Source organism: Macaca fascicularis, chromosome 14, assembly GCF_037993035.2.
Source record: "Macaca fascicularis isolate 582-1 chromosome 14, T2T-MFA8v1.1".
Lineage (NCBI taxonomy): Eukaryota > Metazoa > Chordata > Mammalia > Primates > Cercopithecidae > Macaca > Macaca fascicularis.
The window spans coordinates 43,783,114-43,927,292 of NC_088388.1; the positions used below are offsets into that span (position 1 = coordinate 43,783,114).

General features: G+C 36.2%; 1 long non-coding RNA gene across 1 annotated transcript; it reads left to right on the top strand.

Annotated features, from left to right (window-relative positions):
• The first annotated feature begins 58,767 nt into the window (after window positions 1-58,767).
• On the top strand, window positions 58,768-115,778 carry LOC123568756 (uncharacterized). Its single transcript, XR_006692267.2, has 4 exons — window positions 58,768-58,959; window positions 93,655-93,768; window positions 95,500-95,554; window positions 115,429-115,778. It is a non-coding gene; the product is annotated as an uncharacterized lncRNA (long non-coding RNA).
• The last annotated feature ends 28,401 nt before the right edge of the window (window positions 115,779-144,179 follow it).

Here is a 144,179-nt window from a genome sequence, read left to right on the forward strand (position 1 = left end):
TGGATCATGGGGTTGTTTTCCCCCATGCTGTTCTCATGATAGTGAGTGAGTTCTCACAAGATCTGATGGTTTTATAAAAGGCTCTTCTTCCTTTGCTCTCTTCTTTCTCACCTGCTGCCATGTAAGACATGCATGCTTTCCCTTCTGCCATGAATCTTTCCTGAGGCCTCCCCAGCCATGTGAAACTGTGAGTCAATTAAACCTCCTTTCTTTATAACTTATCCAGTCTTGGGCAGTTCTTTACAGAACCGTGAAAACAGACTAATACAATGAGTAACTATTTGCAAGAAAAATTGGGGAAAATGGCAAGAGACATCCTCAGCTCCAAAACAGAATCTATAGGAGGCACAGAAATTTTAAAAATACTTCAAGCAAAAATCTCACCTTTTCAAAAAGCATGTGAAGAACAACAATCTATGCAGTCTTTCATAAATCCTCTCTTAGGTAATTAGTTTTCTGGAATATTGCCAAACAATAGCAAATTTCTCCTTCTCAGCTCTCGGGAATATTTGAAATGCAGGACAAATATTCATACCACCAAACAATGTTAACATAACGTACTCAATTTGCATAAAACTCCATTTAACAACACTGACATAAAATGTTAAATGAGTTCATTGGTTCCAAACATAAATTTCTGGGCAGCTTCATTCTGAAAACCTTGTTAACCTCACCCAAAAATCTAATATTGAAAGATTATTTTAAAAAACTAATTTTGCTCCCTTTACTGGAGGAGTATTTGAGGCTTAGTAGTGTATTAGTAGTGTTTGTCCTGAAGCGTGGACAGGACTAGGAAGTCTCTTGAATTCAAATGTTCTCCTGTAATGTACAGTAACACTGCTTCCTATGGTTGGATCATGTTCTTATCTCTTTCTCTGCGGCACCTGAAGGAGATGACCTCACATTATGTCCATTGTCGTAGCAACTCTTCTAGGAAAACGTTCAGATTTAGAAACAAAAGAGTAATAACAACTCCACATTATTGTGGGAGAAGATCTTTGCCTTCAATCTACTTATCACAATTTTTTCCCCGTGGACAATTTATCCCTCAGCTAGAATGTCACTGGAACCTCCAGAGATCTCTATGTTCGTCCCTATATTACAACCTTTTAACAGACCCATCACACATGCATCCTGCTGAGCTGGTATAGGTGTGTTTAGCCGGTACATCTGCTGTGTCACACCTGCTGTCAGAAACAGCCTTTTATAGAACAGTAGTGCAGGCCTCACCACAGTGGGAGGCATGAGGGGAAACTTCTGGATTGGATTAGTCACCTCTTACTGCCTCATTATGTTTGATGCCCACAAGGAACAAATTGATCTCAATTTAGACCAGATTCAGGTTTTCAAAACTTTTCTGCTGAGCTACTTCATTTGACACCCTCTTTGAGAGTGCCACATTATGGTGGGTGTAGCTCCTCCCTTTCAAAGCATTCTCACCAACTGGGATGATGGAAACAAGCTTCTTACCATGAATACTGAAGCTGCAGGTAACTTCAGGCGGTATGTGCTAAACTGGGCTTTTGCACTAATCTGGCTCTCCTTGTGAATGGCTTGTTCATTATGTCAATATCAAAGTGCAGGGGAGACAAGAATTTGAAAGAGTAGTCTTGTCTTAGGCTATGGAGTTTGATAGATCTAGATTCAAGTTTCTGTTCCAATCACTTACTAATTGTGTGACTTAGTACAAATGACAGTTGGGTTGATGGGAATGGAAAATTTAATGTCCGGCTTATTCAAGTTGTTTTCTTTATTTCATCCTGGAGAAAGAAGTAACTGTAGAAAGTAAGATGATAACTATCATTTATCCAGAGTCCATATTGTGATGAATAATCAAGTGTTTTAATAGTAATCATTAAATACTTAGGTAGCACTTACTGTGCCCCAGGTAGTATTTCAATTACTTGGCATATATTAACTTATTAATTGTCATAATACACTTATAAGAAGACATTATCACTATTTCTATTTTATAGGTGAGAAAGTTGAGGCACAGAGATATTAAATGACAAAAAATATATGTGCTGACATGAGAGGTCCATTGTTTCTCCTTGCCTTGATCAAGTATAGCACTGTGCTCTCATTCTGCTCCTCTATCAGCCCCACCTCTGGGCAGCTGAAATTGCCTCCTGTCCCACCACTACCAGTGATTGGAGGAGAACTCAGGGTGCTGGGTTGCTGGCCAGTGAACTTTCTGAATGTGGAGTACCTCCATGGATACTGACTAGGCCGTGCTGATGTCCCCAAATTCTACTCTGGACAGATCCAGACAAAGCCCAATGAGAGCATATACTGTGTGTGATTAAAATTATTTAAAATGTAATGTGTTTTTCAAGCCAGGAAATATGGAATTCCATTTTAAGCATCAATATAGTGCAAGAAGGTACACATTATGACCTTATATTAAGATTCATAAAGATTAAATATAAAAAATCTTATATGAAGGGACAAAAGTGTATTCTCAGTACCTTAACATTTTTATAGTAGGTGATTTCTTTTAAAGGTGTTAATCCTGTTTATTGTACCTTTGAAGGCATGCATGACTTCTCTGATCTCTTTATGATTTATTAAAGGAAAATCTTAACTTCAGACACAAGCACAAACACACATGTGATTACTAGATTTTGTAAAGACATATAATTATAAAATTATCAGTGAATTATGCCTGACTATAAAGCAATATTTAGGAATTACTGAAAAGATTTTTTTGCGACATCCACATTACCAGGATTACAAACAGAAATCAAAAAACAATAATCAGAGCACTGGAACTTTTCCAATTTAATCCTGATATTTTTTCTTTTCTAAGCCGTAATTTAAATTCTCTAAGCCAAACATTGTTTTTGAGGACTTACTGTTTTTCTTTCTTTTTTTCTTTTTGAGACAGAGCCTCTCTGTTGTGCAGGCTGAGTACAGTGGTGCCATCTCGGCTCACTGTAGTCTCCACCTTCCGGGTTCAAGCAATTCTCCTGTCTCAGCCTCCAGGGTAGCTGGGACTACAGGTGTGCGCCACCACACCTGGCTAATTTTTGTATTTTTATTAGAGACGAGGTTTCACCATTTTGGCCAGGCTGGCCTCGAACTCCTGACCTCAGCTGATCCGCCCACCTCAGCCTCCCAAAATGCTGGGATTACAGGCATGATCCCCAGTGCCTGGCTTATTTATTTTTCTTTTTAATGGTAAAGCATACATCACATTTATGTTAACAATACATCACATCGTGCTTGTGCCAACAGTAGAGCCATTCTAAAGCATACTGATAGTTCAAAGTTACTTTGGAATGGCTTTTGAGCATACTATAACTAGCCTGGGAGTAGTGGTCTATTTATAGAAAATAACCCTCACTTGGTGGGTAGAAACCATTATCTTTGTCGAATCATGACAAAGGACAATCAATGACCAATGATAACTTTCAGTGGAGTTTTCACTTCGTTTGTGGCATATATAACTTAATAGGTACTATAGCGGGGAGTTCTAGGCAGTAAAATAAAGTGTTAGTCAACCATAGATTAACAGCTAGCTTTGAATGGGATGGGCCACTGATCCACTTGCTTCACAGCAACACTGGTTGGATCTATGTGGTTACTGCTGCAGCTGACAGTGGTTGGGTGAAACAAGGCTCCAAGGCTTGGAGCTCAAATGGATTTTTTTTCTTATTACTAGCACTCTGGCATCTTCTTTTATACTGTCCACAAGTCACCTCTATCATGTTGTTTCTTCCCAGGCACCGCAGTGAGAGGTTATGGCTTTGTTTGCCTGATCTTTGTCACTATTTTTAAGTTCTTCAGGTGATGACATTAAGTTTCATGTCACCCTTAACTCAGTCAATCGAAGAGCCAAATAAGTAAATGCCTAAGATCACAGAATCCCAGAATAGTTTCACTTCTGCAAAACTGCCAGCAGGCCTGAAGACCTCTAAATAATTTTCAGTTACTAATCCCAAGTTATAGTGGAGAAACCTTTTCAAATATGTACATTTGTGAAGTATCAGGGATGACTTATTAGTTTTTCCTTGGGTACAAAATCAGAAGGTGGGTTTTTATTTTCATTGTCAATATTTTCATTCATCTAATTGATATTAGAGGGGTAGTGATCAACCCTTCAGTTCATATTCTTAAATGCTAGTTATATTCTCTTGTTTGTGTCATCATGTCATATAGCTATAGGAGAAGGAGAATGGGATGGCAGGACAGAAATGGTGGCAGAAAGTGTTTTACATTCTTCTACTACAGTACAGTATTTGAATTCTTTTCTAGCTCTTATACTTAAGGTTCCATCATTCTATATTTTCAGTCTGGGGTTTGGGTCATGAATTAAATCCAACAGAAGGTGTTGATGGCTACTCAATTCAGGTGAACCAGAAGTCAAGTTCTACAGGGTTAGATAACAAACAACGCAATGCAGGTACCATTATAGGTCCAGGAAAGCAAGGGCAAAAATCTAGAAAGAGATCCACAAATTAATCAGTAAATTAATTGATTTAACTTAATAGCAAGTGAAGAAGCAAGGCTAGTAAAATAAGGAACAAACAGATAAGGAACCAGGCAAATATTTTGAGCTACAAAAATTCAAGAACTAAACAGTTGCATTTTATGTGCAGCCCATTAACAACCAGACCCCTTTCCTTTGCCATTCCTTTTATTCCTTTGTTAGAACTCACCTGTTTTGAATCACATTCCTAGAGATGCGATTCTGTTTTCTTTCTTTCTTTCTTTTTTTTTTTTTTTTTGAGATGAAATATTGGTCTGTTACCCAAGCTGGAATGCACTGGCACGATCATGGCTCACTGCTTTTTGATGTGTGTGTTCAACCCAGAGAGTTCAACCTTTCCGTTGATTCAGCCATTTGCAAACACTGTTTTTGACCATTTGCAAATGGACATTTCAGAGCTCATTCAGGTGAATGGTGAAAAAGAGAGTATCCCAGGACAAAAATTAGAAACAAGCTATCTGAGAAACAGCTTTGTGATGTGTGCATTCAACTCGCCCAGGCTCAAGTGATCCTCCCACCTCAGCCTCCTGAGTACCTAAGGCCATAGGTCCTCGCCACCACACCCAGATATTTTTTTGTGTGTTTTTTTTTTGTTGTTTTTTTTTTTTGTAGAAATGAGGTGTCTCCATGTGCTCAGGGTTGGTGTCAAACTCCTGGGCTCAAGTGATCCGCCCACTCCCACCTCCCAAAGTGCTGGGATTACAAACACGAGTCACCATGCCTGGCCCTTGATTCTGTTTTCTAAGATGACAGCTGATTGAACTTATTCTGCAGACGGGCTCCAAAGTGGATCAGATGCTCTAAGCCTTAGCCGCAGATTATAATCAACTCATGAGCTTTACAAACATAAGAAAAGCCCAGGCCCTACCCACTACCAGTTAAAGCTGAATATCCAGGGTTGCTACTGAACATGAGCAGGTAACATCAGCATCATTGATCCCTAAGCAAGCAGCATCAGCACCATTCAGTGGCTTGTTAAACTGCTGTCTCAGGCCCAACCCCGGATCTACTGAATAAGAATCTGCATTTTAAAGAAGGCATCAAATGATTTGCATGCATATTAAAGTTTGGAAAATGCCGCTCTAGTAGAGGTCAGCAAACTTGTTCTTTAAAAACAGTGAATATTTTAGGCTTCATGGGCCGCATATAGTATTTGTTTTCAACAACCCTTTAAACATGTAAATGTCATTCTTAGGTTGGGGCTCACAAAATCAGACCATAACTGGATTTGAGTCGCCCCATAATTTATAACGCCAATTCGCTAATGAATAAACTAAAGGTCATGAGTTCAAATTTCTTCCCTAAGATGAGAGAGTAATGGAGTGGTAGATACAACCCAGACTCTGCCTGTATTCTTTCCACTATTATATTCTGCTCTTTTAACATCCTACATCTCTTAGGGGTGTTTTCATTTTTGACTGTGCTCTAAAAGGACCAAAGACCAAATACTACATCGGTCAATCATAGTCCCGCTTCTTTAATACTTACTACCTGCCAGACTCTGTACTAAGCTTTCAACACATATGAATTCATTTAATAATCTTCATACCAGTGCTATGTGAAGTTACTATCACTATTCCCATTTTCATTTGGGGAATCTGAGGATTAAAAAGGCTAAGCAGCTTACCCAAATCTCACAACTTTCAAGAGTAAAAGCTAAGATTGTTGAACCCCAAGGCTCATGTATAGACACAATACACTGCAGTCTTTCTACCCTTTAAAAACCTATAAACACCATACTTCTCAACCTTAGGTGAATATAAAAATTACCTGTGGTGTTTCTTAAAAATATAGATACTTGGGTACTACCTCTGGAGAGTCTTATTCAATAGGTCTGTATGGAGGCCTAGGTAATTAAACTTTACAGGTGCTTCTGGTGCCCAGTGAAATCTGATGAAATTATATTAGCATAAGAAATAATGTCTCAAGTGTTAAAAATGTAGCTAGATTGTAATTTCAGTATACAAAAAGAAAGTTGCATATGTTCTAGAACATTCAGGAGTATGACTAATCTGCCTCTGCTGGAGTTTTGACACCCTGTCTAGACTTACTGGGGATTTAGAAAGAAAGGGACTAGGTACTGCTCCCTTGTCATACATTAACTGGATGTAGTCCTGCTTTATACGGATTATTTGGAACCACAGATTTACCATCTGCTTCCAGAGGCTTCAGGATGTGCATTGCTAATAGTCGAGACGCTCACTATAGCCTACCGTCTGGGCCATGGGATAATATATGGACTAGCCAGCTGCTCTGGTGGTTTCAGAAGTAGGTTATTTTCCCTAGCTCTAAAACCACAGAGTTGTATCGTCTATTCCTTTTCCAGTAGATCACAAGCCTGGCTTCTGTAAATAAACACCCTCACTGCCAAGCAGTGCCCTCATTTCTATGTCTTCAACAACTAGAATGGTCCACTGAAATTTTCCAATCTGCCTTCTACTGCTTCAGCACCTTCCAAAGTTCCCTTTTGACTACCGTAAGTTACAGAAGCTAACCCATCTACATCTAGCTCTGAAATAACGCTCTTGATTTCTCTTGGTTGTTCAACAGTCTTCCCTCAAAACCTCTCTCACTGCCCTGAGGCTGTTAAGATTCATTTTCACTCTCCTTCCTGTGGCTCCTTCATATGGTAGGGAGCCTGCAAACCACTGGGCTTTCAACCTTCACTTGCTGTTCCATAGCACTAAGCTGTTGGTCGTGAAATTTATAGAGCAGTTGGTTAAAAGCCCTTAAATCAATCTGGCTGTTTAAAACTGGAGACTGCCTTTGGCAGCAACATTCTTAAGCATCTTGTTGGCTGGTATTTTTAATTAACACAGCTAATTGCCTTGTAGTATTAGTCCAGGCCAGCAGGACACAATTAACAAGAGAGACAAAGACAGAGATGTTGTTAGGTCTAAGGACCAGCTTGGGAGAGCTTGGTCTAAATCTTACTGCTAGGTTAAACGAAGTTGCCTTAAATCCTTTGAAGCATTGCCTTTATCAGACCCTGCATCTGAAGTTTCTAGACTTTGGCAGCAGCAAGGTTCTCTATGGCGGTTCAGTCTCTGAGGATTTTTAAAGCAAGGGACTTGGGTTAACTCATTGCAAACATTTCACGATCAAAGATACTTAGTCAGCATTCAACACCTACTCATGTAACTTAACTGTAAATAACATCGTTTTAGACTGAGAAATTATCATTAATACACGAAAAGCTAATTTCATTCCCCAATCATTTCCAGGGATAAATATTAATATCCTAGTTTTTGGTTGGAGACTCAAGAGGTTTAAGCAACCTTTCCAGGAGGTAAAGATGTGGTAAATACTAAAGATGTAGTAAGTACTAAAGATGTAGTAAGTAAACGGTAGGGTTAAAATTTAACACAGCCCTCCTACTATCAAATTACCTGTAATGATACCATGATCACATAACATTTGATTTAATAAAAATCTTAACCAATAAGAAATTGGTTAAGTATCAGCCAGCTGATACTTTGAGCAGTGCTTACTAACTGAAGCAAAGGAGACAGCTCTCAATATGATACATGTAACCAATCCATCAAAGATAGAATGCAAAATATGTGTCATTTGCTGTGGCATAATTTAAGCTTGCACTTAAAGTGGGCACTGGGAACTGTATCTCGTTTTCTTCCTTCTTGGTGAGGATTAGTTTGGGTTAGAATCCAACTGACTTGGGAAAATGTATTTGTATCCTTCGTAAGTAACAAAATAGAAAAGGAAAAAGGCAGAGCTCCAGACCAGGAGAGAACTCCCTGTTTTATAGCCAGTATTTGACTTACAAATGCAGTGAAAACTCAGGTTGGTTTACCTGCTCCTTCCCAATTTATCTCTGTCTTACAATGAGTGTACATAAATGTTCTAGTATGAAGATATAATTGGAAAGTAAAATCTTAGTTAGCTAGAGCTCAATTAACTATACCAGTTGTCTAGCTCTTTTTTTTTTTCTTTTTGAATCGTTTTTATCAAGAGAAAGAGGCAGTTCTCAAGTAACAAGCTAACAATTAGGATAATTAAAGATAAAATAAGATTTTCTCAGGATCCAGGCAGTGTCCTAAGGTGGGGGTGCATGTAGCCTAATATCCTGCATCTAAATTAACCATGAAATCACAGACATATCCGTTTATACTGTGAAGTCTCCACTACCATTTGTGGGTTAGTTGAAGGAGGCAGCTGTGGGGTGGGTAAATAGCTAGGTATTGCTACTAGGTATTGTCACTCAAACTTAGTGTTTTAGTTTGCTCATCTATAAAATGAAGATATAATCACTGATCTCAAAGGGTTATCTTGAACGTTAATTATTATGTTATTTTCAAATTTTTTTAACCTGTAAAATACTATCAATTTAAGAATGGTTAACATTATTTGAGTATTTACTATGTATTGAGCTATTGTAAACATTATATACAAACACACACAGACACACAGTATTTTGAATATATATTTATTTAATCTTCACAACAACTAGAGGTAGAGAAAAATATGAGGAAACTTAAACACAAAGGATTTTTATATGCATATAAGAATTACTATTATTCATTCAAAAATATTTGCTAAACACATACTTTGAGTCAAGTACTTGTCTTCCTTTATTTTTTTCTGTTTTAACTCCTCCTCTCTTCTCTCCCTCCTCTCTCTCCTCATTGCTTTTTCCCCTCATCTTTCTCCTCCTCTCTTTTCATTCCCCTTTCTTTTTTCTTATTCTTCTCTTCTTCTTCAACCTCCTTCTTCAGACAATAGAGAAAGAATGGAAGACTCAGTCCAAAGACTGCAGAAGTTCTGCTGTTTTGTGACATGGAGAAGATCAGCATCTCCTTGCATTTATTGTCTTTCACCTTCTAGGTGATGCTAAGGATCAAATGATATGAGAAAATATTTCCCACATTTAAAAATGTATACAAAGGTAAGGTAGTGAAAGTGTTACCATCGATACCACAACCACTACTAAACAACGTCTAACATCTTTTCAGGTCTAACATCCTGGGTCTATGATTCTCTATCTGTAACACAGCACAGAACTGGTGCACTGGATGATGAATTGGGGAACCATTCAATGTCAAACAAGGCAGAACAGCAGACTGGAGAGTGACCTTTAGTTAACTAGAAAATGACAGCAGCTAGGCCATGCCTTGAACAATCAAGCTTATGAATGTTTTTAGTCTGCATTGAATACGTACTGATCTACCTAGGAACCTGATGCAATAGGAGAAGAGACAAACTGCTAAATATGAAAGGTATGTAAGAGTTATAATAGCAATTTGTCACATTCTGTTAACTGAATGAAGATATGTACTCTTATCAGAAAAAGAAATTAAGACTGTCTGCTCTGAAAGGGCACAGAATAAGTCAATTAAACTTGCCCTGCGAAGCACTCATCTGTTCATATGGTTGCTGAATGAATGCTTATTGATGATAGGCATGAAGCAATTAGGAGTTAGAAGCGTAGTCAATGACCAATGAAAAATCGTTGGCCAAAATTCTAGCAGACTTAATGGATTTGTGAAAAGTTCTGGTGTTTTAATTTAATTTAGCCATGATCATTAGTAAGCCTTGACTTTGTGGCTAGCATGGGGTAGGTGCTGGTGATACAGGAATGACTGCTGTTCTCAAAAAGCTTTGTATTTTGGACATTAGTTGTCCGTACTATGATATAGGAGGGCTCTTATGTGGAGGAGAAAAATAGCCCCAACAGTGATGGAGTTTGCAAATTAATTGGACAATAGAAGATTACTGAGTCAGAACAAGAACTGAAACCCAAAAGACCCATGAGAATCTTGCAACCTTTAGTCCTCTCCAGGCTGATCATTCAGCGGAGGAACGCATAGCAGAAGGGTTCTTCAGTGGTCACAGTTCTCCAATAATTTGAGCATCTGAATCTCATCAATTGGAAGGATATGGGGAGCAACCTCATTTCTATTAAATCATAAAAATTCTCCATGTATGATTGTATATATGAGGGAGGAGGGGAATTAAGACCATGTTTCCAAACTATTACTCATAAAATGCTGTTACATACAATGTTAATTAGGAAGTCAAAAAGAAAAGGTTAAAAGTTGAAAATATGTTATATCCATGCACTGTAGAACTACATAAAGACTTTAATATGCCCATGCACCTTGTAAATCTCTAAGAAAAAGGAAAATCCGATTACGATGCCTGAGACCAAGGCTAGCCTTGAATCAAATCACTTAAGCCCTGGAACCAGTGACTGGTAACACAATTACCACTGAAAATAAAAGGGCTGAAAGAATCATGCAAGCATTTTAGTGAGTTATTTGTATATGTCCTTACTATCTGGAGAAGTACAATATGACTGCCAATTCTTCCTTACGCCCTCCAAATTCCCAGACAAATGCTTTGTGTCACAATTTATTCCCTTGCATCATAAATCATACTTTGAAATCCTACACTTATAAAACTTCATTTAGTTGCCGTGATGTATCTGGTAGCCATCATCACAAGAGTATTAGGGGTTCAGTGTGTGTACACACATATGGATGTGTGTGTGTCTGTGTGTGTGTGTATGTTCTCTTTTCAGAAGATGGATTGTCAGCACAGTTCCCTGCTATTGTGTGAGTGGTAAATGCCACAGTGCACAGTCATTTATTATATCTCAAATTGTTACTGGCATTAATAACTGTAGAACTATGGCTGTATTTGTTGTGTCAGCCAGACATATTCTTGCTATTAACTTTTGAATAACAGCAGCGGCTCGTCTAATGAAAAATAATGACTTTAAAACAAAGAACTCCAAATAATTTGATTCCACAGAGAAGCCAGCAGCAGAAAAGCAGGGATCTTCTTCAAGTTCCCACTTTTCCTGCAGCACTAGTTCTGAATGACAGTTTTAGCTGTGTCTCTGTAGCAGTGTGGGAGACATAAAAATTAATTTGAATATCTTTTTTTTTCCTTTCATCCCTAAGGTCTCTGGGGATCTGAGCAATGCATTTGAAATGCTTGATTATAACATTCTGTTGGATAAATTAACCTCCTAGTGTGTAATGCTTCAACTCAAAAATGGATCACAACGTATGCAAACCTAATAATTTGAAAAGGCTGGGTAATTTTCCGTTGTGTGTGTGTGTGTGTGTAGGAGAGGATATTTTTATTCCTCTTAGTAAGTTATGAGAAATAGGAAACAATCACATTCTCCGCTCAATAGGAGGTTTTGCTTTTTTTTTTTTCCTTGCATTTGCAATGCCAATTCTAAATGTGCAGTTGCAAAATGGCATCTTGGCTTATAAGGCACACCACTGTGATTGTGTAGATTATAAAGTCATTTATTTATGCACCCATTTGTATACAGTCTTCATCGCTACAGCATCTGTGAGTCTGACATTACTTAAAAAACACAATTAAATTTGAATACCTCATACTGGAACCTTATTATAAACTTGTTATTTCTCTTTCCTTAATTTCATTCCATTATTCCTCATTATAGTTTTCTATCATAAACAGTTCTTCAATTATTTTTCCCCCTGGGGAATTTACAACCAGAGATAAAACCATTCTTTCTTCCTTCCACTCCTATTTCAGTCTCCTGAACAGTGGCGATAGAGCCCAGGCCGCTCATACTATTTTCTATTTCTAGGACACTCCTATAAACTCCTTAAAGACTGAAGATCCTGCCCAGGTGAATGTAATTTATCTGTAACTAAATTCAGGGTAAAAACCAAAACAATGGTGGCAGTTATCTTAAGTTTTAATTGTTGCTAAAGTCCAGCAAAGTTGATCTTTGTCTCTAAGACTGTTTCCTCATCCATAAAACAGGCATTCGAAATTTATTCTAGCCATTTCACAGGGTAGATTAGATGTTTTTATTTAATAACCTGGAAGTGTGTTTTGAAATCATGGAACCTCATTCAATGTTAGAAAATAATACCACATAGTTAATGTTTATGGAGCTGTTGCTATGTGCCAGGCACTGTGCCTAACAATGTGTGCACATTCCTTCATTTTATCCTCCTGGTAACCCTTGAGGTAGGTACTATTTTAATCCCCATTAACAGATGACAAAAATAGGCACACAGAGGCAAACTAATCTTTCCAAGGTAAAAGCAAACAAACAAACAAGCACACACTAGGAAGTAGCAGGGCTGGAACTGAATTGCAGGTCTTTCTGACTCTGTAATCTGACTCATAGTAGTAGAATTGGAAAGCGGATTGAAGGTATGTGCCGTCTATTATCTATGAGGTGGATCCTCTTTGGAGCCCTGAAAGGCAGTCAAGGTAAGAAAATTATCTACACTTGAGTAATGAGAAATGTGATGCTGAAATGAATCTTTGAGTGTGGGCTGGGCTTGGAAATATAGGACTGATAAAAATGGTGACTCACGCCTGTAATCCCAGCACTTAGGGAGGCCGAGGCGGGTGGATCACCTGAGGTCAGGAGTTCAAGACCAGCCTGGCCAACATGGTGAAACCCTGTCTCTATTAAAAATACAAAAATTAGCTGGGCATAGTAGCAGACACCTGTAAACCCAGCTACTCGGGGGGCAGGAGAATCTCTTGAACCCGGGAGGCGAAGGTTGGAGCTAGTCAATGTCGCGCCACTACACTCCAGTCTGGGTGACAAGAGTGAGACTCCATTTCAAAAATCAAACAGACAAACAAATGGAAGAAGCAGCACCTCAACTGAGGGGAGCAGTCAGGGATCTGTAGATGATTCAAGTTTGCTGAAACGAAGGCTCTTCAAAGGAGTCAAGTGGGAAATCAGGTAGGCTGGGCTCATTAATAGAGAGATTTGAAAGACAAAGTAGAGATTCTGGATTTTCTCTGGTGGAATAAATTATGAATCCATTTTAGAGTTAATATTCCAAAAAAATAATGTAAGAAGAAGAGGAGGTGGAAAAAGTTTATAAGAAAGAGGGGGAAGAAGAGTAAGCATAAGAAAAGGAAGAAGAAAAGAAAGAGTAGAGGAAGGAGGAAGAAAAGGAAGGGGAAGAGAAGATGAAGGAGGATGATGAGAGCAACAACAACAAGGACAACAGCAACAAAAACAAAACCGGGCACACATGGGGTTTGTTCTGGTACAGAAAAGAGATTCTATACCTCCCCAATCCTAGCCCCTTCCTGCAGCCCCCCCACACTCACACACACAGATGCAGGTAAACTCATGCTGAAATACCTAACTCCAAGCTGCTGGTGGTTTTGTACTAAGGATGGAGCCTCAGGTTAGGTGGCACTTTGGTTTCAGAAGTTATTACTTGGGCATGTTTATTGGATAAAGGCATTTCCTGATCTTGGCTAGAGGACTTAAATGACTGTACATAATGAAGGGTTAGGAACTTTATCTTTTATGTTCAGAGTGATGAATAATGGAAACGATGTTTCTGCACATTCAGAAAAGAGAAGTTCTGGAGGAGTGCTTCCTGAGAGAAGGTAAAGGCAGTGTAGTGAGAAGCTCTGGTCTACAGAGAGTGATAACTGGCAAACTAATTTCATGCAGATCTGATGTTCAATGTTCGGGTGTTTTCTGATGAATTCTGTAATTCTACTTTGTTTTCCTTGATCTTCAATTAAACTCTGCTTTGACAACTCAGGTGGCTAACAATGAGAAAATATAGTGTGGAAGAGGGACAATGTACTCAAGTTTTGGAGCAAAGCAGACCAGAGAGTTGGAGTGGCTCTCAATCATGGCAGGGCGGCAGGGTCAGTCTGAGAGAGATCAAGAACTGAGCTGGAAGCTAAAATAATACTTGGGGCAGTAAACAGGCTACCCCCTCCCCCGCCCCAGGAGTTATGAAAAACCTGACAAGGCAGTGGACTTCTTACATTTTGTGCAGTGGGAGTCTGGAGTTCTTTTATTTACATACCAAATCAAGGGGGTCTCAGGATGTTAGAGGATTCAGTGACATTTGGGCAATGTAAATAACACTTATGAGTGTTCCTTGTTCCTTGCTGTATTTTTATTCATGTACTTTTCTGTGCACAGGAATTTAAATAGCTTTCTGACCAGGCGCAGTAGCTCGTGCTTGTAATCCCAGAACTTTGGGAAGCCAAGGCAGGAGCATCGCTTGAGCTCAGGAGTTTGAGACCAAACTGGGCAATATAGCGAGACTCCATCTCTACAAAAAATGTTTTTAAAAGTACCTGGGCCCGGTGTTGTGTGCCTGTAGTTTCAGCTACTTGAAAGCCTGAATTGCTAGGAGCACTTGGGTCCAGGGGGTCAAGCTATACTCGCACCACTGCCTTCCAGTCTGGGGAACAGAGCAAGAGTCTGTCTCAAAAAAAAATTTTTTTTGATAGCTTTTCTTTAGCATCAAGGGTGTCCTAACTATGGACTCTTGATTATTGATGAAAGCACTTCTCTCCTTCATATTATCATCAGCATTTCCCTCTGTTCCAAAGGGTAGGTTAGGCCCCAGAGTCACTGGCTAAGGACATCCTGTAAAAGGCATCCTGTTTCCACTTACTATTGGAAATTTTTCTGACCAAAAACTACTTAATGTCTTTTATCTTTCGATGATTTTCACATAGTATTTGGACAATTTTTATTGGAGCTTTTTTCCCTGATGAGAATAATTCCATATTTTTAACAACAAGTGTGCCAGTTTCATGAGTAGGAGACATATTTATAATTTGGATATATTTCTGTAAAATCCTGTTTGAACATCAAAGCATGGGGAAAAAATATTCTTTTTTCCTGGCTTGCTTAAGCAAAAGGCCCTGACCAATAGATGCCACACAGGAGATGCTTAGCATAGATAGCAAATATCTAATTGCATACAAAACACAATATTTACATGTTGATTTATACCTTTTTAATGTCTGGAAGGTAGTCTTCACATCCTCATAAAAGATCTAATTATTTGGTTAGTGTCAGTCTTAAATTGTCACTGAAATTCATAGCAATTAGAACTAATTTTCTTTTCAGGAGTGCTCTTTCATCCTTGCAGTTTTCTCAAGAGAAGTCGTCTGACCTCAGGCATACAAAGATTAGTCCAAGAAAAGTATGATTCTGAAATAGCACAGCCTCAGCAAACGATGAGTCACAAGGACTATTTGAGTTCACCACTCGGGGACTCAAGATCATACACCTCAAGGGGTTTGCTCAGTGTTGCAATGAGTGACTAACCCATCCAGAGTAAGAACTTTAATTCCCAACTCCCAGGCTAGTGATGTGTTCATTACCACATTCTTCCCCTTTAGTAAGCCATTAGAGTCAGCTGGCATGCTTGAGCAATAAAAGTCCAGCTTTTCCCGTGTCATTGTGAAGATCAACCTCCTTCCCTCAACCTTTCCCTTAGGTAGATGTTTTTTCTGTCTTTTTTCTTTGCCATATTAATTTACCACAAGAGCATGTTTTTGTTTGTTAGTTATTAATACTTTATTGGTCAAGATCTTCCAGTGGCCACCCAATAGCTAGAGAAAAATGTTTACTAATTTTATCCTAGTCCTCAGAGGTTCTTGAGAGTTTTCTATTATCCAGTAAGCTGGCAATTCAACTTTATTTTTTATTCATGAAAATAGCAGCTTCCATTATGGAGCACTTATTCAGTAACAGAAACTGTGTATCTACTATATCATTTAAACCTGTGAAACAGGCAGTATTGCCATACTTATTTTTATAGATACGAAACACTGTAGTGCTAGAGAAGTTAAATAACTGGCCCAAGGTTATTCAGTAAGCTTATCAGACTCGTCTAACTCCTCAGCTGCGGTCCTTCTTGTCTTCAGCCTATCTTGCCTCTTCCATGTGGCCAAAATGCACACCTCCCCACCACATACTTGGCTTCTTTTCACATTTAGGCCTCTGCTCATCATTTACCACTCACCCAAATTGTCCCTCTTTATTGCCATTCCAAATCCTTCTTTCAAGGCCTATATTAGGTCCCCATTGCTGCTGTAGCAAAATACCACAAACTTAGTGGCTTAAAACAACATAAATGTTTTAGTTTATAGTTCTGAAAGTCAGAAGTCCCAAAATGTGTTTCATGAGGATAAAACCAAGGTACCCTCAGGGCTGCATTTCTTGTAGGGGCTCTAGGGGAGAGTCAGCTCCTCACCCTTCCCAGCAACTGGTTTCCTGCATTCCTTGCTGTGGGGCCTCACTCTGACCTTGGCTTCCATGCTCCCATCTCCTCTGACTCTCACTCTCCTGCCCCTCTCTCTCTTTAGAAGGATCTTTGTTAATGTATTGGGCCAACCTGGATAACTGAGGCTAACCTTCCCATCTTAAAAGCCTTAATAACAACTGAAAAATTAGTTTTCCAGGTAAAGTAGTATGTTCACATGTTCCAGGAATTAAAACATGGGCATTTTGTGGGGGGCATAATTATTCTCATCACAAAGACCACTTCCAATGTCATCTCCCCTCTCAGGACTTCCCAAAAGGCTAATTGCCAGGCTATTTTATCCTATATCATATATCTTGATATATCCTATATAAGATATATCCTATATCTTGATATATCCTATACAAGATATATCCTATATCTTGATATATCCTATACAAGATATATCCTATACAAGATATATCCTATATGTTGTTCCTTACATCTTCTTAGTTTTTAAAAATTTGCCTTCCATTCATTTTGTACATTTGGAAATTAGGCTCCATTTGTTATGGGCTTGGATTGTTACAGCTGAAACCTTAGAGAGTATCCACTCCAGGGATGACAAATGAGTTTCATCTCAAATGTCGCATCCATGCACCTGGTAGAAGCAGTTCAAGGTTGTGTATTGGAAAGAATTTTGAAGCTCCTTCTGGTTTCAAAACAAAGAGGGTGGTGATCAATTACAATGTTTGCCGTGAAGGCATAAACAGAGGATAGCAGCTCGGGGACCACATGCTGGACAGTTTTACCCTTCTTACCTATGTCTCTCATTTTGAAAATGAAGAAAGACAGTTAGAAAAAGGAAGCTGGCTTTTACAAAAGGTCTACTATGTATCTGGCACTGTTTTGGTATATAACCGTTTAACTCCTTTAATTCTCATAATGAGCTTATAAATAGATGTCAGAAGTAGAGACTAGGTTTCTCAGAGTTTAAGGAACATGTTCAAGTGTCCAGTGGAAAACCGTGAGATAAAGATATAGACTTACCTAATTGCAAATCCATTTCTGTTCAGTATAATAAACTAGGAGTTTAAATTACTTACACAGGCCACATGAAACCAGAAACAGAGCTGGTATTAGTAACTACCCTTCCCCAAAAAACACAGGACACATAGGTGGGCACATGGCCACATTGCTGAATACTTAAACTGGAACTTTTATAAGAAATCCAAGGTACATAGTTGTTGCAACTAAAATGCACTGCTTCACAGAGCATAGGGTTTTGTATTTGTTTGACTGAACTCAATGATCATAGGACATTATTTATTTTCCCTAAGTGAAAAACTGGCTGATTTTTTTGGTTTTGAGATGTCCCCCTCTTTTCTCTACACCAGGGCCTTGGCCTTTAAAATATATATATATATGTGTGTGTGTGTGTGTATATATATATATATTTATTTATTATAGGATTATATATATTTATTATATTCCTATAATAGGAATTTATAATTTATTATAATTTATGCCTATAATATCCCTATATTTATAGGAATAAATAAATAAATAAAAAATATATATATTTATTCCTATAAATCAGACCTTCCTGCCTCCTCTGTCCCTGTCATCTGAATTAACATGCTTTACAAACTGTGGTTCTGATCAAGAAGTCAGAGACCAGTTACTCTAGCTCTCACCTGTTGGTACCCATGCTAAGGAAACGTTCCCCCTAAGCCAAAATTTTTTTTCCTCAAGTGCCACTTGTTAATAAAACTTTCTGCAATTAGGGCAAATATGATTTCCCAGCTATGGATCACCTCACTGTCCTGCTTAAGATTTTCAATCACTTCCCATGTTTTTCTAGGGAAAAGCCACCTTCTTTTTATTGGTCACAGAGTCCTCCTTGTCTTGAATGCTGTCATACCACTAACCTCATTCCTTCCTCTCTCCTTTGGCTCCCTCCCTTACCACCTTGGGCTCCTTGACTCTGGCTGTCTGCTTCTTTGTTGCTATCCATCTTTTTGTCTGGCTCCTGGGTTTTTGCCATGCCTTAAATTATATTCCTTAGGTTGCATTTCCCTTCCCTTGATGTCCACACAGCTGCTTGTGTGATTTTTTAAAAATGTAAATCTGACCCTGTTATTTTCCTGTTCAAAATCCTCAGTGGCTTTCTCTCATCCAGATAAGTGGTTCTGAAGCCTGACTGATATGTTACTTGTATAGTTGTAGTTCCAAGTGTCACCATTCAGTCCATACCAGAGCCAAGATTTTTATTCAAAAGGCCTGAGGTGAGGTAAATAATAATTTCCAGTGTGTCATGGGTCATTCCAATGAACAACCAGGCCTACAGGAGAGGCTCAATCCTTTATCAGCACACATATAGACCTTCTGGTTTGGTCCCATCTAGATTTATATTTCATCGCAATCTACATTAAACTTGACCCCCACCCTCACTGTACCAACCAACCCCCAACACTGCTAAATTTTGGTCACTCCAACTTGATCATGGTTTTCAGCACATTGAATTTTCTTTGTTACCTCTATTTTTTTTTACCTAGCATTCTGTGCTCTCAAAGAAGAAAAGGTTAACTGTGTGTGTGTGGTTTTTTTTTTTATTTTTTTTTTAGTTGCCTTCTAAATTCTGCTCAGGCAATTCAGTCCTTGATGACTTCTCTACTATACTCATAGACTAAGTAAATTACTCTCTCTTTTGCATCATTTTTTTCCTATTTTATGCATACATAGTAGGTGCATATATTTATGGAGTATGTAGAGATATTGTGAGACAGGTATACAGTGCATAATAATCACATCAGAATAAGTATTCATCACTTCAAATATTTATCCTTTTTTTGTGTTACAAATAATCCAATTATACTCTTTTAGTTATTTTTAAATGCACAATAAATTACTGTTGACTGTAATCATTCTGTTGTGCTATCAAAACTTAGGTCTTATTCATTCTAACTGTTTTTGTACCCATTAACCGACCCTACTTCCCCCTGCAACCACTCTTCCCAGCCTATGGCAACCATCATTCTGTCTACATGAGTTCAATTGTTTTAAATTTAGCTACCACAAATTAGTGAAAACATATAAAATTAGCCTTTCTGTGCCTGGCTTATTTTACTTAACATAATGTCCTACAGTTCCATCCATGCTACTGCAAATCACAGACTCTCATTTTTTTTTTTAATAGCTGAAGAGTATTTCATTGTGTGTAAGTACCATATTTTCTTCATCCATTCATCTGTTGGTAGACACTTAGATTGCTTCCAAATCTTGGCTACTGTGAACAGTGCCACAATACACATGGGAGTGAGGATATCTCTTCAATATACTGAGTTCCTTTCTTTTACATAAATAAATAGCAATGCCTAGGTATTTTCTTTGTAGCTTTATAAATGTGATATATATATGTGTGTGTGTGTATATCTATATATTTATATATATATGTATGTGTGTGTATATATATGTATGTGTATATATATATATATATAGAGAGAGAGAGAGAGATACAGATATCTCCTCTTCAGGACTCTTTAGATTTGCCTTTTGGAGCTATTTTCTAGATCTTATAAGCCTGCTTAATTTTTTTTTATTTCCTCTGACTGTATTTTCAGTTAGCCTATATTCAAGCTCACTACTTCTTTCTTCTCCCTTATCAATTCTGTTATTGAAAGACCCTGGTGCATTCTTCAGTATGTCAATTTAGTTGTTCAATTCCAGAATTTCTGCTTGATTTAAAAATAATTATTTCTATGTCTTTGGTAAATTTCTCTGATAGGATTCTGAATTCCTTTTTTGCATTATCTTGAATTTTGTTGAGCTTCCTCAACCTAGATATTTTGAATTCTCTGTCTGGAAAGTCACATATCTCTGTCCCTTTGTGATTGGTCACTGGCACCTTGTATAGTTTGTTTGATGAGGTCCTGTTTTCCTGGATAGTCTTTACGTTTGTGGATGTTTGTTGATATCTGGGCACCAAAACGTCAGGTATTTATTGTAGTCTTCACGGTCTAGGCTTGTTTTTACCCTTCCTGCTTGAGATGGCTTTCCAGGTATTTGAAGTTACCTGGGTGTTGTTATCTGTATAAGTCATATCTGCATCTGGGTAAGTCATATCTGCATCAGGGGTATCCCAAGACCAGTAATGCTGTGACACTTGCAGTATTCTGCCTTGGTGGTCTTGGGTATGATCTGAGAGAATTATTTGGATTACCAAGAAGAGACTCTTGTTCTCTTCTCTTAATTTCCCCCAGACAAGTGGAGTGTTTCTCTCCATGCTGAGCTGCCTTGAACTGGAGTAAAGAGTAACACAAGCGCTCCTGTGCCACAATCACTGGAACTGTGCTTGGTCAGACATGAAATGAACATGGCACTCAGTCTCACCCAAGCCCTGTGGCAAGCACTGTCTGGCTACTGTTGATGTTTGTTCAAGACCCAAGGGTTCTTTAATCGGCAAATGATGCATCCTGCCAAAACTGTGTCCTTCCCTTCAAGGAAGTGGGTTCCCTTCTGGCCCAGGGTATGTCTGGAAATGTCATCCATCTGGGAACTAGGGCCTAGAATGGGAGGCTCGGGACTCTGCCTGTTGTCCTATCCTACTGTGTCTAAGCTGGTCTCAAAGTTGCAAGAGTTTTCTTTACTCTCCCCTCTCCTCTTTTCAAGCCCAAGGAAGAAGTCTCTCTCAGAGCTTTGATCTGCACTACCTGGGGCTGGGGGATGGGTGACATAAGTGCTCCCTTGGCCACTGTAGCTAGTCACTCTTCTGTATCACTTCTGGTTACTATATGATGTTTATTTCACATGCAATGCTCCATTTATAAAATAGACATCATATTTATTTTATGCATTAAATAGAATGTTTATGTTTCAGTCAAACTTGGCATTGTGCTAGAAACATAACTGCATTTTATTTTTAAAACTTACAAAGTGGTTTTATTCTTATAGTACCTTATGTGATTCTTTCAACAGCTCTATAAGGTAAGTCAAATATTACCCTTCTTTTAGAGATAGAGAAATGAGATTCACAAGAGGTCTTTCCTCATATAACAGAGAAAAATAATGTGAACTCAGTTTTCTCACCCTAATGAGGTGCCATAAATGATATACCATATAACATCATGTGATATAAAATATGCCATCTCAAGATATAAATTTCATAGTGTATGATATAATGTCTCAGATTAATAGAGAGGGCATATAGCAAATGTTTTACATAGGATATTAAATCTTTATTAAGAAATATAATGCACTATTTCATAAGAAGGCATACTTATATTTCTATTAATAACTATATCCATTAAAACAAAAATGCCAAAATTATCTGTTAGAAAGTAAAATAAGAAAGGCTTAAAAACTTTCCCATTTCCAACTATTTCCTTTTCCGCATTTTGATCCTGAGGGTGATTACAATGTCCTAATTTCTATTTTGGTAAGTAGGTTTTCAGCAGGGTTCCCCAGAGCCCCAGCAAGCTCAGGCAGATACAAGAGCAGCTGCATTCAGAAAAGTGTTAGACACCAAGGAATTGATCTGAATTCCTTTTTTACAGCCATTGCTTCAGTTTATTCAACAACTTTTGGAGACCAAATCCATTAACAAAATGTCATGATATCATTTTATTTATTCTGACTGTTATTTTCAAAATCAGAAAAAAAGTGAGATTAGGTATAATTCTTTAGAGTGCATGATGAATATTCAATTTGATAACTCTTCATTCATTCCAATCTAAAGATACAGACTCTCACTTTCAGAAGAATATAGCTATTGGTATTACAGGGAAAAGTTACATGGAGATCAGGCAAATAAAGAATTAATTTTAGAAATTGATAACCCTTCGTATATTAAGAGGAAGAACAGCTTTTCTTCATACTGATGTTTTCTACTAAGTCATCTATTAAAAACCCTTGACTTTATTATGAGAGGATTTGTCATGGACAGTGGCATTAATTAAAACCCTTCATATCATGTGTCAGGATTAATTTGTCCATATCCATTAAAATCTCACTTTAAAATGATAGAAAATAATTTTAAAAGTATCATCTAGGCTGGGCACAGTGGCTCACACCTGTAATCTCAGCACTTTAGGAGGCCGAGGCAGGCAGATCACAAGGTCAGCAGTTCAAAACCAGCCTGGCCAACAGGGTGAAATCCTGCCTCTATTAAAAATACAAAAATTAGCTGGGCATGGTGGCAGGTGCCTGTAATCCCAGATACTTTGGAGGCTGAGGCAGGAGAATTGTTTGAACCTAGGAGGTGGAGGTTGCAGTGAGCTGAGATCGTGCCATTGCATTCCAGCTTGGGTGAGAGGGCGAGACTCCATCATAAGAAAAAAAAAAGTTTCATCTAACATAACTGGAATACCACAGATATTGAACTCCAAAACAGTGTAATCTGGGGCCCAACAGGGAAGATCATTAAAGACGATTGTTTCTGTATTTTTAGTTACCATATGAGAGGTTGCATCTTCAACCTGTGTGGCAAGATGGCTACAGCCCTTATAGAATTATATTCAGAGAGGTCAGCATCCATAGGAAGGGGTAGGGTGGTCTTTTTTCATCTTTCTTGGGAGTGGGGAGACTTTCACCAGACTAATCCCCACCCAAGTGACTTTCCTCCATGATCAGAATTGTGTCACATGAACATTTTTCTGGATAGGTGAATCATTGGCATGGGTGAAATGGGTGCTGGAAAGTAATCTCAATGTCCATCACATGCTATATTTTAGAGTGCTTCTTTGAATCAGAGTAACACAGCTCTATACTCAAAGCAAGATGAGCAGATTAAAGGAGGAGCTGGCCAAGTTGAAGGTAGTGCAGGTTTAATGTAGAGTATCGAAGCATATGGCCATTAAAAGTCATGGTTAGACCCACAATGATGCTACGGTGTTTTCTAAAGATGTGGAAGAAACTTAGAAGTCTAGCTCGTCATGGGCACGGGCTTCCTGAAGCATGCCCCTTTGTTAGCAGCAGCATATAAGGCCATATCGATATTCTAGAGCACGAGAAACTAAAATCCTTTACTTTCCTTTGGATGAAAAATCTACCTCTTTCAAACCACTGGATTTATAGAGAATGAGAAACAGTGTTAAAAGTTTCTTTTCTTTAATTCTTATCAGCTCTATGTTTTTGTGTTAAGTACCACTCACTTAGAGGAAATAAATATCCTTAGTTCACCTGAGAATAAGAAAACAGGTCTCTAATCAGACCAATACAAACATAAGCTCCTTTTGATGCCAACAGGCAGAGCAGTTTAATAATTAGTCTCCCAACTCAACCCACTTCAAATACACAATGAAGCAAAAAGAGAACTGAAGCTGCTCACATTCTCTGCTGAAGCATGGATTGAATTGGGACTGGGAATGAAAGTGAGAAGGTTAGTGGGTACAGAAGTGGGCAAAATATAATCAGGGAAAATATTGCCTGAATTGAGGGAACTGACACTTCAGATAGCAAACTAACTTTCTGCTGAGTAACACTGGCATATAAATAAAGAAACATTTTTATGAGCCATCTGGATGCCCACATCATGTTACCAAATCATGTCAAACTAATTCACCTTATGACGTGTATATTTTAACTCTTTAACAACTTATTTAGACTTAGCCTGGAATTATGATTTTTTAATCTGAATTCAGCTGCCAGTTCTTACAGTTATACTACTTTGGGATAAACATTTCCTTTTTTCTCAGTTTAAGACTAGCAAGTGATAGGCAATATTAATTATTTTAGTGCATTTTAATGGAGAATATAAGATGAGAATATCCAAAAAATTAGACCATTGGTTTTAGAATGATAGAATGTGCTCATTGGTGTGAATATGATAGAAAGACACAAAATAGCACCAGGTGGAATATAATTATTATTGCTATTATTAATATTTGATTAATATTCAAGTCTCTCACCAGGACTGGGCAGCAACAAATTCTTCATTCTCATTGTTTTCCAGAATATTTTTTAATATTTCTTAAGTATTAAGCTCTTTGTTTTTAGCTTGTAAAATATCTTGTACAGTGATATAAAGGGGGTAGAGTAGAACCCTACACTTGAATTATTCAGTTTCTCAAATAAAGTTTTACTTACTTCAAAGTTATGAAGAAATAAGAGGCAAATAATATGAAGAAAACGGTGAACATGACCCTGAGGAGACACTGCTTATTTCCGTCTTTGTTTCTGGGATTCTAAGTATTTCCATAAAGAAATCAAATTTTCCTTCTTACCGTAAAGCCTCATTTCAGTACTTGGGGTTTTGGTGGAAGTGGTTGTGTAATTTTATTATCTGAAAAATAATGGTGCTGACTATATAATCCCTTAAAATAACTTATTTTTTAAGTAGTTAATGTGAGGATTTTTTCTTAGAGGATAAAAGAACTGAGAACTACATAATGAATTGCAGAGAGGAGTATGGTGGAGAATTATAGTGTGCCTTGCATCCGGAGACTAAATCCCAGTGAAAACTTCTGAGGAGACATGGCAAATACTAGAGGGAGGAAGAAGTCATGAACAACTTGCTGGATGAGGTGAGTTTTCACTGCTACAACACAAGATTAATTTGTAGAAGACTAGCCTTTCCAAGTGGCCACTTAAATTTCTACTTCGATGTGTAATTGTAATTTAAAACTGAACATGCCCAAAATTAAACTCTTGCCTTACTTCACTTTCAAAATGACTTCTCTTCTAATCTGCATTTGAACAGATGAAACAGCATAGCATCAGCCCAAAACCCAGGAGTTGCTCAATCTATTTTTCTCATGATTGACTTCCAATTCATGTAAACTCTTGTGATCTCTATCTTTAAATCACATTGTGAATTTGACCACTACTCACCCTTTCTACTTGTTAACACATTAATCTACCATCTTCCCTCATCTAGATTATTATAATTCCTGAATTAACTTCTCTATTTCTATGATTTCTTCCTAAAGTCAATTTTCCAAATAAAATTTCAGGTCATCTTTTAAAAATGTATATACAAACAGTTCACTCTCCTGATCAGAACCATAATATGGAATAATAAGAAGAAAAGTACTCTAAGTTCTGAGACAGTTGTATATCACCTGCCTCCTTCTTAACTCTGTGAAAATCTCTCTCGTCATTCTCTCCCCTCATTCACTCAGGTTTGGCCCTCTTCAACATCAGCCCTCTTGCTATTCTTTAAATGTAAAAGTTTATTCTTAGCCTTTTTTACTTCCTCTGTAAGGTTCTCCTCTTCCTTAGATTTATTCACATCTCTACTTCCTCTTAACAAAAGCCTTTATGTTAAGGTGGTCAGTTAAAACAGTAATAATCAATAATGTGAAACTTAAATTTCTGGTCAAGATAGATTATCAGGAACTATTATCCCCAAACAAAAACAATTTATAAAACAGACAAAATGTATAAAAATGGCTTTCAAATTATTGGACATTAGGCAACAAAGGACAGTAATTTATAAGATATAGGAAAAAAATGAGAGAAATCTTATAAATTTCCATTGCTTAATTCCTCTAATAACACATAATTTACATTAAAGGGTGGAGAACTTAGGCAGAGTCACTCAGTGAGCCAAAAAGATGGAGCCAGCATTCTTTGGAAGCAAGGGTGGTGAGAGTTAATAGGATAAAGTGCCAGAGAGAAGAAAACTACACAGGGATAAGGACAGAGATCTCTACAAGATTCTCTTCAAGTATTTAGTTAAGTACTGATCAGCACCATAAAACTACCCAAGGTCAGAGAAAGAACCATCTGAAAAAATTAGAAAGAACAATGACCAGCTCTCACAAAAGACAGGAATAGAACCTGTTTTCAACAATCAGAGTAGAGACCTGACAATTCACAATAAATTAGTTGGACTACTAAAAAGGTCTTGCCTTAGTAGTAGAAAAACTTAAACCTGGAATAAAAGCGACTCTGCCCTCTCCTAACAAATCATAAAAGCAAAACCCAGAAGTATCAAACTGTTTCCAAGTAACCATATAGCAGAAAAGAGTTAATATTTTTAGCAATACAAAATATATTCAGCATTCCAAAGAGGCAAAACTCACAAGGACTTGCATCTAAAAAAAATTACTAGAAGTGCAAAGAAGCAGTAAATTATGGCTCACAATAAGAAGAAATGTTAGTGGAAAGGTAACCGGAAATGACAGAGATGATAGAATTTGTAGACAATGAAATTAAAACAGACAACTGTATTCCAAATGTTCTTAAGCTAGAAAAAAGACTGAACATGATATAAGTAGAGACATACAAAATAGGCCGGGTGCGGTGGCTCATGCCTGTAATCACAGCACTTTCGGAGGCTGAGGCTGGTAGATCATTTAAGGTCAGAAGTTTGAGACCAGACTGACCCGTATGGTGAAATCCCATCTCTACTGAAAATACAAAGATTAGCCAGATGTGGTGGCGTGCACCTGTAGTCCCATCTACCGGGGAGGCTAAGACAGGAGAATTGCTTGAACCCAGGAGGCAGAGGTTGCAGTGAGCCGAGATCGTGCCACTGCACTCCAGCCTGGGCAACAGAGCGAGACTCTGTCTCCAAAAAAAAAAAAAAAAAAGAGAGACATAAAAAATACATTGAAGAAACAAATCAAACTTCCAGGAATAGAAATTACAATGTTGGAGATACAATATACTACATGAAATTAATGGCAGATTAGACATTGCAGAAAAAATACAACCTTTGAATATGAAGGCTTAACAATAGAAACTTCCCAAAATAAAACATACAGAGAAACAAGAATAAGGAAAAATAACCAGAGAAACAATAAGCAGTTGGACAACTTAAAGCAGTCTAACAACGCATTTAGTTAGAATCCCTGAAGGAGAATAAAGGGAGGGGTAAACATAAACATAAAATTATGTGTGTGTGTGTGTGTGTGTGTGTGTGTGAGAGACACAGTGGCAGAAAATTTTACAAATTTGATAAAAGTTATAAAGTTATAAATCCAAGAAGCTCAGTGTAAGAAAAATGAAGCGTAAGAAAATTTTCCTAAGCGTAAGAAAAATGAAGATAACTATAGCAAGGAACATCATAATTATATCATATTTTTTAAAACTAGTGATATAATTTTTAGGTAATCAAATGAAAAAATAAACAGTTTGTATAAAGAAAAAGAGAAAGCTGGCAAATTTTTCATTGAAAACATTGCAAGTAAGGAGACAGTTAATCAACTTGTTTAAGTCAAAAATGAGGGAAAGAAGTCTGCTGTCAATAGCTCTATTTAACATACACTGAAGGTTTTAGTTGGCACAGTCAGTTGAGAAAAAGAAGTAACACATGTCCAGGTAAAACAAGAAGTAAAACTGTCTTTATTTGCAGATAACAAGACCATCCATAGAAAAAATGTGACTTAATCTACAAAAAGGCTACTAGAACAAATCAGTGAGTTTAACAATGTTGTAAAACGTAAGATTATTATGTAAAAAACATTTCTACTTCCATAAACTAGTAAAGAACAATTGAAAATTGTAATTATATACTGTTATTTACAATAGCACCACAAATATGAAATACCTAGGATAAATCTAGCAAAAGATGTGGTTGATCTATAAGTGGAAAACTGTAAAAATTTGCTGAGAGAAATTAAATTACTTAAATAAAAGGATAATATACATTGTTCATGGATAGCAAGACTTGATACAATTGCAATGCTAATTTTCTCCTAATTGAACTATAGAGCCAATGTAATCCCAATCAAAATCAGAGTGGATTCTTTTGTAGAAACTGACAAGCTAATTCTAGAATTCATATAGAAATGCAAAGAATATAGAATAGATTGCACAACTTTTAAAAAGAACAAAATTAAAGAACTTACACTACAAGACTTTAAAACTTACCATAAAATTACTGTAATCAAGGTAATATATTAACATTAAGATACTTGGATTAAGGGAAGAGAATGGAGTTGAGAAACAGATTTATACATATATAATTAATTGGGTTTTGGTAAGGTTACAGAGATAATTCTATCGAAAAAAGTAATGTTTTCAACAAATTGTAATGAAAAATGTGAATACCCATATGCATAATTCTATGCTTCATATCATATACAAAAATTAGCAAAATATATATTATAAACCTAAATGTACAACCTAAAACTAGTACTTCTAGAAGAAAACACGGGAGAAATTTTTTTTTTTTTTGAGACGGAGTCTCGCTCTGTCGCCCGGGGGCTGGAGTGCAGTGGCCGGATCTCAGCTCACTGCAAGCTCCGCCTCCGGGTTCACGCCATTCTCCTGCCTCAGCCTACCGAGTAGCTGGGACTGCAGGCACCCACCACCTCGGCCGGTAGTTTTCTGTATTTTTTAGTAGAGACGGGGTTTCACCGGGTTAGCCAGGATGGTCTCGATCTCCTGACCTCGTGATCCGCCCATCTCGGCCTCCCAAAGTGTTGGGATTACAGGCTTGAGTCACCGCGCCCGGCCGAAAAATTTTTGTAGTATGAAATTAGGCAAAATTTGCTTAGATATGACCCCAAAAACATTATATATAAAAGGATAAATTGATAAATCGGACTTCAAATAATAACTGTTCTTCAATAAGCATCTTTAAGAAAATGAAAAAGCCATGTATCGGAATAAAATATTTTTAACTATATATCTGATAAAATATTTGAATCCAGAATTTACAAAAGTTTTTAAAACTCAAGAATACAAAAATCCATTTAAAAATGGACAAAAGGTGTCAATGGACACTTCATCATAAAAGATGCATGGGTTAAAATATTAAAAGATACTAAACTTCATTAGTCATTAGGGAAATACAAGTTTAACCTACAATGAGATAATACTCTACTTTTGATAGAATGGGCAAAATTGAAAACCAGCCACACCAAGCAGAAGTTAGTATGTAGAGCATGTAGGGTTATGTCAAGGTGACCTGTTATAACTTTGATTTCATGTTCTAATATTCCTCACTAGAAGATGGAAATACAATCGATTTTTGTGATGAGATCTAGTATTCTATAACTTTGTTAACTTTTCTTAATATCTCACTTATTTTTGTTGCTGTTGTGGATTCCATAAGGTTATCTACATCTACCTGCTGTTTTGGAAAGTATTTCTAGGCTTTATCTAGGCTTATTTGTAGAGTGGTTTGTGTCATCAATGATATCTGTCAGTGACACATAAGGAAGCAGGGGGAGCAAACACATAGCTCTTTTTATTCCTAATTTATGCTAATCCCCACTTCATATAAATAAGAAAATTAAGTCTCAGAAAGGTGAAGTGATACACCTAAGTATGGTAGAAGTAAACCAACTTGTGTGCATTCTTCTTTAATTTAAGTGCAGTTTTTAGTATGTGGCCCACTAACTTCTCCTCAAAGTCTTGCTGAAATCTCATTTTTCTTCAGAAATAATTCAAGCCTAGTCTTCCCAGATAGAATTGTTTTATCCTTTTCTTGTGGATACATTGTCTTCTTAGATCATATCTATATCACGACCCATATCTTAGTATTTATTTCATTTACTACAAGGCAATCCTTTTAGGTGGGAAGTGTGCATACACACTAAACAATCTTTAACTCTTAAACAAAGTGTTATTCCTTATAGAGATGTCTATGTGGTTTAAAAAATAAGCAAACCACAATAATAACAAAATCCCAGAGATTAAAGGGTACTGATCACACACTACCTTATAAGGTATCCATTGTAAAGAACAATCTCCCTTCCTTTACACTAATTAAATTGCTTTAATATAATAGAAACTCACTGAATTGAAACGTATTTTTAAATATTTGGAATATAAATTCCTTATGAACCAAAAAATTGAACTTCTAATGTTAGAAAACCCACACTGAAGCAGGCTAGTGAAAGGCATATTTTTAGCAGGTGGCTTCCCAATGACACTAAAAATGAGGTTTTGCAGGCAGCCATCTGTTTCTCCTCCTCATCAATCTTCCTACTTTGTACCCTCATTGCAAATATGTGCTACTATGGGTCTAGACTTCTCATGATTTAATGGATACTACTTACTACTACTACTACTACTAATAAAATAGCAATAACAATACTTATTTAAAGTTTAAGTAAGGGAATCATACATACTATACATGACTAGCAAAACTGCTGATGTCATTGGCCTATGTTGTCAATCTATTGAGAGAATTTTTAAATATAACTGAAATATATAAATTAGGAACCTTTAAGATGCAAAGAAGTACACAAAACAGACACCAGTTTATGGGGTGAATAAAAAAAAATTCAAAACTAACTAAAGGCCACTTTTGTTCTACAATATTACATATGCATGAGGAAATAGAATACACATTCAGACGAATAAAGAAAGTGTACACCCAGGGTATTGTGAATATCAGCAAGCGGCGAACTAGTCTTTGCTGCAGGATATCTGTGCATTTATTTTTACCAAAGCCAGGAGCTGACTTTTGTCATTGCCCATACCACACCCTCAGAAAAAAAAAAAAAAAAAAAAAAAAAAAAAAAAAAAAAAAATTGAGCTGAAGAGTTCCAGTAAAAAGAATTATAAAGTATATAGATCATCACTTTATCAAGGTTGGTCACCTTCTTCTCTCTCTCCTAAACTCTACTTGTGCTGCTCTTGCACATAAAACAAATGAAAATTAATTTCTCCACAGCTTAGTTTGATAGAAGGAAGAAGAGCTTTGTTAATAATAAATCTGGGGTCAATTCTTGGGGCTCAGTGTTTTAATATCCTTATTTTCAAAATTTGGATGATAATATCTGTTTTGCATGTATTATGAGACTTATAAACAATACAGAACAAAATCCTTAAAACTATTAAGCAAGAGCCGGGCACGGTGGCTCACGCCTGTAATTCCAGCACTTTAGGAGGCTCAGGCGGGTGGATCACGAGGTCAGGAGATTGAGATCATCCTGGCCAACATGGTGAAATTCCATCTCTACTAAAAATACAAAAATTAACTGTGTGTGGTGGCATGCGCCTGTAGTCCCAGCTACTCAGGAGGCTGAGGCAGGAGAATTGCTTGAACCTGGGAGGCGGAGGTTGCAGTGAGCCAAGATCATACCATCGCACTCCTGCCTGGGTGACAGAGCAAGACTCCATCTGAAAAAAAAAAAAAAAATTAAGTAAACAAAGCAATAGCAGTATATGTTTTTTGTTCATATGAGAGCTAATGGAAGGTTACAAAATTACTTGGAGAGCCAGTATTTCATTTTCATTGTTATTTTGTTCTCCTTTCCAAGCCCTCAAATGCTATAGCATTTGGCTGTTATTGGCCTTGAATAAATGTGTGGTATATGGTGTTGGCCTACAGCAATGTTTGTGAGTTTTCAGTTACAGAGTAAATTTACTCCTTCATAATGCAGGTGCCAATGTACAAGGTCAATGGCAACATTACAAACTCCCCATGTGAAAGCTATTGAACTGTATTATCCATCACTAAGTACAGTAGGAAATGATTCAACCTTTCCTTGAATAGTAGTTACTGAACAAATTACTTTTCAGCTTGAAAATAATTGCAGATCTCAGATGCCCATTTAACCTGCTGTCTCCTAAATTTACGCCAATCTTTCATGCTCCTGTTGCTGCTATCGATAATGTACCAAAATAGCATGTGGTAATGAGATGACAGAAGGCTTTGGATTTAGACAACCTAAATTTAAACTCTGGCTCTTGGCCAGGCATTATCTCAGCACTTTGGGAGGCTGAGATGAGAGGATCACTTGAAGCTGGGAGTTTGAGAACAGCCTGGGCAAACAAAGCAAGGCCAGCATCTCAACAAAAAATAAAATTAATTAGCTAGCATGGTAGTGTGTGTCTGCATTCCCAGCTACTCAGGAGGCTGAGGCAGGAGAATTGCTTAAGCCTAGGAGGTCAAGGCTGCAGTGAGCTATAATGGCATCATTGCACTCCAACCTGAGTGACAGAGCAAGTCCCTATCTCAAATAAAATAAAACCAAAATAAAATAATAAAAATAAACTCTGGTTCCTTTTCTATCTTATTAATTGTATGGTCTTTGTCAAATTACTTTCCTCTATCTTAGTACTGATTTGAAGTTTAAACAAAATATGTTTTAAAAATACTGTGCTCAGCTTCAGCTCCAGGATGTAAAGAACTTTAATGTCATCCCTGAAGGACTTTGCAACAAGAAAAAGTTGAATAAACTTAAAAATAAATGTATTTTGTAGACCCATCAGAAAACTGAGTTTGCTGGACAGACCACCAGTCCCAAATCTGGAAAGGCTGGCACATCTAAAGAGACACTGCTGAGATGTGCTTACCTGGAGCAGAACTTGCTGGGGCCATAACAGGTAGGGACACTGAAATGGTTATCTTGATGAATTGCTGGAGATTGAGTTTGCATTAGCCTGAGAGTGAGAATGTTGCAGTCACTGCAGTTTAGTTGCCTCACACTTTCATAGGCTGTAACACTATGAAATGCATTAGGCTCTCATGAGGGAGATCTAAGAAAGCAAGACAGACTCCCAGGTGGTTTTGTCAGGGAGAAGAGTAATCATTGCACAATATACCCAGAGTCTTTTCTATAGCAAATACTTATTTTCCAGCAGTACAAACTTTGCCAGAACCTTATCCTAGCTAAGGAAAAGAAATTGCTCCCACTCCATTTCCTTCAGGGTTCCTGTTTCAGCTGAGAGGGGAGAAATACATTTTCAACACTGGTCAGGGATTGATGAAAACAGGTTGGTAATACTGCAGCCAGGGAAGGGAGTAGGGAACAAGGAGGAAAAAAGCTGTATCGCTGGAGGAACATTTGCAAAGGTCACAGTGCCATGAGACAGACCCACTCAAAGACTGAGATATAATTGGAAGATTATAGAAAGTTCTCTCTCCCCCATACCTTAGCACTATATCAAGAAGTCTCCAATAGAATTACAGTGAGTGACAGCTTAACAAACTGCATGGCAGAGGACGTCTCTGAGGAGGAGTATTTAGGGAAGCACAAAGTCAGGAAGAAAGGGCACTAGAGGACTTGGAAGCTTCTGGCCTGTATAGCTATGGGAAGCATTAAACACAGCCGACCACCTAGCAAGATAAACAGAAATCCTGACACAGAAAACCGATTTACCTCAGTTCCTATTACCTAATAAAACATGCCTGGCTTTTTGCAAAAGATTGCAAGGCATGCCAAAGAGCAAACACACAGTCTGAAGAAACAAAGTAATCATTAGATTCAAACTCAGATATACTACAGACGTTGGAATTGTCAGACAGGAAATTTTAAATAACTATGAGTAATATAGTAAAGGCTCAAGTGGGAAAAGTAGGCAACATGTAAGAATATATCAGTAATGTAAGCATTGATATATAAAGTCTAAGTAATTATCAGTAGAAAATGCTAGAGGTCAGGAGTGGTGGCTGTCATATGTAATCTCAGCACTTTGGGAGGTTGAATAATAAATAATTATTTATTATTGTTAATTTCTTACTGTACCTAATTTGGGAGGTTAAGCAGGGGCACTGCTTAAGCCTAGGAGTTAGGGACCAGCATGGGCAACATGGCAATACCCTATCTTTACAAAATATTTATAAAAAATAGCCAGGCATGGTGGTGTGCATCTGTGATCCCAGCTACATGGGAGGCTGAGGCAGGATGATGGCTTGAGCCTAGGAAGTCAAGGCTCCAGTGTTTGCACCATCGCACTTGAGTCTGGGCAACAGAGTGAGACTCTGTCTCAAAAAGGGGAGGGGAAGGGAAGGGGAGGGGACGGGAGGGGAGGGGAAGGGGAGAGGAGGCCTGGAAAGCAAAAACACTGTTACTAAAATGAAGGGTGCCTTTGATGGGCTCATCTGTAGTCAGGACTCAACCTAGAAAGGATTACTGGGCTTAAAGATAGGTCAATGGAAATCTTCTAAATTGAAATACAAAGAGAACAAAAATGAAAACACAACACGCAAAAACTGTGGGACAATAGCAACAGATGTAGCATATACATAATTGGAAAAGCAGAAGAAGAGAGGAAGAATGAGCATAAAAAATATTTGAAATAACTATAATAATGGATAAAAACGTAAAAAGACAGACATCAAACTATAGATCCAGAAAGTTCAGAGCAAACCAAGCAAGATAAATAGCAGCACACATGTACACACACTCACACACGCACATCCCTAGGCATATCTTATTGAAATGACAGAATATTAACCAAAAAGGGAAAATTTAGAATGTGGTAGTGGTAGTGAGGACATTACCTATAAATGAACATAGATAAGAATTACAGTGGACTTAATAGAAACCATGCAAATAAACAGAGTGGAATGAAATAGTATTGAAAAAACATCCCCATTCAAACTAGAATTCCATATCCAGTAAAATCCTTCAAAAGTTGAAGACTTTCTCAGAGAAAACCTGATGGAATTCATCACCAACAGATATAACCAGCATGCAATATTAAAAGAATTATTGACTAATATCTTTTATGAACATAAATGCAAAAACCCTCAAAAAAACTAACAAATGAAATCCAAAAATGTATAGAATTAATTACAATAGTCCTCCTTTATGCATGGTTTCACTTTCCATAGTTCCATTTACCTGTGATATAGTATGATAGGATATTTTGAGAGAGAGACCACATTCATATAACTTTTATTACAGTATAATGCTATCTTGTTCTATTATTATTGTTAATTTCTTACTGTACCTAATTAAACTTTATAATGTATATTATATATAAAAAAACAATACATAAAGGGTTTGGTACTATCCCTCATTTCAGGCATCCACTGAGGAACTTGAAGCATGTCGCCTGCTAATAAGGGGAGACTGCTGTATATACTACAAATAGTGAGATTTATTCCAAGTGTGCAAGCCTGGTTCAATATTGGCAAATCAAATCATACAATTCATCAATTCAACAGGCTAAAAGAAGAACTATCATATATAATATCAGCAGATGCATAAAAACTAGACAAATTTCAACACTCATCCTTGAGAGAAACTCTCGGCAAACTAGAAATGAAGGAAATTTCCTAAACTTATAAAAAACATTTATTTTAAAAAATCCAAAGCTCATATGCTTTATAGTGAGGAACTTCAAGTTTCCTTCCTGAGATCAGGACAAAGGTAAAAATATCCCATCTCTCACCATTCCTATTTAACGTCATACTGGAAGTCCTACTTAATGCCATAAATGAAGAAAAAATATTTAGGTTGGGGAAAAAAAATAAAACTGTCTTTTCTTGCAGAAAACATGATTGTTTATGTTACAAATCCTACATAATCAACATAAAGCTCCTGGAATTAATAAATAATTATCACAAGTTTACAAAGTTAACATATACAAGTCCGTTGCTTTCCTCTATGCCAGCAATGGACAATTGGAATCATTTTTATTTACGTTTATTTTTAGTAGAGATGAGATCTTGCTGCGTTGCCTAGGCTGGTCTCAAGCCCCTGAGCTTAAGCCATCCTTTCACCTCGACCTAATAAAGCACTGGGATTACACGTATGAGCTACCATGCCCGGCCAACAATTGGAATTTGACATTAAAAATAAAATATCATTTACATTAGCACCAAAACCATTAAACTTAGGTATAAATCTAACAATATGAGGAAAACTATAACACTCTGACTAAGACAAATCAAGATATAAATAAATGGTGACATATTTCATGTACATGAACAGGAAGCCTAAATACTGTTGAAGTATCACTGTTTCCCAACTTGATTTATAGATTCAACACAATCTCAATCAAACTTCCAGAAAGATTTTGTGGATATTGACAAAATTTCTAAAACAGCTTTATTTTTAATTGCCAAATCTTGGTAGCAACCAAGATGTTCTTCAATAGGTGAATGAATAAACAAACTGTGGCATAGCCTTATAATAAAATATTGTTCAGCAATAGAAAGAAATGAAGGATCAACTCACAAAAAATGGAAGAATCCTAAATGCATATTGATAAGTGAAACAAGCTAGTCTGAAAAGACTACACACTGTGTAATTCCATCCATATGATGTTCTAGAAAAGGCAAAACTATATAGACAATAAAAAGACCAATGGTTCCTGAGGGCACAGTAAAAGGGAAAGAGGGATGAAGAGGTGGAACACAGGAGATTTTTAGGACAGTAAAACTATTCTATATGATAAAGTAATGATAGATGCATGACATTATATATTTACCAAAACCCATAGAACTATATGACAGAGTGAATCTTAATGTAAACTATGGATTTTAGTTAATAATAATGTATTAATATTTATTTGTTAATTGTGACAAATACACTAACATGTTAATAATAGGGGAAACTGGGTGTGGCATACATGAGACCTCTCTGTGTTATCCTTACAACTTTTTTGTAAATCTAAAACATTTCCAGATTACAATGTTTATTTAAAAACGACCTGGCTTGTACTAAGTTTTTAGGAAATTCTCCTTTATAATATTGACTACGTCATACATAGCCTAAATTCAATTCAGCACACTTGCTGTTGTATAGGATGATGTGGAAGGGGATTTTCTAATAAATTAAATAGAAAATTTAATAAAGTATAATCATGCAATATAAAGAGACAACACACTAAAAGTTTAATAACTGACAGTTAAATAAATCTCTGCTGAGCACAACCTAATTTTTTTGATAATTCAAATGGCACTTGGGAATACCTGAAAGCCTCTAAGTCATCATTATAAACATCAATTATTTCTGTATGAGTGACGAGCAAAATTTTACTAACAGAGACTTCTTATTATAAGAATGCCAATTTTAATTTGTTTAAGAATGTGGATTCATCAAGGGCGTTCCAGATTTTTTAAACTAGACACATGAAAAAAATCAATCAGCATAAAAAATTAAGGTTGCTCCTAGAATAACTCTAGTTTGAAAAGTTAACTGATTAGTATTTTCCTGTATTGGTTATTTGCCTGAACTAAAAGAGCTGAACAAAGGCTTTAAGAACCAGAGACAGTCAGAAATAAATACAAAAACTATCTTTGTCATCTTGGATAAACAAGGACATTGTTGCCTGCAGATTTTGCCTGAGTCTATGTTGAAACATTTTAAGTCATGAGGATGTTCTTTCCATTGCAAATAACATAGCAGGATTCCTTTGAGTAGCTCAATGGGTGGGGTGAGAGAGTTCTTTGAACTCTAGTTTCCTAGGATGTCTTGTTACTCTGTGCGATAACATGTGTCTTTCCCTGCCATAGTATAGAAACTCATATTTTTCTGAAGAGGATTTTCTTTTTCTTTTCTTTTCTTCTTTTTTTTTTTTTTTTTTCTGAATGCTACAAGAACACAAAAAATAATCTGGAGATGGAGCACAAAATAAACTGGATAAGCATGAGGAATTTGGGAAATTAAGATCATGTGAGATCTAAGAGGATTACATCTGCTACCATCTTTGCGGCTTTGGAAGATTTCAGCTAAAAGGAAAACTGTCATTAATTTTTGCAAGTCTGAGGGTGGGCAGATTTAGATTCAGGAAATGAAACTAATAATTTTTGAAGTTGTGTGAACTTAACAAGACTTTTGTGCGTTATAAAGAACCTTAATTCAGTTTACCAACTCAAGCTCAGTGCATTTGACCAAATACACTGATCCCCTATAAAATGATGCTAGGCTTCTCTGTACCAAAATAAATCAAGGACTCAATTAAATGAAAACAGATTACTTCATGTCTCCAAGCCAAATGCATTTAGTTCTTTAAGATGCCCATTTAAGTGTGAAGGAATTAGAGGAGGTAGTCAGGGAGTAAGTCTCTTCTAAAATCTCTAGTTAGAGGACAGCTACATTTCTTTCAATTAAAATTTAAAAAAAAATAAAGATCATCTCCTCCTTCAGCTGTGCTGGCAATCTGAATAGTTAATGCTTCTCTTTGCTCTAAATTATGCTCATTCTTATCCTTAGCCATCAGTAGCAAAAACATAACTTGGAGACATATTGATGGGAGATAATTTCACCATAAAATGTATTTGGACACACAATTAAAAATGTAAAGTCTTTTTAGCCCAAAGGCAAATAAACAACTAACCATAAAACCAATGCTCTATGAACCCACAGACACAAAAAATAATTATTTTCCTATCACTAAGCCAATATTTAAAACTATTAATTGATCTCTTTAGCCTCCCTTGCCATTTTAGATAAGGTCTGTGTCTTCATCCAACTTAATGTTGTAAAAGCTAGTTAAATCAATAAATTACTAAGACTCTCTTTTTTACTGCTCTAGTTAAGGGTTTGATTGTTTGTATTTTAATTCTATTTGCATTCATGCAAAAAACAAATCCCACCATACTTCTACAACAGTTTTTACTTATCTTTTTTCCAAGTCACTTCTATACTAGCCTAAAAAAACCTGGAAACTCAGCATCAGTGGATTTAGAAGTCACCTATTCCTGCATACTATATAATAGGCCACCTGATTTTACCATAATGGATTTCAGCTTTTCAATTATGGAATATCTGTGCTAAGAGAGAATGTGTTACAATTAAAAAGAGCACAGAATTTGGTATAGAAGAAATTTAAGTTTAAGTACTGACACTGGCACTTCTTAGCTGTGAGATTTCGGGGAAAGAACTAACTAGAGTTTCCTCCTCTATAAAATGATGATTATGTGGATAATGTCAATACTTCTCTCAGAGGATGACTATCATATGCTTAGTACATATACTTGTCATGTATTGTGCTGATATTATATGCACATGAATTTTGTTCTTCTGCATATAATATTGAATATTGAATCTAGTTCATGTGCATATAATATTAGCACAATGCCTGACATAATGTATGTACTAAGCATGTAATAGTGATTAACTCTTTGTAATAAAAATTAACTCTTTGTACAAAGAGTGATTAACTCAAAGTAGTGATTAACTACAAAGAGTGATTAACTCACTCTTTGTAGGAATGACATTCAAAATATTTAAAATCAATATGACACAGGCATATCTCAATCAGTATGAGTGCTGACCTGAAACATCTGGGGCTCTCTGGTTGCTTGCACAGGCTGAATATCAATCCCTAGTACAAGAAAGGAGAAGGAAATACAACTGGAAAAGGCAGTTGGGAGAGGTTTGATGAAGCGTTCATTATGTCCAGGAGAGCACTTCAGAGTACCTCTCTGCACCCTTCATCACAAGTCAAAGTGCAGAAACCTGCACATCAGAAACCAGCCTCCACACACAGTTTCCCATCAGTCTAAACCATGAATTTTACTTAAAACCAGGGACACGAAGGGCAGCTCCTATCTGACAGCAAAAGTCATGTCTAAAATGCATGAAATACACTAACATAAGTTAATCCCCTATTATGTACTTTATTCATTTTTTTACCTTTGAATTTTCAGAATAATTCATCAATATGGGGATTATTCAGCAATTTTCCATATAAGGAAACTGAGGTTCCAATAGGTAAAGCAAATCCACCAAGATCACACCGCTTGAGAATTGGATTTGAAAACAAGGTCTGTCAGACTCCAAAACCCTTGATTTTTCTGATACACTATGATTGTTAACTTAATCTGTTTGTAAGTTGCAGATTCTGATGTGATACCTTCAGTCTCCTGCTCCAGATAATTTCAAAACTGTGTTATTTGAAGCACTGGGTTTCTGTGGGAATAATTAAAGTTTTGCTACAAAAGGTACAGTGGAAGCACGGCCCTGACATTAGTCAGAAACTTTTCCTGTACTAAGATTTTATATTAGATTTCATTTAAATCAAAAAGTTTCATTGCTTTAAAAAGTGAATGCTTAAAAGTCATTGTTCTATTTCAAACTGTATTCCTTATCTCTGCTTGTATCCAAATACCACTTCAATCTAGATCCTTGGTCATACATTCAGGCTTGTCAACTCCCTATGGCCTGGGTTTCTGGTCAAAGTTAGTGGACTTTTGGGATAGAATTTTTTTTTTTTTTTTTTTGAGATGGAGTCTCGCTCTGTTGCCCAGGCTAGAGTGCAGTGGCGCCATCTCAGCTCACTGCAACCTCCACCTCCTGGGTTCATGCCATTCTCCTGCCTCAGCCTCCCTAGCTGGGACTACAGGCACCCACCATCACTCCCAGCTAATTTTTTGTATTTTTAGTAGAGACGGGGTTTCACTGTGTTAGCCAGGATGCTCTCCGTCTCCTGACCTCGTGATCTGCCTCCCAAAGTGCTGGGATTACAGGTGTGGGCCACCGCGCCCGGCTCCTTGTGATAGAATTTTAACTTGACCTTGGGTTCTGAAAACTCACCTTAACTTTTCTACCTAGTGTCTGAGTTTGCCACCATCTTGTGTAGATTCTAACAAAATACTCTGACTCTCCTTCCCCCCACCCCAGGACATTATGTGACTTAAGGTATATTTTTCTCAATTTCCATAGTCTTTGGCTTGATCTTTAGCTATTTTACACATTGGCTAAGACCTTGGCTCAGCATTTAGCTTTTCTTGACTTACTGCTATCAAAGATCAGTACACATCTTATGATTTCAAGTCAGATCCAGGGGGCAATATGCCCAATAATTTAAAAGTAGTCCCTTTAGGCTAAGACACCGCCTGCTGAAAATAAGTCACCAGATTTATTTGTCCTCCAGATTTATTTCTTGGTATCAATTATTTGCTTCTGCTAGGCCTCAGTTTAGCGCCTTAGACTCCAGTGACTGCTCTACTGAAATGTTTCCATCATTCCTACTGACTGCCAGAAATTGACCTGTCTTTCCTTTGGACCCTTGCCTTTGGGACTGAGCTTGATGAATGCCTACCTCAAAAGTTAATCCTACCACTCTTTCTCCGACACTGTGTGGGAAGCTTTTTCAAAACTCAAGTAGTAAATCCTTGGCTGCTGGCTTGTAAAATTCGTACTTAATTTTCTAGACAGTGTTTTTCTTGACTTTCTACAACAGTTCTTTGCACTCATGTCTATTCCATTCTCTCTTTTTTAGGATGTACCCAAACCATCCATGATATTTTACATTTCCAAACTCCTCATATTCATGCCCTCCTGGCACAAATAGAAGTCACTCTGTTGGTGTGTTTGTGAGTGTCTCCCAATCCAGGTAACACTGCATTCAATTCACTAGTGTGCATGCTGCCTTAACTATTAACAAAATTCAGTAAGGTGCCAGGATTTAAAATTAACATGCAAAAATCAATATTATTCAGAGACACAAATAATAGAGTTAGTAACAACACATAATTTAAAGCACTTAGAAATTGGCTACCAAGAAATATATAAAACCTACAAGAAGAAAAATATCTAAAACTTTTGAAAGACTCAAAACAAGTCATGAACAAATGGAAAAATCACCTGTTCTTGGACATAGTAGCTTAACAATTTAAGGAGATGATTTTGCATGCTTTACTTATAAATGTAATGCAATTCCAATACAATTTTAACAAGCTTTCACCTAGAGCTAGAGAAGTTGATACTAAAGTTCATATGAAAACATAAAAACATCTAAGAGTATATTGCAAACTATGGAAAGAGAAGCACTATAAAGGGGACCAACACTACAAGATTTAAAACATACTATAAAGCATGTGATTAAAACTGTGTGTTCATAGCACATAAAAAGACATACAAGCCAATGGAATCAAATAGATAATTCATAATGAATACAAATAAATGTAGATATTTTGTATATGATAAAGATGCTATTTGAAATTACTGGGCTAAACACAAACTTTTTCATAAATAGTGTTGAGAGAACTGGATAGGCTTCTGGAAACCTATACAATTATGATAATATCTTATGCCACATATAAGAATAAATTCCAAATCCATTAGAGATGTAAATGTAAAAAAAGTACTAGAATAAAACATAAGTGCATTGTTCTATAACTGGTGTGTAGTGAAACAATTTCTAACTTTATTAAACCTCCAAGTGCAATAGAAAATAAATTCAACTACATCTAAAAATTGCATAGCAAAAGTTTCACAAAGTAATACAAAAAACTCACAAATGACAACTGAAAGAAAACGTTTGCAACATGTGTCACAGATAAAGGGTCAATATCCCTACATCCCTACATAATAAATTTATAAAAATTGAGGAAAAGAATCTAATAGAAAAATGGGCAAAAGACAGGAACAGACAATGCATGTAAGTGGAAATATATGGCCCTTAGACATTTTAAGAGATGTTCACCTTCACCCACGAGAAGAGAAATAAAAAATATAATTGAAATGTAATTTCTTACCTATCAAGTTGAAAAAATTTGAAGTTTTAAACTTGGTGAGGCAGTAGGGAAAGAGGCTGTTTCACACATTGCTACCAGAAACATAAAATGATCCAACACTTATGCTTGGGAATTGGGTGGTATTCAGTGAAGATACATATGCATTATACATACATACATATTATTATGCATATACAATTAAAGAAAAAATCACTTCTGTAAATTTTGTCTGAAGATATACTCCCTATGATACAAAATATATATTTGTAACTATAAAAATTATAAACTACCTAATTTCCCAAACATATGGGATTGATGGAATAACCTATGATTTATTCATATAAGACTACTCTGCAACTGTAAAGAAGAATGAGGAAAATCTCTGTAAGCTGATATGGTGAATATATTGAGTAAAAACAAAAAAAACACAGAAGAATACTTATGTAGTAGCTATCTTTCATGTGAGAAAAGAGGGAAAATTACATATAATGTGTATAGTGATTAAAAAAATTAGAAAAAACTTGAATTAGGTAAACTATGGGAATGAAGTGGAAGGCACAGGGGAGATAGTTGCTTCTCTGAATGTGTCTGCCTTTTGGTATAGATTTGTCTTTTATAACAATGTGAATAGGCATGTTCAGAAACATATAATTAAAACTATAAGGATAGGAAAAACCCCCAAATTTAATGTAAACAGGATTAAACTGCATTTTAAATTAAAAATCTAGCCACAGTGAAGGAAAAAAAGAAACTACTTCAAAGCACTTTTGCACACAGCATTTTGACCACATTCCCTCTGCCTAAAGACAAAAGGAATATCAAACAAATCTTGAATTTCACATAGTAGATTTAATTTTTTTAAAGAAAGATATAACATTTTCTGTTTATTATAGAATGGAGCAAATTCATTAATAACATACTAATGTTAGGAGCCAGAGTTTTCACTCTTGGAAAAATGAGATAGGAATATGGAGAGGCAGGAGGCTAGAAAGAACCCTGCAGTATTGGACTAGAATTCAAGATCTCAATATTTATAAACTAGTGGTTTTCAATATTATATGTGTGAACACACACACACTCGTAGATATGAGATAAAGAAAGATAAATAGTAAATAAATGTATCTAGTTCTGTCCACTGGAAAGTCCTAGAAAAAGACACTGAGAAAAGAATATCTCAGTAGCAGTAAGCATACCAAGCTCTTAGATCTGAGGTTCTAAATAGCATTTCCAACTAAAAAGAGCCAATGCTCTCTGGAGAAATAGCTAATTCCAGCATTAGAGGAGGAGAGTACAAAACGAGACAAGTATATCTTGTCATGCCAGAAATTAAGGAGTGCTAAAAAGTGGTGGATACATGTCACAAAAACAGAAGCTAGCTTGAAGTCCCAGGCCCCAGTCAAATGGCTTTTGCAAAATTATGATCATAAGAGAAATCGGACATAGTTAACTCCAACTTGCTTCTAACTTCCAAGCTATCCTTGGTCATTCCAGGGTGTAGACAAAGCTGACTTTGGGAGAAATTTAGTTTATAGCTTAACTTAAATCAAGGATGAAAATAGCCCTTCTCCAAACTAAACCATCATTGTAAAATTAATGAAAGTCTACAAGGTTAGGATTAAGAGATGGGCCTGATTACTGCTAAACTGGGGATATAGTCTCAGGAGTCATATGGCCGGAGGTAGCAAGATTTGTGACTTCCTCAATTACTCCGATAGATAACATCACTGTTATAGAATCTAAAACTGGTTTTTTGAGATGTCTTTCATATCAACCCCACCAGAACTCCTGATTCATGACTCATCTGACCCTCTGGCCCCACCAATAGGAGGACTCAGCACATGTGGACAATTTTCCACACCCCAGAGATTTCATCCCCAACCAATAGATAGTCCCCATTCCCTCATGCCCACCAAACTGTCCTTGAAAACCCCTAACCTTTGAGTCTTCAGAATAATTAATTTGAGTAATATCTCTTCCCACACAAGGTGTGACCAGACTTGAGTCAATTAAAATCTTATTTTACTGCAATCCCATGGTCTTAGTGGATTGATTTTGTCTATGCACTGGGTAGGAAGAACTCAATGGGCAATTCTACCAGTGTCCAAAGCAAGGGTAATCAAAACATCAAAAAGTGAAAACAGTAATAGATTATAATCCATTAAAACAGTAAAAGTGTGTAAGTCCATTGATTTGAAAAATAGATGGAGAAAAAGGAAAGATTCTTTATAGTAGTACTATATGCAGAAAGAATAGAATAGAAAGAATAGAATTATTAATAGATATTATAATTAATGGGTGAAAGTTTGATCTGGAACATGATGCTTAGAGAGTCTCAAAGTATTTCACCCAATAGTTATATAGTAATTACAAAGGAAAAATAATCTTATAATGAAAAAACTGGGAAGATACCATCTTCTTAAGTAACCAAAGTTAATAAAACCAAACTGGCCAGCACAGTGACTCATGCCTATAATCCCATAATTTGGGAGGCTGAGCTAGGCAGATTACTTGAACCCAGGAGTTAGAGATAAGCCTGGGCAACATGGAAAAACCCTGACTCTACAAAAAATACAAAAAAAAAAAATTTCCTGGGCTTGGTGGTGTGCAGTGTAGTCCCAGCTCTACTTGAGAGGTTCAGGTAGGAGGATCAATTGAGATCAAGAAGTTAAGGTTGCAGTGAGCTGTGATCATGCCACTGCACTCCAGCCTAGGCAACAAAGCAAGTCTCTGTCTCAAGGTAAAAACAAAAAAATCACATAACAAACCAATACTATGCACTTCTGGATATGAGGCTCTAAGATGAACATAGTTCCACTTTGTGGGATTCTTGCCAAAAATTTGTAACCTAAATCTAATCATTAGATAATATCAGATAAACCTACATTGAGAAATATTCTACAAAATAATTGCTGTGAACTTCAAAACTTTCAATGTCCATTTATATTGTACTCTACGGTCTCTAAAAAATTTTCCAGTCTTTTTTACTTTCTGTGCTATAATCTGAATAGTTTTTATGATACAGATTCACACTCACTGATCTTTCCTTTTGAAACGTCCAATTTGCTAAAAAGCTCAGTCAAAAAAGTTTTCACTTTATTCAGTTTTTCAGTTCTGGAATTCCATTGTTTAATAGTTTTCACATCTCAGCTGAGATATCTCATCTTTCCTTTCATTATGAGTGTATTTATATATAGATATTTGAATTTATATAATAAATAACACCCTTGTCTGCTAATTCCAACATTGGTGTTATCTCAGTATCTATTTTTGTTGACTGTTTATCACCAGGTAAGAGTCACATTTTCCTGTTTCTTAGCATAGTGAGTTTTTTAAAAGATTTATACTGGATATAATGAGCACTACAAATATCCTATAAAGAGGATATTTTATTTTACTCCTTTAGAATATGTCGAATTTTGCTCTGACAGTCTTAATTTACTGGAAGATTGGCTTTATACTTTTGAGGCCTGATTTTAGTCTTTGTTCGAATCTGTCTAGAATAGCCCTTGTTTTGGTTCTAGTATAGTATTACCACTAAGATTAGACCTTTCTACAGTATGAAATAAATTACGCCTGCTGTGTTAAATTAAGTCTCTCCACTCTGGTTGAGCCTAGCACTGTGCCACTCCCACAATTTCTGTTCAGTTCATACCTTTCCTGTGTGTATTCTCTGATAAGCCATGAATAGTTTTACTCTGTGAATGCACAGCTTATTCTTCGGCCAATGCCTCAAAGTCATTGCTCTGCAGATTTCTGGAAATAATGAAACAGGTCAGTGGTCACTGGTCTCATTGTGTAAGGTGTTATCCAAACTCATTGTCTCATGACCAAGAGAATTGAGGAGCATGGACACAAAGGGAGAGGTTGGAATGAAATTATAATAAGCAAAAGCAGAAAGCTCTCCACAACAGAGGGGAAGTCCTAGTGGGTTGCCATTTTTACAGTTGAATTCAAAAGCTTTTGTAAGAAACTCCTCTCATCTCTGTAGCTCTTTGAGTAATTTCTCTTCTCTGAAAAGCTGAACAACTCCCCCTTATCTATGTAGTTATGTGTATATCTCTAGGCAAGCACAAAGTGCCACTTCTCTTGTTCATATAACTGTAGGATTGTTTTAGGTAAGCCCGCCTCCTCCCTGTGCAAGTTTCCTCTGAGCCCATTGTGTATATGCCTGAAAAGGGGAGCAAGTTTTTTCCTGGGAACTCACTAATGACACAAAGGATAAAAAGGTATTGCCTAGGTTTTCTTCTAGGATGTTATGGTTTTAGGTCTTATGTTTAAGTCTTTAATCCATCTTGAGTTGATTTTTGTATAAGGTGTAAGGAAGGGAACCAGTTTCAGTTTTCTGCATATGGCTAGCCAGTTTTCCCAATACCATTTATTAAATAGGGAATCTTTTCCCTATTGCTTGTTTGTGTCAGGTTTGTCAAAGATCAGATGGTTGTAGATGTGTGGTGTTATTTCTGAGGCCTCTATTCTATTCCATTGGTCTATATATCTGCTTTGGTAGCAGTACCATGCTGTTTTGCTTACTGTAGCCTTGTAGTAGAGTTTGATGTCTGGTAGTGTGATGCCTCCAGCTTTATTTCTTTTTGCTTAGGATTGTTTTGCCTATGTGGGCTCTTTTTTGATTCCATATGAAGTTTAAAGTAGATTTTTCTAATTCTGTGAAGAAAGTCAATGGTAGCTTGATAGGGTTATCATTGAATCTATAAATTACTTTGGGCAGTATGGCCATTATCACAATATTGATTCTTCCTATCCATAAGCATGGAATGTTTTTCCATTTGTTTGTGTCCTCTCTTACTTCCTTGAGAAGTGGTTTGTAGTTCTTGAAAAGGTCCTTCAAATTCTTTGTAAGTTGTATTGCTAGGTATTTTATTCCCTTTTGTGAACGGGAGTTTGCAGGGAGCCAAAGGCCTGTGGGATGTGATCAACTCAGCATTCCACTGGAGGCTGTATGGTCAAACAGCAAACTGTTTACCACGAATGCGGGATGTAAGCAAACTCACACTGCCTTGCCACCAAAAGGTTTGCTGAGGGACATCAGTCCCTGGTTCCTTGAGGTTATCTACTGAGAAAATTAGCGCCTATTGTTCCAAGGATACAGTCTCACAAGTCTGCTGTGAAACAAAGGGCGAATGGACAATTACCCAGCAATCACCCCCCCTTTCTCACTACCTCTTTTGCCTAATAAATACGGAGGGTTATATAAAGCGCAGGGCCCTTGTCCACTAGAGGCAAGATGTCCCCTGACCCCTTCTTCCAAATATACTTTCTTAAGTGTCTTTGTCTTTTATTTCCATGTTTGCCCCACTTTGTTCAGTTCCCCTAGGTCTTTGCAGGTGGAGTTCACTCATGATTTGGCTCTCTGTTTGTCTGTTATTGGTATATAGGAATGCTTGTGATTTTTGCACATTGTTTTTGTATCCTGAGACTTTGCTGAAGTTGCTTATTAGCTTAAGGAGATTTTGGGTTGAGAAGATGGGGTTTTCTAAATACACAATTATGTCATCTGCAAACAGAGACAATTTGACTTCCTCTCTTCCTATTTGAATACCTTTATTTCTTTCTCTTGCCTGATTGCCCTGGCCAGAACTTCCAATACTATGTTGAATAGGAGTAGTGAGAGAGGGCATCCTTGTCTTGTGCCAGTTTTCAAAGGGAATGCTTCCAGTTTTTTCACATTCAGTATGATATTGGCTGTGGGTTTGTCACAAATAGCTCTTATTATTTTGAGATACATTCCATTGATACCTAGTTTATTGAGAGTTTTTAAGAGGAAGGCTGTTGAATTTTATCGAAGGCCTTTTCTGCATCTTTTGAGATAATCATGTGGCTTTTGTCACTGGTTCTGTTTATGTGATGGGTTATGTTTATTGATTTGTGTATGCTGAAACAGCCTTACATCCCAGGGATAAAGCCGACTTGATCGTGGTGGATAAGCTTTTTGATGTGCTGCTGAATTCGGTTTGCCCGTATTTTACTGAGGAGTTTATCATCAATGTTCATTAGGGATGTTGGCCTGAAATTTTTCTTTTTTTGTTGTGTCTCTACCAGGTTTTGCTATCTGAATGATTCTGGCCTCATAAAATGAGTTAGGGAGGATTTCCTCTTTTTCTATTGTTTGGAATAGTTTCAGAAGGAATGGTACCAGTTCCTCTTTGTACCTCTGGTAGAATTCGGCTGTGAATCTGTCTGGTCCTGGACTTTTTTTGGTTGGTAGGCTATTAATTACTGCCACAATTTCAGAACTTGTTATTGGTCTATTCAGGGATTCGACTTCTTTCTGGTTTCGACTTGGGAGGGTGTATGTGTCCAGCAATTTATCTGTTTCTTCTAGATTTTCTAGTTTATTCGCATAGAAGTGTTAATAGTATTCTCTGATGGTAGTTTGTACTTCTGTGGGATTAGTGGTGGTATCCCCTATACTATTTTTTATTGCATCTGTTTGATTCCTCTCTCTTTTCTTCCTTATTAGTCTGGTGAGCAATCTATTTCGTTGATCTTTTCAAAAAACCAGCTCCTGGATTCATTGATTTTTTTTTCAAGGGTTTTTCGTGTCTCTATATCCTTCAGTTCTGCTCTGATCTTAGTTATTTCTTGTCCTCGGCTAGCTTTTGAATGTGTTTGCTGTTACTTCTCTAGTTCTTTTAGTTTTGATGTTAGGGTGTCGATTTTAGATCTTTCCTGCTTTCTCTTGTGGGCATTTAGTGCTATAAATTTCCCTCTACACACTGCTTTAAATGTGTCCCAGAGATTCTTGTATGTCGTGTCTTCATTTTCATTGGTTTCAAAGAACATCCTAATTTCTGCATTAATTTCGTTATTTATCCAATAGTCATTCATGAGCAGGTTGTTCAGTTTCCATGTAGTTGGGCGGTTTTGAGTGAGTTTCTTAATCCTGAGTTCTAATTTGATTTCACTCCGGCCTGAAAGACTGTTATGATTTCCATTCTTTTGCATTTGCTGAGGAGTGTTTTTACTTCCAATTATGTGGTCAATTTTAGAATAAGTGCAAAGAGGTGCTGAGAAGAATGTGTATTCTGTTGATTTGGGGTGGAGAGTTCTGTAGATGTCTATTAGGCTTGCTTGGTTCAGAGCTGAGCCTTATTCAAGTCCTGAACATCCTTATTAATTTTGTGTTTGGTTGATCGGTCTAATATTGACAATGGGGTCTTAAAGTCTCCCAATATTATTGTATGGAAGTCTAAGTCTCTTTGTAGGTCTCTAAGAACTTGCTTCATGAATCTGGGTGCTTCTGTGTTGGGTGCATATACATTTAGGATAGTTAGCTCTTCTTGTTGCATTGATCCCTTTACCATTATGTAATGTCCTTCTTTGTCTCTTTTGATCTTGTTTATTTAAAGTCTGTTTTATCATAGTCATGAGCAAAGGCTTCACATCTAAAACAACAAAAACAATGGCAACAAAAGCCAAAATTGACAAATGGGATCTAATTAAATTAAGGAGCTTCTGCAAAGCAAAAGAAACTACCATCAGAGTGAACAGGCAACCTACAGAGGAGGAGTAAATTTTTGCAATCTATCTATCTGACAAAGTGCTAATATTCATAATCTACAAAAAATTTAAACAAATTTACAAGAAAAAAACAACCCCATAAAAAGGCGGGCAAAGGATATGAACAGACACTTCTCAAAAGAAGACATTTGTGAACAGACACTTCTCAAAAGAAGACATTTATGTAGCCAACAGACATATGAAAAAATGCTCATCATCACTGGTCATTAGAGAAATGCAAATCAAAACCACAATGAGATACCATCTCATGCCAGTTATAATGGCAATCATTAAAAAGTCAGGAAACAACAGATACTGGAGAGGATATGGAGAAATAGGAATCCTTTTGCACTGTTGGTGGCAGTGTAAATTAGTTCAACCATTGTGGAAGACAGTGTGGCGATTCCTCAAGGATCTAGAACGAGAAATACTATTTGACCCAACAATCCCATTACTGGATGTATACCCAAGTGATTATAAATCATTCTACTATAAAGACACATGCACACGTGTGTTTATTTCAGCACTATTCACAATAGCAAAGACTTGGAACCAACCCAAATGTCTATCAATGATAAACTGGATAAAGAAAATGTGGCACATATACACAATGGAGTACTATGCAGCCATAAAAAGGATGAGTTCATGTCCTTTGCAGGGACATGGATGAAGCTGGAAACCATCATTCTCAGCAAACTAACACAAGAACAGGAAACCAAACACTGCATGGTCTCACTCATAAGAGGGAGCTGAACAATGGGAACGCATGGACACAGGGAGGGCAACATCATACAATGGGGCCTGTCAAGGGGTGGGAGGCTAGGGAAGGATAGCATTAGGAGAAATACCTAATGTAGGTAACAGGTTGATGGGGTCAGCAAACCACCATGGCAGGTGTATACCTATGTAACAAAACTGCACGTTCTGCACATGTACCCCAGAACTTAAAGTATAATAATAATCATAAGAAATAATTAAAAGGCTTATATGATGGACCTTGCCTGCTTTGCCTGCTTATCTGTGCAGGTTAGTCAGAGTATTCCCCAGGCTGCTCTATTTTTGCCTGTAGCTGTGATTTTTCAGACAGGCTGCTTCTCCAAGGACTAATCTTAATTGTCTACCCAACTGATCTTTCTTTTTCTTCACCCTCTTTACCTTTTTATTCTCACTATTCTTTTCCATACTACCCAATCTTTCAAATTCTGGCTTCATGACTACATAGAATCCTGTTTCATAGTCAAGTGAGATTAACATGTTCTCTGTTTGGACTCCACTCTCCTCTTCAGTAATTTGGAAGGTAGATCTAATGTTTCTTTATCTCAATCATCCTGAGCTCTTTTCCAATATCTTAAAACTGTTAATTCCTGTAGTTTTCTTTTCTTTTTCTCTTTTTTTCCTTTTGTTTCTCCCATTAGTTTAGGACAATGTTTTAGGAAACTCAGCTAATTTTCTGTATCCTTCTTAACTAGAGTTTATTATGGCCCTGGATAGGGCTTTATACCCATTGAAAAATTTTACATACCCATTTTACATTTTAAATGTCAGTAATTTCACAAATTCAGATCTAAAGTTATATGCTAGTTTGGATTCCGGAAAATCAAGATGGTGACAAGATGTCTGAGGGTGCTATTGTCTGTAAATATAATAAATAATGTGATTCTATGCAACATCACCTATGCTCCTTGTTATTGGTTGAATCATATACTCCCAACATATATTAAAGTTCTAGTCTCCAGTATTCATGAATGTGAGCTTATTAGTTGTAATTAAAATATAGGTGAAGCTCGGGTCACAATAGAGTAGGTTTTTAATTCTGTGTGACTACTTTCCTCATAAGAAAAACAGAGGAGATACAGAGACAGACACAGAGAGAAAGGACACCATGTGATGAAAGAGGCAGGAGCTGGAGTGATGTATTTACAAACAAACGAGTGCTAATGTTTGCCTCAATACCAGAAACTAAGAGAAAGGCATAGAACAAATTTTCCTCTAGAGCCTTCAGATAGAGTATGACATTACCACCACCTTGATTTTGGAATTTTTACCTCCAGAACTGTGAGAGAAAAAATCTCTGTTGTTTTAAGCCTATATTTGGTGCAATAGTAATTGTGGTTTTTGACATTACTTTTAATGGCACATATATCATATATATATAAATATATCTATATACTCTATATTGATATGTAGTATATATATTATATATACTATATGTTAATATATATACACTATATATAAAATACATGTATATGCATGTAAACAAAATTCTGTATGGAATATACATTAAAATTCCTCCCTCTCATTGAACATTGGTAAGGTACGCTATCTGTGATCTATGTTAAACTTGGTCAAAAACAATTTTGAAAAAATCTTGATAAAGTTTCCTATATAATATGGTTTGGCTGTGTCCCCACCCAAATCTCAACTTGAATTTTATCTCCCAGAATTCCCATGTGTTCTGGGAGGGACTCAGTGGGAGGTAATTGAATCATAGGGGCCTGTCATTCCCCTGCTATTCTCGTGATACTGAATAAGTCTCACAAGATATGATGAGTTTATCAGGGGTTTCTGCTTTAGCTTTCTTCTTATTTTCTCTTGCTGCTGCCATTTAAGAAGTGCCTTTCACCTCCTGTGGTGATTCTGAGGCATCTCCAGTCATGTAAAACTGTAAGTCCAATTATATCTTTTTGTTCCTAGTTTTGGGTATGTATTTATCAGCAGCATGAGAACAAACTAATAAACTATAATTTCTCTTGACTTCAGATGTATAAAAACAATTTTCAAATTTCAGTGAATGAACATTGACTTGTTATTGTTACCCCAGGATTCTCAAGAGTTCGTAACTTCCAGGTCCTATATAATTGCACTTTCAGTGCAATTATTTGTTACAAGTTGCCTCTCTGAACTTGTAAGATGTCCCATAAATGTTATTTGAACAGAAATGAGCTTGCATGGCCTGAAGGATTTTAGTGCAGTTTAAGAACTCTCATGTAGCTCTAAAACCATTGCCAAGGTACTGACCAGGAAATCTAGCTTACCAAGTCTTCAACAAAAGTGTTCTGGCAATCCAAATGTGTCTATAAAATGTTATGCTTTTAAACAAAATAGTCCCTTCTTGATTACTCCATAAAGTACTTATTAAGAACTAATGTAATCATTAAGAAAATACTGAATTTCCTTTGAATAAGGCTATTTTTGTAATGCAGATTTGGCAAAATTCAACCCCAGCTTGTATATGTAATGTGTGCAATTTGGGCAATCAGCAGAACAGATACTTCCCAAAAGTGGAGAATAGTATTGCTTATTGCAATTCTAATAGCAATTCTGTAGAACTTTGCCAAGGAAAACTTATTCCAATCATCCTGAATCTTGCTCTTTTATGTTTAAACCAAGAATAGTGTTTGATGTAACTATGACTGACAAGATAAAATACATACTTGATGCAGCCTTCTTAAGTGTTGTTAAGGTCAAGTCAGAAGGTAGAGGAATCAGGCATCTGGATTTTGCCTTACTTCCTTCCTTTCTTCCCACCTGTATGCGTTACTTTCTATTCTTTGTAATATAGAACCCTGAAGTAATCATAAAAGTTTTTATAAACAGTTAACCTATTTGCTTGCTAAAGAAAGCAGAGGATATTAGTTGCTTGTTTATTTTTTCTGATGCTTATGGATTTTTGAATAAAAAAGAATAAAGTACAAAGTAACATTATGAAATTTAATGCTGAGTCTAGTCTCATCCCAATGTTAACTCATGAAGTATTGAATAAAAATAATTGTGGGGTAGTGATTCATCCTATTAAATTTGTTACTGGTTTACTGTTTTATATTTGTGTATCAGTCAGGGTTCAAACAAACACATGGAACCAGTGGGAGGGGGTATATATTAAAAGATAAAGTATTGATTTACAAGTTTGTGGAGACTGTCAAGGCAAGTCTGAAATCTGTAGGGCAGGCTGGAATGCTCTGGGATAGACTGAAGTTGCTATCCACAGGTGGAATTTCTTCTTGCTCAGGCAAACCTCAACTTGGTCTCAAGGCCTTTCTTCTGATTAATTCAGGCCCATTCAGATTATCTAGGATAATCTTTTCTTAGAGGCAACTGGTTATGAACATTAATTGCATTTACAAAAAAACCTCGACAGCAACACCTAGGCTAATGTATTAGTCTGTTCATACACTGCTTATAAAGACAGACTCAAGACTGGGCAATTTACAAAAAGAAAAAAATAAGTTTAGTATGGACTTACAGTTCCACATGGCTGGGGAAGCCTCACAATCATGGTGGAAGGCAAGGAGGAGCAAGTCACATCTTACATGGATGGCAGCAGGCAAACAAAAAGAGATTGTGCAGGGAAACTCCCCTGTATAATGCCATCAGATCTCATGAGACCCACCCACCATGAGAACACCGTGGGAAAGACCTGTTCCCATGATCCAGTTACCTCCCACCAGGTCGCTCCCAACCTCCCACCAGGTCGCTCCCATAACACATGAGAATTCAAGATGAGAACTGGGTGGTGACACAGCCAAACCATATCAACTAGTATTTGACTAAATAACTGGGTAGAGTTGCCTAGCCAAATTGACACACACAATTAACTATCACAATTTATGTTACAACATTATTTATTTTCCACACTACTTTACTAATAATGAATAGTTACATACTTAGTGAAATAAAAGTTGAAAATTTTCAATTGGTCTCAAAATAATTTTCTGAAATTTTTCTTCTCTATGAAAGCCAAAAGTCTAGAAGACTGCTGAAGCATAATATTCTTCTCCTAAATTCCCATTTCACAGATAGAAAGATACTGAGGCCCAGACATAAACTTTATTAATAAATTTTGAGGAATATGTATTCATTAGTTTTGTTGAGTTAAATTTTCTAGTAAAAGGCTTACCTCGTTGTCCTTTAGGTTAAATGAGACCGTATCAGTTTCCTATTGCTGTGCAGCAAATTATGACAAAGTTTATTACCTCACAGTTTCTATGGATCAGGTGTCAGGGCAGAGATCCTCTGTTCAGAGTCTCATCAGGCTGAAATCAAGGTGTCAACAGAGGCTGTGATATCACCTGGATTGCAGGATTGTTTCATATATTCATTTGTTTGTGGTGGAACTTAATTTCTTGTGTTTGTAGAACTGAAGTCTTTGGCTTCTAGGATTGCTCACCATTCAATGACAATGTGACTTTCTCCACCACAAAGCAGATTGCTTCTTTCAAGGCCAGCAAGAGAGACAGTCTTTGATGGTTTCAATCACGCTGACTGCTTCTTTCTCTGACCTCTAAATCATCCTTTAAAGAACTCACCTGATTAGGTCGTGCCCACTCAGCTAATCCCTATTTTCATTAGTTTTAAGTTAACAGAATGGGAATCTTAAAAGGTATCCATCAAATCCCTTCCAATTTGCCACATAATGTAGCCTAATCTTGGGAGTAATATCCCTTCATATTCACAGGTTCTGCCTATAATCAAGGGTTAGGGGATTATTCAGTGCATGTATACAAGGGTGCAGGAATCATGGGAGTCATGTTAGAATTCTTCCTACTCCACAGAGTCAATTATTTTTTCAATATCATCTTATTTCTGCTTTAACTGGGACAAGATGAAAGAAAGGGGAGAAAATTTAATCCATTTCATGTAACAGTGCCTTTGGGATGACACTGAACTGACTAAAATTGGGTTTATAAAAGTAATAATCATTGAGCATTATTATGTAATAGATTTTATTCGACTAAATCAGTGTGTAATATAATCTAGATAGAATTAAACTGGAAAAAAAAGTACAGAGATATTTACAAGCTGTAGAGATAATCATAAGAAAATGGGATAGAGATCATGGGTTGACATTTTTGCATTATCTCAAGCTATGAAATTGGGCAGATGGATTTGCTAAATGATAAAGTCTCTCCTCATTTGACTGCTATTCAAACATACAATTCCTCATCATGTAATTTTGATAAGAAGTACAGTGAGTCAGAATCATAATAAGCGTAGAAAAATACTTAATTAGAATATGAGTGAGCTCTGCACTCCTCTCAGAGTTCAAAGGTCAGCAGTCCATGGCTCTTTCATATCTGCCTTGGCTTTCACTCTTCTCCTCAGAAGTGGATTTCCTATGACATGAAAGAAACTGAAACATTAGGCCTCTCACTTGCCCATTCCAAGGCCCTAGTGGCTTTTATGATATAAGGCAGAGTATATGTTTTCATAGACTATTCAAAATAAAATATTTTAATGTAACAGGTTAACACTGCTGTCTCTTTCCATTTTAACTTTCCCTTTACTATCCTTTCCCTGGAGGTAGGTGGCATTGGAACAGCTATGAGCAATTTTGGGATACAGTGAAGTAGAAGTTGACTTAGGGATCCATTTACTTGAGTTTCAGGGTGATGTATTATGTGGTTCACAGTCAGTTCCTGGCATAGTTATCACTAGGTTTAGTTATTATAAATCCACCCAGTGTAGCAACAGTTTCCAGGTATATTTTTGCCACCTCCTCTGCTAACTCACCTAGGAATATGACATAAAGATATTAAGAAAATCGTGTTAATGAAGGTCAACAACTACAAGAATATTTAAAACCCAGCATGGTAAGAGAAAACTTGACATGTTTTAAAATAAGTCATCTCATGTGTAAAAAGAAAACCTGATTGATCATTTCAAAAGCAAAATTTCCAAAGATTTACTTTATGAAAAGTCATGAAACAAAAACAAATGTAAACTACTATCAAAGAATTTTTTTTGTTAACAATACTTAAAGAAAGCCTAAACTATCTTTGTAGTCTCTCTGTAGATAATAATATTATAAATCTGTTATATCAAGATTCAATCAATGAGTATAGAGTCAAATAATAAATGAAAAAAAGTATTATAGAGATATGTGAGGCAGCTAAATAACATAAAATACTCTTTTTTATGTTTCTATGATCTTTGTGTTGTCTGATTTCTTAATAATGTTTATTTTCTCATTTTAAATAAATTTATACTTTTATTTTTAATTTTGTATTATTTTTCTTAAACAGAACCATCTAGATTCTTATAAGCCTAGAGCTGGATTTACCCCCAAGCTCTTCCACTTTATTATCTCAAAGACTACCTTTTGTGGTAGGTTATAACCACTCTCTAATATTGTGTGCTATTTTATGTTGAGTATTTATTTATTATTTATTTTTATTTATTTATTTACTTATTTTGAGGTGGAATCTCACTCTGTTGCCAGGCTGGAGTGCAGTGGCATGATGTTGGCTCACTGCAACTTCCTCCTCCTGGGTTCAAGCGATTCTCCTCCCTCAGCCTCCCAAGTAGCTGGGATTACAGGTGCATGCCACCATGCCCAGCTAACTTTTTAAATTTTTAATAGAGACAGGGTTTCACCATGTTGGCCAGGATAGGGGGGTCTCGATTTCATGACCTCGTGATCCTTCCGCCTCGGCTTCCCAAATTGCTGGGATTACAGGTATGAGCCACTGCTCCCAGCCCAGTATTTATTTTATATTGACATGGAAAGTTAGTTTTCATATACAATTAACACTAACCAGCTCTCTAAACTTTGCTGTGGCTTAACTTCTTTGAGTTTCAGTTTCCCTGTTTGTAAAATTGGCATCCAATTGAATGTTTCACATAGCGGTCCCCAAATAAATGTAACTTTCATTGTTTTGTGTCACTATTGCTATTATCGCTATTATTCTTACATGTAGTGGCATTCTAAATAAAGGCTTTTACCTATAATTGAAGTAGTTTAGCAAAATACATTCGTTCAAAACATGGGCTAGCAAACAAAGGCAAAATTAAAGAAGCATTTTCTGAATGAGTCATACTTGCAGATAAAGGAAAATGATAACAATGATATGACTCTAAACAAAGATTACAGTAGAGCCTATCCAGTATTTTTTCCTGAAGTGGCTAACCTATTAGGTAGTACTATATACATGCTGAGTTTTGGCATGTGATTCCATTTATCTCATTAATACTGTTAAAACACTTGTACTGTTAGACAAATACAGAAATTGCCTTGGTGAACCTTTTACCTAATTCTGCAGCGGGATAGGTCGAGGTGGTAATTGAAGAATGGGATACGGACATACGGGGATTGTTCCATAATTCAAAAAGGAATATAGACATTCAACCTGTGTCTTGACAGGGAGAAAGGGCTGTAAACAGCTATAAAATGCACCTATAAAGGGAAATCATTTGAAATAAAAGTCTATAGCTGAAAACACAATCATATTAATAATCAACATCTGTGTGGCGATTTGTACTTTCTAAGTTGTTTTCACCTATGTGATGTCATTTTTCTGGAAGCATAAAATAGAGATGTGTACAGAGCCTCTGTGATATATTTGGTATATGTTTACTATCCTACAACTAGAGAACTCATTATTTCTATCACTAATTTATTGTGTCATTTCCACTACCACAGATACTAGTCAGTTGTGTCATATAAGAAATGAGGAAAGAAAGAGAAAGGGGGGAATCAAGTAGAAAGGAGGAAAGTAGGTTGTCGGTAGGGTTAAATAGGAAACTGGCATTTTAGAACATGCTGCTTGCTGCACAGTATCTCTTAATGGCCTTTCTCACTGAGGATGTGAGCTGGGCTTGGTGGAAGCACTATCTCAAGGAGTCCGCCAGGGTTAGGAGGGTTGCACTACTAAATTGAAACAATATAAGTGTTTAGAAGAGGTGACCCAAAGCAATATATGTGCTTTATAGAAAAGAAGAAGGACTGTGGAGAGGAGTCAAGGTCTGCAGTCAGAGCTGGAAAAACAGCAAAGAATATAAAGTCCAAAGAGCAAGGCAAGAGAGAAATGAGACACTGAATATTAAGGTCATATCAAGAAAGTCAGTAACAGGTTGGAATCACATGTGAAGAAGACTGATGGGAAAAGTGCAGATATAAGGCTTGTGAGGTGAGTATGTGCTTGCCCTGGCCTTTTATACTATGTTCAGGAAATGCATGTAGTAGATATAAAAGTGACTTAAAGAAACATTGTGCTTCAGGTAACAACTAAGTATTTCTTTAGATCAACAGATTTCTATTATTCTTAGTAGCATAACTGCCTTTAAAATAATTCTTGTGCAGAATTTTGATATATACATGGATAAAAAAAGAATTTATCTTATTTAGGTGCAGGTAGAATCCAAGGTTAATTCACCAGTCAGCCAGCTGGGCCCTCAGCCCTTCGGGATCCTCTCAGTAGCTTTCCTGAATATTTGAGCCTGTAGGGTTTGAAAACTACTCTTCTAAATCTTTGAAGACATGTCCTTATATCAAGTCACATAATCAGAAACTTATATATTTAGACTTTATTAAATTGGCTGTCTATCACTTATTAATAACTTATTCATTTATTGTTTTTAAAAATGTATTTACCTTTATATATTTATGGGGTACAAGTGCATGCATATATTGCACAGTGGTGAAGTCTGGGTTCTTAATGTACCCACTGAATAATAGTTCAATATGCCCTGATTTTTATTTTTTTTATTTTTTTTTTTTTTTGAGACGGAGTCTCGCTCTGTCGCCCAGGCTGGAGTGCAGTGGCGCGATCTCGGCTCACTGCAAGCTCCGCCTCCTGGGTTTACGCCATTCTCCTGCCTCAGCCTCCTGAGTAGCTGGGACTACAGGCGCCCGCCACCGCGCCCGGCTAATTTTTTGTATTTTTAGTAGAGACGGGGTTTCACCGTGGTCTCGATCTCCTGACCTTGTGATCCGCCCGCCTCGGCCTCCCAAAGTGCTGGGATTACAGGCGTGAGCTACCGCGCCCGGCCTCAATATGCCCTGATTTTTAATCAAAAATCAACACAAGAAACAACTATGAAAAACATTTTCATTTTTTAACATTCAGTAGAATTGCCATTAAAAACCTTGTTCATTTCTTGCTTATTTTCTCTGAAATGATTTCATGTGATACATTTATCTTAGAAAATTGGTCTCAGGGCCTGGCTATTATTATTTTTCCCATCTGTGATAAAAGGTAAGATTTGATGGATTCTAAGCATCTCTTCAGTTATTATATCATTCTAAACAACTTGGTTAATTAACATTTCTTTTAAACACAACATTTATTCAGGAAGTTACTTTGGAGAAATCTTTCTGTTTTCCAGGCTCAGTATGCCATCTGTGAAAACAGAGAGGTGTTTGGTTCATCCTACCATTTCTCCATCCCTCCCTCTCCAGTCTTAAGGGTCTCTTTCTGTTCCCAGACATACCAATCTTATTTCTGTATTAAACCTGTCTCCACTTGCTTTTATCTCTGGCAGAGCCTCACTAGTTGGCACCTCCTCATTTTTCACATTTTGTTTCCAGTATCGTCTTCTTAGAGGAAATTTCCCTGCTGTCTCCATTTAAAGTTGCTTCTTTCCATCTTCTCCACTTTATATCACTTCATGACTTGCCACACAGTAGACATTTAATAAATATTTGTTTAATAAATAAAAACATTTAAAAATTAAAAAATGAAGAATCAATTCCTAACACCAAGAGCTCACTAATTGGTTAGAGACAAAGCTACACACAATAATAATATTTTAAGTACTTTAATGAAGATGTGTGCTACACATAAACAAAATAAGACATGTCTATGCTAGGGAATTCTAGGCAAAGGCAATCACATTTGAGCTGTATTTTGATGAATGGATAGAAGAACATCAAACAAGGAAATAAGAGAAGAATATGCCAGTAAAAGGGAAAATGTGTCCCAAAATACTGCGTTGGGAAAGATCATAGGGAACAAGTTCAGAAGGTAAAGTAGCTTCAGGATTATGAAAGCAATGCTAAAATATGTGGACTTTATTCTGTAACTGCTGAGGATTTTTGAAGAATTTTAACTGAAAAAGCAACATGAGTTAGATCTTTTGGTAAAATAGATATCACTTGTGTAACAGCGAAGAAAACAAAATAATGGGTTTCGCTGTTTCTTCTGAAGAAGAAGGAGTAGAATTTCAATCATGGGGGGAAATGTTCCCTTGAAGCAGGGCACAGAGCCATTTGCATTAGTGTGTGTGCACGTGTGTGTGTGTGTGTGAAACGTACACACAATGAGCTTAAAAACATGAGGCAAATAACAAATCCAGAAGATATAATTACCAGTAAAAAAGGGGGCAAGGAAAATAATGTCTAATAAAAAAATTTCTGACTTAACAGTAAGTAGGAGCCATTTTTTTTTAGGTTTACCTAGCCCAGCACCTACACCCAGTTGGTCAAACATTTTCTTCCAGATTCACTTGAATGTCAAGTTCTAGGCATAAGCTTAGGGTTTCTCATAGAAACACAAATAAGTCGTGATATGTACACTCATTAATGAATTCTATGCATTTTCCTTAGTCTTATGTGGTAATTATACTATTTCTAATGGAGAGAATGATCACTTTTCCCTGTCACTACCCAAGAGCATCTCTAGCCTTCTAATTACCCCTCAGTGTTTACTCAATGGATAATGATTATCAGATTAACTTTCAGTGATGGAATGTGTAATTAAAAATGTAGATCAATAAAATGCTATTATGGTTGGATACATTAACACTTAAAAATAATAGCAATTGAATAAAAATATTTGTTTAAATTTAACAAACACAACTGTTAGAATTTTCTCCTAGAAATGAGTTGAAATGTCTGATAAATCTATGATTTAAAAAACTCACACAATAATTACTTTTGTATGAAAGAAACTGTGTATAAAATAGGTCACAAAGTGTAACTAACTTCCCCAGAATTCGTGGTGGCTTTTCATTGCAACCCATGGCCTGAAAATAGGTTAGGCCTCTTCTAAGGCTGTTTCTTGAAGGGTTTTTGTTTCTTCTTTCCTTGCAATGTGGATTCTCTCAGGTCAAGACCAGAAATTTACTGAAGTAGCTACTCCTGGACTCCCTGTTTCTGCTCTTGGCCCTCTTGTCTTTTATTTGCTGCACAGACACCAGAGTGATACGTTTGAAAACAAATTAGCTCATGTTACTGCTTTTGCTTAAACATTCTTAGTTAACCTCCCATTGTATTCAGAATAACATCCAATGTCCGTAAAATAGCCAATTCCAATATTCGGGTATTTTTCAATTACAAGTGGATATTGTGTTTGTCAAAGGATTTTTTTTTAGCATCTATGAAGATAATCATGTATTGCTTTTTGCTTAGGTCTATTAATATGTTATATCATATTATTAAATTTCCTAATAGTGAACAAATACTGCATTCTTCTCATAAATCTCACTGGATCATTGGGTATTATTTTCTTCTTGTGATGTTGGCTTCTGTTAAAAAGGTTTTATTATAGTTTTGCATAAGTGATATCAGTCTGTAATTTCCTTCCTGTCTGCAATCTTTATCAGGTTTAGGTATTAATGTTTAAAAGAAATTTCAAAATTTCCTTCATTTTCTAGGCTCTGGAGAAAGTTATATATATCACTGGGGATATCCAGTCTTTGGTCTTTGGACATTTGGTAGAACTCTGTGATCTAGGATTTGTATTTATATGTTTTTTTAAAATACCATTCTTTGTTTTCTTCAATGGAAATTGACATAGTCAAGCTTTCCATCTCTACTGTGGTCACAGCAATCTATAAAGTAGTCTCTTAAAAATTTTTGAATGTATTCTGTTTCAATGATTATTTTCCCTTTGTCATATCTTATTCTATATTTATGTTTCCTTTTTCCCTTGATTAAGTTGACTAGTAGTCCATCTATTTTTTTTCTGTGCTCTACATACATTTCTATGGCCTTCAATACATTTGCTTTTAATTTAATCATTTTATTTCTTACACTTGCTTTGAATGCACCATTTTTTTAGCATTTTAGTTAGAAACTTAATTCCATTGTTTACCTTCTTTTATGGTTATGAATTTATTTATTTGTGTACATTTTAATTTTCCATTGATTCTTATTTAAATATGTACCATTGATTCTGATTTATGATATTTTCTTATTAATTTTTAGAAACTGTATTTTTAATTATAATTAATTTAATTATAATTAACTTTTAAATTTAATTATAATTAAATTTAATTATAATTATATAAATTATAATTAATTGTGAGTTATAAACAACTCACAAGTTGTTTATTATATGAATATTTTTCATTTTCAGGTTAAAGGGCCTGAGTTTCTTTATATTGTTATTAGTTCTACAAAATAAAAATCTGAGCACAATAATATTTTAAAGAGTATATTTGAGTAAGAAGCAATTCATGAATTGTGAAACATCAAACTGAAAGATGTTTAGTGTTCCAATGGCAAATTTTCAGAAGCAAGTAGTTATGAATTAGAAGGTGAATATAGAAGCAAAATAAAGAAATTATTTGATTGGTTGCAGTTACAAAATTCCCTTTTTTGGTTTATCTTTTTAGTCCACTTTCTGCTGCTATAGCAGAATATAATAAACTGAGTAATTTATCAAGAAAATAGATACATTGGCTGGCTCATGGTTCTGGAGGCTGGAAAGTCCAAGAGCATGATGTTGGCATCTGGTAAGGATTTCATTCCATGGAGGAAGGCATCACATTGGGAGTGTGCAAGACAGAGAGAAAAATGAAGACCAAGCTTTATTCTTTCATCAGGAACTCACTGTCTCAATAACTAACCCACTCCCACAATAATGGCATTAACACATTCTTGAGGGCAAAGTCCTCAGTATCCAATCACCTCCCAAAGGCTCCACCTCTAACATTAAATTTAAACATGAGTTTTAGAGAGCGCATTCAACCCATAGCATGGTTGGAAAGTGCCTAGTTAAATAACCATATGTTAAGTGACTGATTATCAATGGCTGAGGTTGTATAACATAAGCATTTGCCAGAAATGACCCTAGTTAAGTTTTCCATATGTTTGCAATTTAAGCAGGGTTAGGGCTATTTTCATTGTTTTTATTGTTTCTGAGACAGGGTCTGGTTTTGTCACCCAGGCTGGAGTACAGTGGTATGATCATAGATCACTGCAGCCTGAAACACCTGGGCCCAAGAAATCTGGGCCCAAGGTAGGTGTCAAGGTGGGAGGATCCCTTGAGCCCAGGTGTTTGAGACAGCAGTGATCTATGATCATGCACATCACCATGCCCAGCTAATATTTCCAGTTTTGAGGGAGAGATGGAATCTCATTATGTTGCCAAGACTGGTGTCAAGCTCCTGGACTGAAGCAATCCTCCTGAGTTGGCCTCCTAAAGTGCTGAAATTACAGATGAGAGCCACTGCATCAACTGGTTAAGGCTATTTTTAAAGCCCAGGCTCAGGAATTTACAGTCCTAGTACCTGTTTTGACTTTGCATTAACAATTCCCCTCTTTTGGTCATTCTCTCAGCAAGCTAAGAATGTGACCAAATAGCATAACATTAATCTCAGTTACGACTACTGATGTAATTGTTGGAACAGAGTCAAGTAGATGTTGTTATCATCAATAGCTTCACTAGGGTTTAGAGTCATATAACCACCAACAGCAATTACACAGTCAGTATTGGTTTCCTTGCATTGTCTGACCATGATGGAAATCATTTGACATGAAAGGCGCTGGAAAGCATTTAAACCCCTCGAAAGAATACAACACACAGTAACTATAAAGAGAATAATAGCCAAGGATTGAAAAATTCCTCTGAGCAAAGATTCCTAGGAGCCAAGATTTAACCAACTGAATAAATAATTGTGGGAGGCAATGCTTATCCGATAAAAAGATTTGTACTTGTATTTAAGATCTTTTAAAGTTTAGACAACAGTATCTGATTTGTTAAAATAGAAATAATGCTTTTCACAATTAGGGCAAAAATTCCTCTCAAGCAATTAAAATATCAATACAACTACTATTTTGGAGTACTATTGAGGCCAAATTATTTATGCCAGATTGTACTATTTTAAGATAATTCAAAGTATCATTTGAACTTTTTTCAAATGATACTTGCTGGAATATTAATAAGCATGTTTCCAATTCAGAGACTACCAACTGAGAAAAAAACAATTCTTACAAAATAATGAAATATGGAACCCCTTTGTATAATTGGATTTAGAAGATCATAAGAGGCTCATTTGTGAGGGGTCCCTTTACATATGAATGACACTAAATTAATTGACTTGCCTTTAAAAAGTCGTATCTGGTCATTTTAAGTAGAACATAGCCCAAACCACAGCATTCAGATTATTTATGTAGAAAACCTTTATATACGTTGTTGCCATACACAGTGAATAATCCAGTACTATTAAAAGAAAAGGATCAAAGTGGATCCTATTACCCACCAGTTGGAGGTGATATGTCATGGTTATTCTTTGTCATATCTACATCAAGATACTCACAGGCTGAACACTGACGGTTTAGATGGGAGTAGAAACAAAAAACATTTTATGAATTTGATAAAGTAACCCATGTATGCCATAACCAACTAAGAATTATTGACTTCCTCTTCAAATATGCTTTAGATATTGATATATCCAATAAATAAGACTATCATTTATTTTATATAGTGGAACTAAAGAAGCATTCCATTTGCCTTTAGAGTTTCCATTAAACCCATGTCTGGTTTTGAGGAGTTGTCTGATAATATGGTTGAAGGTATCATGGTCATGTTCTGATTTTATATCTGTGTCATTATATACAGTAAATTCAGTCTTCATTATCTATTAAAATCAAAGTATTTCCTTACAGAAGGATTGTGTAATATTGTGTACAATAGTCCAGTTCCATTAAGGTTTTCTATGCATAAAGATAAATTACCAGTAATAAAATCAAGAGCTATAGGGTATCCCTTGTTTCTATTGCTTTTTCCCAGTTCCCAAGTCACTTGAGCATAAATATGCCTGCCCAAGCAAGGATACCAAATTTTTTATAAATTCAGCTTCCTAAATTGCTCATGCAAGTGTGTATTGGTACAGGTTCTAGTATTCATTGTGATTGTGCCCATTCAACTAGATGACTACATAGCCAGCAATTGCTTTGAGTAATGAAAGTAGCTGTATTTTCAACAGTAGACTATAGAGGATATGCAGTATAAATAGTAAAATTTCCTAAAAAATAAGAGTTTGAACATTTTTTGTTAATGTAAAACAGAAAAAAGTTTTAGTCAATGGAGTGGAGTCAAATGGACTCTTGTTCTCCATATTGGTAAAGCTGTCTACTTCATAATGTAATTTGCTTCTAGGGAAGGCTTTCCTTTGTGTAGCCTTAATTTTAAGTCATCTGTATTTAACAAGTACAAAAGTCTAAGGGAATTCTCTTTAGTTGAGAGACATTGACCCAAGGCTCAAGACCCTGAGGTGTTGCTGCAGTGTGTGTGGTAAAAATAACAAAATATAGTCTCTTCCAGTGATACTCAAAGGTAATTGGGCAATTTTTCCATGGTGTTATATCCAAAAAGACCCAATCTCCAGATTCTAGATAATGAAAGGCCTGATCACCTGTAAATGGGTCACAGAAACCTTCTTTCATTTGATGAAAATATACTTTGGAATAATGCATCAAGGTCTTGCAGTATTGAGTCAGATTTAACAAGGGCAGGAAGAACATGGTATTCTATTATAAATGGCATAGGTATTTCATTAATTATTTTATAAGGGGTCAGTTTGTTGTACCATAGGAATTGATCTAATTGCCACCAAGGTCAGTGGCAAAACTTTTGGCCCGGGTAATTCTGTCAACTCTGTTAGTTTAGCTAATTTTAGTTTTAAGATATTATTTGCTCTTTCAACCTTTCCAGAAAATTAAGGCTGATGAAGGCAATGTTAGTGTCATTGGGTTTGTAAAATCTTATTTCATTTTTTGATAATCTGTCCAGTAAAGTGGCATGTCCTATTGCCAGAAATTTCTCTAGGGATGCCCCACAAAGGAAACAAATATTTTAATAGTTTTGCTACGCTGTGACATCATTCTTTCTGCAAGGAAAAGCCTCAATCCCTCTTTAAAAAGGAACTCAAATCACAAGAATATATTGATATCCAATTGAAGGTGGCAATTGAATGAAATCCATCTGCAGATGTTCAAATTGTACAACACATGGTAAAAATATGCCACTGGAAACCTTCAGGTTTTTTTTTTAGTATTATGAGTTTAACCAGTCAGGCATTGGTTATAAAACATTTTGATTGCTTTAGAACAATCACCCCATAAGTTCTTTTTTTGTCATTTGAACCATTTTGTCTACTTCATGATGGGTTATGGAGTAAAGAACCTTTAACAGTAGCAATTTTAAGAATGCAGGAAACATGAAATGGTTGTCTAGGGCTTCAGTGAGTCCTCATTTAGCATTTACATTTGCATCATTTTATATGCTATTTTTGTTGTTCCAATTCAGGTGCACATCATTTTTTATTGAATAAATTATAAGTAATTTGATTTGGATAAATTTTATGAAGTTCATGAAAACTGCATATTTTAACAATTTTAGTGCTCTCTGACCTGACATGAAAGTCTACTAATGCATTTCTTTCATACTCAGGTTGTCTTACAAGTATGAGCTTCAATGTCAATAATAGCAACCTATGAATGTGGCAGAATAGCTGAAAGAAGTTCATCCTATTGAACCCCATTTTTGGTGGGGTTCCACTGGAAGAGAGAATTTCTCTTTGTTTCTGTAATATTCCAAAATCACAGACAACTCCAAAGGTATATGTAACAGCTGCATAAATATTAATCCATTTATCTAAAACAAGCCTAGTAAGAGCATATAATTCTGCAAGTTGTGCTAAATAAAATTGTGAGAGTGTTTCCTTTTCTATTAGTTCATATTAATTAGTTACAGCATATCCTTCTTTGTATTTCCCTTCTATAATTTTTGCCTAAGATCCATCAACATATAGTATTAATTCAGGATTACCTAGTAGAGTTTCCTGTAAGTCAATGTGAAAAGTCAATAGTTATGATGTCACATTTAGAGTCTTCTCTATCTTCAATCGAAGGCAGCACAGTGGTAGGGTTAAACAGAATATAATATTTGAGATGGAGATTAGAGGATGAAAAGAGATAGATTTCATATATTGTTGTGCTACTTGTGCAAAAATGTTAGATGTAATTTCAATTTAATAAGTTTTTGACTGCATGTGGAACTTGTAAGTAAAGCTCATTCTCTAATAGTAAGTGACATTAGGTTTCTAACAATCTAGTTGCTGTGGCCACTGGTTTTAGACAAATTGGATATGCTTTGACTACTGCATCTATCTGTAGGACATAATAACCAATGGGTCAATGTCATTGTTCCTGAGTAAGGACTTCCAAGGCTTGATGAGCACATTTGTGAACAAACAAGGAAAAATTTATTTATTATTTGGGAGCCCTAATGTTGGAGGTTGTTGCAGAGCTCAAAACCTTTTAATTATCTTTGAGTTTTCAGACTAAGGAACCCTTCAATTGTCTCCACTTTTTCAGGTGAGAGGGAAATTCACTCTGTAGTCAGACTGTGTCTTCAGTAGTGGACCTTTTATGAAGAGAACTGAAGTTTTTCCATAAAGGTCATACGACCCTTGTAAGCTAACTGCTGTAAAAGATAAACTGAATCTTGATAGAAGAAGATAACAGTAGGTCATGAGCATATTGAATTAGAGTGGAATTTCTAGAAAATTTTACAATTGACAGGTCTTAGTGTAATGCCTGAAAGAAATAAGATGGGGTTTTGGTGAACCTCTACAGTCCAGGTACATTGCTGACTTTTCCAGGTAAAGGCTAACAAGTATTGGCTCTCTCTATCAACTGGAATACTGAAGAAGAGCAGAGTTGTATCACCGTGAACCACTTAGGATGCGTAGGCACATTAGATAACAAAGTGTTAGGATTTGTAACCACAGAAAATATCAATACTCTAATTTTATTTATTGTATATATGTCTTGAACAGATCTCAAACCCCATCCATTCAATTTTTTAACTGGTAAAATTGAAGTGTTACAGGGAATAACAAAAGGAATTGTAAGTCCTTATTTTATTAAATCTTCTACAATTGGTGAAAGTCCTTAAATTGCCTCTGACTTTAGTAGGTATTGGGGCAGTTTAGGCAATATCTTAGAATAGTCTATTTGGATTTTCATATGTTTAGCACTTTTAATTTTTTCTGTGTTGGCTGAAGAAGAAGCCCACACATATTTGGTACTTCAGAGAGATCTGGTTTTCTGTAAGTTTTGGTTTCAACATTATAAACTCCTGTTTGTAGGGAACAGAACAATTCAGGTTCAGGAGGGCCAGGAAACTCTAGGAATAATTATGCTTCTGAAGAGAATGTTATGCATCCTCTCAATTGGGAAAGCATAGCTCATCCCAGTAAATTTACTGGAATGGTATTACATAGCAGGAAGGCATGCCTTTCTGAGAACGGTCTAAGAGTCATTTGGACTAATTTAGACACAGGGATTCTCTGAACTTAATTTGAAAGCGCTACCACAGAAATATTTTATTTGAGATTTGTTGATTTAGTAGGGTGGGGTTTAAAGTGGATAAGGTGGCTCTGGCATCTGCCAACACTATATATAGTTCCCTGTTCATTGAGATCTTAGTTTCCCTATGTTTATTTAAGGATATTATGAGAATATGAGAATAACTTACTGGAAAATCTCTTGTAGCCCCATCATTGTTGATTATTGCTTCAAGAGTCAAACTCTCGGGAATTTCATCTAATGCAGAAACAATCTTTTCATTCTTTGATTTCAGCATTTGATTCTTTTCTTTTTCTAAAGTGCTTTCAAAATATTCAGCTATGGGGACTACTTCAGCCATATCAGTGACTTCCCATTCAATCTTATGGCTTGTTTTGTTGTATTTTTATCAGGTCATGCAGCTCTGGTCAAAGCCAATTAACGAATAGGGCAGTAAGAACCATTTCTTCTGGTTCCAGCAGGAAATACATGCGGCTATATTTTGAGACCAGAGTGTTTAACTAAGATTTCCAGTTTAGTCCTGAAATCAGAAAGAAATTTATCTCTTTTTGCTATTTATATGATTTAATAATGTACCAGTCAGTCTTTTCTGGGAAGACAATGGGAATATCTTCTATAAATTTTTCAGGCATCTTATGAGCTCTTTCTGGAAGTGTCTCTTGAAAGGTCATCAACACTTTCCTGAAGCTTATCCCATCTCCCTGTAGTTACCTATTTATTTTCTTCCCCAGGTTATAATATCATGTGCATAAACTGATTCAAATCAGGGATCACCAGGTCATAGGCCCCTATGAAGATTATAAATTTCTCAGTAATTCTTTAACGGATTTTCTCTAATATTTGAAAAATCTTTTGTTATAGCTGAGTTTAGTTTTTGACCAAAGAGTAAAAGTAGTTACAAGAGCCAGATATGGCTGTTCTGAAGATCTAGCTTTATAAGACATTAAGCTAACTGTCCTTTTCTCATTATTCTCAGGGTAGAAGGGTAGTTGAGCAAAAGAGTTAGTAAGTTCAGGGCAAGAAGATAGTTGAATAAATGGGTTAAAGGTTCAAAATCACCTTTAGAGAAGGTAGAGGAGGATAAAGGGAGAAAAATTGTCATAGTTACATCAATTACCATATAATTTTATTTATTTTCACCCTCAATTTGTTGTTTAAGCTTTAGATGTCTTATTCGTCTTTAGTAAAGGGTCCTTTAGAGATTCAATTTTATAATCAGTAAGTCTTTTAGAAGACTATATCCATCACAAAATGCATCCCATTGATACTGGGGTGTTCAAGATCGCTTCCTTGCCAATGGATTCAATAAATGAATACTTTTATCTCAAATAAAACTTCTGCAGTGCAACTCTAAATCATCTCTGGCAAGATAGTCCACTGCAACTCTAAATCGTCTCTGGCAAGGTAGGTACAACCATGTCTCTAGAAAGGCACAGGTTTTGAGTCCATAATATTTGAAAATAAAATTAGCTGGTATTCCAGATAGAGAAGTCCCTGACTCCTTTATGCTTATAAACCCATCACACTCACTCCTTCTAAGTTTTTACCTACCCAATGCCTCCAACTGGAACCAGTTTAGTTCCTGTTGAATACCCAGTTCAATCTCCACACCAAATTGGAATAAATTTACTCAAACTCAGAAAGCTCAGGTTGTAAAATGTGCAGCACAGAATAAGAAAGACACTTATTCAGGAACTCCAGTTGCAGCAAGAAAGCGGTGGGCACAATTAGCTCCATGTGAACCTTTCACCTGGCTGCATGATACTACCAGGGGTCACTGGGGATTGCCTTCGTATCTCACTTCTGCCACCAAACTGTAAAAGAAAACTCTTAGGTATAATACAATTTTAAAGGTTTATTTAAGAAGCAATTCTTGAATCAGGAAACACCAAACTGAAAGTGGTTTAGTGTTCCAATGACAAGGTGTCATAGACAAGTATTTATAGGGTGAATCATTGGTTGTAGTTACAAAATTGCTCTTTTTGGGTTTCCCTTATTGAAAAGTCTCTAGGCACATAACCACATGTTAGCTGGCTGCTCATCATTAGCTGGATTTTGTTTCTGTCTAACATAAGCATTTACCAGAAATGCCCCAAGTGAAGTTTCACTTATGCTTGCAGTTTAAGCAAGGTTCAGGCTATTTTTAAGATCTATTTGGTTTTGTTTGCCAGGAATTTTTCGGGCTTGGTCTTCATTTTAATTTACTTTAACAGTTTCTAGTTTTATTCTATTGTGATCAGTGTGTGCTGTTATAATATTTCTACTTTATAGAACTTACTACTTTTCTTAAATTCCCCACATGTGATTATATTTTGTGACAGTTCCAATATTCTTAAGATGAATGCTTGCTATTATCAGGATGTACACTTCAATATGTCATCATAAGATTGTCCTTATTGATTATGTTGATCAGGTCCTCTGTATTCTTACCTGCTTTTTTGGCCACTGATCTGTCTTGTACAGAAAGTGGAATTTAAAATTGTTCTCATATTACTGTATTTTTATCTATGTATTCATGGATTTCCTGTATTTTTTTCTTTATGAAGATAGTTACTATCATTTTGTGTACATATTCATAGCTGTTATATAATTATCCTAAATTATTGGCTTTAGCATTCATAAAAGTGTACTTTGTTGAATTTGATACTTCTTTTTTTTTTTTTTTTTTTTTTTTGAGACGGAGTCTCGCTCTGTCGCCCAGGCTGGAGTGCAGTGGCCGGATCTCAGCTCACTGCAAGCTCCGCCTCCCGGGTTTACGCCATTCTCCTGCCTCAGCCTCCCGAGTAGCTGGGACTACAGGCGCCCACCACCTCGCCCGGCTAGTTTTTTGTATTTTTTTTAGTAGAGACGGGGTTTCACCGTGTTAGCCAGGATAGTCTCGATCTCCTGACCTCGTGATCCACCCGTCTCGGCCTCCCAAAGTGCTGGGATTACAGGCTTGAGCCACCGCGCCCGGCCTGAATTTGATACTTCTTAGTGCAAATTACACTTTGAAATCAGCAAAACAATGTCTATTTTATTGTTTCTATTTGCCTAGTATAGATATTTTGAATGATTTTGTTAGCCTTTTTGTATTATTCTTTAGACATGTCTCTGGTATACAGATTATATTTGGGTATTTCTTTGCTAGATAAATTTGAAAATAATTTTCTTTATAATAGATGACTTCAGCCTATTCATATTTATTGATATAACTGATATATAGCATTATTTTAAAATTTTCAAGTTAAAAAATACCTTAGTGATCATATAGCTAAAAGATCTACTAGAAGTTTTAATATGTTACATTAAAATAAGTGCAGAAACTGAATCACACTCTCTTTTAGACTCCCAAAATTCTAAATAAGGATGATAGAACCCCTTATGTTTTGGTAAGAGTGTGTGTGTCTGTGTGTGTGTGTGTCTGTATGTGTTTCTATGTCTGTGTGTGTGTGTGATATTTTCTTATGCATCTTTTGAGCTACTCTACACACACATGCACATACACACACACGCACACACACACCCCTCAATAATATGAGCTACTTGGCTTTATGTGCAACCTCCACCTCATTATTCCTCATTCTGCTGCCACATGCATACAAACATCACTAGAATACCAGGCACATGGTAGGTGGTCAGCAAATATTTGCTATATTAATTAATAAATACATAAATAACCCAGAGGAAAGACCCTGTTAAAAGTTAATTATATTTGTTAAATTATGTGAATTCATCCCTCCAATTGCCTGTGGAGTAAAGTTATAGATAAATACAATGTGTTTATCTTTCTGGTTTGGTGGAAGATAGTCTAATGGTTTTAATGCATCCTGTTTTCATGTAACATTTTCTGTCTCTAATGGTTTCTAAGGTCAAACACCATGTAACTGTCTGGCTATGAACAGTCCAGCTTATTAAACTGCACTTTCTGTGTTTTTAACTTTATCCCAAAATCATATCACATTTGAAAAACTACTTAAACCATTGCCCGAGATCTTCAATATATACATTTCTACCATACTTGGAATACGATTCAGATTCCAGGGGCAACCCCACTGTATTGACTAACATAATTGCTCTTTTTAGGGAACCAAGGGAATTTGAAATAATGTTGATTTATTGGCACCTTAGGAAAGCATTGGTATCACAGGCTTATTAGTGCTTTCTCCCAGTTTCTAGTGTTCTGATTTAGTTTCCAGAAAGAATATGGAGGTTTTAACTTTGAATTTGGATCATTAATTTCACTGAGTCATTTGGACAGCAGGGTAGTTAAAGCTTCCTCAGCAATTTGAATGAAAGAAGACTTTGAAAATGCCTCAGTCGAATGCTTCTTATTCTAAACTGAAAGCTTTCATTAGAAATAAACTACACTGTCCATGGAAAATTTATGAGTATATGATTGAATCATTAATGACAGATATGATGATAATATGTGCAGCTTTCCAAAATGCGTAAGTGAAAAGCATTATTTTTATTTTCAACGTGTCATGCATGATATTATCAATTTAATTAAAATAAAAAAAATGCTTGTGAAGGAATTGCTATAGTATTCAAGTTGGGTGTTCCTGTGAATACTTAGAGGAATTAAAAGTTATAAAAAATAAAGCAGTGACTGAAAAATATTTGGGTTATCATTTTTAAAAATAATTAAAATAATTTTACTATTAAAAGTCAATATTATTTCATTGTTTAAAATATTTACAAAGTACTTATTGGCAGAAAAAGAGGAAAACATCTCAGCTGTTTAAGATTTTAGTATTAAAAACTTGTAGAACCTTTTAATGAATATATATGTAGGGGCCTTCATAGTTTGTTTTAGAGTTCCCACATCCATATTCTTTCCTTTCTGCCTTAGTCTTCTACTTTTGCTTTCTTAGTTAGCTTAGCTTCCAGTTCATCAATTTCATTGATATAGTCAAAGAACTGATGTTCAGTTTTGTCAGTATTCTCTTTTGTTTTACTATTCCGTATTTCACTAATTTCTCCTTTAATCCTTATTATTTCTTTCCACCTGCTTGCTCTAGCATTAATGTGCTCTTTTTTATTTTTATTTTTTCGTAGACATTTTTCTTGTTTTGACTGCCCAGTGTCAGCACATTTTCTTGTATATTTGAGGGATTCCTTACCTTGTAAATACTAATTAAAGGTTGATCTTGCCTGTGATTATTTGGCTGGAGACACTCTCCTCACTTTTCCAGATTTTTGACCAACATGTTTAGAAGGGAGTTCCTAAGCTTGGCTAATCATCATAGTTCATCCTACAGTTACTGAAATAAGAGGAAATTCTTTCTTGCAATAATAAAAAAAGGCAGCAGGTCCTTCTCTTTTCTACTGATTAAAATGGTGGCAATTCAGGCTGCAGTGTTTTAAAATGAGGATGTGTAAGTCCCTCAACCTTATTTTCCTTTCTCAAGATTGTATTGGCTGTTCTTAATCCCTTCCATTTTCACATAAATTTTAGTATTAGCTTGTCAAATTATTCAAAAAACATTCAGCTGAAATTTTGATAATGTTAGTTTTAAATCTGTAGATTAACCTGGGGAGTGTTATTATCTTAATAATAACTGTCTTCCGATGCGGAAACAAGGTTTGTTCAACTGATCTAGTTTTTCCTTAATTTCTTTCAAGAAGGTTTTATAGTTCACAGCATATAATTTTTTCACTGGCTTTGTTAAATATATTTTTAAGTGTTGTATTATTTTTAATACTATTATACACTGAATTGTTGCAGATTGTTCACTGCAAATATATATATATACACACATAATTGATTTTTGTATATCATTATTTTGTTCTGCAACCTTGTTAAACTCATTTATTCTATTTTTTACTAGTTTCCTTTGAAATTTCTAAATATAAGATCATGTCATCTGAAAATAGATGGTTTTATTTCTTTCTTGGTAAGATGACTCCTTTTATTTCCTTTTCTTGCTTAATTATTTTGCCTAGAACTTCCATTACAATAGTAAAAAGAAATAGCAAGAGTCAACATCCTCGTATTTTTTATGATCACTCAGTCATTCCCCATTACGTATGATCTTAGTCCTAGATTTTTGTAGATGCCTTTTATGAGGTTGAGGAAGTTTCCTTCAATTCCTAGATCACTAAATATTTTTTATTAAAAATGTGTTGGATTTTGTCAAATGTTTTTCTGTATTTATTGAGATACTCATGTAGTTTTATCTTTTGATACAGTGTATTACATTGATTTTCAGATGTTAAAACAAACTTGTGTTCTTTTGGTAAATCTCACTTGATCTTGGTACATCATTCAATTTACGTGTTCCCTGGATTTGTTTTGCGATTTTTCTTATGATATCTTTATCTGGTTTATGGTAATACTGGCCTTATACAACAAGCCTATGCTTTTTTTTTTTTCTGGGAGATGTTTAAAGTACCAATTTAATCTCTTGATTTATTAGTTAGGTCTATTCACATTTTCCATTTCTTCTTAAATAAGTTATGGTTGTTTTGTCTTCTTAGGAACTTGTTCATTTCTTCTAAGTTATCTAGTTTGTGGGTATAATGGTTTGTCACATTCCCTCACAATCCCTTTTACTTATGAAAAGTCAGTAGTGCCCTCTTTCCTTTCTGCCTTAGTCTTCTACCTTTGTTTTCTTAGTTTAGCTTACATTTCATCAATTTCATTGATATAGTCAAAGAACTGATGTTCAGTTTTTATCAATTTTCTCTTTTGTTTTACTATTCCATATTTCACTAATTTCTTCTTTAATCCTTATTATTTCTTCCCACTTGCTTGCTCTAGCATTAATGTGCTCTTTTTTTTCTTTTTTCTTTTTTTTTTTTTGGTGTTCAGTGTCTTAACATTAAAGGTTAAGTTTTCTATGTGATATCTTTCTACTTATTAAATGCATCCAGTATCGTTATACATTTCCCTGCAAGCATGGCTATGTTCACTGCATTCCATTGCCTTTTGATTGAAGTGTTTAATTCATTTGCATTTAGGATAGTTTCTCATAAGTTAGAACATGATCTTCTCTTTTGGTTTTATTTTCTATTTTGTTCATGTCTTCTTTGTACTTCTCTTCCTTCTTCATGGCTTTCTTTTAGCATAAGTGAATATTTTCTTGTACAATATTTTTATTCCTTTTATAATTTTTTATTTATTAAAAAAATTTAATGTTTTCTTTGGGGTTTACCATATATATTATCTTACCCTAATCCTCTACAAATTTTTACTAATTTAATTCCAATGAGATACAGAACATTGTTACTATATAGGTCTATTTCTTCTTCCTCCTTTATGTAATATTATTGGTATACATGCTACATCAGTTATGTGTTACACCTCCAACACTCTGTTGTAACAATTATTATTTTATTTATTTTTAATTTGTTATAAAGCTAAGAGAAGAAATAACATCAAGCATATAATTGTAGAGATTGTAATAATAACTTTCTTATTTACCATGTCTGGTTTTCTTTACTTGTTCCTGTGAATTCTAGTTACTATCTGGTGTCATTCCCTTTTTCCAGTATAGCTTTGCTCTCACCCACCTCTTTTTGCTTTTATTGCCAAATATTTTACATTTCTATATGTCGCAGGCTCAACAATACAATTATATACACATTATTTTATATAATTGATAAATAAAATAAGAGATGAAAGGAGATGAAATGTAATTATACAGTCTAATTGTCTACATAATTACCTTTACCAGTACTCTTCATTGCATATGTGTGCACACGCATGGATTTGAACATTTCTTTTTAGGATCATTTGCTTTCTGAAGAACTTTCTTTAAAATTTCTTTTCTTTTCCTTTTTTTTTTTTTTTTTGAGACAGAGTCTCACTCTGTTGCCCAGGCTGGAGTGCAGTGGCATGATCTCAGCTCACTGCAACATCCGCCTCCCGGGTTCAAGGGATTCTCCTACCTCAACCTCCTGAGTAGCTGGGATTACAGGTGAGCGCCACCACGCCCAGCTAACTTTTGTATTTTCAGTAGAGACAGGTTTTCACCATGTTGGTCAGGCTGGTCTGAAACTTCTGACCTTGTGATCCACCTGCCTCAGCCTCCCAAAGTGCTGGGATTACAAAAGTGTGAGCCACCGTGCCTGGCCTCTTTAGTGTTTTTTGTAAGGTGGATTTGTGAGAAACAACTTCTTTCAGTGTTTGTTTATCTGGGGATGTCTTTATTTGCCTTAATTTTAAAACCTTGTTTTGCTTTGCTTAATATAACATTCTTGCTTAAAAGTGTATTTTTCAGTACTTTGAATATATCACCCTAGTGCCTTCTGGTATCTATTATTTCTGATGAGAAATTAACTATTAATATTATTGGGGTTTCTTTTTATCTGATATGTTATTTTTTCTCTTGGTACTCTCAAGATTTTTTTTTCTGTATTCCTCTCAATATTTTTACTGCAAAGTGTCTGGATGTGAATCTCTTTTTGAGATGGGATCTTGCTCTTTCACCCTACTCAGGCTGGAATACAGTGGTATAATCATAGGTGACTGTAACCTTGAACCCCTGGGCTCAAGTGACCCTACCTTGTCAGCCTCCAGAGTAGCTAGGACCACAGATACATACCTGTGCCCGGCTAAATTTTTTAATTTTTTATTTTTATACAGGTTGATTTTTGTTATGTTGCTCAAGCTGGTCTCTAACTCCTGGCCTTAAGCAATCCTCCTGCCCCTGCCACCCAAAGTGGTGGGATTACAGAAATGAGTCACCACGCCTGAACCAATCTTTTTGACTTATTTTAGGTGAAGTTTCTTGAACTTCTTTGATGATAGCTTTATAATTTCATCAAATTTGGGACATTTTAAGGTATTATTTCTTTGAATATTTATTTTAATCTTTTCTCCCTCTAGTATTTCAATTATACATATGTTTTTTCTGCTTAATATTTGGCTATAGTTCTTTGGGATTATATTCATTTTTCTCAAATATTTTTTTCTCCCTCTTTTCTGTGGATAACATAATCTCTATTAAACTATATTCAAATCTGTTGTTGGGACCCTCCAGTGAATTTCTCTTTTATGATTTTACTTTTCAAATATAGACTTTTTATTCAGACCTTCTATGACATTTATCACTTTACATTCTATGTTTGGAAATTTTTATCTTTTCATATGTCATTATGGTTTACCTTTATACCTTTATTTCTTTGAGCATGTTTATAATGGCTTCTTGGAAGTTTCTATCTGCTAAGTTTGACATCTGGCCCCTCTGACAGGCAGTTTCTATTGCCTGTTCATTTATCATAATTTTTATTTTATACACACATTTTAGATAATGTATTTTGCTAACTTCCTACTGAGCACACCCAGGGCTTATTGTTATTTGCTTATCTCTTTGTTTAGTTCTTTGGTGAGGCTATTTGGATAAAGCCTATCTCTCTCACAGTGCATAGACTTTATCTTCCCTCCTCAAAAAGTAGAGTGTGGGACACGTGTCTAGTGTTTTTGAGATTACAGTGGTGTTAACGGGGCTCCTGTTACCTCTATTTTTTATCTCTCTTTTCATCTGTGTGCTTCTGTTGGTATAACACTCAGCTATTAGGCTAACTAATTACTGGCTTATTGCTCTAATTTTTTCAGGACTGTGTGGAAAAAGAATGTTCTTGACCTCTCAGAAAGCTTGCTTTTAGCCTCTCCAACATGAAGCTTGGAAAGATAAGGAAATATGGCAAATCGCCCCTCCCAGGGAAATGCTGTAGTCCTTAAATGAAATGCAGGTGTTGGGGACAGAAGGAGCCCTGTTTTTTGGCCTCACCTACCTGGAGTGAAATTTACACCAGGGTGAATTGAGATAGGAAGAGTGAGTCATAATTCAAGTGCCACAGAAGTCTGATGAAATTCAACAGATTTTCTTGAATAAATGTTTATCCATTTGCTTTATGTCCTTATGAAAATTTCCAAAGATTAACTAGCTGGATGTTTTACATTATAGTTGGTTCACTGCAGAGAAATTCATATGAGTCTTCACCATTCTAGAAGTTGTCATCTAGCTCGTGTCCTTTTGATAAATGGTCATTTTGCTTAAATTAGCTAGAACTGGTTTCTATTATAATAATTGCAGCTAACTATAATACTTTCAGTTATGCTCCTCTACCACCTGCACCAAACACTTACACAGAAACACAGAAAACTGCCAAATTGAGACCTATCATTACTTTATGTACAAAGTATTTTTGTTGAAATATGTGACCTTTGCTTAAAAGTTATAAATTATCTTTAATAGTAGGCAATTGAGTATTTTTTGTTTCAGCAAACTTATTTTATTTTATTTTATTATTTTTTGAGATAGAGTCTCGCTCTGTTGCCCAGGCTGGAGTGCAGTGGTGTGATCTTGGCTCACTGCAAGCTCTACCTCCCATGTTCAAGCTGCCTCAGCCTCCCAAGTTGCTGGGATTATAGGTGCCCACTGCCATGCCTGGCTAATTTTTTTTGTATGTTTAGTAGAAACGGGGTTTCACCATGTTGACCAGGCTTGTCTTGAACTCCTAACCTCAGGTGATCCACCTGCCTCACCCTCCCAAAGTGCTGGGATTATAGGCATGAACCACTATGCCTGGCCCGGTTCAGCAAACTTTTAAAAAGACAAAAGTGAACTTCAAGATATAGTTTCTTTCCATTGATGCAGATGTCATATAAATATAAGATGGAATAATTCTGTATATATGATACATATTCTGACTTTTTTCAGCTAATATATTGTGAATGTTTTATAATTCAATAGTCACTAATGTTAAATTTTTAACTTCAGTTTCCTAAATGCAATTGAGAAATCATGAACATTTTGGCATTTTGTTCTGAACTCTGGATATGATTTTAGGTAAGTCCATGTACATTTTAGAAGAGGAGAATGCCTATAATGTTTATCCTATTTTTACAATGGTCTGTGACTCTCAAATTTCTAAGAATCATAATGTACAGTGACAGTGACCATTAAAATAACTGAATAGCATTTCAGTTATTGATATGTGGCAATTTATTTAACCGTTTCTGTATACAGGAGCTAGATTGATTCTAATTTTTACTCTTATGACTAATATTGTCATGAGTAACCATTTTTTAGCTAGGTATTTGAACGAATCCTTCTTAAAACTAATTTCTATGATTGAAATTGCCTACAGAAAGCATATGCACATTTTAGGGCTTTTGGCATGTATTGCTAAATTATCCTCTAGAATGGGTGTATTAACTCTGTTACCAGAAAATCCTATAAATTAGCTAATTTTATAGACTAAAAATGGTCTACGGTGTCTGTGGTCATAAACTAGTGAAGAAAACTGGCCATAATAATTAAACATATTGAGTTATGTTTCTCTCTTACTACAGATATATGATAGATATATGATGCATAAACTTCTGTAGTTGCACTTCTGCACCTTTAGTACTAGTAAAAAGCCGAGCTCCAATTGCAAAAAAAAAAAAAAAAAAAAAAAAAAAAAAAAAAAAAAGCCTCTTAATAATGGCAGCCAGCCACACTCATTCCATTGCTTACCTGCTGTGGATCCATGCAGAGTGGTCTGGCTTCATCATCCTTAGAATTTTCCATGACATACCTCGTGAGGCAGTCATCTCTCAGCTACACTACAAAATACACGCATTTACAACTTTGGTAGACATCCCCTGGCTTCTACCTGCTGCTGGGATACAAACACTTCTATACCGTCTCAGATCCTCTGCTGTGACAGAAACGTTGTCAGATAAATCGAAAGTCCAGATTGGGATTTGGCTACCTGCCTGTGTGATATGTTGATATCAATGGGAAACATTTGTAAGCCTCCAAAACTGTTTTTTTTTTTTTCTTGGTCCAAGATACAAAATCTTTTCCCATGCAATACTCATCTTGAAGAACTGTAAGGAACCAAGTTTATGATTTATAGTTATTCATATTTGAAGTGATTTGTGGTTTTCTTTCTGTGTGGAGCTGGACACAAAATGAAGCCTTCCGATGACACTGCACATTGCAGTTTCTGGACCTGAATATTTTCAGTTTATGGGTTTTCATTTCTGCATTTGAGTGCATCGGTATTATTGTTGAGAAAGTTTTGAAAATAGATTTTACTTCTTTTTATCTCTTTCTCTTTTACTCTCACACTTCCAACTACTTTCTGGCATTCTCAGGCATTCCATCTTATGTGACTTGGAATAACAGAAATGACATTTTTTTGGTAACGCTGAATGATATCCCCATTCAATAAATGCTACTTGGATAACTGGCTAGACATATGCAGAAGATTCAAAATAGACCCCTTTCACTTACACAAAAATCAACTCAAAATGAATTAAAGACTTAACTGTAAAACCTAAAACTATAAAGACTAGAAAAAAAATTGTAGCAAATACCACTCTGAACACTGGCCCAGGCAAAGGCTTCATTACCAAACTCTGAAAGCAATTGCAACAAAAACAAAAATCGACAAATGGGACCTAGTTAAACTAAAGAGTTCTGTCTAATAAAAGAAACTATCAACAGAGTAAACAGACAACCTGTAGAATTGAAGACAATGTTTGTAAACTATGAATTCAACAAAGGTCTAATATCCAGAATCTATAAGGAATTCAAACAAATCAACAAGAAAAATAACTTAAAAAATGGGCAAAGGACATGAACAGACACTTCTCGAAAGAAGACATATATGTAGCCAACAAACGTATGAAAAAATGCTCAATATCATTGATCATCAGAGACATGTGAATCAAAATCATAACAAGATACCATCCCATACCAGTCAGAATGGCTATTGTTAAAAAGTCAAAAAATAACAGATTCTGGTGAGATTGTGGATAAAAGTTATACCCCTATCCATTACACTGCTGGTGGGAATGTAAGTTAGTTCAGCAACTGTAAAAGGCAGTGTGGCTATTCCTCAAAGAACTTAAAAAAGACTCACCATTCAACTGAACAATTCTATTATTGGGTATATACCCAAAAGAATATAAATCATTTTGCCATAAAGACACATGCATGTGTATGTACATCACAGTACCATTCACACTAGCAAAGACATGGAATTAACATAGCTGCCCATTGATGTCAGACTGGAGAAAGAAAAGTTGGTACATGTTTACCATACAATACTATGTGCTATTAAAAAAAAAAAAAATGAGATAATGGCTTTTTCAACAACATGGATGGAGCTGGAGGCCATAATCCTAAATGAATTAATGCAATAACAGAGAACCAAATACCTTGTGTTCTCTCAAAACATTGAATACACATGGACACAAAGAAGGGAACAATAAGACACTGAGATCTATTTGAAGGTGGAGGATTTGGTGAGGGTGAGAATTGAAAAGACTACTTATTAGGTATTATGCTGATTACATGGGTGACACCAAATTCCCATGACACTCAATTTACCCATGTAACCAATCTGCACATGTACCCCTTAAACCTATAATAAAAATTAGAAAGAAAAAATTAAAAAATTAGAGACATATTTTATAGTATTTCAATGGAATAAGCTGGATTACAACAAATACATCTATACTATAAGATAAAGAATCTCTGTTTTCCTGTCTTGAAAGACAAATAAAACACTGTGAACATCTGACATCTGAATCCAAAAGTTGGGAATGTAAAGCAAAGTTTAAATTTCTATTGTTTAGGACTAAATATGAAATAAAATTGCTTAAAAACCTCTTGCATTAGAACATTCAAATGTTTATTCATAGTATTTTCATTCTTATTCTGGCCCATACATTGCTGGATGAAGCCCGTTTATTCTAAAAATTGATACAAATTTCATTTTGTGTCTCTTTTAAAGACATTTGTGAAATTTAATTAAATCAGTTGAAGAAAAGTAAAGACTTCCAAAGACTCAACTGTCAATACAGCATTGTGTTTGAGTGCACAGCCTCTGGAATGGTGCAGAACTGGATTTAAACCTCAATTCTGCCAAAACCTACCTCGTATCTACATTACGTTAGTTACGTTATCTTTCTGAGTCTATTTCTTGATATATTAAAAAGGGCATATCAATATGAACCTTATAAATTGTTATAAAAATTGAATTAGATAATTATTTAGTGTTTAAAATGATCCCTGGTACATAAATGGCTCTCCTTACGTGGAAATCAACATCCTGGCATACAGTAGGTGCTCAGTGAAGACTTGTTCAATAATAGAGTAGAATATCTTTCTAAAGAATGCAGGATTAAGAATAAATTTTCAAGTTTGTGTTTAAACATTGTGCAGAATATGAGAAAAAGGTATCAAGAGGACATTTTTTCCTGCTTAGTGCTGTCCATTGCTGCAGTCTCATGCATTGAGCACTTGGAAATTCCTGAAAGATTTTTCATGCACTATTGCTAATCTTTTGTTAGTTTCCTACTTCCTGTGGTAGGAAGGACTCTGCAATAACCTGAGATCACATAACAACTTGGCTGCTGCTGCCTCATATTTTAATTGCTTTCATCTTGCATCTCTGTATTTGAAGAAAATCAATATAAAAATCTATTGAAATTTACATTCATTTGTATTTTTAGAAATTTTAAAATACTTCACCCACATTGTCTCATATAATACCGGTAATGGCCTTGTAAAGTCTGAAATTCATAGATAAAGAATTTGAGCATAAAGTTGTGACATGGTTGAATGTCTATAGGAATAAGCAAAGCCTGTCTCCTAACTCTTGATTCCCTGCCTGTCACCTCCAGTTTAGCCATGACACTCCTCATACTTACCCATAAAGCAATAGTTATTTCTGGTGTGTTTCCCTGGAGGGCTTCCTCTGCACAGTAGTCAAATGTCCAATCATAATCATTCCTTTTCAGATTAAAGCTCTGATCTCCCTGGGAGATCAAAGGGTAGATGTCCTCTAGAGAACCAGCTTTAAACCTTTAATTTTCCTTGTGATGTTAATATGAATGAAGAGTCTTAGGGAAAATTGCAGGTGAAACAAATACATGCGCATGAGAAGCCAGGGCTTGGAAGGCTTGAAATTCAGCTGCTGTATCAATTAGAAATTTGGCCCAGAGTCATAATTCCCCCTTCTTTGTGCACATTTTCATAAAACTCTATGTAAGTTAAAGGCTAAAAATATATGTTAATGTTTAATGCTTTTCAATTTTGGACCAAACTGTTAACCCCTGCTGTCAGGTTCCAACCCAAGCCGGGGTCCAAGGGGAGGAGGTGGACAGGTGGCGGGTAGCTGAAAGAACACTTGAGGGACCCATAGGTAGATGAAATATGGCTTAACTCTCTCTCTCTCTCTATCAGCTTTTGTCTCAGCCACCATCTCTAGCCGCATCCCCGCTCAGTGCTGGCTCCACAGCTCCTGCCACCCCCACACCTGCAGCTGCAGTCCCTGGTGTGCTCGCCACTTCCTGGCTCCCCATTGTCCACTTGCAAGGCGGTCAGGAGCTCTGTCTCTCAGAATCAGCAGTGCAGTTCAGTTATGTTACTTACAGACAATAGTGACTTAGAGCCAGGTGATGAGCCCACCCATAACATGGTTATATAACTGTGATTATATAATGCATGAGATTGTGTGTGTGCCTGCACTCCAATCCTGCTGTGTCATCTTGCACCAGATATTTACCTCAACCTATTCTTGACTGAAGTACAGGTATTTTCCTTACACTCCACCCACTAGGCCAAGGGAGTTCTTCTAGTAGGGAGACACACCCACAGGGCAGAACCCCCAGGCCAGTCCCCCAAGGAATGGTCAATCATGGAGGCCATGTATTAAATACCCAAGGAGTGACTTGTAAATCATACTGTAGACTCTCCCATCAGGGGACTACAATAGCCAGCCATCTGCAGTGGGGGGCTTGGAAGGTCCATGGCCAAAGCCAGGTTTTGTTCCCCTTCCTTTAGGGGTGTTGAGGCAGACCACAACAGATTCCATTCATCCCCATAACTGGTTGGAGGAGGTCATCCTTCCTCCCTTAGGTCTTGCCACATGTCTTGGCCCCAAACGGGCCAGTGACCAACTAGTCAATTCTGTATCTTCCAGGTAGTTAACCACAGGTTAAGCCTCAATAAACTGCCCAACTATTGGTGCAGATTACCATAGGTGTCACCTCCTTGGTGATCACCATCCACACTGCTCTGAGTTCAGCCCATTGGCTACTTCGTCCACACCCAGTATCAAACCATATGCTATCAGTATAAAGCTGGACCACAACAGTGGTCAAGGTAGAAGTAGCACCCTGGATGGACCCATCCATATATCATGCCCCATCATGGATGCGGGTGGGGGGGAGGCCCTGTTTAAACAGTTATGACTCAGGGTCTAAGGGTGCCTCAGGCTGACCCATGGCCTTATCTTGAATCAGGACTACAGGTCCCAAGACTTCTCATAATTCTATTAAGAGGCTCATACTCAGAGTATTCCTCCGTTCTAAGTAGGCACCCCACTTTGCTAAAGTGGATGACTGTGCCATCCCATTCCTGGGGGTTGTTACCCATGAACATATCCACCTCCCTATTGGGTAAGTTGTCTACATAATGACCATAGTCTGTCCCATTACACTCTCATGAGCCTGAAGGGCAGCATATGAAGCTGCTAACTGCTTTTCTGTTAATGCGTACTGGAGCTCAGCTCCCTTTCAAAGTTGAGATTAAAAGCCTATGTTCTGTTCTAAAGTGCTCCATGTGCTGCTGTGGGCCCCATCCAAACCCATCTGTTGTCACATGCACATCAAGCTCAAATGGGTGCTCCTGGTCAATGATTTGTAGGGTCTGTGCTTGCTTAATAGCCCACTTGGATACCAAAAACGTTGTCTCAGCTTCATTGTCTGAAACCCAAGTAGCCCCCTTTTCTGTCAACCGATACAATGGTTTTATCATTTGAGCCAAATGGGGCACAAACACCCAGCAATACCCCAGGAGGCCCACAAAGGTCTGCAGTTGCACAACTGTGGTGGGCCAGGGATATGACTCTTAAAAATTTGGCAGGCAATCCTGGTCCTTGGACCCTGGATTTATGGGTTGTCCAACCACATGTGTTAAAATCTTGTCACAAGAGGGGTGTCGCTGCTTGTAACTCTGCAAGAGAATCAAACATTAACATAATATCATCAACATAATGGAACAGGTGGACCCCCTTTGGACATTACCAGGTGGCTAAATCTGTGACAACGAGACCGTGACACATGGTGGGGCTATGCACATAGCCCTGCGGCAACATTGTAAAAGTCCATTGTCGCCCTTCTCATGTGAATGCAAACTGTTCCTTGCTCTCTAGAGCAATGTCAGTTGAGAAGAATGCATGAGTCAAGTCCACCACATAGTGGTACTGTCCCTATTACATTGTCAAGTAATCCATCAAATCCATGATAGATGGCATAGCTGCCAAGCCATGTAAAATATCCACTCCCAAAATGTAATTCAGGTATAGGAGAGACAAACACAGTGTATAAGTGGGGAGCCAAGCAGTTGATGCCAGCGTGCGAAGATACAGGTTACACTCAATGACCAGCCTTCATAGCCATGTATATATGTAGCCTTGCCTGGAAACTTATCCCAGTTCCCATAGACAAGGCTATAATCTGCACCAGTATCTGCCAGTGCCAGCACCCACTGTACCTTGGTAGGGGACCAGTGGATTGCCAATTTCATATGTGGCCTCTGGTCATCCAATGTCCCACCAAGCTGGGCACCTCAGCCAATTCCCTAATCAAACACAAAAGGCTGTATTCCTCCACTCATCTGCAAGTAATACATGAGCTGGAGCATCCAGGCAGGACTGATTGAGCAGCATCATCCTGCACCATCGTGGGCATTTACTGGAAATGCTGCTCCAGGGACCATCACCTCCACAAAGTTAACAGCACTTCCCAGGTGGGTAGGGGTTTCCCTGAATGCTGTCAACATTGTTTGCCTAACTCATGCAACTCAGCGGGGGTGTAGGCACCATAAGAAGTGTGCTCCACCACAGTAGTGGGTTCCTGGGCCCACCCTTGGGTCTGAAGTAGCTGTTCATGCTCTATTTTCTGGTGGACCAAGGAGCAAGCCCACAGAGGGAGTTTTTGCTCCTTGGTATCAGACTAAGTGGGAGTTTCCAACTTGCACTGCATCCTGCAGGGACTGAGCATGCACTTCCCTTAGCACAGCAAAAACGCCTACCTAACTTTGCCAGCAAAGACTCACTCTTTCTTGGTGCAGTGTGCTTCCAGGTGCTTCAGTGCCTTCTCCGTGCTCATGGGGGACTCATCCACCACCAGTCATGTTTCCACCGGAGCCCATGCAAGGAGCATGGCCACATAGTCGACCCGGGATTATCGGAGACCGAGGGCTCACTCACCTTAGAACGCTGCCAAATATGCCAAATGTCAGGTTCCCACCCAAGCTGGGATCCAAGGGGAGCTGGTGGATGGGTGGCAGGTAGTTCAAAGAACACTCAGGTGACTGTAGGTAGATGGGATATGGCTTTCTTCTTTCTCTCTCCATAAGCCTTTTTCTCGACTTCCTGCTCTGACTGCAGCCCCTCAGCACCGGCTCTGCACCTCCTGCCACCCCCATGCCTACAACTAAACTCCTTGGTGCACTCACCTCTTCCTGTCTCCCCTCTGTCCACCTGCAAGGTGGCCAGTGGCTCTCTCTCTTTAAGTCAACAGCGCAATTCAGTTATGTTACTCACAGACAATAGTGGCTCAGAGCCAGGTGATGAGCCCACCCATAACATGGTTACATGACTGTGGTTATGTAATGTATGGGAGTCTGCGCCTGCACTCCAGTGCTGCTGTGTCATGCTACACCAGATGTTTACCTCAGCCTATTCTTGACTGAAGCACAGCCATTCTCCTTACACCTGCTTTTTTCCCTTATTTAATGTTCACAACACATTCACAAGGTAGTATCGTCTTAAGGGAGCAGAGAGAAAAGGGGGTTAACTAACTTGCCCAAAGTCATATGCCTTTTAAATATTGGAGTCAGGATTAGAATCTAGATTGGTCTAAATATGAAACTCATGATTTGTCTAACAATATTAAATTGCTATTGTGTTCTTCCTAGACCTTCTTAGAATCTGAAAAAAAAAATAGAATATTGATCACTATAAGAGCTCTTTGCCATGAATCTTAGCAGTGTTACTTGACTAATATTAAGTCAAACTTTGGACTATCCCTTTCTTGCCTCCAAAATGAATAAATAATGCCTCTTCTCTACCCCCATAATGTATGCAGAGATGGAAGTGAAGATGTACAAAGTCTCGCTCTTCTGCTATCATTTAACTCTCATTGTCAATCATCTTCAAAGCGTGGTTCTTCGTATTAAAATATCAAAAATATTCATATTCTAAAATTTAAATTTGGAGAAACAGTTTTTCAATCCATGTTATATTGTGTGACCACTTCAAAACAGATTTTCTAGCAAAACTAACCAAAAATCAAACTAACAACTAAATAAAAACCCATGGAAACCACAAACATTTCCCAAAGGTTAGATATTTAAAACCTTTGAAGGCACCTCCTTGTTGAGAGAACAGAGCACTGATTCCTAGTTCTCTGCTATGTAACCTAAACTCCCTTTCTTAGCTAATTCTCTATTCACTCAAATCCAGCAAAGAACAAATACTTTATTTTTAATACTTTATATACGTTCTTCATCAGCTTCATGAGTTTTTTTTTTTCTCTTGCTTAGAATGTCCTTCTTCCATAAAAACATTGACCCTTCCTCTATAAAGACAAATCCAGCTCATCTTTACCAGGAAGTAAGACCCACCTGCATCATATAGCTTAATGCTGAAGATTGAAAGCTGAGAATACCTGTGTCAACAAGGCTTAACTATTCCAAGAAAATTTTAAGCCAATAAACAACTTTGCTGATTGTTTCATGATATTCCTGCATAGCAATGTATCTGAATAAGTAGTTGGCTCATCTGGGCAAATGTTTCTCATAGGATAATGGTTACTCAGCTGGGCAAAAAAGGTTGCTTCTCAAACAGTTTACTTATTAAGATTTGCTTCACTGTGCTGTGTGCACCAATACTGAACAATTATATTGATTTATTTTTCCATTCAAATTTGGTACCTACCCTAAAAGACTTGATTTAAATTACTGGAGGTTAGATCCCGAAGTTTATAAATATCTTTGGCTGATCTCTCCTGGTAAGAGACCACTAGGTCTCTGCCAAAGTGCTGCATATTACTTCACTGGGTTTCATGCTGCTTTCTTTATTGAAGACTGTTATCATGCTGGGATTTTTTTGTTTATTTTTGGTTTTGTTTTTGTCTATAGTCAACAATGTTGTATTTTATTATTCAGATTTTTTTCAGAGGCAAGCAATAGAAACCCCAACTGAAAATTACTTAAAAAAAGGGCTTTTTTTTCCTCATGTGACTGAATAACCACAGAGAAACATAGAGTCAGGGTTTCTAGAGGGTTATAAATGTTGTTACCAGAATTTATCTCTGATCTCCCAAATCTTATCTCCAGATGGTTTCTTCTCAGGTAAGAATGCTTATTGTAGAACACGTTTGCATTTGGTTCCAGACTGAAATCCTCCCTAAGTCTGAGTTCGAGAAGCAGACTTTGAGAAAAAGATTCAAGTCCAAGTACTTTACTTGAGAGGTACAGGAAATGCCAGTGGAATGTAAGATAGGGAAAAAAAATTTTTAAGAAGTCAATAATGTGCATTATTAAATCAACTATCAATGTGGGCAACTAAAGCTTGACTTTATAGGGTGATTTGTTGCAACAGATACCCCAAATTTGTACCACCTTAAACCAGGAAGATTGAATACTTGTACTCCAACTACCATTGGTTATTTGTAGCAAGCATATTCAGACTGATGTACCTGAGGTTAGAGCAGACATATATTACTTTAGAGAAAGTCTTTCAGAGGCAACCATACGCAAACATCTGTAACTGGAAGTTGCCAGACATGCAGTAAAATCAGAAGGCCCAGAGAATATTGACAAGGTACCTTAAATAACTACTATATACATACCCCAAGTCTTCTGCATGTACAATAGTAAAATTGTTTTTCTTAGGACTAGCTTAAGTCATTTGACTGCAAGAATTGATCACTGCAAAAACTAGGAAGAGAGTGATATCGGTAATAAATGTCAGAGTAACAACCTCCAAACATCTTATCCTTCATAAATCCATGAGAACACTGGCAGAAATTTTCAGTCTTTTTCAGAACTCTGATGATTAACCAAAAGTTTGCAGATATCTAGGGAGTGTTTATTCAAGGAAAATTCTCAATGTTGATAAGAACAGTGAGATTTGGAGGGTTTTAACTACCCCTATTTTAATTCTTCTCATCTGAGCTCCACAGCAACATAGAAAACCACCCACTTACAATCATGGAGAAACCCAGCATCCTGGAAGCCACTGGAGAGAAAAGGATGAGGTTAAATCTACTTCAAGACCCTCCGGATAGTTTTTATTATTTTACATGTTAAACACAAAAGTAAACATTGGCTTAGCACATAACACAGTGATTTCATTCATAGTATGTACACCAGATAATTGAAATTATATATTACTACAAAAACTTGTACATGAATGTTTCCACCTTTGGGGCCCAAAGGTAGAAACAACTCAAAAGTCTGCCAAATGGTAGGTAGATGAACAAAATGTGTTACATTATTTAGCCATAAAAATAAATGAAGTAATGACAAATATTACAATGTGGATAAACATTGGAAAAAGTATACCAAGTAAAAGAAGTTAGACATAAAAGGGTGCCTATTGTATGATTCCATTTGTATGAAATGTGCAGACAGGAAAATACAAAGAGAAGGAAAGTTGATTAGTGATTGCCAAAGGCTGATGGTGATTAGGAATGAGGAATGACTGATAATAGGTACAAAGTTTCTTTTTCAGGCAATAACATTGTTCTGAAAATTAGATATTGATGATAGTTGCACAACTATGTATCTAGGCTGAAGACTAATGAACTATGTACTTCAAAAGTTTTATGCTATTTGTATTATATATTCATTTTTACAGAAAAAAAAATCCTGTTTTGTCTGGCCTGGGTTAAATACTCACTCCGTGTGGAATGAGAGAGGTTTCAACATACGCTGAAACTCAGTGGTTACAAAGGAAATTAAAGGTGATGTTAGCAGAAAGAGGAGTGGGTGCCACCCTAACAAAAGTAACTTTCCTTGACATACCATTTTCCATAAATGAAACCTATTTTTCAAACTATAAGAAAGTTCTCTCCTATTCTCAGTTCCATATTTAGTGCTTTATTTGTACACCCATTGATATAGTTTGGCTCTGTGTCCTCACAAAAATCTCACTTGAATGGTAATAATCCCCACATGTCAAGGAGGGGGACTAGGTGGAGATAATTAAATCATAGGGACAGTTTTCCCCATGATGTTCTTGTAATAATGAGTGAGTTCTCACAAGAGTTAGTGGTTTTATAAGGGGCTTCCCCCTTCACTCTGCCCTCATCCTCTCCCCTGTTGCCCGTGAAGTTGTGCCTTCCATCATGATTGTAAGTTTCCTGGGGCCTCCCCAGCCATGTGGAACTCTGAGTCAATTAAATCTCTTTCCTTTATAAATTACCCAATCTGGGGTATTTCTTCATAGCTTCATGAGAACACACTAGTACACCCATCAAACTCTCTTTACCCTATACCTTTTATTTATGGTTGTCTATATGTGTGTTTTTTCTCCTTTTTATGCAATGGATAAAAATCTTATTTTATAAAATTATGCAAAGAAAATAAAGGTTTTTCTGCATGTGTGATACAATTTAATTTATGGCAAAATTATTTATTTCATATAAGGTGAGAGAAATGATTTTACCTCAGGGCAATATCTAGATTCTAGATGTAGGGCAGGGCTGACATGTCATGCAAAAGTGTTTAGACGATAGAAACCACCAGTCTTTGATGTCCTTACCACATTGACACCTGTTAAGATCTGTGGTAGTCTAAGTTTTTTTGTATTCTTGGGTATTGGCTTATACCTGTTCTTACTGACATTCTTTTGTGTCTGACGAATTATTTCAAGGCTCCTTCAGAGGCTCTCTCTGTCATTTCTGGGTGTGTATCATAAATGCTTTTTGTTGTTGTTGTTGTTTTGCTACTCCTATGCCTTCTTGAAGGTTGTGACACTCTGAGTCTTTCTAAGGCTTCCTCAGCCTAAGCCATTCACATTTATTTTCATTTATACTCAAGTCTTTAAGAGATCTCTATGTCACTGTTGCCAATTCTATTGGCAGTAAAATTGAGAGGAAGTTCGTTATAGGTGAAAATTTTAGTGGATGAATGAAGTGAGGACCCCTGTATTACATATCAAAAATATTTTGCAGAGATTCTTTTATTTTCCTATGTTCTAGGTGAAGTTGCTGGATAATTGATAAGCCACTGTAGTCACCTAGCACTGGTAAATACAGAGAACACAGGTTGTATATTACCTGAGTACCTTTGACAATTGGCTCACTTTCTGAGATGTGATCACAGCTCACTACAGCCTTGATCTCCCGGGCTCACATGATTAAACTCCTGAGTAGCTGGGACCACAGATGTGCTCCACCATGCCAAGCTATGCTTTCTTGTTAGTTTTAGAGCTGGGGTTTTCACTATATTACCAGGCTGGTCTCAAACTCCTAGGCTCAAGTGATCCTTCTGCCTTGGCCTCCGAAAGTGTTAGAATTTATAGTCATGAGCCACAGCATCCACCCCTAAACCTCTTTTTAATTGATTGTCAAGTGTGAATAATAATGATAGTTTCATCTTGTAGTTATTGTAAAGATTATAAATTACATGTTGTTTATAAATTAGCACATTATATGTGTGTGTGTGTGTGTATATATACACACACACATATATATATATATATAGTAAGGCTTCAATGAATAGTAGTTATTATTTGAGTGAATTGGAGGATTTATTAAGAAGCATATTAGTGCTTTCTTTTCTTGATGTATGTTTGCTTTGTTTGCTTTGTTTTATTGGGTTTCAGCATCAGTATATAATTATCTTCATATATCCCCATCTAATCATTCAAAGAGAAGCTAGGCTATTTTTATAACATGTGACTGAAGTAACAAGGGTAAAACAATAGAGCTTTAAAGCTGAAAAGCGTTATTTTGGAGACTGATATTGTTTGGCTGTGTCTCCACCCAAATCTCAACTTGAATTGTATCTCCCAGAATTCCCACGTGTTCAGGGAGGGACCCAGAGATAGGTAATTGAACCAAGGGGGCTTTTCTTTCCTGTGCTATTCTCATAATAGTAAATAAGTCTCATGAGATCTGACAGGTTTATCAGGGGTTTCCACTTATGCTTCTTCCTCATTTTCTCTTGCTGCTACCATGTAAGAAGAGCTTTTCACCTCTTGCCATGATTCTGAGGCCTCCCCAGCCATGTGGAACTGCAAGTCCAGTTAAACCTTGTTTTGTTTCCAGTTTCAGGTATGTTTTTATCAGCAGTGTGAAAACAAACTAATACAGTAAATTGTTACCAGGAGTGGGATGTTGCTGAAAAGCTACCCAAAAATGTGGAAGCAACTTTGGAAATGGGTAAGAGGCAGAGATTGGAACAGTTTGAAGGGCTCAGATGAATACAGGAAAATGTGGGAAAATTTGGAACTTTCTAGAGATTTGTTGAATGGCATTGCCCAAAATCCTAATAGCGATATGGTCAATAACATTCAAGCCAAGGTGGTCTTAGATGGAGATGAGGAACTTGTTGGGAACTGAAGCAAAGTTGACTCTCTCTTGTTATGTTTTAGCAAAAAGAGTGGTAGTATTTTGCCCCATCCTAGAAATTTGTGGAACTTTGAACTTGAAAGAGGTGATTTAGGGTATCTGGCAGAAGAAATTTCTTAGCAGGAAAGCATTCAAGAGGTGACATGGGCACTATTAAATGCACTCCATTTTATAAGGGAGGCAGAGCATAAAACTTTGGAAAATTTGCCACCTGACTATGTGATTAAAAAAGAAAAACCCATTTTCTAGGGGGAAATTCAAGCTGGCTGCAGAAATTTTGCATAAGTAGCAAGGAGCCTAATGTTAATCCCCAAGACAATGGAGAAAATGTCTCCAGGCCATGTCGGAGACTTTCATGGCTGCCCCTCCCATCACAGGCCTCGAGGATCAGGATTAAAAAATGGTTTCCTGGGTCTGACCCAGGGTTCCCATGCTGTGTACAGTCTACGGACTTGGTGTTCTGTGTCCCAGCTGCTCCAGCTGTGGCTGAAAGAGGCCAACATAGAACTTGGGCTGTGGCTTCAGAGGTTGGAATCCCCAAGCCTTGGCAGCTTCCACATGGTGTTTAGCCATGAGTGCACAGAAGTCAAGAATTAAGGTTTGGGAACTTCCACCTAGATTTCAGAAGATGAATGGAAATGCCTGGATGCCCAGGCAAAAGTTTGCTGCAGGAGTGGGGCCCTCATGGATAACCTCTGCTAGGGCAGCACAGAAGGGAAATGTAGGGTCGGTGCCCCCACACAGAGTCCCTACTGGGCCACCATGTTGTGAAGCTGTAGGAAGAGGGCTACTGTCTTCTAGACACCAGAATTGTAGACCCACTGACAGCTTGTACCATGTGCCTGAAAAAGCTGCAGACAATCAGTGCCAGTCCATGAAAGCAGCCTGGAGGAAGCTGTACCCTGCAAAGCCACAGGGGCAGAGCTGCCCAAGACCATGGGAACCCAACTTTTGCATCACCATGACCTGAATGCGAGACCTGGAGTCAAAAGAGGTCATTTTGGAGCTTTAAAATTTGACTGCCCTACTGGATTTTGGACTTGCCTGGGTCCTGTAACCCCTCTGTTTTAGACAGTTTCTTCCATATGCAATGGCTGTATTTATCTAATACCTGTACCCCCATTGTATCTAGGAAGTAACTAGCTTGCTTTTGATTTTACAGGTTCATAGGCAGAAGGGACTTGCTTCATCTCAGATGAGAATTTGGACTATAAACTTTGGGTTAATACTGAAATGAGTTAAGATTTTGTGGGACTGTTGGGAAGGCATGATTGGTTTTGAAATGTGAGGCCATGAAATTTGAAGGGGCCAGGGGTGGAACAATGGTTTGGCTGTGTCTCCACCCAAATCTCAACTTGAATTGTATCTCCCAGAATTCCCACGTGTTGTGGGAGTGACCCAAGGGAAGGGAATTGAATCACGGGGGCCAATCTTTCCCATTACTATCACTCATAATGAATAAGTCTTATGAGATCTGATGGGTTTATCAGGGGTTTCTGTTTTTTTTTGCTTCTTCATTTTCTCTTGACGCCACCATGTAAGAAGAGCCTTTTGCCTCCTGCCATGATTCTGAAGTCTCATGTGGCCATGTGGAACTGTAAGTCCAACTAAACCTTTTTTTGTTCCCAGTTTTGGGGATGTCTTTATCAGAAGCACAAAAACAAACTAATACAGAGATCCTCTAGTACACAAATAATCCTTGCATGCTAGCCTGGATTAATTGGTTGTTTTTGCACAGACTTCAAATGTGGAGATTAAATATATAGTAATGCATCACTTAACGATGGGGATATGCTCTGAGAAATGTGTCATTAAGAAATGTTGTCATTGTATGAATATCATAAGAGTGTACTTACATAAACCTAGATGGAATAGCCTATTACATATCTAGGCTATATGGTAGACCCTATTGCTTCTAGGTTACAAACCTGTACAGTGTTAGTGTACTGAATACTGTAGGCAATTGTAACACAATGGTAAGTCTTTGTGTATCTAAACATATGAAAGGTAGAGTAAAAATATATTATAACCTATAGAGCCACCATATATGTAGTCCATCACTGACCAAAACGTCACTATGAGGTTCATGGCTGTGTACATATTTCTGAAACCATACTAAAGGTTTGTATGAGAGAGTGCTGGGATCCATTAGTTGTGTCCATAAATAGTCCAGGATAGGAGAGAAATATCAGACAAGCCATATATTTGCTGTTCCTTGATCCTAGGCAACCTAATTTTTAAGAAGGTAATTGAAATTGACATGGATAAAATGACACTTCCAAGACTACATGGTTAGTTATTGTGTAATTTAATTTTCCCTAAATCTCACCAGCCTGTGCATTACAATTATTTTGTGGTGTACTATGTAAGAAGATATTTTTATATAACTTCATATTTTTCTACTCTGGCCATCTCATGAAGGGCTAGTCTCACAAACCCTTAGAATGGAGTTCTTTATCTGTGCTGCCAGTTCTATTGATGCCTTTATTAAAATTACTGATTTCCCTCTGCAAAGCTGCCAGATGCCCTAGTGTTTCCTTTTAATTTTGCTTGTGTCAGGACCACAGTGGTTTCTTATCTCTCCCTGGTATCTGTGTACCAAATTACCACCCCTGCCTCTGCTCTCTCTACAACAACAACAAAGCAACGACAAGAAAAAGCCTGGAGTTGCCATCAATAAGATCTTCCAAACAACCATCCCCAAATTCTTAGGCAATCAATTATAAATATCACCTGAGTAGTAGAAGAACGTCTCAGTAGACCCCAAGCCAATTTCCCACTAAATGCTCAGCTGAGACCATCTTGGCTATATTAGCCCAGATAAGAAATATAGTCATGCCTCCTGTGCCTTTGTATCATACATTTTTCTATAAAAAGCTCTGTGACTGAGCATGTAACTATGGATGTCAAAAGAAAAAACTAGCAGAAAAAATCAAACATTTCTTCAAAATGGAAACAGAAAATGGCTGATCAGTATATTGGAATATTGCATTTTTGGTACCCCTACATTTTCAGACTCTCTCTCTCTCTCCCTCTCTCCTTCAGAAATCTTTTTGAGAGAGAACCTGATTTTCAGAATTAGATGTCTTCCCCCTTTTTAGTATGTTATCCACGCAATTATTAAATATTTCAAAAACTAGCTTAAAATCATTTTCAAAGAGATATTGACTGTTGCTTGTGTTTTGTGTTAGCTTGGAGAGATGACTTACCATAGAGTTATATAACTGAGTGCCTCTTTACCAATGACAAAGACAAAGCAATAAAAAGTATGTTTATTATGTTTCAAAATTATTGTGCCGATTCCTGACTCTTCTAAAGCAACAAGGTCTAGGTTTCGGTTATCCTTGTCTGATCTGTACAGTCTTGCAAAGCTGAAGAACAATCTGAGGACTCTTTCTCAAAGATCTTTCTCAACATGCTGGGTTACATGGACTTAGCTTTAACTCAACCTGCTTTTTGTCAGTAACTTACAGAATATAGGAAAACTCTATGATCTTGTTCTGTCAGCCATTTATTTTCTACAGTCTGAAACTCCTCTCACTCAGCAGGGGAGGAATGGAGTTCCAAGATCAAGGATACTTCACTTCAGTTTCCGTTATCTCTCTCAAGAGTGAATCATAAAAAATATCTGCTAAACTCTGCTTTTCATGTCATCTCTTTGCAACATCAATTTGCTGCTTTATAATTATTCATCCAAAGTTTTAAAGTTAGGAAATAATCAAGCCTAAAATAAAACATCAAATTTCAAAATCTCAGTAATACTTTGAAAAAAGAATGGCTTCATGGAAACTGAGTAAAATGGATTTTGAATGAGAATAAAGTTATAAATTTTTAAAGCAATTAACAAACAAAAATATGAGCATAAATGTTTCTACTTAAAAATCAGGTAATATGCAGGATCATTTTTCAAATATACTAAAAATAACCAATTATCTTCAAATGTTCATTTTTGTAACTGCCTGCTACAGTTATAAAGGAACACAGTAACAACTGGGAATAGGAAATTGGAAATTATATAGTTAAGTAATTTAAAGTATATTCTATTAGGTAGAATTTTTCTCTATTAACTGATACTGTCCTTGGCTAGAGAATTAAATTTTAATCTCAAAATTTATAAAAGCCAACTTTTGTCTGTTAGTTTGATAGTGAACTTCTGTTTTTATGCATAAATAAAAAAAGGTAAATATATACAATTTAAGTGGCTCTGAAGTAAAACCATTCATTTTTTTTTTAACAAATTTTGCCTAAAATTAAATAATGTGGCAAAATTGTGCCAAGTTTGCTTCTTGAAACCAATTTCAGTATACTAATAAAAACCTGAGACAGTGAGATTTTATCTTTTGGAAAATACAACTATGCACGTAAAACCATGAAGACAATGACACTAAAGTCAAAGCATAAATAAAACTTGTGATAATCTATTTTCTCCTTGATTTGTACTCACTTGCAACATCTCAGAAGCACAAAAGGTGGTCATTCCAAATGGAAAATGGGAAAATACTGACTATGGAAACAGGATTTGGAATAGTGCAAAGAAATGGAGAAGAAAGATGCTGAAACTGGGTCATTGACATTGACATAATGAGCATGCTTGTGTGCTTTGTTGTTGTTGTTGTTGTTGTTGTTGTTGTTGTTGTTATTGGTCAGGGATCACATTAAGGGAGAAGCTGAGCTTTGCATGTATTTCTCTGCTGGCTGGCTCCTTATCTTACAATGGACTGCTCACAAATCAAGTAATAATCAGATATGATTTGATGTATGCTTCAAATCAAATTGGATACCTTGAAGGAAAAGTACTACTTGAAGACTTGCTTGATTTTTAAACTAAGCAACATGACTGTGAATGTTTTGTCACTTAAGGAGAACAAAAAGTACTATCAAAACCCAATATTTGCATATCTTGAAGATAAATATATTCTACTCTAAAAAATATAATCAGGTTAAGATGCTGTAAATACACACAAATCAATACAATATTCTCATGGAATCTTCGTAGATTTGAATTTACCGACCTTTCAGATTGTAGAAGGATTAAGCTTGTTAAATTTAGAAAACCCGAGAATAAATATCTCATACACTTTACTTTCTAATGTAAGCTCATTTTTATAGCCAATTTGATCCTCTTGATGTTCTGCTCTTAAATCTTGTCTTTTTGCCCTCTTCGGGAATCTTGTGTCTTGAACTATCCCTCTGATTATTTTCACTTATCCAGTTGCTGCTTACTCTTTGAGACATGGCTAAAAATATTATCTTCCCATGGAACCTTTTCTGACCTGTCTAGCACATATTCACTTCTGTTTTTAAGGTTAATTTCTGCAGCCTTCATTCTTTCTACTACTCATCAAACACTTTTATATTTTTGGTGTACAGTATTCAATAAAATTATCTCATTGTAATTTTAACTACCCAAAACTCAGCTCAGTGACTCTAACTGATACTGAAATCCACTGAATAATAAAAATGTTCTTTGAAGGAAATAGAAAGCTTTAAATTATTGGAACCACTATGTCAAATTTTAGATGCTGCCTCAATTTCTCAGGATTGAGCAGACTCCAAGAAAACAAAGATTGCCCAGTTTGAAGAAATGATGTGAAGCAAAAATTTTGTTTCACATTGCTTATAAAATATGTTCAGACTCCTGAGCATGCAACATGGCATTCAAGGACCAGAAGGAAATCCCATGTGGATAGATCAGGGTGAATAAGGGAAAATCTAGGAAAGAATAAGTCCAGCGAGTCAGCGTAAGACTAGGTTGTGTGGGCTTTATAGGCAAATGAAAGCATGTTGGCATTTTCTAAATGAGATAAGCCAACATTGGAGCAACTACAAATATAAAGCAAATATTAATAGAACTGAAAGAAGGGATAATAGTAGAGGACTTCAAAAACCCATTTTCATTAATGGATATATCATCCAGAGAGAACATCAACAAATAAACATCAAACAAACTACACTAGAGACCTAACATTCCATCTAGCACCTGCAGATTACACATTCTTCTCAATTATTCATGGAACATTCTCTAAGAGAGATCAGATGTTTGGCCACAAAGCAAGTCTTAATAAATTTAATGAGGCTGAAATTTTATCAAGTATCTTTTCTGACCACAATGGTATCAAACTAGAAATCAATTACAAAAGACACTTTAGAAATTTGACAAATACATGGAAAATGAACAGTAAACTATTGAACAACCACTGAATCAATAAAGAGATTAAAAGGGAAATTAAAAATCTCTTGAGGCAAATGAAAATGGAAACATACAAATCTTCTAAAAAGGAACTTTATAGCAATAAACACTTACATCCAAAAAAGAAAAAATCTCAAATAAACAACCTAATGTTGCACCTCAAGGAACTAGAAAGAACTAGAATAAGCTAAGCCCAAACTTAATGGAAGGAAAGAAATCATAAAAATCAGAACAGAAATTAATAAAATAGAGATTGTAATAGCAACGGAAATACAGAGAGTTGTTTTTATAAAAAGATAAAATCAACAAACTGAAAGTTAGACTAAATAAGGAAAGGAGAGAAGACATAAAGTATCAGAAATTATCAGGAATACATTACAACTTATGCAGCAGAAATACAGAGGATCTTAAGAGACTATTACAAAAAAAGTATATACCAACAAATCAGATAATCCAGAAGAAACTGATATATTTATTGACATATACAATCTACCAAGATTAAATTATGATGAAATAGAAAGTTTGCACAGAACAATAATGATTAATTACATTGAAATGGTAACAAAATATATCTCATAAAAAAAAAGCCCAGAACCTGATGGCATCACTGCTGAATTCTACCAAACATTTAAAAAAAAAAAAAAAAAGCTAATTATTTTCAAATTATTTCAAAAAAAAATTGAAGGAGAGTGAATACTTCCAAAGGCATTTTATGAGACCATTCTCACCTTAATATCAAAACCAGAAAAGGATACTGTAAATAAGGAAAACTATAAGACAAAACCTGATGAATATCAATGCAAAATTTTTGAACTAAATACTAGCAAACCAAATTTAACAACACAATAAAAATATCATTCGCCTGATCAAGTGGAATCCATTCCAGGAATGCAAGGGTGGTTCAACATATACAAAATAATAAATGCAATACCTCATATTACATAATGAAATACAAAACCCATATCATCATTTCAGTAAATACAGAAAAATCATTTGACAAAATTCAACATTCTTCCACAATAAAACTCTCAACAGATTAGGTACAGAGGAAATGTAACTAAACACAATAAAGGCCATATATCAGAAATCCATAGAGAAAAATTTCAACACTCAAATGTTGAAAGCTTTTCCTTAAGGTCAGGAACAATATAAGGATACCCACTCTTACCAATTCTTTTCAACATAATATTGAAAGTTCTACCCAGAGCAATTAATCAAGATAGAGAAATAAGAGACATTCTAATAGAAAAATAAAAAAAGAGGTGCAGTTGTTTCTGTTTACTGATGACGTGATCTTATATATAGAAAATCCTCAGGACTCCACACACACACACCAAAAAAACCTGTTAGAACTAATAAAGAATCCAGTAGAGTTATAGGCTACAATATCAACACACAAAAAATCAACAGTGTTTTAATACACTAACAGCAAACTATCTGAAAACTAAATCAAGAAAACTATCTCCTTAACAATAGTGACAAAAACAAAACAAAACAAAACAAAAAAACCCTAGGAATTAATTTAACTGAGAAGGTGAAAAATATTTATCCTGAAAACTATAAAACTATGATGAACGAAAATTGAAGAAGACACAAATGAATGAGAAGACATTTCATGTTCGGAAATTGAAAAAAAAAAAAAAAAAAAAAAAACTAGTATTGTTAAAATTTCCATATTACCCAAAGTGATCTACAGATTTAATGCAATTACATCAAATTGCCAATGACATTCTTCACAGAAATACAAAAACACATTCTAAAATTCTTATGGAAGCACAAAGACCTTGAATAGCTAAAGTAATCTTGAGCAAAAAGAATAAATCTTGATGCATCACACTACCTGACTTCAAAATATACTCCAAAGCTATCATAACCAGAATATCATCAAATACTGGCATCAAAACTGAAACACAGACCAAGAAAACAGAAGTGATAGCCCAGGAATAAATCCATATATTTATAGCCAACTGGTTTGAAACAGTTTCCAAGATTACAAAATAGAGAAAGAAGAGTCTCTTCAATAAATGGAATTGGAAAAACTGGATATTTACATGTAGACAAATAAAAACAGACATTATCTCATACCACATACAAAAGTCAACTAAAAATGGATCATAAAATTAAATGTAAAACCTGAAAGTGTAAAACGACTACAAGAAAAAAAGAATAGGGACAAATGTCTGTGGCGTTGGCCCGGCAGTAATCTTTTGGATATGACACCAAAAGCACTGACAATAAATGCAAAAACAGACAATTGGTACTACATCACATAGAAAGCTCCTGCACAGAAAAAAACAACACAGTGAAAAGGCAACCTATGAAATGGAATGAAATTTTTTTAAATCATTAATCTGATAAAGGACTAATGTCCAAAATAAGAAATTCTCACAGTACAGGAGACAAAAAAGGAAATAACTCGATTTTTAAATGATCAAATGAAATGAATAAAATTAATAAACTCTGCTCCAAAGAAGACATACAAATGGCCACTAACTGTTGAAAAAGGTGCTCAATGTAACTAATTATCAGAAAAATTAAAATTAAACCTGTAGGATATTATATCACACCTGTTAGGATGGCTTCCATGTTTAAAAAATAACAAAAGATAGTAAATGTAGACAAGGATGTGGAAAAAAGGTAATTCTTCACACTTTTGGTGGAAGTGTAAGTTAGTACAGCTACTATGGAAAACAGTATGGAGATTCCTCACCAAATTAAAAATAGAACAGTCATGTGAATCTGTGATCTCACTACTAGATTTAAATCCAAAGGAAATGAATCATTATTTTAAAGAGATATCTGCATTACCATTTTTACTGCAGCATTAATCACAGTAATCAGTATATGAAATCAACTTAAATAGCTATCAGTGGATGAATGGATAAAGAAAATGCAGCATGTATGTACAATAAAATATTATTCTGCTAAAAGAGAAGGAATTCTCCCCATTTGTGATAACATGTGGAACTTAAAGAACATTATTTGTAGGGAAATATGTCTGGCACAGAAAGACAAATACTGGATGATCTCACACTTATGTGGAATCTAAAAAAGCTGATCCAATATAAGTAGAGAGTAGATGGGGCTTACTAGAGGCTAAGACAGCTGGGGGAAGGGGATGGGGTGATGTTGGTAAAGGATACAAAATTTCAGTTATTTAGGAACAATAAGTTCAAGAGGTCTTTGTACAATATGATGACTATGGTTAAAAACAATGTACTGTATTCTTAAAAAATGCTAAAAGAGTAGAGACAAGGGTGGAACAAGATGGAAGACGAAAAGGCTGCACTGATCATTCCCTTGCAAGGAAACCAATTTTACAACTATCTACACACATAACAAAGCACCTTCATAAAGACCAAAAATCTGCTGAGTACTCACAGTGTTGGGTCTTAACTGTATGTCACTAAAAGAGGCATTGAAGACATAGGATAATCAGTCTTGAATCACCAGCACCACTCCTTTCCAGCTTCTAGGAGCAGGGACGTGGTACAGAGAGAGTTTCTGTGTACTGGTGAGAGGAAGAGCAAAAATTGTGAGGCATTGAACTCAGTGCTATCTTGTAGGGAAACTAGACAAAACTCAGCCAACACTTACCCACAGTAGGAGTATTTAAACTTATCTGCCCAAGTCAGAGGTCACAGTGGTCATAATTTGAGATCCTACAAGCCCCACCACCTCTGGCTAAGGTGCTCTAGGGACACAACAAACTTAAGACAATCTTGGACACAAAGACTGCAACTCCTGGTGAGTCATAGTGATGAACTGGGCCCAGAGTCAGTGGAATTGGGGGGACAGGTGAATTACTGAGATGCCAGCGGGAGCAGCTAAGGGAGTGCTAGCATCACCCCTCCCCTAACTCAGGTTGCACAGCTCATGGCTCCCAAAGGGATCCCTTCCTTTCATTTGAGAAAAGTAGAGGGAAGAGTGGAGAGGACTTCGTCTTGCATGTTGGATACTAGCTCAGCCACAGCATAATAGAGCACCAGGCAGAGGTGTGCATTCTCCTTTCCAGGCCCGAGCTCATGAACACTGTAGACACAAGATGGGCCAGCAAGGAATGTGCTGCCTTGAAGAGAAGGACCCAGTTCTGGCAGTATTCATCACCTGCTAACTGAAAAGTCCTTGGGTCCTGAATAACCAACAACACTCAGGTACATTCTTGAGTGCCTTGGATGAAACTCTGAGGCTTTCTAGCTTTAGATGAGACTCATAACATTCCCAGCTGTGGAGGCTACATTTAAAGCAGTGTGTACAGGGAAATTTATAGCACTAAATGCCCACAACAGAAAATAGGAAAGATCTAAAATCGACACCCTAACTTCACAATTAAAATGACTAGAGAAGCAAGAGCAAACAAACTCAAAAGCTAGCAGAAGGTAAGAAATAATTAAGATCAGAGCAGAACTGGAGGAGACAGAGACACCAAAAACCCTTCAAAAAAATCAATGAATTCAGGAGTTGATTTTTAGAAAAGATCAACAAAATCGATAGACCACTAGCAAGAATAATAAAGAAGAAAAGAGAGAAGAATCAAATAGACACAATAAAAAAATGATAAACGGGATATCACCACTGATGCCACAGAAATACAAACTACCATGAGAGAATACTATAAACACCTCTATACAAATAAACTAGAGAATCTAGAAGAAACAGATAAATTCCTGGACACATACACCCTCCCAAGACTAAACCAGGAAGAAGCTGTATCTCTGAATAGACCAATAACGGGCTCTGAAATGGAGGCAATAATTAATAGCCTACCAACCAAAAAATATGCAGGACCAGACAGATTCATGGCCAAATTTTACCAGAGGTACAAAGAGGAGCTGGTACCATTCCTTCTGAAATTATTCTGATGAGTAGAAAAAGAGGGAATCCTTCCTAACTCTTTCTATGAGGCCAGCATTATCCTGATACCAAAGCCTGGCAGAGACACACACAAAAAAGAGAATTTAAGACCAATATCCCTGATGAATATCGATGCAAAAATCCTCAATAAAATACTGGCAAACTGAATCCAGCAGCACATCAAAAAGCTTATCCATCACAATCAAGTTGGTTTCATCCCTGGGACGCAAGGCTGGTTCAACATATGCAAATCAATAAATGTAATTAATCACTTAAACAGAACCAATGATGAAAACCACATCATTACCTCAACAGATGCAGAAAAGGCCTTCGACAACATTCAACACTGCTTCATGCTAAAAACTCTCAGTAAACTGGGTATTGATGGAACGTATCTCAAAATAATAAGAGCTATTTATTGTAAACCCACAGCCAATATCATACTACATGGGCAAAAACTGTAAGTATTTTCTTTGAAAACCGGCACAAGACAAGAATGCCTTCTCTCATTGCTCCTATTCAACATAGTGTTGAAAGTTCTGGCCAGGGCAATCAGGCAGGAGAAAGAAATAAAGGGTATTCAATTAGGAAAAGAGGAAGTCAAATTGTCCCTGTTTGCAGATGACATGATTGTATATTTAGTAAACCCCATCGTCTCAGCCCAAAATCTCCTTCAGCGGATAAGCAACTTCGGCAAAGTCTCAGGATACAAAATCAAGGTGCAAAAATTACAAGCATTCCTATACACCAATAACAGACAAACAGAGAGCCAAATCATGAGTGAACTCCCATTCACAATTGCTACAAAGAGAATTAAATACCTGAGAATCCCACATACAAAGGATGTGAAGGACTTCTTCAAGGACAACTACAAACCACTGCTCAATGAAATAAAAGAGAACACAAACAAATGGAAGAACATTCCATGCTCATGGATAGGAAGAATCAATATCATGAAAATGGCCATACTGCCCACTGTAATTTATAGATTCAATACCATCACCATTAAGCTACCAATGACTTTCTTCACAGAATTGGAAAAAACTGCTTTAAAGTTCATATGGAGCCAAAAAAGAGCCCGCATCTCCAAGACAATCCTAAGTCAAAAGAACAAAGCTGGAGGCATCATGCTACCTGACTTCAAACTATACTACAAGGCTACAGTGACCAAAGCAGCATGGTACTGGTACCAAAACAGAGATATAGACCAATGGAACAGAACGCAGACCTCAGAAATAACACCACACATCTACAACCATTTGATCTTTGACAAATCTCACAAAAACAAGGAATTGGGAAAGGATTCCGTATTTAATAAGTGGTGCTGGGAAAACTGGCTAGCCATATGTAGAAAGCTGAAACTGGATCCCTTCCTTACTACTTATACAAAAATTAATTCAAGACGGATTAATGAATTAAATGTTAGACTAAAACCATAAAAACCCTAGAAGAAAACCTAGGCAATATCATTCAGGACATAGGCATGGACAAGGGCTTCATGGAAATGAAGGATATGAACAGACACCTCTCAAAAGAAGACATTTATGCAGCCAACAGATACGTGACAAAAATGCTTGTCATCACTGGTCATCAGAGAAATGCAAATCAAAACTACAATGAGGTACCATCTCACGCCAGTTACAATGAGGATCATTAAAAAGTCAGGAAACGAGATGTTGGAGAGGATGTGGAGAAATAGGAACACTTTTACACTGTTTGTGGGAGAGTAAATTAGTTCAACCATTGTGGAAGACAGTGTGGCGATTCCTCAAGGATCTAGAACTAGAAATACCATTTGACCCAGTCATCCCATTACTGGGTATATACCCAAAGGATTATAAATCATGCTACTACAAACACACATGCACACATATGTTTATTGCACACTATTCACAATAGCAAAGACCTGGAACCATCCCAAATGTCCATCAATGATAGACTGGATTAAGAAAATGTGGCACATATACACCATGGAATACTATGCAGCCATGAAAAAGGATGAGTTCATGTCCTTTGCAGGGAAATGGATCAAGCTGGAAACCATCATTCTGAGCAAACTATCACAAGGACAGAAAACCAAACACTGCATGTTGTCACTCATAGGTGCATGAGTGGGAATTGAGCAATGAGAACACTTGGACAGAGGACAGGGAACACCACACACTGGGGCCTGCCGGGGAATGGGGGACTAGGGGAAGGATAGCATTAGGAGAAATACCTAATGTAAATGACAAGTCGATGGGTGCAGCAAATGAACATGGCACATGTATACCAATGTAAGAAATCTGCACATTGTGCACACGTACCCTAGAACTTAAACTATAATAATAATAGAAAAAGGAAAATGCACTGACATCCTTGAAAGAATGCATCAGAATCTTTTAATAGCAGAATTGATAAAGGTGAAGAACAGATTGGTAAGCATGAAGACGGGCTATTTGCAAACACACACTCAAAGGACACTAAAGAAAGAATAAAAATAAACCAATTAAGCACATCTACAGGATTTAGGAAATAGCTTTAAAGGGGCAAATCTAAGGCTTATTAGCCTTAAAGAGGAGGTAGAGAAAGAAACGAGGGTAGAAAGATTACTCAGAGGGATAATAACATAGAACTCCCCAAACCTAAGGAAACATATCAGCATTTAAGTACAAGACATTATAAAACATAAAGTATATTTAACACAAAGAAAATTACCTCAAGGTAACAGAAAGAAAATTACCTCAAGTTTGAGAGTTACCTCAAACTCTCAGAGGTCAAGAATAAAGAAAGGATCCCAAATGCAGCAAGAGAACAAAAACAATTTATATACAAAGACCTGTAATATGTCTGGCAACAGACTTTTCAGTGGAAACCTTAGAGGCCAGGTAAAAGTGGCATGACATATTTCAAGTGCTGAGGAAAATATGCTTTTACCCTACAATAATATATCCAGCAAAAATATCCTTCAAACACACATGTGGTAAGTACACATAAAATCACAGAATATTGTGACACTTTGACTGTGGTGTGTAGATTACTCTTATAAGTAGAAAGACTAAATAATAAAACAAAAATAATAAGTACAACAACTTTTTAAGACATAGACAATATAGGAAGATATAAACAAAAACAACAGGAAGTTTAAAAGAAGAAGATAAAGTTAAGGCAGAGAGTCTTTATTTTCTTTCTGGTTTGTTTATGGAAACAGTTGTAAGTTGTTATTGGCTTAAAATAATAGGTTATAAGAAAGTATTTGCAAACCTCATGGTAACCTCAAAGCGTAACAGATACACACACAAAAAAAGCAAGAAAATAAATCATATCACCAGAGGAAAACACCTTCACTAAAAGGAAGATGGGAAAGAAAGCAAGGAGGGAAGAGAGCAAGGACAAAAGGAAGGGAAGAGAGAGAAAGAAAGGACTACAAAGCAACCAGAAAACAAATTAAAAAATTGGAAGGAGTAAGTTCTTACTTATCAATAATTATATTTAATGTAAATGGACTAAATTATCCAATCAAAAGACATAGAATGGCTCACTGAAGAAAAGAAAAGACCTATTAATCTGTTGCCTACAGGAAACATCCTTCACCTATAGAGACACATATAGAATAAAAATGAAGGGATGGAAAAAGATATTCTATGCCAATGGAAACCAAAAAGGAGCAAAAGCAGCTATACTTATATCAGACAATATAGATATCAAGACAAAAACCATAAGATGAGACAAAGAAGATCACTATATTATCATAAAGTGGTTAATTCAGCAAGAGGATACAACAATTTTAAATACATATGCCCCAACAGTGGAACACTCTCACATATAAAGCAAATATTATTAGAGTTAAAGAGAGAGATGCACTATGTATTAGTCCATTCTTACACTGCTGTGAATAACTATCTGATATTGGGTAGTTTATGAAGAAAAAAGGTTTAATTGATCCACAGTTTCACAGGAGGCATGGCTGGGGAGGCCGCAGGAAACTTACAGTCATGGCAGAAGGTAACGGGGAAGCAGGTACGTTTTCACATGGTGGTGGAAGAGAGGGAGAGTGAAGAGGGAAGTGCTGCACACTTTTGAACAACCAGATCTCATAAGGACTCACTCACTATCACAAGAACATCAAAGGTAAAATCTGTTCCCATGAGCCAATCACCTCCCACCAGGTCCCTAACCCAACACCGGGGATTAAAATTCAACATGAGATTTGGTTGGGGACACAGAGTCAAACCATGTCAGACCTTAGTACAATAATAGCTGAAGACTTCAGCATCTCATATTCAGCATTGGACAGATCTTTCAGACAGAAAATCAATAAAGAAACATTTGACTTAATATGCATTATATACCAAATTGATATGCTAGATACTTATAGAACATTTTATTCAATGGCTACAGAATACATATTCTCCTCAACATGTTGATTATTCTCAAAAATAGACCATATGTTAGGTCACAAAGAAAGTCTTAAAATATTCAAAAACTTGAAATAATATCAAACATCTCTGACCACAACAGAATAAAACTGTTAATCAATAAAACAAGAAGAAGTTTGGAAATGATACAAATACATGCAAAGTAAACAGTACTCTCTTAGAATGACCAGTGGGTCAATGGAGAAATTGAGAAGGAAATTGAAATTTCTTGAAACAAATCACATGATACACAACATACCAACACCTGTGGGATACAGCAAATGTAGTACTAAGAGGGAATTTTATAGATACAAGTGCCTACATCAAAAAAGAAGAAAAACAATAAACAATCTAATGATACATCTTAAAGAATGAGAAAAGCAAGAGTGAGCCAAACCCCAAATTAGTGATAGAAAATAAATAATAAAGATCAGAACAGAAATAAATGAAATGAAGAAAACGATACAAAAGATACAGGACACAAGAAGTTGGTTTTTTGAAAAGTTAAACGAAACTGACAAAACTTTAGCAAGACCAACTACATAGAAAGACATAAAACCCAAACAAAGAAAATCAGAGATGAAAAAGGAGCCATTACAACTGATACTGCAGAAATTCAAATACTATTAGTGACTACTATGAGAAATCATATGCCAATAAAATGAAAAATCTAGAAGAAATAAACAAATTCTAAGATGCAAACTGTCTACCAAGATTGATCCATGAAGAAATTCAAAACCTGAACAGACCAATAACAAATGGCAAGATAGAAGCCGTAACAAAAAGTCTCAAAGTGAAGAAAAGCCCAGAATCCAATGGCTTTGCTGTTAAATTCTACTAAACCTTTAAAGAATTAATATCAATCCCACTGAAGCTATTTCAAAAAGTAGAGGAGAAGGGAGAACTTTCAAACTCATTCTATGAGGTCAGTATTACCTTGATGCCAAAACCAGACAAAGACCAACCAAAAAAAGAAAACTATAAGCTAATATCTCTCATGAACATCAGTGCAAAAATCCTCAACAAAATACTAGCAAACCAAATTCACCGATATGATATAAAGATCATTCATTCTGACCAAGCGGAATTTATCCTTGGGATGCAAGGATGGTTCAACATTTGTAGTTTAACCAATGTAATACATCATACTTACTGAATAGAATGAAGAACAAAATCTATAAGATCATCTCAATTAATGTTGAAAAAGCATTTGATAAAGTTTGACATCCCCTCATGATGAAAACCCTAAAAAAACTGGATATGGAAGTAACATACCTCAGCATACTAAAAGCCATATATACAGTGGACCCACTGTTTTGTTTTGTTTTGTTTTGTTTTGTTTTGTTTTGTTTTTGAGACAGAGTCTTGCTCTGTTGCCCAGGCTGGAGTGCAGTGGCATGGTCTCAGCTCACTGCAACCTCTGCTCCAGTGTTCAAGCGATTCTCCTGTCTCAGCCTCCTGAGTAGCTGGGATTACAGGTGTGTACCACCACGTCTGACTATTTTTTGCACTTTTAGTAGAGATGGGGTTTCATCATGTTGGTCAGGCTGATTTCAAATTCCTGACCTTGTGATCCACCCGCCTTGGCCTCCCAAAGTGCTGGGATTACAAGTGTGAGCCACCGTGCCTGTTAATATACTCAATGGGGAAAAACTAAAAAGCTTCCTCTAAGGTCTGGAACACCACAACGATATTCAGAGCAATCAGATAAGAGAAAGAAGTAAAGGGCATCCAAATTGGAATGAAGAAGTCAAATTAGCCTAGTTTACAGATAATATGATTTCATATTTGGAAAAACCAAAGACTCCACCCAAAAAAAAGCTATTTGAACTGACAAATTTAGTAAAGTTTCAAGATACAAAACCAATATACAAAAATCCATAGCATTTCTAAATGTTAACATTTAACAATCTGAAAAAGAAATTTTTAAAAAAGTAATCCCATTTACAATAGCCATCAATAAAATGTAATACTTAGGAATTACATTGACCAAAGAAGTATCTCTATAATGACACCATAAAACATTAATGAAATAAGTTGAAGAGGACACCAAAAATAAAAAGATACTCAATGTTCATTGATTAGAAGAATCATTATTGTTAAAATGTTCATACTACCCAAAGAAATTTAGAGATTCAGTGCAATCTCTGTCAAAATACTGATGACTGTTCTCACAGAAATGGAAAAAAAAAAAAAAAAACCCATAAAATTCACACTGAACCACAAATGACCCAGAATAGCTAAAGCTATCCTATGCAAAAAGAACAAAACTGGAGAAATCACATTACCTGACTTCAAGTTACACCTCAGAGATATAGTGACCAAAACGGAATGGTACTGGAATAAAAACAGACACATAGACCAATGGAACAGAATAGAGAACCAATAAACAAATCCACACATCTACAGTGAACTCATTTTTGACACAGGTGCCAAGTTTATACCCTGGAAGAAAAGACAGTCTCTTTAATAAATGATATTGGGAAAACTGGAGATCCGTATACAGAAAAATGAAACTAGATATCTATCTCTCACCACATAGAAAACTCAAATCAAAATAGATTAATGACTTAAATTTAAGACCTCAAACTATAAAACTACTATAAGAAAACTTTGGGGAGACTCTCCAGGACATTGGTCTGGACGAGCATTTTTTAAGTAATACCCTACAAGCACAGGCAACCAAAGCAGAAGTGTACAAATGGGATCACATCTAGTTAAAAAGCTTCTACAGAGAAGAGGGTATAATCCACAAAGTGAAGAGACAGCTCACAAAATGGAAGAAAATATTTGCAATCTACCCATCTGACAAGGTATTAATAACCAGAATACACAAGGAGCTCAAACAACTCTATATGAAAAAAATATAATAATCCAATTAAAAATTAGATAAAATATTTGAATAGACATTTCTCAAAAGAAGACATACAAATGGCAAACAGGAATATGAAAAGGTGCTTAATATCATTGATCTTCAAATAAATGCAAATTAAAACTATAATGAGCTATCACCTCCCCCTAGTTAAAATGGCTTATATCCAAAAGTCAGACCATAAAAAATGCTGCCAAGGATGTAGAGAAAAGGGAACCCTTGTACACTGTTGGTGGAAATGTAAATTAGTACAAACTATAAAGAACAGTTTGGAAGTTCTTCAAAAAACTAAATATAGAGCTACCACATGATCCAGCAATCCTACTGCTGTGTATATGCTCAAAAGAAAGGAAATCAGTATATAGAAGATATATCTGTACTCCCACATTTATTGCAGCACTGTTGATAATGGCCAATATTTGGAAACAACCTAAAGTCCATCCAACAGATGAATGAATAAAGAAAAGGTGGTACATATACACAATGAAGTACTATTCAATGGTAAAGAAAAACGAGATCCTGTCATTTTCAATAACATAGATGGAACTAAAGATTATTCTGTCAACTGAAATAGACCAGGCACGGAAAGACAAACATTGCATGCTCTCACTTATTTGTGGAATCTGAAAATCAAAACAACTGAATTTATGGAAATAAAGAGTAGAAGGATGGTTAACAGAGGTTGGGAAGGGTAGTGCATGTGGGATGAAGGGTAGAAATGGTTAATGGGCACAACAAAAAAGTAGAAAGAATGAGAAAGATCTATTTGATAGTACAATGGAGTGATTAGAGTCAATAATAATTTAATTGTACATTTTAAAATAACAAAGTGTAAAGTTGAATTATTTGTAGCGCAAAGGATAAATGCTCAAGGGGATGAATACCTCATTCTCCATAATGTGATTATTATGTATTGCATGCCTGCAGCAAAACATTTCATGTACAACTACTATGTACCCATAAAAATTAAAAACTGAAAATTAAAAAATGCTGAATGGATACTAAGGTTTTTTTAATCACAAAAATGATAACTATGTGAGGCAATACAAATGTTAATTATAATAGCTACATTTAGTCACTTCACAATGTATATATACTACAAAACATCTAGTCTTGCATCTAAATACATACAATTGTATCTATTAGTTTTTTTAAAACTTAAAAGATAGACAAATAACATCTCAAATGATATAAATTTAGATGGCGTTTAAAAATTATATCTTTTTTATCAATTATTTTTATTTAGAAAGTAGAGCTATTCATAGAATATTTTTATTAAAATATAATGGATTTGATTTTTTTGTTGTCTTTTTATTTATTTATTTTTTCAGAAACAGTGTCTCATTCTGCCACCCAAGGTGGAGAGCAGTGGCATGATCACTGAGGTAAGAGGATAGCTTAAGCCCAAGAGTTTGAGTTCAAGTTCAAGAGTTCAAGTTCACCATACTTGAACTCTTGAACTCTTGGCCTTAAGCTATCCTTTTGCCTCAGCCTCCATAGTAGCTAGGACTACAGGCACACACCACCATGCCCAGCTAATTTTCTTTCCTTTTTTTTATACGGATGGATCTTGCTATCTTCCCTAGGCTGACCTGGAAAGCCTGATCTTCAGGCTCTGGAGTAGCTACTGTGCCTGGCTATATATACTAAAATTGGTAAGGAAGGAGAGAATGTGTGAAGCTCTTGAAGGAATATTGTGTCTTGCTGCAGAAGGCTAGGGCTGTTTTGTTGGAGATTTCAGAACTCCACCCAGAGGTAGGACAATGAGGCTCCACCCATGGTGATGCAAATGAGAGATTAACCTCCCCCAGCCTTTATCATGTAACCTTGAGAAAGTCCCTCAACCTCTTTAAGATACAATTTTCTTACTATGAGTTAGGTCAGTACTATCTATAAGGTGGTTGTGAAAATGAATTGAGACAACACATATAAAGTACTTACTACAACATGTAACATCTGTCAATTATGATTACAAATATCTCCCCTACAAATTTGTATTATTTTTAAGGAAAGATATCCTATTTCAATCATCTTACTTTCCCCTTACCCATCTAGCCTAGTGCTAGGTGTTATAAATATTTGTTCAATTGAATTTATATGACTCACTAATTTTCTACTTCAGGCAGTATATATTAGAAAATAGAAGTAAATGAGAAACTTAAAGATATACCTTAGCTCCTGGGACATTCATCAGTACTCAGCAGCAGGTCAATAAATGCTTGGTTAGTTGGCTGAAAACACTAATCTCTGCCTATGCTTTGGAGTCATTGTTAAATGAGGATAATGATACAGTACATATTTGCAAATGGTTTGGAGTCTGTCGATGAATGTATCACTAGAATTAAATTGTTGCCAAATTTAAACTATATTCTGTTTAATTCAAGATGCATCATGAATTGTGATTTTTCTATTTAAGCCCAAAGTTAGTCAATAGTTTTAACCCTGGAATAGATATTTTAGCCAAGGCATTTTAAATTTGAGCTCAGAATTGTGTATTGTAATATTTTAAATTTGTCAATGGTTTACAGTAAAGTGTCTCAGAAACGTGGAATTTCAGGGTGCAAATATGACTTGAAAATGGATTAAAACCTTCACTTCCAACTTAATCAAATGCCTTGCTATATTTTTACATAAAACAATCCGTAATTGACTTTTGAAATATGATAATTGATTTTGGCCAATGTCCCATTCATCTGTTGCTAAGAACAGGCCTCTCTAGGTAATCTACATAGGAATGGAACAGAGATGAAAGGGAGTTTATAATTGTCATTGCAGCATGTGTCAAACGTATTGATTGCTTGCTTTATGCTGTTCTTCAATTCATTTTTTAGCAAGCACATTTAGCTCTCACAGGAGCCCTAGTAGTAACTGATGCCATTATTAGTCACATTTTACAAGTGGGACAACTTAAGTAGAGAGAGATTATTTCACCTTTGCAAATGTTACAGGTAGTTAGATTGACATGAGCGGGGCAGGAGAGGCCTCTTCTCCCCCCACTCGCTAGGAATGTCGGGTGATGGTTTGACGATAATCGCATTGCTCTCTAAAAATAATAATTTGGCAGCCAGTGCCAGGGCGCCAGGGAGAAGACAATATCCTGACGATCCACAGCTATCAAATCCACAGCTATCAACATTAAAGAACTAATTGAATTGCAGATGCCAGTGAGAAGAAACTTCCTGGGAATGTGTGTGAAGAGATGAAATGGCAAAGAATGACCTACCAGGTGCACTCCACTGGAGAAGGGAAGAAAGCTTCAATTGGGTATGCATACAACTTCCTAAACGCACTGCGTGTGCTCACATCCCAAGGGTAAGGAGGGCACTGTGCATGCGGGAAGTCCAGGCTAAGGGAAGAATCATGGGACAGACCCAAGCCTATAAAGCCCTAGGGTCAAGGTCAAATGCTCTCGTTGTTCTTCAGGAGCCCACTTGGATCTCTTAAGTGAACTTTCTTTCATTTCCTGTTCGAAAGCCTTTTAAAATAAACTTCTGCTCCTGCTCTGAAACTTGCTTTAGTGTCTTGGTGTCTTTCTCTGCCTTATACCCCTCAGTCGAATTTTTTCTTCTGAGGAGGCAAGAACTGAAGTTGCTGCATACCCACAAGGATATGCCACCAGTAGCACAGGGTAACTTGTATACCTTCTAGCGGTAACACAGATCATCCAGATCATAAGTAGAGAGCCAAGAGTCAAACGTAAATATGTTTGTAATATCGTAAATAGGTTTGTAATATGATTCAAATGGCTACATTTTAAATCACCACCTGAATGCTTTGACACCACTCATTATCACTTCTTTGATACAGGAATGGCCTCCACCCTCCACCTAAGAAGGTGATAGCCATCTTTCAGTATTTAGCATCTCTTATGTGTTTATTTTTAAAAGGCCTTGGACATATAAGAACGTGTTTATTTTTATGATGGCTTTATTTTTACTTCTGAGGAGACATTTTACATGCTGGGAAAGCATAAGACCATCTCATGTCTACTCAAATAAAAAAGCAATTAATCAGAGCTTAACATCTTTGACAGTGTCTTACACCTTCTAACAGGGTGGTTAATTATTTATTTCTAGTAGAGTTGTTGAATGATTAAAGCTAAAATCTTCATGGAGTAATTTCTTAAGTGTGGTTGTGACAGAATATCATTGAATATAAGTACATTTTTTTTCATGGAGATACGTTATATTTGTTATTATGACATAAGTAATCTGAGAGAAGAAATACCTACACACCTAAAGTCAGCAATTGTTTCAGGGTAATGCAAAACATGATATCACCTAGGATTAAATGCTTCCCTGTTTTATTAATTTATTTCAAAAATGATTAAAGGAAAACTAAAATTTAAAATTTCTCTTTTGGGGCCAGAAAAAATAAGGTTGCTGGATACAATGGAATGAACACTCAATTAGAAACCCCAAAATGTTCCTCCAAATTTCTGCTTTGGCTTTGATTAGCTAATACTCTTGGGGAACTCTGTCTTTTCTCTTATAGAGTAAGATATTTTAGCTAGATGCTCCACTGTCCTTTCCAACACCTATTAAAATATTTCCTTTCCGCTAATACTCAGTGTGCAATAAACATATCTATTGCTCTCTCACTTTCTTCCTCTTTTTAAAAAAAAGTCTCATATGTCTGTAAACCTTTCAAAAGTAAATGAGAATTTTAGTTTCCAGATGGTTTCCTGTAATGGTTTTTGTGGGACATATATCTGAAAATTAGGACTTAGTATTTGGAAGGAAGTGAACCATACCATAGTCTTACCTCTCTATGGAACCCATCATTTGTTATAACCATTCAGTTCATATCCACGAGCTACTATAACTTCTATTTTCACAACTTTATTAAATGAAGATAGTAAATGATTGGCCTATGCCTAAATGTGCTCCTTTTTTAGAACTAGAATTATATTACTTTTGAGACAATCTCTGCTTTTGAAACACGCTTTATTATAGTGTCACAAACCCATTATTTATTAGCAAACATATTTAAATAAAAAAGATGATTTCTAGGATTTCAAAAGACATTACCAATGCTTATGTTCTTGTACATTCTTCTTTCAAAATCTTTGTTTCATGGTTTCCTCTGACGATCAGTCCAAGTTAGACTAACAGAGGAACCACAGCTAAATGCATGAAGCTTATGATTATCTTGGCAAATTATTCCAAGGTGTTTTCCCAAATGACTGAATTTACCCATCCACAATAAATTCCTAGTAAAGTTTCAGTGGAACTAAAATAGATATCAAGCTTATTTCTCACTATTATGGCAGAATGGACAATGTAAGTGGACAATTATTGATTTCCTGTCTAAACTGATTGACATTAATTTTAAGAATCCGGGACCTTTCTCCCTTATTTCAGACTGTTGTTCATGAGTTCAAGACTTTATTCCTGCATTACGACTAATAGAATGGCTTGCTTACTTTTTCTAAAGTATTTCCATGGTCAGAAAAACAAGTTATTATGAAAGCCTTGAAGCTAAATTGTAATTTTATAAAGAAGCTTTTAGTTTGTAAATGTTTGATTTGTTGTTTGACTGCTTTCCAGATAATTAAAATGTTCTTCTTTTTATTTCCAACCCCTAATGTGAACTATAGAACCTCTGAGAATCTTACCATAACTGACGTGGATCATGATTAGTTATAAGATTGTATTTACTGGTGCCATGTAACAATACGTGGCAAGCGAGCAAATTAACTAGAGTCAAACTAAGTCTAAAAGCTATACTGGAAGAATGCAGCTTGCACTTGTGACACCTGACTTGATAAGAAAAAAATAGATAGATAATAAATGATGTATTTTAAAGCCATACTTCTTCCCTCAACATGACAGTTTTTGAAAATGTCTTTGGAAGCAAAATATAGGATGGTAAACGGAAAATCCAATACAGATAGCAGTTAAATCAGTTAGTTTAATGACTCTGCTTCTCCTAACCACCACCTCTGTTCCTTATTTCAATCACTGAACAATGAACTCAAAATTAGAATGAGAGGTCTATTGCAACTGGTAGCATCAAAAATTAATATCAGTAAGTTTGATATTGAGGGGGTAAATCTCTATAATTAAATAATAAATAATTAGGAACATACTGAGTTGATTTCATTTTCTGCCTTTGTGGAAATCTAGCATTCAAATGAGATGATTACATTGGTTGTATCTTTTTTTGCTTACTTCTGAAAGGAGAGCATAATAAATAATGTATTTCTCCATATATGATTAGTAATGAAGATGTCCATTTCAATTTCATCTTTGCAAAGAAACATGCTTTGCCAAGTGCTCACACCTGCAAATATGTTTTCTAACTCTTCATTTTCTTCTCTAATTACTCCTTGATTGTAGGGTAAATTCTCCAAGCTGTAGTGAAAAGCAAATCATTGTCTTTTTATCACCTCTCTGGGGAATTCATTACACTTGTTTACTGATGTGTATGGCTGACTGAATAAAGTGATTCCTAATTAGCATATATGAAATAATCATTGGCCTATCTGGAGTCATAATGAACGCATTAGGAAAAATTTACTCAGTGTCAAGAAGATAGGTATTACAATAAATTAGCTTATCTTATCTGTGTTGAAGCACAGAGAATACTTAGATACAATGTTTATTAAAACAGGGCAATAGCAATAAGGCAATTTGCTAAAATCATTAGTGCACATCATTGAAAATATAAATTTTTGCATCTAAACTCCCTTCTACATAACATGCCACAGAAATAAAAAGCTAACTTGATATCTTAGTAAATGTAACTGAGGGTTTGAAGACAGGAAAAATGCACTTGTTTTTCCAGTATTCTTTAATAATTACTATATTTAGTATTTTCCTGGGCTTGGGAAAAACCCACCTACTAAAGGAATTTTTTCATTGAATGCAATCTTTAGTTTGCTTTAGGCATATCTGTCATTTCTGGATAAGAATAGTAACGATTTGAAGCCAAAAACACCGAAGAGTCAAGGGTTTCAAGGGAAAAGTCAGTTGGCCATCCTTGTCTTAGAGAATTTGACGTGGTCTACAGGCTGGCCTTCAGTCTCATCAGCTTAAAGACTGCTTAGCATATTAAGCACATAACTGGTTAGCATATTAAGAAATGCTCTTTCGAATTCTCACAAATCAAACTTAGGATGAATGATGTAAAAAGCAGAGCCTATCTTATTGATTTACGATGAGAAGTATAACTGTCAAAAGGCTGAGAACATTTGCATCAATATGACCAGTTCATTCTCCCCCTAAGCAAATCTTCATGGGAAACCAAATTACGACCTAAATTTGCTCGCTGAACATGGAAATATGTCAGGTCACTCAGTGGTTGTGAGTGTATTGAGTATCACCAGGCATAATCTCTGATGTCTCAATGAGACAGTCTACACAGCATAAATCAGTTGGCCACAGGGACTGGGATATTAAGGATTTGTATGAGGACTCCCCCTCACGCTGGGAGGATAGAAACTGACAGCACTGGCATCTCTAGCTCCTCCCTTCTGCACTTCCTGGCTGATGAGCTGCTTCCTAATGGGCACATTTCTCTATAGAGAAGTTAATCCCTTGGGTCAAGTGCTTAGAGTTTTCTTTCCATCTCTTTAAGATGTTTTTGCATTATATATTTGGATCTTTGGCATTATACATTCATTCTCTATTTTAATTATGAGTCATAATTTTTCACACGTTCTTGTAGAGGAATCTTACTATTGACCTGTGTCAAATATCTTCATATACAAATCTAAAAGGAAACATTCTTATGAGAATCTCACTTGTATAATTATTTGAACTGAAAAGTCTAAGATACCTTTACCAAGAATCCATAGTCATAGTACACACAGTCCTGTTCTATTGAGAGGATATGACATTGGCCTTCCATACACTCCCACTCTGCCATTTCTACACTCTTACTCATGGATGTTCAGTCACTTTCTATCGTCCCCTTCCTCCATCCACCTTTACCCTCATTTCAGCTCTCACGCACATACATACCACATCACTCCCCAGTGGGCTTGCAGCCTGTCCCACTTTCTGTGACCCCTCATCTGCATGTGTATATTTATTTTCAAAAGTGTTTAATATATATAAAGAGGCAAACTAGAGAGGATCATTAGAAAAATTTTTTAATGCTCTTCCACGAACTTTTATGTAGCTTTGGGAAAACTCCCTACCTTTCTCTGTGCCTCACACCAGAAGTTGGGAATTTTATATGATCTGTGATGACAATTCAGGAAATTTTATTTGTTAAAGCTCATCAAACAATTAAGATTGCTTAAACAATCTTAAACAATTATGATTTGAGAGTTTATTATATTGTACATAAATAATACTTCAGTAAGGAAATATTTTTTAAAAGAAATGTTATGTAAAGTTTGAGATTATAAAGCTCTGTTTACAATAGCTTTTGTTAACTGGAGTAGAATGATACTAATGAGAAAAATAAAGTGATTAAGAGCTCTACAACTGCATTGCATTCTATAAATACAGGAGGCTGTCATTACTATGTTTCTCATCAGTATCCTAGTCAGGGAGGAATTTATCTTAACCCTGATTCCCAGGAAAGCAGAGCCTGTTGCAATATTTAGATGCCAATGCTTATTTGAGACATGCAATCCTAGGTCATTAAAAGTGAAAGAAAAGGGAAGTAAGGCAGAGAGGGATGAGAAGCAATGCATTGTTATACTGGTTATTGTATCATGATTTGAGTGAGGGCAATACACTTAGTTCACACAGTCAGTACACTGACTTAGGTTCCTAGTATATTTCCAGACAGGATGAATAGACAGAACCGTTATTGAAGGCAGAAGAAAGAAAAGACTAACGACTTTCTCCTATCCTCTGATGCACAGTGATCAAAGATTCCCCCCAGAGGAAGCTATGTCCTTTGCACTTGGGATTTATATCACTTGACCCATTTGGTAACCACCTTGTGAGCAAGGTCCTATACCTTGTGGTATGGCCCTTCAACTGAATCCAAAGTCTGGAAGAGCACATAGCTGCTCAGCTTCAGAAAGCAGAACCATGTGAGCATGGATAGAATTAGCCCTGGTGGCAGGTAAGATGGAGCAAACATGATGATTCAAGACACAGCCTAGACGCTGAGAGAACTGAAAAGCTTTATCTGATACTGCCAATAGAGGGTCAGGTTAGTATAATAACAACTACTATGTGGATTGCTGTGAAAGTTGTTGTGAGAATTAAGTAAGTTAATACATAGGAAATTCTTGTAAACTCAGAGTAAGTGCTTAATAAATCTTACATTTTATTATATTCTTATCACTTCACAACATATTTTTCTAAATATAGTCTCATTTAGTTCTTATAACATTCTTTTGAAGCAGTGTTTTTCTCATCTTACTTTATGTCTTCTGAATATGAAGCTTACAGAAATTAAATGTTGTAGCAACTTAATAGTGACTGTTTTCATGTGTGCAGGCCGTGGAACTGAGGACTAAGCTTTACATGACTTGCCCAGCATCATGCAGCTATTGAGGAACTATGGCATGACTAGTATACAGAATATGTACCTCTTGGTCAAGAATCTTCCATGTCACACCGTGCTACCTTTTCCCAATTATGTGTAAAACTACAAATATTTTAATGATATAGATATTTTACTAATATATTTAAGTACACTGGTTTCCTTTTTAGGCTTCTAAGAAACACGAAAAATAAAGTGTTACAACGGGTCATAAGAATTTATTTCTAAATTCTGGAATTTGCTGAGGTTTCTATTGGCATAAGCATAGTAAACATTTCTGGGAACAAAATGGAAACCATCTTATTGGCTCATACATGTTTTAATGATTCATAAATGCTTTTTCATCTTTACATTGACCAAGTGGTTCAGGCCTGGTCCTTTTCCTCCTGCTCAAGCTCATCTGTTCATGCATTAATGACTCCGTCTATGCCCCAAAGAGCAGGTAGTTTAGAGGGGGAGATAGATAAGTACACAGTTATAAAACAATGTGATAAATGCTAAAATGAGTATAATTGTGAGTGCTTTGGATGGTCAAAGAAGTTTTTTATAAGACATTAGTAATGAACATCCCATTTTATAGTGACAAGAATTTTATTAATTTTAAAGCATCCCTTTAATATAAATCTATTTCTGGATAATTTGAACCATATTTGTTTTTCATTGAACCATTATGTAGTGGTGACAGACCATTAACTAAAGAAAGTTCCTCCCAGATAGGAAAAGCAAGTAGAAGCTCCTCATTGCTAAAGTAGAAGGATGATTCACAGAGGATGAATCCATGGAGAGAATATTACATGATTTCCTAAAAGGAACCCACAATTTCCAACACTCTAGGTATTGATGAAAGTGGAAATTGGAGTGATAAAACTCCTTGAAAGAAAAGGGAAAATCTAATAATATCTAGTCTGCTGCTCCTGACCATGCAGCAAGGCTTAGGAGCAGTAGAGAAGCAAGGGCAGAGGAAAGGGTCTAGAAAGAAGTGCTCAGAGATACTTCCTCTTTGACTGTGGTCAACATGCCATGTGCAGCAGCCCCAGGAGTCCCGTGTGCCCTGCCAGCAGGGTATAGAGCTGCTGAGAGGGCTGCCAGTGAAACTTATCAGAGGAATTGGAGCAGCATGAGTTGGCCACACAGCAGGTCCATGGCAGGAATTTTGGTAGTGGTTGTCAACTCCAGAAATAGAGAATTAGTCATTCCATGGCAAACACCAACAGGAGTTCTCCAGGGATGAGATTACACCTCTCCACGCTAGAGTAAACCAGAGCATTCCCTCGTAGGCCTCCCTTTGTGACTGTGAACATATACTGGAGAGGTAACCTTTATATAGTTACCACCTTGGAAAAGAGACAAGTGAGGAAGAAAAGTAACAAATTCACCACTAATCTTATACTGAACAGGGAAAAATTAAAAGTCTTTCCTCTAAGAACTGAAACAAGAAAAGAATGCCCACTTTCTCCACTCTTATTCTTCAAAGTACTGGAAGTCCTAGTTAGAGCAATCAAGCAAGATGAAGAAATAAAGGCATCCAAATAGAAAAAGAGAACATCATGTTTTTCCTCTTTGTAGATGACATATCTTACATAAAGAAAAACCAAAAGACTCCACCAAAAACCTCTTAGAACTGATAAATAAGTTCATTAAGTTTGCAGTATACAAAATCAATTTACAAAACTCAATAGCATTTCTATACAGTAATAATAAACTAGCTGAAAAAGAAATCAAAGAAATGATTCCATTTAATTTACAAAGGAGGTTAAAGATCTCTACAATGAAAGCTACAAAACACTGATGAAAAAAATGAGAGGCCACGAAATATGAAAAGAAATATGAGGTTCCTGGACTGAAAAAATAATAATATTGTTAAAATGACCATACTACCCAATCTATATATTTTCAATAGCTAGAAGATAGGATTTCGAATGTTTGTGACAAAAAGAAATGATAACTATTTCAGTTGACGGATACTCTAATTACCCTAATTTTATCATTATTCATGGTGTGCATGTATAGAAATATTACTGAGTCTCCTGCAAACGTGCAATTATTATGTGTCAATGAAAAAGAAAAGATAAAATATATACTTTTTTTTTTAGGAATTACACTTTCGAGTTCTGAGATAATATTTTTCCACGTACTGTATCTTTTAAAATTTACAATAAGCCTAAAAGATGGGTAGAAACATTATCCCCAATGTACAGATGAAAAGACTAAATTACCATTAAAATGTTAATTGCCCATGGTCCTCTAGGTGTTGGGTCTCCTATTTGAACCCAGACAAATCAATTCTAATATCCATGATTTAGGCCACATCATCTTGCCTGGCTCCCATGCTTCATTATTTTGCATTGAGGCAATTTTAAGAATGAGGAAAAAAAGACATGACTAATGTAGGTATTCAGTGCCCAGTTTTTTCCATGAATGGGTTGCTCACAATCAACGTCTGTGGAACTTGCCTATGCAGCAAAAACTTAATTGACTGGCTGCTGGGCAACCCAAGCCAGCTGCTGGGAAATTGTGCCCTTGTTTACAGAACCAAGTCCCTTTTTTATTCCTGTCAACAGTTTTGAGGATTTCTATATTCTAAGTTGATTCTGCAATTAATGTAAAATTGCAATACGAGATTGAAAATTCTGTTTACATTGTAATTCTAAAGTAGTTTACACTCTTACATTATTGAAATAGCTTCCTTGAAACAGCGCACTACACCCAGAAAAGCCTTCTTAGCTAAGTAGGAGGACTTCCAAGTCCATTCTTCACAAAATGCAACAACCGGATGAAGTATATCCTGTTGCTGGCTGATTTTTTTTAAACTAGTAATTTATTTTAAACTTTTCCAGTTTAAGGCAATTATTCCTTCCTGTTCATTGGCATAATATTTTGGGGGAGCATTTATAATTTTATTAATGAAAATCATTCCTTGATTGAAGATAACAGTAGAAGGTAAAAGTATGTCATAAACTAGGATGTTTTCCAAATGCAAGTTTTTATTATTCTTCTTCAAAAACGATACCAATTGTTGGTACCTAGTTTCAGCCATGTGGGTCCTGAACAGAGAAGCTAGTGAAACTGTGGCAGACTTAATTTGCAGAAAATGTGAGATAATAATTTTGTATTGTTTTAAGCCACTAAGATTTTAATAACATGTTATGCAGCAATAGAAATTAACACAAAGCCTAAGACAAAGAATTGCAGATGTTCTATCTTGAACTTCATGTTTAAAGATATGAATAGGTTCAAATGTGCCACAATTGAGCATTTTTATGCACATTGTACATTTTAAATTAGAATATAATGAATCTCTTGTGCAGTTAATAAGCCAGGGCCTCAAAAATATGCATGAATGTGAAACAAACTTAGCTGCTTCTCAGAGAAAAGCTAACATTTTAGTGGGTAAGAGAGACATGTTCAGGAATTAAACAATACAAGGAGAGAACAATGAAGATAGGGCCCAAAAAGAGCTAAATATGTGCTAAGGATGCAGAGTTCCATTTCCCCAGCTCTTATTTGAAACATTGGCTTTACAGTATAGAAAAGAGGCTTTAAAATTCAATTCCACAGACGTCAGGACTATTAGAAGCTCCTCTTCTGGGCTTTACTTTGATTACAGCAGAAATCAATTATACCACATTTCAGTTTAGAAAAAGTAAAGTTGGGTTCCAAGTTTTGGAATTTTATCCAGTAAATTTATTATTGGTTTGAAATGTCAAAAGTAATTGATTGTTTCCTTCACCTTTCAGGGTCACACTGAAAGCTCAAATACAACAGAATATTTATACATATATATATGTGTATATATATATATATATAAAAATTATATATATAATATATATATAATGTTATACTATATACATATATAATTATATATATAATTATATATATATAAAAAATTGAAAAAGCACTGCCATAGAAAAATAACTAAATGTTATAGGGAGTCATATGCAGAGGATGCTGCTCTAATGTCTGAAACCCCTTTTTTAATTCTCCTTATTTGCAGTGGACTCTAATCATGATGCCCATGAATGACAGGCATTCTTGAAAGAAGGGTAGAAAATGGCAGTAAAATCCAACCCTGCACTAATGGAAGCAATGCATATTTAACCTTCTCTCCAACACCATTAATTTCCAAATCCCGAAGTTGCAGTAACTTATGGTGATTACTCTGCAGTTTAGTGCTGCTTTTGGCAGAGTAGTCCTTCCAACTTCCTTTACCAGGGTGAAAATAGAGAGATGCCTAACAATCCTGGTTGAGAGTGTGCATTTAACGAGAATGAATTAAATTTTCATGCTAAGAAAGGAAACTAACAGCACTTCATTTGGAAATTCTCATTTCTAAGTAAGGTATGATTTGGAAGATGCAAATTTTTTTTTACCTGTTTGTGAAGACAACGTCAAGAAGCCAGCTCATTAATTAATTATTTCATAGTTCCATCCATTTATACATAGAACATCTGCTGAGGACCAACTTTGCTGCTTGACAACATAAATATGGTGAATACATGTTTCCTGTCATAAAGGTTTCTCAATTAAGAGGAAGATAATTATGTGCCCAAATTACTTAGACCCAAAGTGACAGGTGCTATAAGAGATTTGTGGCCATAGGAGAGGTATACCTGATTCAGGCTGGAAATAGAAAAGAGGGCTATTTTGTGCAGAAAGTGCTAAATAGGAGGTTTCCTAGTAATATAGAAAACCCAGGTACAATTGTTAATATTGGAAGGAGATTATCAAATTATTCTACAAATATTTCAAATATTTTAGAGTTTATTTATTACAAATTAATGTGCTAAATTGTGCATCTTTTTAGTCTAGTCCTACAGCAGGACTTATTGACTAGTCATCTTTTTAATCAAATAGTTTATATAACTTGAAGCAGAAAAGTTATTTAAAATCATTCTCTAGTCTCCTTTTGTAGCCTTGCTAGTGAAGACATTTTTCAAATTATTATTCAATATCTCTTACCCTAAAATGTATGAAGAAACTCTTTTGTTTTAATGCTACTAGTGAGTTTATCCACAGATTAAGAGAGAAACTTCTCACTGTCAGACACACAGAAATATATTACCCTTTTGCCTTGGTTACCCGGAAGCTTAAAGATACACTTTTATTAAAACTCAACTTGTTCTCATTACACATAGAAAAATAACCTCATCACAACATAATTCTTTTTAATGGCACCAGACGATATCTGTGTTGTGTTAATTGCTTCAAATCTTCTGATGTAGGCAGACCCTAATAACACAAGGTTGTATGTATATTCTCTTTAAATACATATCATTTGTTATATATGTTTATATATGAGTATATTATATAAATACACAGTCAGGTCACCACGTCCTCATGTTTGGAATCTGTGGATTCAACCAACCACATATCAAGAATATATTTATAATAATAATTAACCATAAAAAACAATATAAACTTAAAAATATGGCATAACAACTATTTACACAGCATTTACATTGTATTGGGTATTATAAGAAATCTACAGATGACTGTATATTTTATATGTAAATATACACTATATGCAAATACTACACCATTTTATATAAGTGACTTGCGCATCCTCAAATTTTGGTATTTACAGGGATCCTGGAACCAGTCCCTCACACATACTGTGGAACAACTGTATGTATATGTATGTGTGTATATATGTGTATAATTATATATAAACTTACATGTGAAATTATGTATATAAATCTTATATAAATATTTGTGTGTGTATATATATTCTCTAAGACAGATAATTCAAATTAATAAAATTTGGCTTAAATACTTTAAAAGGTTTAAAGCCTCATCCCAAGACAGTTTTTGAAAAAATTTAGAAGATTTTGTTAAATAAATTTTTACTTAAATCCTCAAAAATATTCTTGTACCCATGTTTCTACTAATCTGCATAACAAAGTCAAAGGATCCAAGATTTTCCACTTGGTGGATAATGGATGGATGGATGGATGGATGGATGGATGGATGGATGGATGGATGGATGAATGGAATGACTGACTAATTGTTTTATTCATTTAGTAATTAATACAACAAATATTGAATATTTATTTTTACATTTAGAAAAATTAAAAATAATAGAGTCTCTGCCTTGCCTTTAAAGAGCTCCCTATAGAGTGGAACAGGAAGATGTAGAAAGAGATAAAATGTAAATAACTATTTTAAATGCAAAATGGACAATGTGAGCACAGAAGGGGAAATATTAATAGTTACCAATTAATTCACTAATAGACGCCATAATAATAGTTATGATTTGATGTACTTTTACTATTAATCAAGTCTAAATGCTTTACTTGAATTAATCTCATATAATCAATACAACAATCTATGAAATTAGCTAAATAAATTAATCTTTTCATTCTTAACATTGTTGAATTATAAATTTATTTTTATTTTTATTTTATTTCATTTAGCATTTTTCTAAAGAACGAATATGTTTGATTATATTGTCTTCTGCTGTGTTTTTGTCTGTTTTTTAAATTCTTCTTTTTGTTCATTATCTTTTTATTCTATGTATTTAAACTTTATATGCTGTTCTTGTCCCTTTTTATTTTAAAAGGTTAGCGACTTGTTTACTTTTTTTTTTTTTTTGAGACGGAGTCTCCCTCTGTCGCCCAGGCTGGAGTGCAGTGGCGCGATCTCTGCTTGCAAGCTCCGCCTCCCAGGTTCACGCCATTCTCCTGCCTCAGTCTCCCGAGTAGCTGGGACTACAGGCTCCTGCCACCATGCTCGGCTAATTTTTTTGTATTTTTAGTAGAGACAGGGTTTCACTGTATTAGCCAGGATGGTCTTGATCTCCTGACCTCGAGATCCGCTCGCCTCAGCCTCCCAAAGTGCTGGGACTACAGGCGTGAGCCACCTTACCCAGCACAACTTGTTTTCTAATGTGTGAATTTAAGATTATATGCTTTTCTTATAAATATTGCTTTGGTTGCATTCCAAAGTTTTTGTACACAATCCATTACTGTTTCAATGATCTAAACTTTTTAATAATTTTCATTACATTTTGGGGACTATGAATTATTTAGAAGTGTATGTGACATTTTTCTTTACATTTCTAAACATTTTTTTTCGAATTGATTTTCACTTGAATAGCATTTTTTTGGTCAAAGCACTTAGTTAATAATAATATTGATTTTTTAGTTTGTCTTGAGACTTCGTTTTAGACCAACTGCTAGTCTCTAATACGTGATAAATTTTGAAAATGTTCCATGTGAACTTAAAAGGTGTTTATATAAATGATAATGTTCATGAGAAAGATCTTTGTTTTATTCACAACCATAAAGTGCCTCAGATACACAAGGCTTTTAAAATATACATAACTCTAATAAATTCACTAATTGCTACATATATACAATTATTATATATTTTAAAAATGTAAAGTTCATCAATATTTTTTCCTAGTGCCCCCGAAATATAAGCACCCAAAACTTTTCTTACATTTTCCTGCTTTCATTTTATAGTTGCCTAGTACTTTAGTTCAACTTTATTTTTACTTTATTTTTTTATTTATGTGTATATTTAATTTTCACTCTTATATTAAAGCCCAAGGCTCCAATTTTTATTTTATGCCTATTTGTTTCTCATCATCAAATTGTACACAAATGTAAATCAACATATAACTGCAGGGTGAGATTTATTTTGTTTTCACTATATAGTTTCTGGATTTACTTCATGACTATATGTGAATAAATCAAGTTTATATGCTAAATTTATGGACTTGTATTTTTATCCATTTTAAATCAATTTTTATTTTTCTTAAAATAATCCATGCAGATAGTTTAAAAAGTTAAACAAACATAAGCTTATAAAAATTATAGCTGTTCCTCTCACTCTCCTACTGTTCCTCTCACTCTCCTACTTTCACCTTCGGAAATTCACCTCCCATCCATTTCTTCTCTTATTTACCTTTAAAATTGTGAGCGCACGCACACACACACACTCATCTTTTAAATATTTAAATGTATTGATTGACACAGTACTATGATATAAAAGGTAAAACTCTTTTACCTTTCTTATACTTTTCACTCTTCTTCTTTATCCTTTTCAATATGATTATACCATAATTGTTAAACATAGTGTTTAAGTATTATGACTATAAATATTTTTGCATATCAACCAATTTCCCTTTTTTGATTGTCATTGATTATTTTTTGGCATTAATAAATTTTAACTTTCTTATACTTCTTGACAAATACCTTTATATCTTTCAATGATTCTATAAAACACTTTCAATGCAATATTACATGGTGTCAAAGTTATCAGATAAAATAGCTGCTCAGCTAGGAAAAAAACTCCTCAATTGCTCTATTTCCCTGCTACAAAAGTGATCTTTTCTACCTTTACAGTTAAAGGATATTTTGGCTGGGCCTTTGGATTCTAGGTTGAGAAATACTTTTCTATCCAAATTTTTAATATATACCTATATTATCTTTAATTAGATAAATCACTGCATTAAGAATTCAAACATGGCCAAGTGTGGTGGCTCATGCCTGTAATCTCAGCACTTTGAGAGGCCAATGGGGGGTGGATAATTTGAGGTCAGGAGTCTGAGACCAGCCTGGCTAACATGGTGAAATGCTGTCTCTACCAAAAAATACAAAAGTTAGCCAGGCATGGTGGCATGCACCTGTAATCTCAGCTACTCGGGAGGCTGAGGTGGGAGAATCGCTTGTACCAGGGAGGCGGGGGTAACAGTGAGCAGAGATGGTGCCACTGCACTACAGCCTGGGTGACAAAGTGAGACCCTGTCTAAAAATAATAATAATAATAATAAAGAATGTAGACATCTTTTTTGTGTGTGTGGTGGGTGGGAGTCCTGTGAATCTATACAATATTCTTCCACTAATACAAATTTCTATTTTCTTTTCTTCTCAATCATCTTGGGTGACTCGATGGAGGTGAGGGGGTTACGGAAACATTTTGGTTAACTAAAATGTAAATAAACCCTTAGATAACAACATAGAAAAAATATCGTCTTAATTACTGATAAATTAGAAATAGGAGATTGTGGCTTAGGTGTATGTGTGGCAACAATTGGCTTCATAATATTAGACTTAATAATTAAACATATCTACATGCCTAGTCATACCTGTGCTGGAAAAATGATGCAGCCACGCACATCCCTACTCGACAACTCGTAACACAGAGGAGCAGATGAAAAGACAGGGCTGCTGGTGACAGTTAATTTCCATAGAAAAAGGGAAGAGGAAGAGGTGATGCCATTGATGCCCAGATACTACTCCCAATTATACATTCAGAATTTACTCTCCTTCCCTGAAAAGACCGGTAAATGAAGAAGAAGAGAAAAACCTGAATGTCACGTTAAATTTTGTCCTTAAATATGTGCATCAGGTTCCTAGGGCTGCTTCAACAGATTATCACAAAAACGGTGCTTTAAAACGAGAGATTTATTTTCTCACAGTTCTGGAGGCCAGAAGTCTGAAGTTGATGTGTTGGAAGGGCTACATTCCCTCTGGTATTGTTTGAAGATGTCCTCCAAAGTTCATGTCTTACAAACATGATCCCCAATGTAATAGGATTAAGAAGTGAGATATTTAAGAAGTGATTAGGTCATAAAGGTTCTGCTGTCACGAATAGATTAATACTCTCATCGTAAGAATAATGTTATCACAAGAAAGGAAAACTTTGTAACCCCTTGCACCTTCTCATTGTCTTTTTCTTCCTCTCGCTTTATTTCTCTTTCTCCCTCTCTAGCCATTCTGCCTTTCACCATACAATGACACAGCAAGAAGGCTCTTACAGGATGCCAGTCCCCCAATCTTAGAATTCTCAGCCTCCAGAACTATAAGCCAGTACATTTGTGTTCATTATAAGTTATCCAGTATCAGGTATTCTAGGTCAAGTACAGTGGCTCATGCCTGTAATCCCAGCACTTTGGGAGGCCAAGGGAGACAGATCACTTGAGTTCAGGAGTTCAAAACCAGCCTGGTCAACATGGTGAAATCCCATCTCTAATAAAAACACAAAAATTAGTCGAGCATGGTGACACATGCCTGTAATCCCAGCTGCTCAGGAGGTGGAAGCAGGAGAATCACTTGAACCTGGGAGGCGGAGGTTGCAATGGGCAGAGATCGTACCATTGCACTCCAGTCTGGGTGACAGAGCAAGACTCCATTTAAAAAAAAAAAAAAAAAGAAAGAAAAGAAAAGAAAAACCCCTTTTCTAGGAAAACAGACAAGCTTGCTGCAGAAATTTGCATAAGTAACAAAGAGCCAAATGTTACTTACCAAGACAATGGGGAAAATGTCTCCAGGGCATATGAGAGACTTTTGTGGCAGTCCCTCCCATCACAGGCCCAAAGGAGGAAAAAATGGCTTCATGGGCCAGGCCCAGGGTACCTCTGCATGTGCAGACTAGGGACTTGGTGCCCTGCATCCCAGCTACTCCAGCCATGGCTAAAAGGCACCAAGGTACAGCTCAGGCCGGGGTTTCAGAAGGTGCAAGCCTCAAGTCTTAGTAGCTTCCACACGGTATTGGGCTTGCCGGTGCACAGAAATCAAGAATCGAGGATTCAAAATCTCCATGTAGATTTCAGAGGATGTATAGTTGTTCAGGAAGAAGTTTGCTACAGGGGTTGGGCCCTCATGGAGAACTCCTGCTAGGGCAGTGTGGAAGGGAAATGTGGGGTTGGAGTCACCACACAGAGTCCCCATGGGGCACTGCCTAATGGGGCGGTGACGAGGGTCACCGTCCTCCAGACCCCAGAGTAATAGATCCACGAACAGCTTGCCCCGTGCACCGGGAAAAGCCACAGACAACATCAACAAAGAAGGCAGCTGGGAGAGGAGCTGTACCTTTCAAAGCCACAGGGGCAGAATAGCCCAAGGCCATGGGAGAACCACCTCTTGCAACAGCGGGCCCTGGATGTGAGCCATGGAGTCAAAGGAGATCATTGTGGATTTTTAAAGTTTAATGGCTGCCCTATTGAATTTCAAATTTGCATGAAGCCTGTAGCCCCTTCATTTTGGCCAATTTCTCCCAGTTGGAATGGGTGTATTTAGCCAATGCCTGCACATCCATTGTATCTAGGAAGTAACTAACTTGCTTTTGACTTCACAGGCTCAAAGGCAGAAAGGACATGCCTTGTCTCAAATGGGACTTTGGACTAGGACTTTTGAGTTAATGCTGAAATGAGTTAATACCTTGGGGGACTGTTGGAAGGTCATGAGTGTGTTTTGAATTGTGAGGATATGAGATTTGTGAGGGGCCAGGGGCAGAATAATATGATTTGGGTGTGTCCCCCTCCAAATCTCAACTTGAACTGTAGTTCTAATAATCCCCATGTGTTGTGGGAGGTAATTATATCATGGGGGTGGTTACTTCCATGCTGTTCTCATGATAGTAAGTGAGTTCTCACAAGAGCTGATTTTGTAAGGGGTGCCTATGTTTTCTAAGGGGTGCTTTACCCTCTTCATTCTGCACTTCTCCTTGCTGCTGCCATATGAAGAAGGACATGTTTGCTTCCCCTTTCAACACAATTGTAACTTTCCTAAGGCCTTCCCATGCGTTCTGAACTGTGAGTCAATAAAACCATTTTTCTTTATAAATTACCCAGTCTCCAATATGTCTGACCCCCAAGTGTAGTCTTATCTGCCAGCCTATTACAGAATTTCTGCCAGGCCACATCTGCTTGCAGCACAGCTTCATATGCCCAACTAGGGTACATCTCAGCAGACACTGCCATAGCTCTTTCACCAGCAGCCCTCATCTAACCAACAAAGAGCTTTTGCAGAGGGGCTTCTGCCAGTGTCCACGTACCCACAGCCTCGTTTTATGACTTTGCTGGCATGCACACATGCTGCAGATCCCATCATGCCACTGTCCTACCACCAACCCACCACTGCCAGCAAGCACACACAGATGAGGATCCAGCTGCCCTGGTGCCACAGGTACATGTGAGTGACTGTGCACCACAATACCACTGGCCTAGTGAAACAAGTTTTCTGGCACTCCCCATCAAAGTGTTGTTGCCAGTGGACTAGGTACACTTTGGGTCCTCCAGTGCAGCAGCTGCCTAACCTTGAGGGCCAGAGGACAAAGCTGTGAGCTTAGTCCCAGCCACCCAGGGATAAAGTACATAGCCCAGAAGTGCTAAGCTGAGCCTTGACTCCTGAAATCATCCAGAAAAAAAAAGTCAATCAACTAAACCTAACTTGTACCACAGCCAAACACTCAAGAGCATTGAAGAATACAAAGGCAAAAAGTCCTATCCAAAGGACAACAACTTCAAAGATTAATGGAACAACAATCCACACAGAATGAGAAGGAAACAACATAAAAACTTTGGCAACTCTAAAAGCCAGAGTGTCTTTTTGCCTCCAAATGGCAACACTAGATACTCAACAATGACTCTTAATCAGGCTGAAATGTCTGAAATGACAGATATGGAATTCAAAATCTTGATGCCAATGAAGGTCACTGAGATTCAGAGAAAGTTTAAACCCAATCCAAGGAATCTAAGGAACCAACTAAAATGATTCAATAGCTGAAAGGCAAACTAGACATTTTAAGAAACAAAAACAAGTAGAGCTGATAGAGCTGAAAAACTCACTACTGGAAACAATTGGAAGTATTAACAGCAGAATAGACAAAGCTGAGGAAATAATCTCAGAGCTTGAAGACTGGTTTTTCAAATGAACTCAGTCAAAAAAAAAAGATAAAGAATTTTTAAAAATATACAAACCTCACAGAAATACAAAATTATGTCAAGAGATCATAGCTATGACTTATTGGCATCCATTAAAGAGAGGGAGAGAGAGGGAGCAACTTGGAAAACATGCTTGAGGATATTGTCCACCCAACTTCACTAGAGAGGTTGACACTAAAATTCAAGAAATGCAAATAACTCCTGTGAGACGCTAGAAAAGATGACGATCCCAAATCATGACCATCAGATTTTCTGAGGTTAATGTGAAAACTATATACAGTAAAGGCAACTAGAGATAAGGGGCAGGTCATATACAAAGAGAACTCCATCCAACTGACAGCAGACCTTTCAGAAGCTAAATTGTACAATCCAAAAAAGATTGGGGGCCTATGTTCAGCATTCTTAAATAAAGAAATTCCAACCAAGAATTTTATATGGAGCCAAACTAAGCTTTATAAACAAAGGAGAAATAAAATCCTTTTCAGACAAGCCATTGCTAAAGGAATTTGTTACCACCAGACATGCTTTACAAGAGGACATTATGGGACTGCAAAACATGGAAATGAAAGACAGCTACTGGCCACCACAAAAACACACTTAAGTATATAAATTATTGACACTTTAAAGCAACTACCAATCAAGTCTAGATAATAACTGGTGAACAACATAATGACAGGATCAAATTCATGTCTATCTATCTATCTACACAGGATCTCACAGTTGCACAGGCTAGAGTGCAGTGGTGCAATTTTGGCTCACTGCAACCTCCACTTCCTGGGTTCAAATGTTTCTCATGCCTCAGCCTCCCGAGTAGCTGGGATCACAGGTATGCACCACTATGCCTGACTAATTTTTGTATTTTTGGTAGAGATGGGGTTTTGCCGTGTTGGCCAGGCTGGCCTTGAACTCATGGCCTGAACTCATGATCCACATACACTGGCCTCCTAAAGTGCTAGGATTACGGGCATGAGCCATCATGCCCAGCCTCACACAAATCAATATTAATCTTGAATGCAAACAGCATAAATGCCATCACATAAAAGGTGCAGGGTGGCAAGTTGGATAAAGACACAAGATCCAGCTTTAGGCTATCTTTAAGAGACCTATCTCACATGCAGTGATGCACCGTGGGCTCAAAGTAAACGGACGAAGAAAGACCTGTGAAGCAAATGGAAAACAAAAAAGAGCAGGGATTGCTATTCTTATTTCAGACAAAACAGACCTTAAAGCAACAATAATCAAAAACAACAAAGATGGGCATTATATAATGCTAAAGGGTTCAATTCAATAAGAAAATGTATATGCACCCATAACTAGAGCACCCAGATTCGTAAGTCAAGTTCTTAGTCTTACAAAGAAATTTAGATAATCACACAATAATAGTGAGAGATATCAACACCCCATTGGCTGTATTAGACAGATTTTTTTTTTTTTTTTTTGAGCTGGAGTCTCGCTCTGTCACCCAGGCTGGAGTGCAGTGGTGCGATCTCGGCTCACTGCAAGCTCCGCCTCTGAGGTTCACACCATTCTCCTGCCTCAGCCTCCCCAGTAGCTGGGACTATAGGAACTCACCACCACGCCCAGCTAATTTTTTGTATTGTTAGTAGAGACGGTGCTTTGCCATGTTAGCCAGGATATGAGACAGATTATTGAGGCAGAAGACTAACAAAGATATTCAAGACCTAAACTTGACACATGGCCAAGTGGACCTAACAGACATCTATAGAACCAACAATAACAAAATATACATTCTTCTCATCTGCACAGGGCACATACTCCAATATTAACTACATGCTCAACCATAAAGCAATTCTGACCAATATCCCTGATGAACATTGATGCAAAAATCCTCAGCAAAATATAGTAAATCAAATTAAGCAGCACATCAAAAAGCTAATTCACCTGATTGATATGGTTTGGCTGTGTCCCCCCCCCCCCCCCCCCGCCACCAAATCTTATTTTGAATTGTAGCTTCCATAACCACCACATGTCATGGGAGGGACCAAATGGGAGGTAATTGAATCATGGGGATGGGCTTTCCAGTTCCGTTCTCATGATGGTGAGTAAGTCCCATGAGATCAAATAGTTTTATAAAAGGCAGTTTCCCTGCACACACTCTCTTTACTGCCACCATGTAGAACGTAGCTTTGCTCCTCCTTCACCTTCTGTCATGACTGTGTGACCTCCCCAGCCATGTGGAACTGTGAGTCCATTAAACGTCTTTTTCTTTATAAATTATGCAGTCTCAGGTATGTCTTTATAGCAGTATGAGAATAGATCAATATGATGATCAAGTAAGCTTTATTCCTGGGATGCAAGGTTGATCCAACCCACATGGATCAACAAATGTGATTCATGACTTAAGCACAATTAAACAAAAATATAACATGTAATTATCTCAATAGATACAGAAAAGCCTTTCAATAAAATTCAACATTCTTTCATGTTAAAAAAACCTTTAAGAAATGTGGCATAGAGGGAACATTCCCCAAATAAGAACCATCTATGAAAAACTCACATCCAACATCAAACTGAACAAACAAAAACTGAAAGCATTCCGCTTGAGAACCAGAAAAAGACAAGGATACCCACACTCACCACTCCTATCCAACATTGTTCTGGAAGTCCTAGCCAAAGCAATCAAGCAAGAGAAAGAAACAAAAGGCATCAAAATAGAAACAGATCATTAAAGTATCTCTCTTTGCAGATGATATATTTCTATACTTAGAAAACACCATAGTCTCTGCTCAAAGGCTCCTAAATCTCATAAACTTCAGTGAGGTTTCAGGATACTAAATCAATGCACAAAAATCAGTGTTATTTCTACATACCCATAATGTCCAAGCTAAGAGTCAAATAAAATATGCAATCGCATTCACAATAGCCACACACACACAAACCTAGGAATACAGCTAACTAGGGAAGTAAAAGATATTTACAACAAGCATTACAAAACACTAGTAAAAGAAATCAGAGATGACACGTACAAGTGGAAAAAACATTCCATATTCTTGGATAGAAAGAATCAATATTATTCAAATGCCCATACTGCCCAAAGCATTTTACAGTTTGAATGCTGTTTCTATCAAACTACCAATGTCGTTTTTCACAATTAAAGAAAACTATTCTAAAATTAATATTGAACCAAAAAAGAGATGGATAGTCAAAGCAATCCTAAGCAAAAAGAACAAAGCCAGAGGCATCACACTATCTGACATCAAACTAGACTACAAGGCTATAGTAACAAAAACCACATGATACTGATACAAATACAGGCACATAGACCAGAAAACAGATTACAGAACCCAGAAATAAAGCTGCACATGTACAACCACTTGATCTTCAACAAAGTCAACAATAATAAGTAATGGGGGAAGAACTTTTTATTCAATAAAGGATGCTGGGATAATTGGCTAGCCATATGCAGAAGATTGAAACTGGATGCTTACCTTTCACCATATACAAAAATAAACTTACGATAAATTAAAGACTTAAATGTAAGACCTAAAACTATAGAAACCCTGGAAGAAGACCTAGAAAATACCATCTTGAACATAGGCCCAGGCAGATTTCATGATGAAGACTCCAAAAGCAACTGCAACAAAAACAAAAATTGACAAGTGGGACCTAATTAAACTAAGGAGTTTCTCCACAGAAAAAGAAACTATCAACTGACTAAACAGACAACCTACAGAATGGGAGATGATATTTGCAAACTATGCATTCAACAAGGCTCTAATATCTAAAATCTATAAGGAAACCAATCAACAAGCAGAAAACAAATAAGTCCATTAAAAATGCACAAAGGACATGAACACATGCTTCTCAAAAGAAGACATACACATGGCCAGCAAGCATAGAAAAAAGTGTTCAGTGTCACTAATCATTAGAGAAATGCAAATCAAAATCACAGTGACATCTTACAACAGTCAAAATGACTGTTATTAAAAAGTCAAAAAATAACAGATGCTGGCAAGGTTTTGGAGAAAAGGGAATGTTAATACACTGCTGGTGGGAATGCAAATGAGTTCAGCCACTGTGGAAAGCAGTTTGGAGATTTCTCAAATAACTTAAAACAGAACTGCCATTTGACCCAGCTATCCCATTACTGAATATATACCCAAAGTAATATACATCATTCTACCATAAAGACCCATGTACTCATATATTCACTGAAGCACTCTTTACAATAGCAAAAACATGGAATCAATCTAGATGCCCATCAATGATGGACTGGATAAAGAAAATGCAGCAGATATACATCATGGAATACTATGCAGCATTAAAAAAGGAATGAAATCATGTCTTTGCAGCACATGGATGGAGTTAGAGGGCATTTATTCTAAGGAATTAACACAGGAACAGATAATCAAACTGCATGTTCTCACTTGTAAGTGGGAGCTAAACATTGAGTACACAGAGACACAAAGGAAAAAACGAGAGACACTGGGGCCTACTTGAGGGTGGGGCATCAGAGGAGACTGAGGATAAAAAACCTACTCTCAGGTACTATGGTCACTACATAGGCAACAAAATAATTTGTACACCAAACTCCAATGACACACAATTCACCCATGCAATAAACTGGCACATGTATCCCCAAACTTAAAATAAAAACTGAAAGGGAAAAAAATACAAGAAGGTGGTAAGTCGTAGTTCCATATGGGCACAGGGCAAAATCAGAAGTTATTCATGCAGATGCAGGAACCACAGATTTATCTATCAATGAAACTTATGCCTAGCAAAAGGAGTACAAAGTTTTGATTTCACAAGTCTTGTCAACATAAATGGAATTTGTTACTGACCTTTCAATTTTGTACAAGGGTAAAATGGAAGTGTTTAAGTCAGCTTAACACCCAGAGTTCAACTTCTTAGCAAGAGTCTTGCCAATACTTAAAATCTCTCTTGTATCCCTTTAAAATTCCATCCCCTGTCCATGAACCCACTACCCACTTTTTCTGTGTCTGTATGTAAGTGATACTAGAAAAATCTGCTTAACATTGCACCTTATTACCATTATGTTTCCATGATCACCAAAAGCAAATACACCTTCAACACTCCTGGTAAAACTGGCCAGCCTAGTTTTTTTTTCTCACCGAAATAACTTTTTGAATTATCTCTTCTCAAACCTTTACCTTTCCCAAGTTGTTAACGTCAGCAGATGTCCTTACCTGCTTCATGGGGAAAATAAAAGTCATCAGATAAGACCTCCTTCTATTTCTTGCTGTCACAAATTTCAATTTAGCTACTTCGAAACCCAGTATTTCCTTCATATCTCCTGTTAAAATAAAGCCTATCTTCTTTCTTCCCGTTTTCACCCTTCCTGGGAGCCTGCCTCCTCTTATAGTTTCTGAATATTTGCAGTATCATTTACTCCTCATCACGAAAAAATACCATTTGAAATGAACTGAAGTATGTGGGTTGAAGTGTTGACAATTTGGAAATAGCAAGCATGGACAGCTTTTGGCTCTCACATGGAATATAGACCGAGATTATGAGGAAAGCATGCTTGCTTCTAAACCACTTCAACAGCACGTAACACACATCACTTTTGTTTATATTTCTTGGCAAAAACTGGATGCATGGGGTTGGAATTTCTTAGTAAAAATTTTATATTATAGAAAGTTAAAGTAAAAAATGGTGGGGAGCCAGCTGGCCATTTCTCCCATGCCATATATCTAGTTCCATAAGCCAGAGACTTTGAAAATCACATTTAATACACTCCTGACACTAATCTCTCACATCAAATTGTTTGCCATTTCCCTCAGTTTTACCTCTTACACATACCCTCACATACTCCCAATCTTGATTTTGGACTTAGGTAATGTGCCTTCTCATGAAGGATATTCCAATAGACTCCTAATCAATCTAGCCATATTCACTCTGATGGCCCCAGTCCATTTACCTTTTGCAACCAGAGGGATCTTTTAAAAATGCAAATCTTAATTGCATTTCTTCTCATTGATCTGACTTCTACCATCTAACACTGACTTTCTCAAAACTTTTGTTGGCTATTGGGATAAGACCCAACCTGCATAACATCATCTATAAGAATTTGCATGGTCTGGACCTTGCCTGCTTTTACAGTCTCACCTCTTTCGTTCTCTCATTTTCTGTGTTATAGGTACACTAAACTTTTTTTTCAATTCCTAGGGCAGGTGATGCTCTGTCCTTCTAGAGAGTATTGACTGGAAAAGTCTCTACTCCTTTTACCTAGTGAACTATTTCCCTGACAGATCACACTTCAAATTCCCAGAGTTGGGGCAGGGGGACATTCTCAAAACTTCTGATCAACTAAAACCTTCCAAATTTCTACTTTCATTGTACCACGTAACTTTCTTTCATTTGTTAATATTTTAGTTTTATGTTAAACATATCTTTATTCAATTTTTCTGTTAAGGTCTGTCTCCTCACACTAAACCTAAGCTTCATATGGACAAGAACTGTCATTGTATTTGTTTGCCTTTGTATCATCAATGCCTAAAAAAATGCCTAAAAATTCTTGGTGAAAAATTATGACTGTCCTAGGATCAACATTGACTTCATTTTATGCCACAATTAAGAGTCGTAACTTGGTTTATCATTTCTCCATTGACAGTGTGGTTTGAGTACCTACTGTATATAAAAAGAAATGACCTACTGGTAGGCAATAGAGGTTTTAAGATTCATGGAAAAGATTGTAACCTTGCCTCCATGCCATTCAAATATTTTAATTTTAGAGGGATTTACCTTTTACTCACAACACTTAATTCATTAATTCATTTATCCATTTGAAAATATGTATTTGGCCCTCACTAACTGTAAAACATCTTGCCAAGCACTGAATTAAATTTGTCTATGCTTTCCAGATGGAGTAGCTCTGGTGCTTTAATTTTCAAAGAGTTTCTACCATCATCCTTGTTACACATTTCATAGGGCCTGCCTTAAACCAGTACATTAAATGTTCATTTCGTGCTTGCCTCACAGAAGCCCAGATAAATGTTTGGAATTGCAATGTTGTAATTATCTTTGATTAGCGACTGACCTAACTAACACCCCTCAATGCCCACCCTTTATTTTAAACAACAGAAAAATAAGTAGATGTTGATTATTAGGCACTAATGTAGAGCATTCATGCATAACTATAATTCTACTCATGAATATGCATAGTTATACGTTATTTGTTATTCTCAACAGTGTGGAATGTACCTCAACCAGTGCTACACTCATTTAGGATTAGAAAACAGACGGGGATAAGGAAAGCAATTCTGGGGAAAATACTGGGTCAGAGCCAAGCACTCTTGCTTGTGCTTTATATGGAAGTGTTCCCTCGGTCTTTCATCACATAAATTGAGGCTGCTGATTTAAGATTGCAACAGAGGAGCTATAGCAATTGTTAGTAGCAGCTTGGAATAATGCTGATGCTAGGCTTATAAAGCAACGACATTTGGAAGCAACACAGTTCAATGGAAAGGTTCTGGTTTCAGGCAGCCCTGACTTTAAATTCTGCTTCTGTTGCTTTCTAGCTGTATTAACTTAGATAGATAATTAGCCTCTTTAAGCTTCAACATCTTCAACTACAAAGCAGAAATAACAATGGCATCTCTTAGAATGTTTATCTAAATTAAAAGAATAAATATGTAATTTTAAAATGCTAGTAAGCAGACAGGTTGTGTTTTTGAAATGAAATTTAAATCAATCATGTTGATGACATTTTCTCTTTGCAGACCATCTTGTAAATTATTTAAAAAATATATGTCATTTTAAAACTTCAGTTTGCTAAAATTATTTTCATTTTCTCTGAGTCAACTGGCTAAATTTTTACCTGTTATCTGAATGGTAATACATTCTGTCCTCTTATCTTCTATGAGAACCAAATTATTCTCTCTTGTTTATAGACTCCTCTACATCCATATTAAGCTCACATCACTCTTCCTGAGAAAAGTTGATCACCCAATTACTTAGTGAAGTATAACATCATCCTTTGCTCCATTTGCTGTGTTCCCACCCACACTGAAACAACTGACAGGACCAGTAGAAAACACCTAGCAGCATGAATAGAAACAATACAGGACACCCAGTTACAGTTGAATTTCAGGTGAGGAATGTATATATGTTTTTACTATAAGTACATCCCAAATTTTGCATAGGATACATATATACTTATTTGCTACATCTGTCAAGTCCAACCTAACACAAAGTGGAACAGTCAGATTTTCTTCCCTATGAGTATGAAATTGGAACATAAGCAAGCCCCATGACACAAGTTTACCTTTGTAACAAACCTGCACGTTTACCCCTGAACTTAAAATATAAAACAAAACAAAGCAAAACTCTAATTAGTCCACAATGAAAGATGGAACTGGTGGATCACATAAATCAGCCTTTGTTCAATCAGATATAGAGAAAGCTTCTTTCTGCAAGCAGAAAGAAGAAATGACACATAGAAATGAGAGACCACGTGGCCACAGAGAGATGGAGAAAGTAACCCCAGTTTGTAACCTACTATTTTCATGATCCCCTTCATTTGAATACAGACCATACATTTTCTACTATTGCTTTTTATATAATCCCTCTGTATCCAATAAATTTCCTTTTTTTGATTAAGCTACTGTGAATGTAATTTTGAGTCTTGCAAGAATGTTTCTAATCAGTTTTCACTCACCAACTTTGCTTCACTTCACCACATCCAGTGTGGTTCTGAAGACCCAGTATCAGAAAATGTTTATCATCTAGCATAAAAGATTGCTCAACTGTAGGTTCGTGCACTTACCCGTGTAGAGAAAATAGAATGAAAACTATGATTGTTGAGAATTAGTGAAATCCTATACATTCCAAATTTAAATGTTTTTAAACATTTTGGAGTTTGAGAGACAAAGCAAAGAAAAAAAAGGACATTATTTGGGGAGAAGTTGAAACCCTGGTTTTCTTTATAAAACATTTGATCATGGGGGTATGACTTCTCCTGAATTTTATTATCAGATAAATATATTTAAATATCCGTGAGAAACTCAGTAGATTACAGCCAAACTAGCCTTTCAGTTTTTTGTCAAATTGCTTTTGAATTCAGTTCCGTTCCTAGTTCTTTCCTAGTTTGGGTCTTCATAATTGCTGTTCTGCCTTTTGTTGGGTCTTTCTAGCAAATAATGATCAAATATGATAACTTTAGCTGTTGCTAGTTTAAGAAACAGTGATTGTCCATGTCCTTCTGTATTTTTTCCTTTCCAATATTGTATTGCATTTTGCTCTAATTGTTTTCTTATTTCAACAAATGGAGATTAGTACTTATATCAATATGGAGAATATTCATAAGATAGAAAGATCTATTGCTGTTCACTGTATTTTTTTATTTTGAATAAAAATCTAAACATTTGTTAAGTGCAGATAGATTGAATAGGAATAAAGGATGATGTAGAAAAGTAAATTGAAATACCAATGATAACATTACTTTATATTTTATTTATTCACTTTTAACATGTTACTTTGAATACTTTAATAATTAAAATATATTATTTGCTAGGCTTATACTTTTGTGTTAAAAGTTAAAAACTCACACGTAAGAAACTTTCTGTGTTAAAATAGCAGATGGTCTAGTAATGCAGACAAGCAAGTAAATGCCTAATTTAGGGTTGGCTAAGAAAGGAATGATGGAAAAGATAATTCTTCAGTTGCCTACACAAATGAAAAGAGTAAACAGATAAGGAAGGGAATAAGAAAAGATCTTTCAAGCAGAGAAATCAGTGCTTTCAAACTCTTGGAAGTATGAGAGAATATAGAAGAGTTTGGAAACTAAATATAAGTTGA